The sequence below is a fragment of the Magnolia sinica genome, chromosome 15, assembly GCF_029962835.1.
Source record: "Magnolia sinica isolate HGM2019 chromosome 15, MsV1, whole genome shotgun sequence".
Lineage (NCBI taxonomy): Eukaryota > Viridiplantae > Streptophyta > Magnoliopsida > Magnoliales > Magnoliaceae > Magnolia > Magnolia sinica.
Genome location: NC_080587.1, coordinates 37,466,377 through 37,610,555, shown reverse-complemented (window position 1 = coordinate 37,610,555; position 144,179 = coordinate 37,466,377). Strand labels below are relative to the sequence as shown.

At 39.4% G+C, this 144,179-nt stretch overlaps 2 protein-coding genes across 4 annotated transcripts; one reads left to right on the top strand and one right to left on the bottom strand.

The window, feature by feature from the left end:
• The first annotated feature begins 33,954 nt into the window (after positions 1–33,954).
• Positions 33,955–98,701, top strand: LOC131228028 (DNA-(apurinic or apyrimidinic site) endonuclease, chloroplastic). Of its 3 annotated transcripts, none has more exons than XM_058223850.1 (12): positions 33,955–34,120; positions 47,099–47,285; positions 47,372–47,469; positions 59,679–59,758; positions 59,846–60,103; positions 60,231–60,547; positions 69,904–70,014; positions 72,638–72,775; positions 72,913–72,960; positions 73,738–73,818; positions 80,061–80,220; positions 98,371–98,701. In XM_058223850.1, the coding sequence occupies exons 1-12, from the start codon at positions 34,089–34,091 to the stop codon at positions 98,490–98,492; spliced, it is 1,632 nt and encodes a 543-aa protein (XP_058079833.1). In that variant the 5' UTR covers positions 33,955–34,088; the 3' UTR covers positions 98,493–98,701. The 3 variants fall into 3 exon arrangements, with proteins under 3 accessions (XP_058079833.1, XP_058079835.1, XP_058079836.1); XM_058223852.1 differs by having other exon boundaries at positions 33,956–34,120; positions 59,855–60,103; XM_058223853.1 differs by lacking the exon at positions 33,955–34,120 and having other exon boundaries at positions 47,147–47,285; positions 47,355–47,469.
• An 8,957-nt stretch (positions 98,702–107,658) lies between these two features.
• Positions 107,659–120,845, bottom strand: LOC131228030 (alpha carbonic anhydrase 7-like). Its single transcript, XM_058223855.1, has 7 exons — positions 120,649–120,845; positions 116,376–116,593; positions 110,929–111,035; positions 109,841–109,943; positions 108,247–108,417; positions 108,030–108,083; positions 107,659–107,877 (listed from the first exon to the last, which is right to left on the bottom strand). Exons 1-7 carry the CDS (start codon positions 120,728–120,730, stop codon positions 107,788–107,790), a joined length of 825 nt encoding a protein of 274 aa, XP_058079838.1. The 5' UTR covers positions 120,731–120,845; the 3' UTR covers positions 107,659–107,787.
• Between the last annotated feature and the right edge of the window lie 23,334 nt (positions 120,846–144,179).

Sequence of the window (144,179 nt, the reverse complement as noted above, 5' to 3'; positions counted from 1 at the left end):
AGCGACACTAGAAGGCGATTCAAAGTATAATGTGATAATTCTTCCCCTTGAGCTTTCCATTTTCCCATTAGCTTAAGTTTTAGTTTTTATTTTAACTTATAATTAGTATATCCATTTCATGGTCACATGTGTTAATTGCTAGAATTAAATTGCTATATTACATGCTTAACGTTTATCCTGCATATTTATTCATGCTTGTGGATTATTTATGGAATACTTATGGAACTTGAATTGGTACACCAGTAGAAAACCCCCACCTATATGTTTACACCCATACTTGGGATGTAACCCGACTGCGGCGTAGTGGTTATTGAATGGTGGTTTAAATTAACCAGTGATGTGGGCCTACCATCTAGGGTTGTTGTGTCCAACGGTTTTCAAGGATGGTCTTTTATCGCATGATTTTGATACTCGCCCTATGTGGCTTATTTTGATATTTGCCTTATGTGTCTTGCTTTGATATCACCATATGTATCCTTGTCCTGGTATTTTTCCTATATGGGCTCGATGCTTTTATACTGTGCAACCATGCGATGGCAAGCCCCATATGTTGTAATATGATTGACCACTAGTCGACGGTGTTTCATTAAACATCCTAAGGTAGTAGCCTCATGAGCCGGGGATGGTGGTAATGGGACACTATGCCTGAGCTGTCAGCCTACGCTGGGCTCTGAGCTCCCTGTAATGAACTTGAGCTTAACTAAATTGGCTGATTGTAACTGGACTAATAATAGTTTAGCTAATCATGCATCCATAGCATGTTGGTGATGATGAGTGGCTAATCTGGATGCTATAGCACATGCCCTTAGGATCTTCAAGGTATCGTTTCGCTAGCTCCTAGACTACCGACTATCGACCCCTGTCCGACTGGATGATTTTCCCTAGTCGATAATTTGCATGGGTGACGAGCCCAAGTTTGGCTGGATGTGCATCCCCAGGTCGATGTGCATTTATGCATCCATGCATTTAAAAAGATTGCATCATGTATTGTTTTGATTACTTTGTTGTTTTATAACTATGCTTGCCTAATGCGGTGGTGTGTAACCTTGAGGGAATTTACACTCAGCTGATCACTCATCCATCAAATATACAACCGTACAGGTAGAATAGGTGGCCCAGATGATGTATATGATCAGACTTGATGAGGAGTTGTGCAGGTGCCATGGACGCACGACCATATTGTTAAGAAGAGTCGCGTGGTCATGCAGCTTACATTTGTATGCTTTCTGTTATTTCTTATGTACACAAACCTTGTAATCGTTAATGTTGAGACATTGGTTTGTGAAAGTCATTATGGGCTGTATGTATGTTTGAATGATAATGAAATTTCTCTTATGTTGATTTGTCCACTCTACGCTCATCTGCTTACTCTGATAGTTGAAAAAAAAATACTCGAATTTGACCATCCTTTAAGGTTAACACACAAGTTCCTTGGAGCTAAGCCAGACCATCTACGAGTGGTGGAATGGAGAAAAACCCATCGAGTCTCATTCCGTCATTGATGCTTGGAACTTCTTCCTCGTTGGAAGCTGATTTACATGTTCATCGATGGGCCTCCAATCCCAGATATGAATCATCGAGTTGATGTGAGGCTGCCTGAGATTTGGTCCAGAGGAGAGAAGAAGACAGAAGAAAAGAAGAATAAGAAAGAAAGAGATGAAAGAGAGAAAGGGAGAGGGGTGAAGTGTCTCTTTGCTGCATTGTTCGACTCGGTCTGACTTGGGCCGAGTTTCGTGGTGCGTCAAGGCTAGTCCTCACGCATTGTTGTAAAATCTAAAAGATGTGAAGGAAGGGAGAAATGAGAGGATGTACAAGAAGAAGGGGATTTAGGGCCGAGTGTTGTGGTGTAGCACCTCCTCTACCGAGTCAACTTGACCGTTCTTCACCGAGTCGAGCTGGGTTGAGTCAGGTTGAGTCTGCTAGACGAGCCAGAAAGAGAAAAGAGAGAAAAGAGAGAAAGGAGAAAAAAAAGGAGAAAATCAAAGAGAGGTAGAGAGTCAATTGTTCTCCATGTTTGCTAAGTTAGTGTTGTTCGGACTTAGTGAGTTCGCACATGGCCTTGGATTCATCCTGACCTATTGGGAGTCTTCCAATTCAATAGGGGGTGTACCCAATTGGTTGAGATCGGTTACAAATCTGAGTTGTGAGCGGATCGCGCTAGTCCTTGCTGATAAGTTGACTCAGTTGGGCCACTGAGTCTGACAGCGGGTTAGGCCTGGTTTGGACCATTCCAACCCATCAGCTTCGAAAAGCCTTAATAGATTGTAGATCTAGAAAGATAATGGAGGAAGGGGAAGAGGCAGAGAGAGAGAGAGAGAAATCAATCATTGCCGAGTTTGTAATCTAAGGGCCTGTTTGTTACAACACGGTGGCCTTCGGAGCCTCTGCCTGTCCCCAGCTGCCAACAACAAGGGTAGAGAACGGATTGACCACTCCCCTTGCCACCAACCCTGTGGCTGCTGGTCGATGCTCTGTGGGCTCCACAATGATGTATGTGTTTCATCCATTCCATTCCATTCATCCATTTTTAAAGATCATTTTAGAGCTTGATACCAAAAAAATGAGAGGAATATAAATCTTGGGTGGACCACACCACAGAAAAACAATAGTGATTGGATATCCACCATTAAAATTCTCCCAAGGCCCAATGTACTGTTTATTTGACATCCAATCTATTGACTAGGTCATATAGACCCAGATGAATGGAAAAAATAAAGATTAGCTTGATCCAAAACTTTTATGGCCCCCAAAAAGTTTTTAATGGTCGACGTTCATTCAACACCGTTTTCCTATAACGTGGTCCACTTGAGATTGGGATATACTTCATTTTTGGTCTTATACCCTAAAATGATCTAGAAACATAGATGGACAGCATGGATGAAACACATACATCATGGTGGGGCCCACATAGCACCGACTACCAACCATTGGCTGGTGGCAGGTGAGTAGCCAATCTATTTCCGCGGACTCGGATTGGACACTGACAGATTGAGCAGCGAGACTCGCTGACGTCACCAAGTTCTGTGAGCCCATCATGATGTATGTTTTGTATCCACACGGTCCATTCATTTGGAAAGATAATTTTAGCCAAGGATCCAAAGAATGAGTCAAATCCAAAGCTCCAGTGTACCTCACCATAGAAAATAGTGGGGAGAGTGACGCCCACCATTAAAAACTTAAATAGGCCACAAAATTTTTTAATCAAGCTGATATTTGTTTTTTTTTTTCCCTTCTTTCATGTCTGTGTTAACTTGTGAACAGGTTGGATTTCAAATAAAAATCATGGTGAGCCTTAGGAAGGTTTCAACGATAAGCATCAATCTTCCTACTATTTTTTGTGGTGGGTCAACTACATATTTATACTTGCCTCATTCTTTCACTCATGCCCTAAAATTATATCTCCAAATGGATAAACGGTGCATATAAAACACATACATCATAGTGGGGCCCACATACATCATAATGGGCCAGTGATGTTACTTCAGTAGTGTATCTTGCTGTTCAACTTGTTAGTAACTAATCCACGGACACAGATTGCATCCTACCCCCGCCCGGACGGACGAGGATTACTACTTACAGGTTGAGCAGCAAGACTCGCTAATGAAGTGACGTCACCAAGTTATGTGGGTCCCATCGTAATCTATGTTTGGTATCTACACCATCCATTCATTTAAAGATAACATTTTAGGGCATAAACCAAAGAATTAGTCAGATCCAAAGCTCTAGTGGGCCCACCACAGAAAACAATGGAGAGAGTGACACCCACCCTTTAAAACTTCTAAGGGCCACAAAAGTTTTCGATCAAGCTAATATTTTTTATTTTCGCTTATTTAGTGTCTGTGATAACTTATGAATAGATTGGATCTCAAATAAACATTACAGTGGACCTTATAAATGTTTCAAGGGTGGGCATCACTCTCTTCACTGTTTTCTATGGTGGGGTCCATTATATCTTTGGATTTGCCTCATTCTTTAGATCATAGCGTAAAATGATCTCTCCAAATGGATGGACGGTGTGGATACAACACATACATCATAGTGGGACCCACATAACTTGGTGATGTCACTTTAATAGCGGGTCTCGCTACTCAACCTTTCATAATCTAATCTGTGTCCTGCCCAGACAGGCTCTATGGGGCCACTTGATGTAAGTGTTTTATCCACACTGTTAAACAATTTTCTTAGATCCTTTTAAGGTATAATACTAAAAATGAGGCAGGTCCACAAATCCAGTGGACCACACCAAAGGAAGCTGCACTAATGTAATGCCCTGAAAATCGGGGGTCGAGCAGGAACCCAACTCCCGAGTTCCAACGCATCACTTATGCAACATAACTAGTTATGATTAAATGTTCTCTGTATTAGCACATTAAACATGAATGGAATTACACTAAATCAACATAATATACTCCAAAGACGATTAAATATAAGCAAGCGAAAGATTGTGATAAATTTATATGGAACATATAATCTGTTGTAGGTCTCTAGAGTGTGAACATGTTACCAGGCTGAATATATACAAGTGTTTGTTCCTAAAATTTACAAAATATCAAAATGTAACTGTCCAACTAATCATGTAACCCTGTAATCCCGCCGAATCAGAACAAGGCTTACAGAGCCCCGTTTGATAGTTGAATATAGGAGAATTCCTCCTCCTCATCCATGAAGATTGGCTCCGTCATGTAAGCCGCATCACAACCTACATCTAAATCAGAGTCTGGTTGGTGTTTTAAAACACTGTCCCAAAGTAGGAGTGAGTAATCAACTTAGTGGTAATATAAGACAAAGGTTAACATGTTATCAATTCAGTCAAGTAGTAATGATAAAGCACTACAACAATCATATCCTAATTACTACTGTTAATGCAGGAATGATATGCATAGTGATGCATACCCTCGCCTACACTCCCTCAGCGGCATCATCTCACGATCGCGTATGACCTCCCTAAATGTGCGCTTCCTTGCCAAAGCACGTGCAATGCGGTACATGATCGTGTTAGCCAAGTTCTTAATTAGGTTTATTCAGCCAACATATTTAGGAAGTTAAGGCACCTCCCTTTATATCACTTACCCAAGCAATGATCCTTCTAGGGTCGTTAATCCTAGTTAATCGCATATGATAGATAGTTCCAAGTCACAATGAAGAGGCTCGTCACCTCGGTGCAGGTCCGGTTTATACTCAAGGTCACTACGAGAGGCTCGTCACTTGATCGTGAGCCGATAGCTCGAATACAGTGTCCCCATACACCACCATATTCGGCTCGTGAGTTTGGGTTGCTCATTGGACACTACGATGAGGCTCGTCGCCCCAACGTAGGCCGACAGCTCAACCACGGTGTCGCATACACCACCATGCCTAGCTCATGAGTCTTAGCGGATCGTGGTACCAAGGTTAAACGTGTTTCATTGGTAAGTGGTACCTTAGATTCAAGCAGTTGTGTTCATACATGGTAATCATACATTTAGGCCAATCGGATTACTTGACAAATTCGACTAGTATGATCGCAAGCGAAAATAATCGACATGGAGCGCGTAAGCACTCCATGTGGCCTAACCGCTGTCGATAATCATCGTACGACTCGGATTCATCGAACGTATCCGTGGTGGCAAAACTACTCAGCCACTCGATCAGAGACTGTTATCGATTTTCTGGACTACGTCATAGTCCCAAGCACACCCCAAGTAATAACATTCACATATAGTAGTTATAATAGGATTGCGTAGAGAATTCCAACATTTCAATCATTTGAGTATTTTATAAACACATAGTGAACATGACATCATACATGTATATTTCATACATGAATCATTAAGCCTAATGTAAATTACATGAAGAAAACAATTCGAATAGCTAAGGTATTTGAGGATCTCATCCTAGCACCTTTAATAAATATATTTCATCGAACAATTTCTCATTCAGACATTTTATCAAACACATAGACTACACACTACAACATACATGTAACGTATTAGTTATAACCTATATTATGGCGAATCCTTTCACAAAGGAGTTGGCACACATACAACGATCATGTATTCTCAATCAATAAGCATGGTAAGCACAAATCATAATTTCAGATTCACTCAGACATTTCAACAAACACAGAATGCATTTATATTCAACATAGTTCATATATAGGTATAATACTCGAAAACCATTGTATCTAAGCATATGTGACAGCAATCAAGTCAGTCATAAACCATTACTGACATTGAGATCCCTGAAAACCATAACCTAAAATTTTATAGTCCGCACCTTTCGCCAATAGACTCGTATCGAACTCAGTTCGAACACAACGCCTTTGTCTACGGCACAACGGCCACCTATTGCATAAAATAGGTTAGCTATTTCATCACTCATTCTATTTGAATCCTTAAAATAGATTAGGATTAGGATTTCTTACCTAAAAATGGAATCGGAATCGCTGGTATAGCGACACAGGAGAGGCGATTCAGCATGTACAGCGGTGGGATTGAATCCCAGCAACGATCTCCCACTTTCTCTCTTCTCCTCACTCTTTTTCTTCTCCTTTTCTCTCTTCTCTCTCCTAGGGGTTATAAATTCGTATAGAGTGAGAGAGGGACGGGTTTAGGTCCTTATATAGGCCCAGAACTGATGAAAATGGCCCCAGGGCCATGGTATACTTAGGTTACAGCCAAAGAGTGGCTGTTTCGGTCCAACGGAGTTCATATGGAGGCCCATTTCCTGCATACAATCTGGAAAAAGTTCCCTGACATTAGATCTAAGTTAGGTTAAGTTTTTGGTCTGATCGGATTTACGGATTGACCGTGGAGGACCTGTTTCAGTTCAACGATCATCGTTACTCGATTAGGGCCACAAGTACACTGACATGTGTTGGAAATTTTTTCTGATCCAAGGGTATAGTTGGGTCAGAATCAGATGATCTGAATCCTTAAATTTGGCCTACAATTGAACGACCCAATTCACTTAAGTTTGAGTCTGTTTTCTAAAGATATTTGCGTTTCTCACACACTTCGCTCCGGGCTCAAGTTGTGCGTTTCTGGATACTATTGGGACTTGATTTTTGAAATGGTCGTCAAGTCCAGTGAAGCGGTCATAACCGTATAGTTTTGCGGGAATCGGACATTCGACCCGCGGTCCAGGTCCGATATGGAGTTTCAATGTGCTCCCGAGAGCAACTGGGTTTAGAGATTGATCCTAGGTTTTTAGGTAACGTAGCGTTAGCGGCTCTTTTTAGGTATTGTTGTTCATATAGAAAGTGGTTTACACTATTCTACTGATTAATTCAGTTTAACACTTAATTAATTCTCACCTAATCTCTAAAGGATTTGGTCCTTCGTGATTTCTACCTGAGGTGGTACTTGGGTCTTTGTTCGGATTTTTCCGAGACGTTACAAATAATAATGACACCCACCGTTGAAACCTTTTTAAGGGCCAACATAATATTTTTTATTACCATCCAACCTATTCATAAGGTCATGTAGACGTGGATGAAGTGAAAACACAAATATCAGCTTGATTCGAAACTTCTCCAGCTCCCAATAAGTTTTTAATGGTAGACGTTCAATCCCCACTCTGTGGTCCACTTAAGCCTTGGACCTACCTCATTTTTTGGTTCATATGTTGAAATTATATGATAAATTCATTTAACAGCAGGGCTAAAACACTTACATCAAGGTGGGCCCAGAGATCCCTACCTGGACGGATTATCGTCCGGGCGGGTTAGGACTTAATCCACGTTCCTAATCCGCATCCAAGTAATGGACGCGGATTTCTGACCTTCGCAGGAAGTTCCTGCGCTAGAAACCCAGGTGGGGCCCACCATGATGTTTGTGAGGAATCTACTCCGTCTATCTAATTTTTGAGATAATTTTAAGACTTGAGACCAAAAGCGAACAGGATATAAGACTCAAGTGGGCTGCACTAAAGGAAAAGGTGGGTAAGAAAATTCCTACCGTTGAAACCTGTCTGGGTCGACAGTGATGTTTAAATGCCATCCATACCGTTCATAATGTCATTCTTTCTAAGATGATCTGATAATACAAATATTACCCTGATTCAAAACTTTTGTGGTCCCACGAATATTTCAACCGTGGATGTTCAATCTTCCCATTTTTCGGCCCACTTAAGTATTGGATCCGGCTCTTTTTTGGTCCCATGCCTTAAAATGAGCTCAAAGAATGGATGGGCGGGGTGGATCTCTCACAAACATAACGGTGGGAACCACTGTGAGGCCCACTATGATGTTTTTTTTATATAAATTCATGACGTACATCCGTCTTTTTAGCTCATTTTAGGATAAAAGTCCAAAAATAAACCGGATCCAAGACTCAAGTGGGCCGCAATCAAGGAAAAGATGGGTAGGGAAATTCCTACCGTTGAAACCTCCCTAGGGTCGACAGTGATGCTTACATGCCATCCATACCGTTCATAACGTCATTCCTACTGGGATGAACTGAAAACAAATATACTAGCCTGATTCAAAACTTTTGTGGCCCCACGAATATTTCAACCGTGGATGTTCAATTCTCACATTTTCAGCCCAGTTGAGTATTAGATCGGGCTCAATTTTGGCCTCTTCTACTAAAATGAACTCATAAAACAGATGGACGTGGTGGATTTATCAAAAACATTATGGTGGGCTCCACATAGGTTCCAGCACAGGGCCTTACGAATAATGATATTTTAGTTTTTTATTAAGTATTTTAGTTTATTTAAATTCAATATAATGATTTTATTTTTGTTTAATAAAAAATAATTTCTTTATAATGTAAAACATTTCCAAATGGGAGATAGGGGCAAATGTGTCAAATTAACATATTTCACACATTTCAGATGTTTGTCAACAAACAGGTTATTTCAAATTCGGTACTTAATTTCCAGACTTCAGCCATAATTAATAAACAAGTTTTTTTACTTCAGATTTCATATTCAGGCTTCAGATTTAACAAACGGGGCCTAAGTCGGCTCGTTCTATCTCCACCTAGCTCAAACATCCCAAAGTAGGTTCGGGTTGTTCCCGTCTTCTAGAATGTCTTGCTAAGTTGATGTTGAGTCATCAGTTTCTGTTGGTAATGACTCAATGAATAACATCCAGGTTTTCAGAGTTTATGGATTTTCGAAACTTAGCCTGAATCTAACTCGTTTCGACCTAATTTTGGCTAAGTTCTTTTTAACTCTTCTTACACTTTATCAAGTTGTAAAATCTCGACTTAGCTAGGTGAGCCTACAACCTAAAACCGAGTTGATCAGGGTTGCTCCCTCTTAGTTAGTGAGTTAACTCGATGAGTTTCACTGAGTGCAGCCCAGTTCGAACTTGGTTTGTTTCAGTTCAGCCCAGTTCCACATCATGATAGTTAGGTTAGTTCATTTATCTTATTAATTGCTTAATATAGTATTTAGTAGAAATGATGATAATGTAGTTTCTATTTGAGTAATTCTTCATAAATGATAGGTGATTGGATTTAAAATTCGAGTATTTTAAAAGATGAGCTACAAATGTCCTAGAGGGGGAGGTGGGTGAATAGGACTACCAATTCCTTATAAAAACTTACGGAAATAATATTTTCAATCGCACAATGTATTGAAATCTTGATTCTATATAATTTATAAGACAACCTTCACCTAAAACTTTAGGCAGGACAACCTTATTGCACGGCCCCATTGAAATCAAACTTTCAAAATAGAAAAGGCAGAGAATCAAATAAATCAATCACTATAATTGCACAAGGAGTTATAATGGTTCGGTATATAACACACCCCTACTCCACTCCTAAAATTACTACCATCGTAATTTTAGCTTTTCACTATTTCAAGGTTTTTACATTTTACCTTAATAACCTCTTATAGTTTTTATGATTTTCACGGGTTTACTATAATAAAACGCGCTTAGTGATTTTCGAGCTTACCACCAATCAGACCAATGAATTTTTCAAGCTATCTCAACAAACCCGAATGAAATAATAAACAGAAATAATACTTATCTTCAGAAGACATAGCATCGATTTAAAGATACTTGATGAAGTCGAGGCTTCGATCAATGTATTGATCTTCTTTTTTGAATGTCGATGAAGCAGTGCATGCTCAATCAAAAAGAATCCAGGGATCTAATATAGCTCAATGAATATAAACCCTAAATGCTACAAATTCAATTCTCTATTTTTTAAGTAGAGTACAAATTACTCTCTATTTGTATTTAAAACTAACTTGAGAAATGGAATTGAATAAGCTAAAATAAAATAAGAATTACTACATAGATAACTTTGGAAGGACCTAAGTTTCTCTCTTTGTTTGAGGAAGATTTTTACCAATTTTCGTTATGAAACCAATGAGAGAAGGTCCCTATTTATAGCCGAAGGATTTGAAACTTCAGTCAGCCTAAAAAAGGCTTCGACTGACTGAATTTCAAGGATACTGTTCCAACGGCTATCGAATTACATGGGATAAGATTTATCAAAAATTTGGTTGGCCCGAGCTAAAATTCGGCTAGCCAAATCCCTTTGAAATCCAAAAGTTCCATTGCTGGAAACTTGACCCGAGACACCTTCGGGCTGGCCCAAGCCAAGTTCGGTTGGCCAAATCCAAAGTTGGGCTGGATGAACTTGCAACATAATTTTTCATTTGTTGTTGCTGTAAAATTGGCCAAGGCCGAGGTTGGGTTGGCCGAACCGAAAGTTGGGCTGGCCGAACATCAGTGAAATTACACTGTAATTGTTATATTTTAAGTACGTAAGGCCATGTTTAAAAAACCTCTAACCTAAGGTCCTTTCTAGGGTCATTTTACTTGATGGCTGGCATACACATTGATCTTTCAAATCTTTCACTTATACCATACCGAGTCTTCTAGTCTTGTGATGTTGAGTTGTTCTTCATGAAGTGTTGTAGAGGACTGAAGTGTACTGAATATCTAACCAACATTTTGTCTACAAAATTCGACAATAATATGTGTGCTTCAAATACAAGCACTTACAATCTCCCCCTTTGTCAATTTCGTTAAAAAACACTTATACACATCACATCGTACACACACATTACAACATACATGAATACATTAAACTTATGGACTCAACCATCAAATAACTTCGGATCAATTCTTTTTTAAGATCAAATATGCACACAACGCATTGTTCCCCCTGAGAAATATACTCAAGTTGAATACACAGGATATATCCTTGTATAAAAAAAAATCAATTCAATATCATATCATCACACGTGCATCGATTTATATCAATTCAATTTCATCATGCATCGATTTATATCTATGCATTACTTCTCCCCCCTTTTGTCACAAGTTGACAAAGGAAAATGTAATTACAAGAAACAATATCACAAACATAAAGAAAAGAACATGTTTAAGCATTAAAACATTATAAAGTCATGTCCCACTAAGTGAAAGAAGTCAAGTGTATCAAGTTGCGTCACACCAAACCAAAAATAAAGTTATTACATACCAAATTTATCAAAATATCATTCAGACTCAAAGGATGATGGAGTAGGCATCGGAGGATCAATAATCTTCAAACTCCTGCTAAAGTGATGGAAGTACTTCTTCATGTACTTCATGTTCATTTTTTGAGTTTGAGCAAGAGATTCCTGCGACACATGCAGAGCATCCATCTTCTACTCTAAAGCCGATAACCTTTCATCAAAATGAGAAGGTTGGTAATCTGAATCTTCTGCATCCTCTTCTGACTCTTCTTTTAATTCATTAAAAATGTCATTCATATTTATGTTGCCTTCTTGCCTTTCCTCCTGATCACCACATTGCTCGGGAAGAGGTGATAGTCACATTATATGAGGATTGGAAGAATTAAAGGGTAATTCAGACTCCGGTGCCTCAATCGACGATATTTGGACACAAAAATGTAAAGCAAGTGAAGTCAAAAGATGAGTGAAAGGAAGGGAACCACATCTAGGATACATATGATATTGAATAATCGAGTAACCAATTAGAGAAGGAAAACAAATCTAACTCAGAGGCAACAACATGCAGAGTACAAACCATAAAGGGAGTAAAACTAGTCTTATTCCCTGTTATAGGATAAACATTTGACATAAAGATTTGATGGAGAACGTGGTATTATGGGTATAGTCTACTAATAGGTAGGGCATTACAGACCTCCACTGAATTAAAACCACATAACACACGGGAGATGTACTCATTTTATGAAAAGGACATTTTATTAGAAAGAGTCGAAATGGGAATCCTGTCTTCCGCCACATCAATTTCCATTAATGATGAGATGGTGGCGGGTGTTACAGTTACAGTTTCTTACAAAAATTTAACTTTAAAAAATAATTCATCAGCAGAAACTTCAGAAATGGATGCATACATCCCTTGCATAATGGACCGGTAAGCTGTCCCTCTCCATTATAAAATTTTCTCACATCCTACCTTAGATAGGTGTTCAAAAAGGTCGTATATATGATTAAGATTACATATCACTCAATTGTGATACCGCTTGAAAGATGATTTACAGATGTCCTAGAGGGGAGAAGGTGGTAATAGGACAATACAAATTCCCTATAAAAACTCACGGAAATAATATTTCAATTGCACAAAGTATTGAAACCTTAAATCCAATTAATTCACAGGAGAACCTTCACCTAAAACTTTAGGCAAGACAACCTTCTTTCACGATGTCCTTGAAATCAAACTTTTAAAATAAAAAAAGATAGAATCAAATAAATCAATTACCACAAATGCACAAGGAGTTATAGTGGTTCGGTGTTTAACACACGTTTATTCCACTCCCAAAATTACGACCCTTGTAATTCTGGCTTTCCACTATTTCAAGGTTTTCATAGGTTAACCTTAACAAACTCTTTATAGTTCTTGTTATTTTCATGGGCTTGCCACAATAAAATCCATAAGTGATTTTCACAAGCTAACCAACAATCAGCTAAATGAGTTTTCGGGCTATCTCAACAAACCCAAATGAAATAATAAACTGAAATAGTACTTATCTCTAGAAGACAAAACATTGATTTGAAGATACTTGATGAAGCCGAGGCTTCGATCAATGCAGCGATCTTCTTTCTTGAATGTCGATGAAGCAATGTATGCTCAACCAGAAAGAATTTAGGGATCTAATATATCTCAAGTAGGGTTGTACACAAGCCAAGCTAGCTCGAAAAGCTCACTTGGCTCGGCTCGATATAGCTCGACTTGACTTGGCTCAAACGACAACTCAAGACAAGCCAAGCTTCAAATGACCCAGCTCGTTTTGAAAACAAGCCAAGTTCGATCACAGTGGATCTTGACTCGACTCGAACTCGTCTTGACTCGAAGCTCAAGCTCGAGCTCGGCTCGACTTGAATATATATTATATTATATTTAAAAATAAAAAAATAAATATTATATATATTATTAATTGAATATTTGATTTGGAAGTTGGGTCAGTGTGGGTTGAGTTAGTTGGGTCGGGTGACTAGGTTGAGTCGGGTGTCAATTCGGTCAGGTTGCTGGGTTGAGTTGGGTGCGAGTTAGGTCGGGTTGGGAGCAAGCTCGACTCGACTCGAGGCAGGCTTACCTCAACAGACTCGATCCACTAGCTTGCCTCGAGCTCGACTCAAAAGGTTTGGCAAACAAGCCAAGCTCCAATGGTAAGCTCAAAGCTGAGCTCGAGCTTGAACTCGAACTCGAGGAGAGTATGAACGAGTCAAGCCAAGCTTGGCCCACCTCGACTTGACTCGGCTCGATGTGCAACCATAATCTCAAAGAATATAAACTCTAACCGTTGCGGATTCAATTCTCTATTTCTCAAGTAGAGAATAAATTACTCTCTAATTGTATTTAAAACTAACTTCAAAAAGGGAATTGAATATACTAAAATAAAATAGGAATTACTACAAAGATATCTTTGAGAGAACCTGTGTAACACCCCGGTTCCCAGAAGCCAAATACACTACTCGTTTTCCAAAAACCCAAGCATTAACCTTTAACGGTGGCTCAAATATCACGTATATATATATATATATATTGTGTTCTTTATCAAAGTTAATAAACTAGCGAAATATGAGCAAATTAAGTATAAGAGGGAGTCCAATATACATAGCTAAATATTCTTGTGGTTAATCGAAAACTTATACAAAACAATGTCTCATAATTAAAGTTTGAACCATCAAATAATAAAAATAGACTAGAAATTTGGGCTGCATAGCCATGGATCTTTCCATGCGACGCACCGGAGTCAACCCATGCATCATTTACGTATCTTGCATACTGAATACGGTTGATAGTGTCAATGGTTATCCTAGTGAGGTATAACCCCCAATATTTATCGTATCATCAAGATAATTAAGCATAACTATCAGGAACAGTGTATAACAAATATTTCACCATGATTATCATAGAAATCAGATAAGGTTCATTAGATACGCATTCATCAGATAAATTCCACAAAGATAATCTTGTTTAAATGCATAAATGCATGCACATAGTCACAAATCTGGGGATGCACATCTAGCTGACAAAAAGGTCACCCAAGGAGAACTAACCACCCAGAAAAGTACACAAAGGTATGCCCAAGGAGAACTAGCCACCCGAAAAAACCATACAACAAGGACACTCAAAGTGAATTAGTCTCCTAGAAAAGTATTCAAAGGTACGCCCTAAGGAGGTCTAGGCACCTAAAAAAGTCCATACGACAATGACAACCCCTAGTGGTAAGAATGCACGTGACATTAATTTAGGATCAACTGGTAAAATATTCTATGGTATAGCTTATAGTGACCCAAGAAACTCCGTGTCTTACATCGACCACCCGCTAAAGTCCGTATGCCATGAAAATGTATGATTAGCCCAACTATTATTATTCCAATTTCAAACAACCATTTTTAGAAAGCTCAAAGGTCACTATGAGGGGTTTGTCACCCAGCATAGGCCGACAGCTCAGGCATAGTGTCTCATTCCCCCATCCCTGGCTCATGAGACTAACAAATATGATGTTTAAAGGTAATCTTCTTAACTAGTAATCAATTATATTTTCTACAAGTGGAACTTACCATTGCAAGGTTATACGAAGACAATCCATTAAAGCCTCATAGGGCAAATATTCTATCAAGCCGCATAGGGCAAACAGTCCATCCCGAGGATATGATAAAAATGAGATTATCTCCAAAAGCCACATAGACACAAATGATCTACAAGATAATAAGTCTACGATAAGGAAATTTCATTTGTTCTATTAGTCAAAATGGCCACTAGTTCAAAGATTTCCAAAAACATCATAAAGTAATCACAAGTGGTGAAACAAGCCACGTACAATATCGATAGCACTTATTCATATAAGATGTTTCATTTAAACTAGGATGGAGATATTTACGATCCAGAGCATGCTCAGATGCTTGAATATAAATCCAGTGATCAACCAGTTATGAAGAATTTAGTCAAGTATAAACTAGCATTCATAATCATTTTTACTAAATATTAAATTAAGCAATTAAGGAACTAAGATAATTATCATGATGTAGAAAAGCTTGAAGGTAATCCTCACCTATCAAGAATTGAATTAGCTTACAATGTTGCAGATACTTATATGCACACTTTAAGGTCAACCTCTCCACCAATTGCTTCAACTCCCCACAAAATTTAATCAAGTCCCTAATCATTCCAACCTTGAATAAGGAGATCTAAACCTCTCGACTCAACTCAAACTCAATCCCCAATTCGCTTCATTTTTTTATGCACTCCTGATTATATTCCATGGGGTAGATTTAACTGAGAAAAATTGGAAAATCCTACAATTAATCAAATCAGGAAATTGATACACTAAATTAGTTTTATTTACTCGCTAACTAGAATGTATTAATGAGTCGACTCACCTACTAGTCAGTTGAACCACAATTTGGCTCGATCAACCCCACTTAGCTTCAATTCGGTCTAAACGAGGGATACATTGTCCAATTGAGTTAGCTCAACTCGGTCAACCTCTACCAAGATCAACTTGCGTCAATCCGAGTATTCACTCGAACCCGGCCGATCCGAACTCAACAAGTCGCTGAGTCGACTTGGCAATCCACTCGATCATATCCTAGCCTTCTTTCTTCTTCTTCTTCCTCTCCTTTCCTTCCTTTTTTCTTCCTTCTATTTCTCTTCTTGCTGGAACGTCCAGCAACGTCTTTGTTGCGAACCAGACTCAGACAGGTTCACGCCAGCAACTCAGATGAGTCAGCCTGGCGCAGCCAGCCTCGGGCTCTCTCTCTCATTTTCTTCTTTCTTTTCCTCCTTCTTCTACTGTCATTGTGCAGCAACTGGACTCGATGCAACTTGCCCTGTCTCGTACAGACTCGGACGGATGGACTCGGCAACAATGGTGTAGCTGGTGGGCGACCCGACTCTCTCCCTCACTTCTTCTTCTTTTTCCTCTTTCTTTCCTACTTCCCTCTTTTGCTTCTTGAATCGGCCAGGAAAGAGCCTAGCCTCAAGCCAACTCACCAGACACGTAATGACCTGCCTCAGAACCTGGCCAACTCGGTCCGCACTCACTAGTAGACTCAGCTCGGCTCGAACTTGCAGGCTTGGAAGAAGACATGACCGGATCCGAGTCTCTTGGTACGGTGACTCGATGTGGCACAAATGCGAGCAGCACTTTTTCTCTCTCTCTCTCTCTCTCACTCTCTCTTATCTTCTCCTTCTTCTTCTCTTTCAACCAGATCTGAACTTGGCCCAGACTCGGATCGAGTCGACTCTATTCAATGTCACAGAGAAACGACATTCTCTTTCCCTCTTTTAAACTTCCTATTTTAAGAAATGGTTGCCCTAAAAGGAAGGAGGCTAGTTATAGCCTTGTGAAAGCCTATAAGGATCAGCTCATAATCAGCCAATTAGTTAAGGTTTTAGCTAACTTAATCTATAGTGTTTTATGGCCATGGAATTGAATCAAGCTTGCATGGCTTCGATCAAGAGTCAGGGATGCACTTATGGGACCCTGATCTACCCATTTAACGTCTCAGATCCGGAGGTGGGGCCCACTTAAAGGAGATGGGTATTTGGGATTAATGGAGAAGATGATGAGGTTAATAATGGTAGATTACAGTTTAATGGCTATTCCTTCAATCTAATTTGTATGAATGGTGTGGATTTTATCCTAGAACATGGTGGGACCCACTGTTCATCATAACGTTCCCACATAAGTGACGTGCGACGGTATTTTTGGCCATGTGCAATTTCTCACGCGAAGGAGGATTTCTCATGGAGTTTCATATTTCCACGCTATAGGCTACTACTCGCCCTAGAATGGATGTTGTTGATGCTTTAAAAGAGTTTCTAGAAGCTCACGAACGGTTGAGATGGAGCCACTTTTCATAACGGAAAGATTCTTTCCGTGGCTCCATCCTCCATCACTCTCTCTCTTCCCTGTTTTAGAAACCTAGTTTCAAGGGCTAGTATACTTTTATATGGATGGATAGGATTCTGGGGTGAAATCCTGCGTGGAACGCCAACACAGCAGTACGAAAGGTTTCCACTTTCGGAAGCCATTTCACGCAACACTTCTTATGTCAGGTGTGGTGAGTACGCACATGCACAAATTCACATGGAGCAACCTAGGGTGTGGTTGGATTCAATTTCCCTACAAGATTAACGATTCAGATCATTGATATGATCACAGATGGTGGGTCACAGATTGCGTCTACGCACAGCGTCCGTTTGGACTGGTTCTTGTGCTTACACACATGTATTCCCATACATGGAACCTATAGGGCTTTGGATGGTTTTGAGGGCCGCACCTAATGGATGGTTTGGATCATCAGTCCGTGATCTGATGGTGGGCCCAGTTTCAAATGGATGGTTGAGGTACGTAACTGGCGAGAAAAGGGTGGTAGAAAGAGAGAAAATCTCTCTTTTTCAAATACTCATCGGGTCAGCAACCGTTTGACCAGCTAGCTGGTACAGTGTGTTGCGAGTGCATGCGTACACCGATTGTAATGACCCGAAAAATTTCGTGCAATCCACTCCATCTTTTGCTTTGGAGGTTCCAAAAAGGCCCTTTGATTAAGGATGGGGCAAATTCTAAACTCGGATGGCCCACAATTATCAGTTCTAGTGTGTTTTTGATAATTTCCTACGATCTAGAGGTCAGATCTTCCTCAAGACTGATCATCAATGTTTTTGAGTGCCCTCAGGTTAACATGGGTAGAATTTATCTGTTGATTTCTTAATTTAATGACAGGACAATATGAGTGAATGATTGATTCCCATATTTAAGTAACAAAGGCAAGAAGAACAGGGAATCTGGCAATTTTGGGTTATGGGTTGTTGAGAGGATCTAAGATCAGGACCATTCCTAGATCACATTTGACAGTTTTGATGGTTGATTTGAGTGTCAAATGTTCTAAATTTCCATTTAACAACCCAATCTCATATGTCTAATGGTCATCCGATGACCAAACCCTTTGATTTGGGGCCCTGTGACTGTTGAAAGATGTATAATGACTAATCCTTCGAATAGATGATTAGATTTGTGCAATCATTTCTCAGGTTATCTCACATATGGTGTGGGTCGCTTTGACTACTAGGATGGACGTTTTAATTTATGGATGGGGATTACTTTTGATGAACGGATTTAGGCTGGAAAGGAGGTAAATGTTCATAAAATCTAGGTTTGTATTTATACTAAGTTACGTTACACGTCGACACCTGAGTACTGAGAAATACGGGATGTTATAATCTACCCCCCTTAAAGAGAATTTCGTCCCCGAAATTCCACACTCTTATTTTTCTTAGGAACAGGAATATCATGTTTTATCATTTCTATTCATTCACTACTTTCCTTTTGAAGCATATTTGTGAGTACTAATTATTAAAATTTTGGATTGTTACAACCTAAGTTTCTCTCTTTAGTTAAGATTTTTCACTAATTTTCGTTATGAAACCAATGAGACAAGGTCCATATTTATAGCCAAAGGATTTGGAAGATCAGTCAGCCTTAAAAAGGCTTTGGCTGGCCGAATTCCAATGATATTGTTCCAACGGCTATTGGATTACGCAGGATAAGATTTATCATAATTTCAGCTGGCCCGAGTTTAATTCGGTTGGCTCTAGTTAAATTTGGCTAGACGAATCCAGGGTTCGATTGGTCGAATACCATTGAAATCCTAAAGTTCCATTATTGGAAACTTGACCCAAGACACCTTCGGGCTGGCCCAAGCCAAGTTTGGCTGGTCGAACCCAAAGTGGGTTGGCCGAACTTGTAACAAAATTTTTCGTTTGTTGTTGTTATAAACCTGGTCAAGGCTGATGTTGGGTTGGTCAATCTAAATTCAGCTCATCGAACCAAAATTTGGGCTGGCCTAACATCAGTGAAATTACACTGTAATTTTTACATTTTAAGAACATAAGGCCATATTTAGAAAACCTCTAACCTAAGGTCCTTTATAGGGTCATTTTACCTAATGGTTGGCATACATACTGATCTTTCAAATCTTTCACTTGTAACCATACCGAGTCTTCTAGTCTTGTGATGTTGAGTCATTCTTCATGAAGTACCATGGAAGACTGAAGTGTATTGCAAATTTAACCAACATTTTGTCTACGAAATTTGATAATAACATGTGTGCTTCAAATACAAGCACTTACATATTTAAACATACTATGAATCTCAAATATCTCTATTGTGGTTGAAGATAAGTGCCTTACATGTGTAATTGTTATCGATGTTGTTCGTAGTTTGTTTTGCTACTTGAGCTTGTAAGTGCACTCATACCTGCACACTTGTTTGTCAATCACGTGAACCGCTGTATCAAGTAGTCCAGTGAGCTCTTGGAAAATGAAGATCGAAGACGCAACTAGAGTAGAAGAATCAAACAACACTCACAGGGTAAAAAGATGCTCCTATGATTCCAAATCCTCAAAACAAAACAAACTTATACCCTTTAGATGATCCTGATCTAAATAGAAAACCTCAGTTAGATCATCCCTTAAGCCATAAAAGTTCATAATTCCCATCTTCTTAGATTTGGCCTTAGAAGTTTGAAAGTTGTTGAAACAGAAATTGAAAAACAGCAACCTTCGGTCCGACCGATCATATATTCGGTCTGACTAAACATGTCTATTGCAGGACAAAAACTTAAACAGAAAAATACGTATCTACTTCGGTTGGAGTAGGTCCGACCGAATGGGATCTTCGGTCCGACCGAAGAATCTTTCAGTCCAACTGAAATAGCCCAAAATAGTCTAGCAAGATATGGAGTTAATTCGGTCTGACCGAGCTGTAATTCGGTTTGACCAACTGCAACCGAAGATAAGCCCTGGTCCAACCGATAGTGACCAAAAGTGTCCAACAACCTGAGGACTTTATTCGGTCCAATCAAAGGACTCCTCGGTAAACCGAAATATAGCCGTTATAGATTCGTTGGAACCTTTTTCCTATAAAAAGAGCATCTGGATCTTTGCAAAAATGATGGATTAAGGCATCTAGAGTCCCTAGTGTATCCCAAGCTTAACCTAATCATCCTGGACTTTATTCATATGGGATTCATGTTTTTATCATTGTGATTCCTCACCTTAATGAGCATTTAAAGCTCCTATTAGTGAAGAACATGATCTCAAGCCTTCTCTAGAGTATTGAGACCAAACCTATTGGTATATTCTCAGTCTCTATAATACTCTAGAGCATCCATCGGTTGAATCCCTTAGGAAATCCACTTATCATCCAGTAGTAGGAGATTAAACCCACTTCCATTACCTTGTTTACCCTAAAGGAGCATCATATGCAAGAAAATTGATCGTGAAGCTGAAACATCAGGACAACTACGACATCGTGATTGGGGGAGTGTACGGGAGCTGATTGAAGCTCAATAAAGCAGAGATTAGGCAACCCACAAGCCACAACAAGAAGGGCTCATCCACCTACAAGTACGTACACGAGTCTAAAGAGTCTGAAACCTCTTCACTGTGTAGGATTTGGCTTCAAAGTTTGTTTTGCAAACTTGCTGAGACCTTTTGTAAGCTTCCAATGGGAGAATACGTACAGTGTCCTTGTGTAGGACTTAATACCTTATGTAGGTATGCGTGATAGCCTTATGTAGAATTGAATGAGTGCCTTATGTAGGTAATACCTTGTTTAGGTATGTGTGATAGTCTTGTGTGTAGGCTTGAATGAGTACCTTGTGTAGGCAATACCTTGTGTAGGTTGTAAAGGTTTGAGGAAAACCTAGTTTAAAACCTTTTCATAGTGAAATCTGGTACACTCTAGGAGAGAGTGCGTCTGCCGGGAGTGGAGTAGGCACATAGCCGGCCCACTATACATGCCTGTGTTTGGGATTGACATTTATGCATCTATTTAATTCATGCTTATATGTTTGAATGCTTAGATATGAATGCTTGATAAGATGAATGCTTAGGACTAATAAGTAGCATCTTCCATTCACACATGTTCACCATGTTATGGACTAGTTGATTGATTGATATATCTTTAGAAGTCTATGAGATTTGATCCTCTATTGGCTTGGAAACCTTTAGAGTTAGATTGCCTTGCGTAGTTTAATTGGAGATTATTTTAAGTTAGGCAATAAGGATTTTAAACTGGCATAATTATTAAAAAGTCTTATTCACCCCCCTCTAGGACCTTTGTCTTACATTCATACTTCAATGGAAGCAGTATAAACTGCAATTTCAGAGCTTACTTGATGGTATTTTTGGAGGTCCTCAAACTAGTGGTCATTTGTGTAATGGATTAAATGAAATTATGTTGTGGCACCATCTTGTGGATTCTTTGCACCTGTGTGGCTTTTTGGGAATAATCCTTTTTTTATCGCATCCTTTAATAGACTTTGTGCCCGATGTGGCTCTTGATAGATTATTTTTGTACAACCTTGTGATCATAAGTCCTATTTGTTGAATTATGATTGACTAGTAGTTAAAGAGGTTGCCATTGAAAATCTTAGTATTGGAGTCTCATGAGCCAAGGATGGTGTTATGAGACACTATGCTCGAGTTGCCGGATTATGTTGAGTGAAGATCCCCATAGTGACATTTGAGTTTTCTTAAAATGGTTGTTTGAAATTGGACTAATAATAGTTGGGCTAATCATGCACTCCATGGCACGTGTGTTATCGGGTGGCTAGTTGACTGCTTGGAAAGACTAGTGTACTATTCAAACGTCCAAATTTGTGTGAGCTTATTCCTTGAGCACGTACTTGTTGTACTTTTGCTAGTGACTAGCCACTTTGAGGTTGCATGTAAGTTTTGCCCTGCTAGTGGGTTTTGCCCAAAAGCTAACTGGATGAACATTCGTAGGTTGATGTGCATTCACGCATTCATGCATATAAATAAGATTGAATTGTGAATTATTTTGTATATTTTCTTGTTTAAACTATACTTAATTAATGTAGTGGTATGCAATCTTAAGGAAAATTCTCACTGAGATGGTCACTCAGCTTTGAACATATAACCGTACAGAAGGTGCATGTGATTTGAAAGATACTTATGTTCAAACTGATAAGGAGCAAGATACAAATATTAAGGATGTATAGTCGTATCTGCTTCAAAAAAAAGCTATGAGATATTCCGGCTCAAGTCTAACTGCATTTTATTCTATTTCATATATTAAATTGTTTCCCTCATGTAGTTGTTAGTATTAAAATATTGATTTGTATAAGCCCTGTGGGCAGCCACTCGTATATCTTGAATGTGTATGCAGACTTTCTTTTATGCTTGATTTGTTTCTCTTTCGTTGAAATGCTCACTCATAAAAAAAATATGTGCAATTTGGAATATCTTTAAAGGTTAACCTTCAGGATTTCGGAATACGAGTATTAAACTCAGGTTACAAAAATCGGAGCATTACATCCTGGCCTCACCCAAGATGGTGCAACCCTTACCGTGGGGCCCATCTTAACATGTGTATTGTACATCCCCATAATCCATCTATTTTTTTAGAATATTTTAGGGCATGACCCAAAAGATGAAATTGATCCAAATCTTAGGTGGACCATATTATATGAAACAATGGTGGTTGAACACTACACCATTAAAAACTTCATAGGGCCCACCATAATGTTTACTTAATGTGTATTTGCCATCCTACCTATTGATAAGGTCACATAAAATGGATGAAGGGAAAAGACAAATATTAACTTGATCTAAAACTTTTATTGCGCACAAGAAGGCTTTAAAGGGAAATCATCCCTTCCCATGGTATGGTCTATTTAAGATTTGGATTTACTTTATTTTTGGACTCATGCCCTTAAATGATTTGAAAATGTATGACCAACGTGGATATACAATACATATATCAAGGTGGGCCCCTTAATAATGGTTGCACTGCCTTTGGGGAGGCCGAGGGCTGCACATAATGGGCACGATTTGGGTGGATCCTTGTATCCACCGAGGTTGGTGGATCCCTAACTGTGGGGCCCACTGTGACATATGTGCCTTACACACTGTCCATCCATTTTGACATATCATTTTAGGGCATGATCTTAAGAATGAAGCGGACCCAAATCTTAGGTGGACCATACCATATGAAACAGTCATGATTGAATCCCAACCATTAAAAACTTCATGGGGGCCATCGGAATGTTTATTTGCTATCCAAACTGTTGATAAAGTCACAAAGATCAGGATGCAGAGACCACACAAATATCAGCTTGATCTAAAACTTTTTTGTCCCACGAGAAGTTTTTAATGGTTGATTAACACTATTTCCTATATTATGGTCCACTTGAGACTTAGATGTGCTTCGTTTTCTGGATCATGCCCTGAAGTGAGTTTTCAAAATGGATGGATGATATGAATATAAGGCACATAGATCACGATGGGTCCCACGGTTAGGGATCTCACTAACTCAGGCACGCGTGCTCGCACATAATTCGCGTCTTTGGGGGCATGACTTCGGTGACCTCATAACTAGTGATGTGGGTGGGATCCTGATGTGTCGCCACTCCATTAGTCCAGTTGGGTGGGCTTGTGCAATACTTTCCCCATGTGCCAACATTAACGGGTGTTAGAGCCATGTTTGGGTCTTAGTCCCCAACACTCCGTTGTCTCTCCCTCTCCCTCTCCCTCTCCCTCTCCCTCTCTCCTCTTCTCTCTATGGCTCTCCATCCTCTCCTGGACCTCTCTCTCTCTCTCTCTCTCTCTCTCTCTCTCCCGCCCCCCCACACCGCTGGTTCCAGGTCTCACCGAAGTCGCCTCCGAGCGATTCTCTAAATTCTTAAAGATTACACAATCGTAGCCATCATACCTTTCACCTTTCTTATGGAATCATTTGTACCTTTTTTTATTTGTATATTCAGTGGCATCTACATCACTGTGGGTCCACTAAATCGACAATTGGATAATCGATCAATGGACCCCACTTGTACAGAATGACACATCGGGACTCTGGTTTTGTGGTCCTAATGCATTAGGATCCTATAATTCCTCAACCAATTCAGGTAGGAGACAAGCTACCCATAAATGCAAGAGAGCGAGAGATGACAAAAGAGGAGATGCGGATGGAGAGAGAGGAGAGAGCCAATGAGAGAGGGAGAGAAAGGGAGAGTGGCAAAGAGGAGAGACAAATGAGAGTTGGGGGCGGAGACTCTGAACATGCCCTGTTAGCGCCTGGTTAGGAGCGACGACACGTCAGGGTCCCACCCACATCCCTTATTCTAGAGTCTCACGTTACCCTCGGTGGCAGCACCATAGTGGGCATCACTTACCGTGTGGGACGCACCTTGATGAATCTGTTATGTATCCACACCATACATGTAAATTCATTTTTTCGCATCATTTTATGACTTTACCCAAAAAAATTTAAGCAAATCCAAATCTCATGTTGATCATATTAGTGGAAAAAGTTGTGAACAACAATTAAAAACTTTTTATGGGCCCACGGCACGAGTTACACCCACACCTAATTCGCTGCCGGTAGAACAATAACACGGCTGATACTACATGGTCGTGGTGAAGTTTTGTGAGACCCACTGTGATGTATGTGTTATATCCACCATGTTCATCCATTTTGTCATATCGTTTTAGGGCATGATTCCCAAAAGGGATTTTGACCGTACTAGCATTGTGGGTTGGTCAAATTCTCGAAATCAAAGGGAAGTTTCGAATATTCTAAGGGTAGTTACTTGACAAGTTTTGAAAAGTTTTTTTAGACCAAATTGTCCTTATCCTTGAATCAGTAGTTATATGGGTTTTGAGTGAAGAAGAAGTTACGTCATATTCAATCCTAAAAAAGCGACGTGGACGGAAGTTGTTATTGGACATGTGGAATCTAGATTCAATCCATTCAAATTTTTTTTTACAGTCATTTATTTATATAGAAGATGTTAACTTCTTACTAACATAATCTCTTTATGGCCCACAAAACTTGGTAAATTATAATGGTGTTAGTTGGATACGAACTATTTTCTTATGGTGTGGTCAATGTGGTTAGTGGATGTTGATCATGCTTCCAACCAGGCCTTTCATGAAATTTTGAAGTTAATTGATGGAGTGGATTATGCTCATATGCGATGGTGGACCCCACAGATGGTATCATTGTAATGTCAGGGGTCAGGGTCAAAGTTGTTATGTGTTAAGGGTCGAGATTGTTGTTTGTTCACTGCATTCACTACAAAAAATGAATCAAAGGCTATAGATTAAATTCGTAGTGAAAGAGTGTTTTAGTCAGTAACCATTTGTATTGTTATAGGGGAAAATGGACCGACCAATAAAGAGAGGTTAAGTCAGAACTTTACGCACTTAGCCAAATCGGACAACGACAGAGACTGAAGATCTGACTTCAAACTCCGAAGTCGAGTAGGAAATGAGGTCGAGCTCGATGTCCCGCCAACAGGTCACAAGACCTACAAACCTCAACAAAAGGGGCCAACTACTCTCTAAAGAAGACATTTCTGCATATCCCAGGTCGGCGCAACCCAGGTCGACATATCTCAGGTGGCGAGACCCGCCCACTAGATCTGACCTGATCTTAATTGCGCCCGTCCATGATTATAGTCGAAGATCTAGGAAGCTTACCGTAATACGGATCCGCACGAGATCTCAACCGAGAATCTAGGAAGATCATTACGACTTATAGTAGGATCTGAATCCCATTACAAGATATCCCTGCTAAATAAGGAGATCCCTCCTATGCCACTACCTCTCCTTAACTATAAATAGGAGCGTCTCTAATGGTGAAAGGTACGCATAATCTTTAGCCTAAAACCCATTACTCGACTAGACCCATATTCCCTACTTGACTTAGGCATCAGAGGGTCCCCTGTACTAGCCAGGGTCTCCATTGTCTGTCCCTTGTGCAGGTACACCATGGTCCAGGGAAGGCTAACCAGATTCTGTATCAACAGTTTGGTGTCGTTTGTGGGAACGACATCGAAAGCCATTCTTGTAACCCACCAAAGCCCAACAATAACGAAAGGGAAAAAGAAGACAACCCCCTCCACCGTTACTCTCGATCTCATACCACTGGAGTAGTCTGTTAGTCATCAATATTCATCTTCTCAACTCTAGGCTGACTATTGGCAGTGGGGCCGATGTAGCGATTTACAAGTCGAGGAGGTCAGCTTGTTTCCCTAGAGCATAAGTTGAGGCACTGAACAACAACATGAACTCGATGAACTAAATGTTAGAACAAATGCGATCTCTCCCCGTCCAAGGGATCGGACAGGTAACGGGACAGGTGGCTCTAGAGGTCCTTAAACCATCTGAGGTGTCCGCTGGTTCCTGAATAAGCAGGTAAGTCAAAACATCAAGGCTAACACCTTCTCGCGTCTCGGGCACTGCTGCACTGACCACCTTCAACTTGTGTATGAGTTGGAGGGAAAGAGGCACGAGAAAGCCCCCGAGACAGCAACTCCTGGGAAGCTGAGCTCAATGACGTATGAGGTTAGATCGGCAATATATAACAAGCTTACGGATTGGGAGGGTTCTACTTTGGATGTAAGGGTGCTACACAACGTATTGATCCAATCAGATGATCCCTTGCTTGTCTCACATAGTACTGATCATCTGTTCAAAGATTGCGAATCTATTTCATAACTATGAATTCTTTGATTGTCCACTTAATAGAACATTGATTCAAATAAGTATGAAAATATTATATTGTTAAAGCTGGATATGCTCATTCACCAGGTTTTATGGCTCCATACCGGGGCATTCGATAACCACTTACAGGAGTATCGAACCAGGAGAGCGCCTACTAACATGAAGGAGCTGTTTAATTACCGACATGCATAATTGCGCAATGCAATTGAGCATTGTTTTAGTGTTTTAAAAGGCAGATTTCCCATCTTGAAGAGCGCTATGTAGTATGAATTTTACACGAATTAAAATTATGATAGCATGTTGTATCCTACACAATTTCATACGTACCCGACATGAGTTTCCTCACGACCGAGAATACACTGGTATATTTGTTGCCAATAAGGAGAGTGACCCAACGCCTCACAAGGTATTAACGAATGACGAGCGACAGTGGTAACTGCGAGCAACTTAGCGTGAAAAGGATGCATGGATTCGCGTGCGCGATGATATTATAGTCAGAATGTGGGCATATGCGCAGCAAAATAGTAGGAGTAGATAGTCGATTTTTTATGTTTAATTTCCATTACTTAGTTGCTGATATTTAGGCTGGAGATATATTAAGTACCTGAGAATGGAATTATGGTGTCCCAAAATCTTCATGGGTTAATTCATCATAAATAATGACCTGTGAATTTATGAATAACCAATCATTGATAATCATTGTCATTCTAACGATTTGGTTGACATTTGCAAAACATCGTACATACTTGACATGTGTTGCATTCAGGTGGAATGATAGACTTCTGGTGCAATGATACATCGACACCAATGCAATCACCAGTTAAAACACCAGTGGTGCCCACTCGATGTTCTCCATGTGAGAAGACAATAAAATCCCTAGCCGAGCCTCTGTCCTGAGCCCTGAAAATCAAATAGACTGTTGTTGTGGATCAGGGTTTTTTCGACACCTTGCTCGAGCAGGTTGTAATGGGACGTAAAGCTGATAATGGTTTCAAGCAGGAGGCGTACCAAACACCTGCCGAAGAAGTGACGAAGCATACAGACATAGTCGTCAATTGGCAGAACGTGTCGAACCGACTAAGGTATTACAAGAGAGAGTATAATCAGTGAAGGACATGCTAGTGGCCAGTGGGTTTGGATGAGACAATGGGCGGATAGTGGTGACGGCTCTTGATGAAGTCTGGGAGGAATATCTTAAGGTATGATTTTCGAAATATAAAGTGGAGATATTTGCATCAATATTTACTTCTTACTGTACCTACAAATGCTCAATGTACGGCTGCAGTCTCACCCGCATGCTAAAAGACTCCGCGGGAAATAGATTGAGAGAATGGATGATCTTACAGTTATCGTTGGTTCGGACCAGGCGATGGGACGTTATGTAATGCCCTGAAAATCGGGGGTCGAGCAGGGCCCAACTCTCGAGTTCAAACGCATCACTTATGCAAGATAGATAATAGTGATTAATTTTGTCCATATTAGTACATTAAACATGAATGAGATTATACCAAAGCAACATATCATACTCCAGAGACAGTTAAATTATGCAAGCGGAAGACTGTGATATATACATAAAGCATATAAATGGTTGTAAGCTCCAAGAGTATGAACAGGTTACCAAGTTAAATAATTACATGTTTGGTTCCAAAATATACAAAATGAGGAAGTGTAATGTCATCTATCCATATCCCTGTAGCCCCGGTGATGTAACTCTAGGTCTACATAGACCCGCCAGAGAGTTGCAAATAGGAGAACTCCTTGTCATCATAGAAATCTGGCTCCACCTCGCAAGCATCGCCATCATCTGTAACAAAACTAGGTTCTAGTTGGTGTTTTAAAACACCATCCCAGAGTGGGAGTGAGTGATTAACTCAGTGGAGCTATAAAGCAAAGGTTAACATGTTATCAATTTAATCAAGCAGTAATGATAAAGCAGTACATCAATCATATCCTAAGTACTCTTGTTAATGCAAGGATGGTATGCGATAATGATGCCTGCCCTCGCCTGCACTCCCTCACTGACATCATCTCACAATCGTGCATGACAACCTCCCTAAACGTGCGCTTCCTTGCCAAAGCACATGCAATGTGGTGCATGATCGTGTTAGCCAAGTTCTTGTTTATGTTTATTCAAACAACATGTTCGAAAAGAAAGACACCTCCCTTTATATCACTTACCCAAACAATGATCCATCTAGGGTCGTCAATCCTAGTTAGTCACATACGATAGATGGTTCCAAGTCGTTACGGAGAGGCTCGTCATCTCAACGCAGGCCTGGGTTATACTCGAGGTTACTACGGAAAGGCTCGTCACCTCATCGTAGACCAAGTATACGCTTGAGGTCACTACGAATGGCTCGTCACCTAATCGTAGGCCAACAGCTCGAATACAGTGTCCCATACTACCGTATTCGGCTCACGAGACTGGGTTACTCACTGGACACTACGGGGAGGCTCTTCACCCTAACGTAGGCTGACAGCTCGACCACGGTGTCCCATACCACCATGTCCAGCTCATGAGTCTTAGTGGATCGAGGTACCAAGGTTAAACGGGCTTTTCACTGGTAAGTTAGTACCTTAAATTCAAGCAATAACGTCCATACATGATGAACATACATTAGGTCAATCGGGTTGCTTGACAAGCTCGACTGGTACGAGCGTACGTTGAGTTAATCGACATGAAGCATGTAAGCACTCTGCATGGCCTAACCACTGTCGACAATTAGCGTACGACTCAGATTCCTCAAACATATTTTGTGTGGCGAAATGACCTCGGCCACTACTCGAGAAACTTTTCCGATTGCCTAGGCTATGCAGTAGTCCCAATCACACTTCAAATATGATAACATTCACATGTTTTAATCAAAAGTAGCATGTAGAAACCAATTTAATTATGAATCTCATATAAGAATTTTAACAAACACATAAAGTACATGTTAACATACATAGGCATTCATCCATAAAACACGTAGTATGAAGGAGATTGTAACTATAGATAAGGGGATCGAGAATCATATCTCAACACCCTAATCAATTACATTTCAACAAGCATTTTCTCATTTAGGCATTTTATCAAACCCTTGGGCTACACATATTAACATACATGTAATATAGTAGTTATAATAGGCATTATAGCAAATCCTTTCACAAGGAAGTTGCCACACGTACAACAATCATGTACCCTCAAACATAAATCATGGCAAGCACAAATCATAATTCCATACTCATACAAACATTTCAACAAACACATGGAATGCGTGTATTTCAATATAGTTCATATATATATATGTATAATACATGGAGAATATCGTATCTAAGCATATGTGATAGCAATCAAGTTAGACATAAATCATTGCTGATATTGAAAGCCTTGAAAACCATAACCTAGACATTTATAGTCTGCACCTTTCACCGGTAAACTCGTAACGAACTCAGTTTAAACATTAAGTCCTCACCTACGACACAACAGCAACCTATAACATGAAATAGGTTAGCTACTTCACCATTTACTCTATTTGAATCCCTAAAATAGATTAGGGTTAGGATTTCTTACCTAAAAATGGAATCGGAATCGTTGATATAACGACACGGAAGCGGTAGCTAAGCACGTGGAGTGGTGGGATCGAATCCCAGGAACAAACCCTTTCTCTCTCTCTTCTCACTTTCTCCTTCTCTTTTCTCTCTCCCTTCTCTCTCCTAAGGTTGAAAATTCGTATGGAATGAGAGAGGGGTGGGTAAAGGACCTTATATAGGCCCAGGACTGATGTAAATGGCCCCAAGGCCATGGTATACTTAGGTTATAGCCAAAAGTTGGTTGTTTCGATCCAACGGAGCACATCTGGAGGCCCCTTTTCTACATACAGTTTGGAAAAAGTTCTCTGACATTGGATCTATGTCAAGTTAAGATTTCGGTCGATCAGATTTACAGATCGACCGCAGAGGATCAGATTCAGTTCAACGGTCACCATTACTCGATCAGGGCCACAAGTACACTAACATGTGTTGAAAATTTTTTCTGATCTGAGGGTGTAATTGGGTTAGAATCTAACGGTCTGAATCCTTAGATTTGGCCTGCAAGCGAACGACTTAATTCACTTAAGTTTCAGTTCACTTCTTAAAGATATTCACGTTTCTCACACACTTCGCTCCAGGATCAAGTTGTGCCTTTCTGGATAGTATTAGGACTTGATTTCCAAGATTGTTGTCAAGCCTAGTAAGGCGGTCATAAGCGTATAGTTTCACGTTAATCAGATTTTCAATGCGCAGTCTAGGTCCGAAACGGAGTTTCAAGTTGATCCCGAGAGCAACTGGGTTTTGAGATTGATCATAGGTTTCTAGGCAATATAGCGTTAGCGATCCTACTAGTTTTGGGTCTTACAGATCGTATAAAAAGCAGTTCAAGCTAATCTACCGATTAATTCAGTTTAACACTTAATTAATTTTTATCTAATTTATAAAGGATTCGGTCCTTAGTGATTTTTGCTTGAGGTGGTACTTGGATTATCGTCGGATCCGACCAGGCCACAAGACGTTATGTGCAAGACAGTAGGAGTATGGCCGCATCAACATCATCATATCGGATTCAACGAGATTTCAATGATGCATGGAGAGAGCTCGATGATGATATCGACGATACGATTGACCTCTTAGAGGATCATGTAGCAGGCTCCACAGGGACAATTTCATTTTTGTCGGACAGTACTTAGATGGAACATCACAGCTCCCGTGGCACTCCTACTTGCACTGCTGATTCCAATGGTAGCTGAGGTGGGACTACGACAAGGAAACGATCGTGCCCTCCTCATCCTTGTGATGTTCTCGAAAGCTCTCTCCAGACCGTTGCAGAGGCTATGCGTGATTTTGGCCTGGGCAAAGAGGTGAATCGCATTGGCAAAGTACTTGATGTACTGGAGGAGGTGCAAGGATTAATCAACTCAGAGTTTATCGAAGTTGGTCAGCTCTTGAGTAGGGACGAGAAGCTGGCATCGTTATTTGCTAGTCTTCGACCTGAGCGTCGCGTGAAGTGGTTGAAGAAAACACTCCTTGATAACTTTGGTGATGGCGGTGTTGGGTTCGTCTAACAGGGTATGGTCCTTGGTTTGGGGTTTTATGTTTCTTATCTGGGCATGTAATAACTTTGTTAGACATGGTGATTGTTTTTTTTTTATTATTTTGGAATTGATATACGTGGTATACGTAGTGTATACCACAGTGACATTTACGATGATGACAACTTTTTGCTATTTAACATCTTTCATATATGTAATTACATGCTTGCATTATGCACATGCCATATATAAATCATATTCACCGGGCAATGCATTGGACTAGTGCCAACCTATGAAATATAGAGCGCAACACCTCTGGGGATGCAACATAGCTCTGGTCCTTAAACAGTTCTTGATTCCACTACACAATTTTGTTTTAACATGGTTTGTGCAAAAGTGAAAAGCACAATAGTAAAAAATTAAAATAGTCTCTCAGACAAATTGAAGATAATGATTATTAAGTGTATTTGAAGAAAGTGAAATAATCATTCTCTAGAAAATGGTGAAAACCAAAGCCATTTTCCATAGCTTATTATATTTTGGCAGAAAATTTTCTTTTGACATGCTCTTGTGGGATGATCCTCGCAAATTCATCTAGCTGCATCTATCATGTGGTCTATATGTGCAAAGATTCTTAACTACCCTGTTTTCAGGTCCACGTCGACTGATGATCCTGCCCCATCAGATGAAGAGAGATTTTGTGAACTTCTGGTTGCCGTCGTGGCTTTTTTTCTTGTGTTAATTGTTATTATTAAATTCTAGATATTACTGGTACTGTAACTTGGAGATTATTACTTATTATTTTTGTCTCTTTGTTGTGTATGAGTTATGATGACATCGGCCATATGAGCCGTGAAGAATTGTTTACATTATCTTCTGCTTCATATTCAGTCGTTATTTTTGTATCACACCACCGTCATATGGTGTGGTCCACCGTAGACATGTCCCACGTGAGGGTGATTTTGATTGAATACACTTGATATTAGGGGCGTGGTCCGCTGTTTTTGTGGATGGGCACAAAGGAAATAACGGTGACCCATTGAATGACTTCAACGGTAATTGTTATCACCGCACATTCCTTCGCTGTGGTCCACTCGAGATATGGACCTTCTTCATTTTCTGGAATATGTATATACATCAGTCCAGTGGCGCGATGAATGGCGTGGATGAGACAAATACATCAAAGTAGGCCCCACAGAGCCCTGCCTGAATAGGCTGTTTGGCATGGGCAGTGTAGCCTAGAGTTTTGATAATCACCGCACATTCCTTCGGTGTGGTCCACTGGAGATATGGAGACGGTCCATTTTCTGGAATATGTATATATATCAACTGCATGGCGCGATGAAAGGTGTGGATGAGACAAATATATCACAATGGGCCCCATAGAGCATTGCCCGGACGAGCTGTCTGGCCTGAGTAGTGTAGCTTGGATGAGTTTTGAATCCTGCCCCACCTAAATCCAATCTGCTCAAACGGACAACCGTTGAAATCCGTGAATTGCATGCAATCCCACGCCTAGCCAAATATGATAGGAGTTTGACATCCTTGGATATGCCAGCCATCCCAAACAGGCGAGAATTTTGGCCATGGGATACACCAATATGATGGCATCGCCTCCCATGTATTAAGGGTCGAGGAAACATTGGTGACTGAACACCCACCGTTGAAAATTTCCTACGGGCCACTGTAATGTTTATTTGACATATAACCTGTTGATTAGGTCAAAAATACCTGAATTAAGTGAAAAAAACAAATATCAGCTTGATCTAACACTTTTGTGGTCCCCAAGAAGCCTTTAATGGTGAAGGTTCAATCACTACTGTTTATTGTGGTGTGGTCCAACTGAGACTTCGGATCTGCTTCATGTTTTGGATAATGCCCTAAAATGAGCTGAAAAAAATGGATGCATGGCATGGATTACTCGATACTAGAACGGTCAGTACAGAAATCGAGCCCAGAGAACCATGGGCTGAGTTGGAGCCGCTCCCATTAGCTCGTGTTTCGTCCGCCCAGACGCATATGTTGTGTAACGAGTTATATCCTGCCCGGAGCTTTGAGGAGTCCCGTGAGAGACGATGCCCGTAAACTGCGCTTCCTTCTACACAACGTACGTACGGAACTCCTCCATCTCACTCCTTTGAATTATGATGCATAATGCATTGCTGTTTTTCTTACTTCCCTTTCACGTTTATTTGTCGAGATTGAAATCCTTACCCAGAAAAAGCCCAACGCTTTTTTCTCCTCCAACAACTATATCTGATTTTAGGGTTTTTTTTCGGATATTATTAATTCAGAAAACTCATTATCTTTTTATGGGAAATGATACACTAAAGATGGTATAACCCGTATTATTTCCCATGATAAACGACAGTAGGGGGTCCACTGGAATCGTCTATCTAGTGGCCCCCCTACTGTCGATTCTCTCATGGTTTCGAGACCAAAAACGTCGGACAACCACTTTATTACTCTTCCCTGCTAAATGCTGATCACTGACGTTTTTTTTTTTTTTGGTTCCGTACTATTGGTTTCAAGACCCTTGATTCGAAGGGGAGGATCAATCCAATAGGTATGTATGAGTGCGTTATTTTATTTTATTTTTTATTTTTCCTTTTTTTCAAGTCAAGGAATGTTCACATACAACCTGTTGGACGGGACTTCCTGTCCAGCCCAACTCACGTCCGAAGATGTCACTTTTGTAGGACATCAGAGCAATTCACAAATGGGCCCACCATGAATATCTCCTGCCACAAAAAAATGAAAGGTCTGGATGGGTGAGCCTACAAGATTTGATGGTATTTACATGATTTTAGAGACCTTTGCAAAGCCAAAGATGGATAACCATCATGTAGCGATCCGCCTAACTACTACAGGAGCAGAAAGGAGCTAATCACCCCTCCGATCCATGGTTAGAATGACTACTGGATATGATCAAAGGTTTTGCTTGTATAGAGGGAGTCTAATGGACAATTGATATTATCTCATATTCCTCCCAAATGCTTTTACTGGTATTTTTCGGATGTGTGCCTTCAACCGAGGGAATGTTTCCCTTTATAAATAGAGGAATTGGGAGGATCAAGAGGAATTGGTTTCAATAGGGGTAAGGATTTATCCCTATTGCCTCCAACCTCACCTCTATCTCGTCTCGATTAAATCTAATTCGTGAGATGTACATGCACGTGGATAAAGGGATATCCACCCGAAGGATGTCCTAGGAAAAACTATGTGAGACTCACTTGCTAGTACTTGCCCACAAGTTATCCAACATCTCTCGCTCAATCACATTGTGGGAGTGATAAAATATAGATTATCCATTTAACTCGTCTCATAACAACAAAAAATCAAAAGACTGCAATTAAAAGAATCAAAGGCTTAGGACTAGTTGGAATACCGTTATCTTCTTACAGGTATTTAAGCGCTAACTGCTAAGTAATAACCTGACAAGCACTCAATAGTCCAGGTATTAAAATTGTGTGGATTGTCTATCACGGCATGCGGAAGCTTAGCGGAGCTTAGAATTACGACTAGGGGGGGTTGAATAGGACCACTTAAAAATTCTTGCTTAATTAAAATAATTTACCAATTAAGCTAATAAGACAATTAACACTTACACTTCCAAGCCAAAGTGAGTCCAATCACATAGACTACAATAGTTGCAATAATGTAAGCAAGTAGTCTATAAAAATGATAATGATCTTGTGTGTGAGATGTGCAAACTATTCAACACCTAGCTCTATACATTCATATTATTCAACAAGATAAGCTCACAAGTATAAATAAAAATGTACACAAATAACAATCCAAAAAACAAGCATGTATAGTGGTTCAGCTACTTACCTATTCCGCTCCCGGTGGATGTACTCTCCTCGAGTGTATCGGATCTCACTATCGGAGGTTTTAAATCAGGTTCACTAGAACCTTTACAATGCTTTCTCTTATGCTAACCGATAACCTACATGTACACTCCTGTGTCAAAGGAACACGTTTCCATCCGTGTCGGTAGCTCTCACGGAGACTTAGTTGCTTTTCTATTGGCTAACTAACAACCACCAACGGTCCTAATCCAAGGCTTTATGTACACTGCCACCGGAGGTTCCCTACGAAGACTAACACGTACACACCCGTGTTCGGTGAATGCGGTCCTAATTCAAGGCCCTATGTACACTCTCGCTGGAGGCTCCCTATGGACACTAACATGTACGCTCCCATGTCTAGTGAATTCGGTCATAAACAAGAACCTATTCGAGTTTGGGTCACAAACTCTACACTCAAATCTTACACAAGGAAAGAGTTTGTGGACTGTACAAATGACAACTTACTTACCGGATTGAGCCCCGTTGTTGTGCCTTCTTGAGATGCCTCTTCAATGCTCTCTCGTGCTTGAATCAACTTCTTATTTGCTTTCATAATCGTTGATACATATGGTTCTGCTCCACGATAAAAAACCTTGGATCCGACGTACCTATGAGGTGACCAAGGTGATGGGAGCCGGTAGAATTTCCTATAACTAAAGTAATAGTTGTTTTCTAAAGGGGATTCACTTAGATGGGTGTTGTAGAGGATATAGACAAGGATATACCTATAAGCTTAGTGTCTAATATCTAGAAAGGGAAAAGTTCATAATGGAGCATGGAATGCTCATTAGAGTGATTAATCACAAGAAGATTGACATGAAACTCTTTAATATAGAATCACCTAGGCTTTATTTATACAAAAAACTCATCAATTTGCCCAAAGCTCGAATGCTCGTTATAAAGAAATCGGTTTGCAACAACGATAAAACGAACAAAAAATGACTTGTTTGATCGATCGACCAAGGGCATTCGATCGATCGAATTCAGTCGAAATAGGCCAGAGAACTCGCTGAACAGTTTTGACAATCTTTGATCGATCGAGCTCAACCTTCAATTGATTGACTTATCGATCGAACTTTGATTGAGAGTTCACTGCTTTAGGCAGTTTGTTTTACAGCAACTCTAAACATCTTTTAACTAAGTTATCATGTTTCAAATGAGCTCCTAAGGCTGATGGATGATCAAACAAAGGTTTACCTATTAAGTAACTGATCATTTAGAGGTTAGGTTGTTTTGGGTCTAAGGTTAGGGTCACTAAGGCACCTCATGGTTTACTTGTTCTTCATTCCTTTATGCTTCATGTCCTCTTGTTTCAAATGAGCTTCTAAGGTTGATGGATGATTAAATAAATGTTTACCTATTTAGTAACGAATCATCTAGAGGTTAGGTTGTTTTGGGTCTAAGGTTAAGGTCACCAAGACACCTCATGATTTACTGGTTCTTCACTCCTTGATGCTTCATGTCATCTTGTGTCTTCGGTCTTCATCTTCCTAGGGCTCAACTGACTCACTGACACATGCACCCACGTGATTAAAAAATTGGTGCACTAACAATTTCCCCATTTGTTAATTTTTGTAACAAAAACCTAACCTAGACCTTGTCATGGTCCATACCAACTACAAACCAAAACAACTAAACATATTACATGTCCAAGATTACAAGATTTACAAAATTAAATGCAGGACTCAAGACATGTAATTGCTGCTTCAATGCTCCCCTTGAATTGTTCCTCCTTACTCCGGCATATCCCTGCAACAAAGAGACCTATAACACAAAAATTCTCTATGTTTTGGTGGGATATTTTCTTCCCCTTTTTGTCAGCAATTGACAAAGAGCTAATCTAATAAATATACCAATAAAGTACAAAGTTAAGAAAAACTCAATACATCACATATATACCTATAAGAAAAAACTGACAGGAGATATTCTAAGGGCGCACGTTAACATTAAAAACATGGAGCATGCAACAAATGGTCATCTCAGAGATATACCTATCGAGTAGCAATGATCAAAATAGTTTAGCAAACAAATGATACCAAAATGTAACCACTAAATTATATAAAAAAAACAATGTGGCTAAAATCCTTTGATTTACCTATTAACCCTACATATATCTCTATGGATCACTTATCCCTCTTCACCACCCATATGGGTGTAAATTTCCTAGGACCTGGATCAAATTCGGAAGAGAGGTTTCTTTTCCTAGATTCTACTCTCCTAAGTGCGCCTCTACTTGGAGATCTATGTTCGGTAGGGGATTTTCTTATTTGTTTCCTACCCTTATGATTATTGTCTCGACTAATGATTATCCTTCTCATTCAAAAGGGTGACTTGTTTCATCAACTCCCTCATATGGATATTCATGTTTGGAGGGGATGCGAACTTCTTCTTCTTTATCGGTGATCGTCTAAGAGGACTCTTCTTAGAGTGTGCCATTTTCTTAGTTCAAATAAATTTACCTATTCGGGTCGGGACTGAGGTGAATTGCCGGTTTTTGTAGTTTAGACATTTCAAACTACATATGGCCTATGTCTCCACAAGAATGGCACGCTGGAGAGGCTTTAACTCTATACCCTGACGCTATAGAGTCTTTTTGGATCACCATTGGGACAGAGGTTGTAACATGAATATTCCTATTGTTTCTAAGACCTCTATTGTTCCTAAAAGGTTGTTTACCCATTTTTAATATTTACCTATTTTTGATCATTTTGGGCAACCTTAGTATTGGTAAGTAAGATTCAAGTTGGCTAACTTGAAGTTTCATGTTTTGATTTTCAGATTTAAAAGTATCAAGTTTCAATTCAAGACCCAAACATCTTCCTAAAGTCTCATCTATGTTAGACTTAAGATCTTGCTGTATTAGAATCAAGGAGAGATTTTCAGATTCAACTTGTTCTAATTGGTTAGCCAATTAAATCTTCATCCTTTACTGAACCCAACTTCTTAATATATTTCATACATTTCGTATGGAGTTGGTCATAGGCTTCTTGCGAGTCGTCGTCTTCTCCATCTTCATCTTCATCATTGGAGGAGGAATCTTCTTCTTCCTCTTCTACCAAGTTATTATATTCAAACTCTCATCCTAAGTCACTAGGGAGAGTACAAGTGGTGGAGGCCATTAAAAGTTTTATAAATTCAAGGTCTCCATCACCATGGCATTTCTTAAAATCATCTCACATAGATTCAAGGTCTTCATCACCATGAGAGAGAGAGAGAGAGAGAGAGCGCTAACTCTAGTCACTCCTTTGCATCGTATAGGCACCGCAACTCTCCCCCATTTCCTTTTCCTTTTCTTATTAATTGGCGGCCATGGCTACCTATAGCACCCTCTGTAGCCATGGATGTCTCCATATTTGCAAAAACTCAGAAGATCATTGATTGCTTGGGTATTGATCAAAAGCTCATGGGGGCAGGCATCGATCATGACAATCAATTTGTGAAAACAATAAAAGGCATTAAATTAAATAAAATGGCAGATTGGAAAAGGGCACTTACCTCAATGTGATATAAATCCTTGTGAATTGAAGATCCGTCAAAGTCGCTATTATACCACTTTGAAAGACCTGGATGGGTGGGCCCATAGGATATGACGATATCTACATGAATTTAGGGACCTTCACAAGGTTGAAGATAGAAGGCCTTCGTCCGATGATCTGCTTAACTACTACGGGAGCGGAAAATGAGCTAATCACCACTTTGATCCATAATTAGGATGGCCACCGGACATGATCAAAGATTTAGTTTGTATAGAGTGAGTCTAATGAACAATCGGGCATTCTCTCAATTCCTTCATATTTCTCTCTTTGGTATTTTTCAAATGTGTGCCTTTAACAAAAAAAAATGCTTTCTTTATAAAACAAAGGAACTAAGAAGATCAGGAGTTGGTTATGGCAGGTGTAAAGACTTATCACTATCGCATCTAACCTCTTCTCTATCTCCTCTCGATTAGATCCAATTTGAGAGGTACACATGTGCGTGGATAAAGGATATCCACATGGCGGTTATTTGAGGGGAAACTGTGTGGGACCCACCTATTAGTGGTTGCCCACAAGTGGGCCCCACGGACCCATATCGAGCAAAAACTTGGGTAGATCCACTCAACAAGGTGGGTGCCCATGTTTTGAAAACAAAACTATGGATGGTTTAAATCATATCCGACCGACTATCCAATTTGGTTTACGCATTTGCCTGATGAGTGGACTGGATTATTTTGTGTGCCAGGTGATATGCATGGTTGGCCACATTTTGGCATGTCCTAAACACTTGGCACATTGGCATGCAGGCTGGGTTGGACGTGAAGTTCATGCCCAGTGGGTTGTATGTGAATGTTCCTCTTCTTTTCAACAATAAAATTTGGAAGAATTGAAGAGATCAATTCATCTGCTCTATGGACTGTCTGGATTCACATGTTCCCTTGCAATATGTATAGTAGACAAGTGGATCTACAAATTCTTGTTCTAACATTTGTTCATTGTCACTTCCTCCTTTTTCATTGGAAATGTAGCACTTGGATGTTACATTTAGCTTTCTTTTCTTTCATTGGGTTTCAGGGCCAATGCCACACCAACTATCATTTTCGGGGCTTGAGCCTGGGTTTTCCTTCTAGAGATGGCATGCACTAACCAACTAGACTATTGAGTTAGAGGACACTTAGCTTTCGCTCTATAAAAATGGTATTTACACCTCTTAATTTGATAGGCACAATGGCACACTTGCATGATTTTTAAAACCAACCACAAATAGCTGGGACAACACTGAGATGATGGCGGCGGCGGCGGCGGCAATGGTGATGACAACAACGGTGGCGGTGACAATGTGGTGGTGTTGGTAGTGATAGTGGTGATGATGATGATAATGGTGATTTGATCATTTGACAGACCCCCTGCCCTTGTAAATGGTAACATTAAAGGAGTTCATTTGTGTGTTTACTCCACATCTGGGGGTGTTGCAATCAGGACTTCCATTTGTCCTGAAAGATGTCATATGTGAGCCCACATGATCACTTTTGTGGGTTGGCAATAGTTTATTTAATAATTGGGAATGACCTGGATGCCCCTATTTAAGGGTTACCATGAAATGACTGAAGATGGTTTTTTTTTTTTGGTTAATTTGTTCTTTCATCCTTTGGGAGAGCGGGAGGGAGAGAGCAGAACGAGCATAAGGATTGAGGATCTCTTTCTTTGCTATCTTCTTGTGGATGAAGTGGCAGTTAACCTCGATGTGTTCATGAAAAACAGGGTTCATAAAAATATGAATAACAGCTTGATTATCACACACGATTTCTATTGGATCAGTAATAGACAACCCCAGTTCTGTTAGAAGTTTCTTCAACCACAATAGTTCACATGTAGTGTGAGCCATAGCCTGGTATTCTGCCTTCACACTGGAATGAGCAACCACAGATTACTCTGTGCTCTTCCAAGTTACCAAATTCCCACCAGCAAATGTGGATGATGCTCCTACTGTCCAGGCTCCGTAACTACCATAACTACCCTAGTTTTCTGATCGTTTGAACCCATATATTATCTTTCAAAAAGAAGCACTGACTTGCTCTAACAGTGTGATGGATGAAGAAAGCATTATCAAGTATTGCATTTACTCAAATGACATACCATCTAATTTGGTGCTTTGCACACTACAATGACAAATGGAGAGGAGATGGGTCGCCTAGATGGAGGAGCAACACAAATGAAACTGACTGACACAATGGCTAGATGCTTGGCTGAAATGTGGCTAAATGCACCAGCTGAAGTCCCGGCTATGTATGCTGACTTGGATGTCGGCAATGTGAGTTGGTTAACGCCCTGGCTGGTGCTTCAACTTTATGCGCCGCTCGACATATTAGCTAGTGCTCTCGTCTTGTGCGTTGACTGATGCACCTACTGGTGTGGTCTGGTTCATTGACTGATGCACTGGCTGGTGTGCCGGTAAGGGACATTGATGGGAAGAGGGAAGGGCAAGGGAAAAGAGGAAAAGGAAAGGAAGAGAAAGAAGAGGTTTAGAGAATAAAAAGATGATTAAAAGAAGAGTGAGAGGACCTTAATTCTCTGATACCTTACTCAATCACATGTTTAGAGAAGCAGAAGAAAGAGGAAAGGCTGTGTAGAGAGTGCTTTTCTAAAGCATAAAAGAATAATGTCCAGAAGGTGCACCTAAGCATATAACGCACAATGTCCTTACAAATGAGACTGCACACACGTGCGCACTCTTAAATCTTGTTAACTGTAATGGACGTAAAAGAATGGTGTCTAGATGCCCCCCTCCCCCCAAAAAAAAAAATAAAAAAAAATAAAATAAAAAAAATAATAATAATAATAAAAAGCCAGTTCCCAATAATGAGAGTCCACATACAATAAAACCTAAATCCCCTCACGTATGCATATGCCCAAACTCTAAACTCCTGTACTTCGTCATTTAAATTTCTTCAAAGCACCACATTCCACCTAGTAGATTCTCTCGTAACAGTCTGCAATCTTAGCTTCTTTATTAGTAACTAAAGGGATAAGGATGGGAAAGAGCTAGTCAATGGGGATTCACCTACTCCAAAATCAGACCCTTTTTGCTCTATCAACAAAGAAAAAGAGTCCCTTCCTTGATAGGAAACCTACTTTGTTTGGTATTGACCAGCATTTGCAATCAGTTTTCCTCCTCATCAACAAAGAAAAAGAGTCCCTTCCACACCTTCGAACCTGTGTTACTTGAAGAACTTGAGAAACCACCCACTCCCCAAATCACCCTATTTTCTAAAAATGAGATCTTTCCATAGAGCTTCCAATTCTTCCCCAAATCTCCACAAGCATTTGCCTAGAAGGTCCTAATGCTTGAACTGTTTTTTTTTTTTTTTTGCTTCACCCAACAACTGTATTCTGATCCAGATTGTTCTTCTAGTCTTGATGATAATGGTATGGTCTACAACCTAAACTTCCTCTGTCAGAAGAGCTTTACCATTCGAACCATGGCTTTACCATTAAGCTGATAGTCAGCACTTAATTTGAAAAATGTCTAATAAAATGGTTATTATCAGTAGATGTGTAAGCTTTTAAAGCATGGACCATTCTCAGTTAGGTTTGCCAGTCTTATTCGTTTGGAAAACGGAAAGGTGGAAAGGTTTGCAGTTTTTGAATGCAAGGCAGGAAACTGCCGTCGACTATCTGGGCTTCCTCTATGTGTTGGCAAGCCCACTAAGCATCTATGTGATCCAATGAAAGTAACTTCTCAGCAAGGAGGATATTTATCGCTCAGGGAGGAAAGGGGTGGATGGTCAGTACATTTTTCATCCTGTGGAATGGAAGGAAATATGCAGAACAATTGATGATTGGGGAGCATGCATTAAATAACTGAAGGCAATGCATTCATAATCATCATCATTATCTAGGCCTTATCCCAACTAATTGGATTCATCTACATCAATCATGTTCTGCTATTCCACTCTATCAAGGTCCATATCCCAACTAATTGCCTTCATCATCATCTAATCCTTATCCCAACTAATTGGGGTCAGCTACACAAATCCTATTCTGCCATTCTACTTTGTCAAGGACCATAAACTTAGTTAAACCATGGGCCATTGGCTTTTCTTAATACCTCCAACCATGTGCTTTTGGGCCTTCCCCTTTCCCTTTTAGAGCCTTCAACTTGCACCAACTCACTCCTAACTGCGCAGTTTTGGTCTCGGTTGCACATGACTAAAAATTCTCAAGTCTATCTTTCCTTATCTTAATTTTATTGGTGCATCTCCTAGGTTCTGCATTCATTTTTAACTCTATCTGTCCTCATCTTGCTGCTCATCCATCTCAATTCCTCATTTCATCTACGCTTATGCAATCAACATGTTGTTCGTTAATTGTCCGACATTTTATCCCACAAATCATATTTTGTCTTATAGCTATCTTATAAAATTTCCCCTTTAGTTTGATTGGTAAGCTGTGATCATATAAAACTCCAGGGGCACATCTCCACTTGTTCCAACTAGTTTGAGTCCTATGATCAACATCCTTCTCCGCTTTCATGAATTATTGACCCAAGATATTGATAATGCTCATTCATGGGCACTTGTTCAACAAATATACCTAATTCCTCATCCATTGTCATTGCTACTAAAATTGCATTTTGTATCTCTGTTTTAGTCTAACTAATTTTAAAGCCTTTAGATTCTAAAGCATCCCTTCGTTTTAGCTTTGTGTTTACTGCTCTCTCATGTCATGAATCAAAACAGTCATCTGCAAATAGAATAAACCATTAGACCTCTTCTTGTAAATGGTTAGTTATCTTGTCCATAACCAATGTAAAAAGATAAGGGCTCAATGTCGACCGTGTTGTAAGCCTACAATAATTGGAAACTCACCTGTCTCTCCATTGGTGGTCCTCATGTTTGTTATCGCTCCTTCATACGTATCCTTAATGATGTTAATATATCCTCTTGAGAGTCTTTTCTTTCCCAATACCCACCATATTAGTTATGTGAGGACCCTATCATAATTCTTTCTTAGGTCAATAAAAGACCATGTGGATATCCTTCCTTATCGCCCTATATTTCTCCATCAGCTATTTAAGTAGGAAAATGAGCTCCACGATGGTCCTTCCTAGCATAAATCAAAAACTGATTTTCCGATACATTCGTATAATGCCTTAACCTCTACCAATCACTTTCTTCCGGGGTTTCATAGTATAAATCACAATAGTTAGTGCAGCTCTATATGACTCCTTTATTTGCTTATAAATAGTATACATTCTTATAAATAGTCACTATGGTAAATTTCCTCCATTTGCTTAGCATTTTCTTCGATCTTGCAATCTTGTTGAGCAAGTTTGTCAACCAAAATAAACTAGTATTTCTTGTGCATTTCCAAACCTCTACTAGTATGCCATGTGGTGCTAGGGTCTTTCCTATCTTCAACCTTCTCAAAGCTTCTTTCACTTAAAAAAATAAAATCATTGAAGACAATGATGAAATTTGTTAATGTAGGGGCATTTTCACACCAAGCTCGAGTGGGGTGGCCTGCAGGATGCAGGGGCACACTTGGGGTGGGCAGCCCATGTGAGGCGGGCCCCACCTGTGTGATTCGGGTGTCTCGTGTGAAGCGGAACCCATGTGAAGTGGCCCATGAGAGGGGTTCGACCGAGGTATTGACCTATGGGATGTAGGGCCTGGGCTATGAGATAAAGGGATTAATTCGCCATTGCTCTATCAGTTCGAGCTTTTAGAGAAAGTGGTTAATTGTCATGCATCAAAGTGGTATCAAAGTGAGAGGTCTCGTGTTTGAGACTCCTCACCGAGGGTGATTAATGCACGAGCATTTTCACATCAGGCTCGAGTGGGGTGACCTGTGGGATGCGGGGGAAACTTGGGGTGGGCGGCCTGTGTGAGGTGGGTGACTCGTGTGAAGCGGAACCCATGTGAAGTGGGGCCCACGAGGGGGGTTTGGGCGAGGTCTTAACCCATGGGATGTGGGGCCTGGGCTATGAGATGAAGGGATTAATTCGCTATGCTTTATCAGTTCTAGCTTTTAAAGCAAGTGGTTAATTGTCCTGCATCAATTGTGTTATGAGAAAATGGCTATGGATGTTCGATGTTTAAAGATTGTCTATTGGAAGGAGTTATTTATTGCAAATATGGGTCCAATGTTGTGGATGGTTGACGAAGGACTCTTCTTAGTATAGGGCATTGGGGGCTTGGAAGGTGATCTTCATAGTTGAAGGCCTTTTCATGAAGAATGTTGAATTTGTAGTGGGGGATGGCTCAAGGATACAGTTTTGTGGGGATATCTACCGTGGACATCATGTTCCTTGTCATGCTGTCCCGTAGTTGTATAGGGTTGCAAGTTGCAAGGATTCTTCAGTGTCTTGGGAATATAGTCTGAGTGGTAAGTCGGTGTCTTGGTGCCAACAACTTAGAAGAGGATTATCGGGTATGGAATTTAAGGAGCTTTTGAGCTTATCACTGCTTCTCAATGATCATATCCCATTGTTTTAGAATTCTGATGAGTAGAGGTGGACTAAAGAAAACAATGGAAAATATTTGGTTGTATCATTTATGCCTCCATGGTGGTGGAAGGTAGAAGTCAGAAGGAGCCTCCCCATGTCTTAGGTGTGGTCTTATCAGGTTAAAGGCTCTCCCATGGTTCTGGAATTTGCATGGTTGGTTGGTAAAGACAAGATCTTAACCATAGATCATTTAAGAAACGGAGGGTTGGTGATTACAAAGGTGTGATTATTGTCTCAAGGAAGTTGAATTAGTGAATAATCTTTTTATTATTATTATTATTATTATTATTATTATTATTATTATTATGTTTTGAGTATGCTAGCTTCCTTTGGAATCAGCTTTTGAAATCATTCGAAGTTTCTTGGGTGATGCTGGGTTCCATATCCAATTTCTTTGAGGGTTGGAAGCACATCTGCTTGGACATGACAAGTAAATCATTGTGGCGTCTTGTGTTGCTGGCTGGGGTATGGTCGTTATGGAAGGAGTGAAACAAATGAGCGTTTCAGCATTCAACATTGCAAAGGGGGGAATTGTTTTATGCACAATTCATGAAAAGGTCATGAATGGACTTGGGCTCCCATGAATTTAATGAATGATGTATAGGTATCCTCAATGCTCTTGTAATCAGATGACCCATTGGTCTTCTCCTCTGTGTTTTTATTGCTCTTTGGGCTTTTAATAAATTTCCATCATTAAAATAAAGGAAAAAAAAGGCTCACTAGCTGAATGGTTGGGATTTGTAAAAGGTGGCTCCGCCTGTAATATTGACGAGTGGATCAAAATGCATTTTTCCTTCATTCAAGCCTTGTATAATTTATAATTTTTCTTTCTGAATTAGCATTGAAATTTTCTGGTTGTAACTTCTGTTGTGGTATTTCCTCCTTTATGTGAAAATATTGCTTTCAGGTATTAAAGGTTTCATCCTATCATTGAAAATGAGCAGCTCTGATGCTGAGATTGCAAATTCCATGGTGGCATGTTTACTAATGCATGTTACTATATAAGATTGGTCACCATTTTGTCCAACTTCAATTGTGAAGCTTAAGGGAGCTAAAAGCTCACTTTCATGAAAAAAGGGAAAACAAATCCAATTTTGTGGAATTCACAGAAGAGAGTTGGATTGAAATTTGAACTCCTTTAACTACCATTTGACTGATGTTCTCTAGATTGACTGAGAATCGATTGGTAAAACTTCTCTTTGATTTTGGTGCTTTTGTAGAGATGTTATTGTTAAATTTGGCATTCTTAGTTTTGCAGTGCCTCAAAGGAAATTGACGGTCGTGGTGTTGAACATTTTGAAAGTAAGAGGGATGGGATCTGAACGACTTGGATCAAGTTCTTCCATATCTGTATCTTCAACTTTCAGGCAAAAGAAAGATAAGAAAGAACTGGGATTGATGGAGAGCATCGACGATTCTCGAAAGAGCATTGCCAAGGTTCTCAGATGCTTCTACATCATGACAAAATATCTGAATGTTTCTTGATGGGTGCATTTCTCTAACCAGGGCTGGTTGGCATTTAGGAGGATACTGTTGAAAGCCATGAAGGAATTCAGACTTTAAGGGGTGACTCGAATAGACTTGAAGCTATGACTGTGCAAGAACTCCGAACAATGATGAGGTAAATTGGCATAGACAAATGTATGCTTTTAGTTGCTAGTAATTTCCTACAGTTATCATGAGGCTTTACTTAATGATGTGAAACGTACTTTTGATGGAGCCTTGTTGTACTTCTTTTCTTGGTCTTTTTTCTTTACATGATTCTGCAAGTGTAAAAATGTGAATTTGCCTTGGTTGAGCATAATATAGCAATTGTTCGCTAGTATAGCTAGATATGGGTACCAATTGTATAATACATTATTCTTGACAGCTTAACTGTAGTACTTAGCTCGATAAAAAATAAAAACTAAATGAGAATGATCACTCCTGATGGTTGTTTAATGTTTTTATTTTTTTATTTTTTATAATTTTGTGCGATGTTGTAGTGTGGGGCTTGTTCGTGCTGGCGTGTGACTGTGTGAGTGTTGTTTGTAATTAGATATTGATTGCTATTTTTTGGCAGCCAATTTCTGGAGCATGACCCTTTCATGTTCGTAGATGGTTCAGGCTTTGCAGTTTGCTTTGCAACTGTCCCTTCATGGATCCACTTAGCTTGTTCTCCCTTTGGGGCATGCATGTAATAGTTGGGCTGGAGTAATACTGGTTGGGACTGTGTTGGCATGGGAATGTAACCTTCGACATGCCTGGTTCCAAGAGTCCAGGTGCAAGAGACAGGTTGATATCTGGGAGGGAGCTGATCATAAATTTTTTTGCCAATCTACTAGTTACAAGCCAACCTCAAATGGCTGGGTAAAAGGCTAAGATGATGATAAATCATAAGCAATTTATTAAGAAAGAAAGAGATTACAATTGACAACAGTGGTAAAGAATTCCCGTAGGTCAAGGCTTTCCTAGAAATCCAAATTTCCCAGCAAGGTATCTTCTGTACAGTTCCCTCCCCCCTGATATACACGAAAATTGGAGCATCCTACCCTCAAATAATCAAATGTCTTTCCAACCTCTTCAATATAGTCTGCTATGCTCTGTGGATAAAAACACTTAGAACCCACCCAATGAATCACACTAGATAAGATAACCGCTAGCCTTTTACAGATTTGATTTTAACTCCAGTCCTGTCCATAACCGCCAGCCTTTTAGATTAGTCTCCTTCAATAGCCTCTAGCCTTTTACAGATTTGATTTTAACTCCTTCAGTCCTGTCCATAACGTTCTTCTGCATTGTTGAGGCACACACACTAATGAGCCTGAGAAATCTGTGTACTCGGCCTTCATAATTTAAAATGACCCCTCCAGTACAGTGTGGGCCCAGGTAACCTAATGAATTCCCATAAAAGTTGAGCTTTAACATACCATTTGGAGGGTGATTCCATCTGTTATGTTCCTGATACTGGCCATAGAATCTTGAATACCCTCATGCCACCCTCTTTGAAGGATTGTCTAGCCATACTGTTATATATTCATGCAAGATGCCTTACACTGTTGGGGCCTAGGTGGAATCGCCTAGGTAGAACACCGTTGACCCCCAATATTCCTTGCATGCCAAGGTCCATAAGATGAGTTGACCCCAAATTCTCACAGTCATGTAGGTTATTTTAATCTAAAACCCAGTTTTACAACTCATTTTGCCTTTGAAAATATCATGTTTTGAGGGAAAAATTGGAAACAAAGATTATGAAAGTAAAAAAGAAAAAAAGAATTGTAGCTGCCTGTTGCAGGTGATCATTCCTCAAATGGAAGTACAAGCCCTGCAGGCAATGCATCAAGGTAGACCGAGGTATGTCGAGCGGAAAGAACCAGCCCAGCAACCAAAGGTCTCTGTCAATGTTTCAACCTCCTTAGGGGCTGTTTGATTTTTAATTTCCCTGGTAAATACAGGGAAATACATCCGTTTTACTTACTCCACCTTGTTTGAAATTAGCAGGGAATTACGTTTCGAAAAGCGGTCCATACAATACCTTTTATTACTGATTTAAATATGTGGGCCCCACCATGATATATGTGAGTTATCCACACCATCCATCCTTTTAAAAAATATATTTTAAGGCATGAACCCAAAAATGAGGAAAATCAAAAGCTCAAGTGGACCACACCTTAGGGAACAATGATTATTAAGACGTCAATGGTTGAAAGCTGTTTTCTCCCTAGGGCCCACATTGATGTTTATTTGTCATCCAACCTGTTCATAAGGTCACACAGTCATGGATAAAGGGAAAACAAAAATATCAGTTAGATCCAAAACTTTTGGAGTCCTCGAGAAGCTTTCAATGGTAGGAGTTCAATTTCCATTGTTTCCTGTATCGTGGTCCACTTGATCTTTGGATCTGCCTCATTTTTTGGCGCATGCCATAAAATGAGTTGGCTAAAGGGATGGACGGTGTGGATAAGACACACACATTATGGTGGGCCTCATAATTTAATATTTTTCTCCTCGGTCGACGTGAGGAGTGCTATAAATGAAAGCTGGCGGTCAATCGTCACCTTGGAAATCCAGCTAGAAATACATAGGTAAATAATTATTACCCATTTACCTTGAATTACCTGTGTAATTAGAAAATCAAACAGGCCCTTAGATGTGCTGACACCCAGCATTTTACTTTTGAAAATGTTCACTTTCAGACCTGAAACGACTTTGAAGCACCGAATAATTTTCCTCAAATTATCAACTTTGGCCTTTTCCACATCATAGAAGCTGAGAGTATCATTGGCGTATTGGAGACGAGAAATTTGGAACCCTGCTGTATCCAGCGGAAATCCTTCGGTGAGACCCACGGCCATAGCCCCATCCAACATCTTATTTAGAGTGTCCGTCACTACTACAAATAGAAACGGGGCAGCAGATCTCTCTATCGCCTTCCTAGCATCCAATCTAGGAACTTTGAATTTATATGAATCATATGCTTTTTCGATGTCTACCTTACAAATGATGTCTTTTTTACTTTTGTGGTTGTGGAATCTATACATTCATGGGCAATTAAAGTGATGTCTAAGATTTGTCTTCCTGCTACAAAGGCACTTTGACCTTTTGTGATAACATGTGCTGGCACCGAGTGAAACCTACTAGCCATAACTTCATCCAGAATCTTATAGGGCCCTCCCACCAAGCTAAAGGGCCCAAAATGTTTCAAACTTTCAGCACCTTCTTGGGTATGAGAGCGATAAAGGATGCCCCCATCTTAGATGCAAGATGACTGCTCTCAAAGAACTCCACAATAAATGCCAAGACATCACTTTTGACTACTTCCCAAAACACTTGGAAGAAAGCCATCGGAAAGCTGTCTAGCCTCGATGCATTATCTCTTTCCAAAGTATCCAGCGCCGCCTTAATTTCCTCCTCGGAAATTGGGACTTAATAGTCCAGCGGCCGCCTCTCCCAAGATAGCATTAAAAGCAAGGTCGTCTAGCTTTGGCCTCACCCACTCTTCCTGCAAGAGGTCCTTATAAAACTGAATAATTGTCTCCTTCACCTTAGACTTCTCCTCCATTCTTACCCCATTCATCACCACGCCATGAATTTTGTTAGTCCTCTCCCTTGCACTTACTACAACATGAAAAAACATTGTATTCTTATCGCCCTTGTTTAGCCATGTGGCTCTCGACCTCTGTCTCCATTTGATTTGTTCTTCCTTTAGGCGGTTTTTATAATCTAGCACTAGATTATCTCTCACTGATTTCTCTTCGAGCAAATTGAGCTTCTGAAACAGTGTATCCCGCACGTAGTGTTGTCAAAATCCTACGATTTACCGTTTATGATTTACTATTTAAGTTGAATCTTAAGCAAACCGATTTGAATCCTGCCTTTGAATCCCTTTTTATATGAATCCTGCGATTTTATGATTTGAATCCTATGATTTATGATTCAAATCATACTTGTTTTCTTCTATTATAAGCTTCACTTGGCTTTCATTTTATGTTTTTAAATTGGTGGGGGTTTTAAGAATCATTTAGAGAAAATATTGCAAGTAAAAAAGAGAATTGTTTAGAAAAGGTAAATTATCTTATTTTGTTCTTTACACACACACACACACACACACACACACACACACACACTCTTCAACGTTAAATTATAAAGATTTTTTATATTAAGAAGATGATACCTTACTTCTTAAGTGGTCAAAACACCAAATTGATGTACGACTTATTTCGAATATTTTTATGGATGGTTACGATCATGTTGATTTACATGTATTGTGAAATGATGGTTAGAAATCAAAATATCTTTTTTTTTTTGTTGGTCTACAGAATCAAATGCTGCTTGCCCTATGTCACTCTACATTCAAGAAAGGTAACAAGAACATAAATTATTAAAGGATCCTTATAAGTTTTTTGAGGAAAATTTCTTGAAAGACAAGAGGAAGGAAAGATAGAATCCTTTAACACTATCATCACATGGTATTACTTGGTTATTGATGGCAAAAAAGGATGATTGCTGAGTTTTTAATTTTTTCTGATTTATTTGTATTTTTCATATTTTTAAGAAAATCATAAAAAATCTTATGATTTATGATACAATTGGCGATTTGATACGATTAAGCTCCTATTATGATTTGCGATACAATAACGATTTTGACAACTACGCCGAACTTTAGGTCAGTAAGGGAGACCGCAAAGATTCGAGCGTCTTCCCTTTCGAACCCCCCTATCTCCACATTCTCCATGCTATTGATTCATCTCTAGGATTGGTTTAGTGATTTATGGCGACAAGGCTTCAGAGACCCAGTGGGCTGTTACAGAATTGTTAAGTGAAGATCAGGAGACGGGGTCGGCGGAAGGCAGAGTTCAAGCAGAAGGCTTGGAAGAAGAATTCTCCTTGGAAGATGCAATGATCATCATGCCTTTGTCAACCTCTCCATTTATTGTTCCAGGTGAGGTGGAATGCTAGAGGGACAGGACGCTAGATGAGGCCAACCTTCACTTTGACTTGGTGAGCGGTTTGGTTTTTGCAGAACAACACAGATGGTCAAAAGATGTGCTCGAACAGTTTGGGGGTTTGATCGGTCTGTCCTTTGGAGCGCGGGATGAGGACGTCACTGATTTCCATCATTTTGTCAGAGAGAAAGTTATGTAGAGACTTCAGGAAGTTTAGATGTCTAAGTGTAAGAAGTCCCCTAGGGGATGGAGAGAAAGAACTTCCTTGCCTTGAATGTTCCATCAATTACGATGCTTTTGGGAAAGCAAGTGTAGGCAAAAGGGGAAGATTGGTCAAGGCCATTTCTTAATGTTTATACTATCTCGGAATATTAGAGGTCTAGGTTGCAGGATTAAACGAGCTCAGGTGAAAAAGGTGTGCAAAAAGGTCAAAGCAGAGATTATCACATTTAAGGAAACAAAGCTCCAATTTATAGACAGAGGTATGTTAGACTCTTTATGGGGTGTAACCAATAAAGACTGGGTTACGGTTGATGCAGTTGGATCAACGGGGGGTATTCTTGTAGCCTGAAACTCCAACCTTTGGAAGAAGGTGGATTCTGCTTAGAGGAGTTTTTCTTTATCTGTCACGCTGAGCGAGGTTGCTATGGGCAATCAATGGGTTTTGACAAGTGTGTATGGCCCATGCTCACCATCAGTCAGAGATCTTTTATGGGGTGAGTTGGACTTTGTTAGGCCTAGATGGGACGCGCCTTAGTGTATTGGTAGGGACTTTAATGTTGCCCGCTTCCTTTAGGAGAAATCCAATGGTGGCCACGTTAGTTGCAACATGAGGAAATTCGTTGACTGGGTGTTAAGGCACGACCTCATGGATTTGGCGCTTTAGGGGGTGAAATTCACGTGGTCCAATGGACAACAAAATGCGATCCTATCTCGTTTGGACATATTCTTAGTGTCTCCGGAATGGATTGATAAATATATGCTGTTTTCACAATGTGGCCTGCCTTGAACTGTTTCGAATCATCGCCCTATTGTTCTGGAGGCGCCCCGAGAAAATTGGGCCTAAGCCCTTCAGGATTGAGTTGGCATGGGTTGAGATTGAGGGATTTAAGGAGAAGGTAGCTAAGTGGTGGAAGTCCATTGAGGTGGATGGTTTTGATGGATTCCAGCTATGTAAAAAACTCAGGCTTCTGAAAGAAAAGAAGGGTTGGAAAAAAGAAGTGCTTGGGGCTCACGAGGTCGAGTTTGAGGGGATGGCAAAAGAAATTCATGAGCTAGATCTGTTGGAAGAGGTGGGTAACCTGTCGGACGAGGGTAAGAATTAAAAGGGTAGCTTTGTCCACATCTTAGGCCAATAAAGTGAAAGAAGATGAAGTCAAATGGTGGCAAAGGTCTAGATAGGTGTGGCTCAAGGAGGGGGATAAAAATACTAAATGCTTTCACTGCACAGCTAGTGCCTAGGCGAGGTGCAATCGTATATCCAGCTTGGTTGTTGATGGAGTTAGGATTACAAATATGGTGAAAATTTGCAATTCCAACATTTCCTACTATAGGAGGTTGCTATCTGCTGATTGCTGGAATAGACCGCGCCTCGATAATCTGGTTTTTGGCAATCTATCAGAAGCGGAGGCCGCATCTCTTGAAGCTCCGTTCACAGTTGGAGAAGTTAAAGTGGTGTTAGACTCTGTGTGGTGATAAAGCTCTAGGTCCGGATGGTTTCCTTATGGCTTTCTTTCAATTGTTTTAGCACATCCTTGGTTTTGACATCATGGACTTTGCGTCAGAGTTCCATGGGCGCAATAGATTGTCTGTGGAGATGGGGGCCTCTTCTATTATTCTCATTCCTAAGACTGACTTGCGGCCTCGGGCAAGGGGATCCCCTGTCTCCCTATCTCTTTGTGGTCATTGGTGAGCCTTTTAGCAAAATTCTGCATAGAGTGCGGTCGAATGGTCTAGTGAAGGGTTTTAAAGTTGCATATAATGGAGTTACTGTCAGCCACTTGCAATATCTTAACGACACCTTATTATTTTGCAATGCAGATGTGACATTGGTGGACAACCCGATGAAGATTGTTGTGGAGAAAATAGAACCGGCCTGGTATACGGGAAATGCAACCAATCATAGTAGGAATGCCTTAAAGTTGGGCCGATTAGAATCCCAGGATGAACTTCCCGAGCTGATAAGGCACCGACAGAGAGATGATCACTGGGCTGACCTTGAGTTGAGCTGTTTAAGGGCAGAGCTCAGTGATGACCCCAGCCAGAGAAACGGAAAACCCGAAGAGAATTCTGCTTTGAATCAAGAAAGGAAAGATTTGGTACGATTCTATTCGAAGATCATGTTGACCGAGGCGGGCTTGACAATGCTTTCGGAAGTAAATTCCCATCCAAATAAGGACCCTCTAGCAAATCCAACGTATCTCACCAGGATATGCAAGTCTTGAAGCCGCCTAAACATCCTATAAGTACACCCATTGCGATTGGAGAAAGGTAAGCACCAAAAACCCTCACTCAAGTCCCACTTCTACTTTTAGTCTACCCGACTGACTTAGGCATCGGAGGGTCTCGGGCCACAATTGGTACCCCCGTTGTCCTTTACATATTGTTGATGTAGGTATCCGTGTGTATGCAGTCGACTACATCTAACTAGCTAGATTCGAGCAATAACAGATTGACACCGTCTGTGGGAACGACAACAAGGCCATAAAGTTCTCATCAACATCAATGTGGATCGCGATTCTTCCCCCTTCCCCCTTAATGGCTAAAAAGAAGGGAAGGGCATCGGCCACGGCTGCGCCTGTGCATTGGGAGCAGCCTGAGAACACCCCCCCCCCCCTCCCCGCCGGGACTCAACCACCATCGCCAGTAATAGTAGAAAGATCCTGAAAACGGGGAAGCTAGCTTGTCTCTCTCGAAAACTAGGTAGGAGCTTTGATCGACAACATCAACCGCATCATGAGACTGCTATAAAGGCAACACGCACTCCTCACTGATCAACACGAAGAGTTAGAAGCAGTGACTGAACAATCCTACCCAGTACCTGTGCGCCTTGAGCTGCATACCGTGAAGTCCCAACACAAACCCTAGAAACCACCGAGCTTGCCGAATCCGATCTGCGACATACGTTAGACAAAAGAAGGCGAGCTCAGGGAAGGCCCCAGAAATCATGGCTGAAAATGAGGTTCCCTCGGTGGCAGAAATTAAAGAAATTAGGGATCAGCTCGGTGATATTCAACAAGTTTGTCGAGGAAAAGCCCCGACATCCATTGACGCCCTTCTCGAACAGACAAAACCACCATTTATGGACAACATCGTGCAAGCCCAATTGCCGTCCATATTTCGGATGCCTCAAATATCGCCCTATTCAGGTTTAGGGGTCCAGCCGAACATCTGGAATCTTTCAGAGCATGGATGGAGCTCCATGATGCCTCCGGACTTGTGATATGCAGGGTGTTCTCCCTAATACTGACTAGAGTTGCTCGGAAGTGGTACAAACACTTGAAGCCGAAATTCATTAGCTCATTCGCCCAGCTCAGTAGGGCGTTCGCCACCCAATTCATTGGGAGTAAAGTGATAAGGAAACCTTCGACCCACCTCCTTACAATAATACAAAGGGTGAACGAACTCCTGAAGGATTATCTCATCCGATTCAACGCTGAGGTTGTTTAGGTAGACAACTATTTTAACCAGGTCGCTCTCATGGCCATGATGGCCGGTCGCAAGCTAAGAAAGTTCTCTTTTTTGATTGGGAAGAATCCCTCGACAACTCTCGCTGATCTCCTCAACCGAGCTTGGGATCGCATACTCTGACTAAAGGGCCTGTAGGTCCCTCATCCTCAACCTAGACACAAAGATGTTGGTTGTGAGGGTCGCATCCTTGGAAGACGAGGAGGTTGGCTCTGCTTGAGGCGAAGAGGCCTCCCTTGTTCGAGGTTCCATCTCTGTTGATGGCTCCCCGGGAGTAGGGGTAGGCCCTTCAAGCCCGGAACCCAAAGACGGGGGAGATTGGGAGTCTGTACTATTACTCACCGACTCCCCGTGGAAGGCCCCAGAGATGGAGGCGGCCTTGGAGTTATCTCTAGAAACAAAAAAAAAAAAAAAAAGAGGGGAGAAGGCACTGGAAGGAAGGACGAAGCAAGGGAAGGTCCAGGCATACCAAAAGAAAGCTCTAGCACAGAGATCTCTGGGTAGGGTACGCTGAAGGAGAAAGGACTTGTAAGTTGGAGGCAAGAGAGGAAGACCAGGTCGGCAGAGCTCGGGCTTTGTAGAAACAGACTAACGCACTTTTTTTTTTTTGGGGGGGGGGGGAGGTAATGCTTATATAGTCCTTGTAGCAGGGCACTTATTGCTGACTAAAGCAATGTAGGCTCGAGGAGATGCTTCGACTGACAACCCTCCACGTGGTGACACGGGGTTAGCTCGGACAAAACCATGATGGCTCGGGCGATAACTGTCCGTTTGTGATTCGCCTGGGGGTTGAACGCCACTGGCCAATTACTAGGCATCTTCTCGTGCCTCGCAATCGCCATCATATTTTTTTGTCGAATCTCGCAACAGGCACGACCTTTTTTGTTCCTACCCTCATCATTAGACGACAAATTTGAGTTCGACTCGAAATTTCAAGCAAAGGAAAAAGACCGGGCTACTTACAGTTTGAAATTTAGTTCCCGCGCTTCTGAACCAGTTTAGACTCCTACTTCCCAAGCTCGTACATGACGAGCTTAGAAGGTTTTTTTTTTTTTTTTTTGGGGGGGGGGGGGGGGTAACAGGATGAACTCCCCGAGCTGATAAGGCACCAACAGAGATATGAGCCCTGGGCTTACCTTGAGCTGAACTGTTTAAGGGCAGAGCTTAGTGATGGGAATCACCTTCCGAGCCGACCAGAGAGACGGAAAACCTGGATAGAATTCCGATTCGAATTAAGAAATGAAAGATTTGGTACGATTCTATCCGAAGATCAATCCAACTGAGGCGGGCTCGACGATACTTTCGGAAATAGATCCCCATCTAAATAAGGACCCTCTAAGAAATCCAACGTATCCTACTAGGATACGCAAGTCTTAAAGCCGCCTAAACATCTTATAAGTACACCCATTGCAATTAGAGAATGGTAAGCACCAAAAACCCCAACTCAAGTCCCATTTCTACTTTCAGTCCGCCCACCTGACTTAGGCATCGGAGGGTCCCTGGTCACAATCGGCGGCCCCATTGTCCTTTACATATTGTTGATGCAGGTATCTGTGCGTCTATAAACGACTACACCTAACTAGCCAGATTCGAGCAATAACAAAGATCATTGTCTGCTTTGAAGTAGTGTCAGGACTAATGGTTAATGTTAACAAAAGTGAGATGCGGGAAGTTCATGTTTGTCATGAGGAGCTTGCCACTTTTGCTAGAGTTTTCGGTTGCAAGATAGGTTTGTTTCCATCCACCTATCTCGGTCTTCCTTTGTGTATTGGAAAGATGCTCGTTCATCTATGGGACAAGGTAATTGAAATGATTGAGAAAAAGCTTTCGACTTGGCAGTGTAGGTATGTATCCTACGGGGGGAGACTTACTCTTTTCCTCATACAAGCTAGTACAGATTCTTGCAACACCATCCAAGCATTCTCTAGCACTTGAGGATTCACCTTCACTTCAAGGCCCGATATTGTCACCTCCTTCCATACCCACTTCTCTACCACCATTTGCTCCTCCTGTCTTATCGCCGCATTTGAGCCTTTCAGGGATTTCCCATCTGGAGCTTTACCTGCAACTACATGCCTAAAGGATTTGGATGAAGCCCCTCCAACCGCCTCTTCGCCACCTGTTCATTGCTAGCGGCAATCATGGCTTCCCTTGAGTTCACAGTTCCTTCTCTACCTCCTTGTCTTCCAATCTTCTTAATAGTAGCTTCATTGACCACTTCCAATCCATACTTTTCCCTCTGAATAGAGACCTTCCCTCTAAATCCCTTTCCATGCAACGAAGCCACCGCTTGAGAGGCTTCTTCACCATGTTTATCTACACGAATGTGAAACCACGGATGGTCGAGGGCTTCGTAGCACGAGGGGTGATCACCTCCTTCACCTCCCCAGTGATCCTGAACACTCTAGAGAAGTTAAAGACTCGTTCGGTCCTCTAGGAAGTTCTCCACAAACAAGGTGGGGAACTTTGACAGAGGCTTGGCAACAACACCCTTGTTTCCTTTAGAAGAAGCCTCCCCCCTCTTTCCAATGGAGATCTAGCCTCCCTCTTTTGTCTTTGAAACTCTTTCTCAATTCGCCAGCTCAAATTGATCCCTCCCCCCTCCCTCCCCTGGTTGCCCTTCTCAACTCTTCTTCGATTTCACTTCCACCTCTCCCAATCCCCTCTCTCACCTTCTTCTTGTTACCTTGTGTACCTACCTCTCATTAAGGCTCGCTACCACCCATCACTGACCTAGCCCTCTCCCCCACCACTCCACCCCTCTCCCTCCTCGCCCTAGGTGCCTTGCCTCCCCTTGTCCTGCCTCCCTCACCCCTCAATTCATTGGCGACCTCCTTTCCCTTCCCTAAACTCCACTTCTTCCTTTCCTCGAAGATTGTCCCCAGATGCACTACGGAGCCTCCTCTCCCGATTCTACTCGCCTTGCTCGATTTGATCTTCTTCGAATGTGCTGTTGCTGAAAAACCCGACCAGAAATCCCACGAGCTTCCCTCGATCAATATCCTTGCCCTTGAGCATTTCTCCTCTAGCCTTGTTCCTCAAGCTTGTCTCTCAAAAGGAGAGTATTTTATCTAGTGAAATACCTGTTAATAGTGGCTGCTATTTTGTTATGTAATGTGTTTTTTTTTTTTTTGTTTTTTTAATTTTTTAATTTTTTATAATTTTTTTTATAAAAATTTTAAATTTAAAGTAATGGCCATTATTCCATTATTTGAAAATAATGGCCGTTAACTGCTGGAATAAAAATTGTAATGCAAGGAAGCCAGTTTTAGACCACAAAAGTGTTATGTTATGGATTATAATGCCGTGTTTTCTGTGAAAAAATGCTTGTTAGTTGCTGTGAGTAGACATTTTCATTTTTTTTTTTCTGTTTTCCTCCTTTTCCATTTCACAATGCCTGTTACTGTCATGTCACGGTAACACTATTTGGCTATTATAGGGTCCACAACACCCTTTTAAAGCCTTTTATGGAACCTTTCTAATAAAATAGAAAATTTAAATGGATAGATCGTTATACAATATGGATGGCGATACCTATATCTATATCCAAGTTCATGTTTTTTGGAAATTGTGAATTGTAACCCGACTTTGACACTACCCTCCTTGTGCCTGTGACTCTCGAGCCATATGCATATTTGGGCATTGAATTTTTGCATGCGTTTTCAATATGTTTTCTTGATTTTGGAGGAATGTTTCAATCTCGCTCTATGACTTTCAGGAGTGTGGGACTCCCTGCCAAAGGTATAAAACGGGATCTTGTATCAGCCTTGAAGCATTTCCTAGCTAACAAGAAAGATGGTATGCATTTTCCTATGCGGAAAAGCAGTCTACTCCCTAATCATTTCATATAGTCACACTGGCAATGCTGATGGTTGGGCATTCCGGCCAGTGCAGGTCAAAGTTCTGTGGCAGTGGAAGAAGATTCATCCTCGGTGATGGAGCCTATTCATCCTAGAAATACACAATCAAAAAGGAAGGCTGAGAGTTCATCTACTGGAAATAATTCTGAAAATTTGAATATTTCAGAAGCTTCGGGAGCTCAACCAAAGAAAAATAGAGGAACACCACCAGGGAGTGAGATTACCAGTCTCGAAATAAATTCCAGAACTGTTGTAACAAAACAAAAACTGTTGGTCAAAACCGGTGAGTGTTCTAGCTGCTTCCTTTCCTACTCATGGCTTTTCTGTTTCACTTTGATAATAAAATAATTGTCATTAATATCTCATACTTCAAAACTTGTTTGTGATGGCTTTTCCATGGGTTTATCCAGATAAGAACCCATCTCAAGTAAAGAGAAAAGTTTCTTCGGGAAAAGATGGTGGAACTGCCAAAGGGGTTGGTCTTGCTGTGAATAGTAATGAACCTTGGACAGTTCTCGCCCATAAGAAGCCACAACATGGATGGGTTCCGTATAATCCACGAACCATGAGGCCCCCACCTGTTGCTGATGATACAAAGTCTATGAAGCTGATGTCTTGGAATGTCAATGGCTTAAGAGCATTAATGAAGTTGGAGGGCTTCTCTGCTCTGCAACTAGCCCAGAGAGAGAACTTTGATGTGCTGTGTTTGCAGGAGACCAAACTACAGGCAAAGATTCACTCTTCTTACTTTGATGCTTAGATCGTCTGTATATTAAGAAAGAATCCTGTTATAATGGAAAGTGCTTTTTGCTTGAACACTGGGGTCTTGGGTTTGAGCTTAGATTACCTACGAAACAAAAAGGAAAAGAGGAAAAGTAAAAAGAACTCTATTTTTAGTACTAGGTGTCTTTTCTCAGTTAGCTCATATGCCAATGATGTTATCTTGCTGCCGGCGATGTTTCTATTTATTAGCTAAGTTTGAAGTCACGAACACATAAAGAAAAGAATCGTGCAGTATTATTGAACCAGAACTTAAAATTAAACTTGTAGTCTGTTAGTCTTGTGCTTTGAACAGTTGTTTTGGTAGTGGACCTGCTGCTTGTTGTTTTTCCTTTTTTTTTTTTCTTCTTTTTTTGTGAATTATATTGTCCTGGTTATCTGCATAAGTATAGTTTGATGACCTGCAGGAATTTCGTACAGGTGAGACCCATGGTTTGGTGCTCCAAACGATAGGTCTAATGGACCCCACATCAGATGTGGGATGCTAGATAAATCTTATAGATTGGAAGGTCTCCTCTTCAATATGGTGCCCCAAAAAATACATGGTTAGGAGAAAAAGTACGACAATGGTTCTGGTTAGATAGGTCACTTTCCTTCTTCATATCTTCCTTACCCCTATGTGTGGGGACACCAAGCATCTATCATACTTGGTTGTCAGTAGAACTTAAAGAAAACTTTCAGCACGAAAGAACAAACAAATATCATTGGGTGGCCATATTACTCTTCTTAAAAGAGGCATTGTCAAGTATGCCGGTGTATTGTGTTTCTTTTTCAATGCCCTGCTGATGAGATATGCTGTATTGAAAGAATTCAAACAATTTTTTATTTTTATTTTTTCATTTGTACTTTTATGGAGAGGTAGGTAAGACAAAAAGAAGGTCCACTTGGTTGGGTGGAATGAAGTGTGCCATCCACAAGAAAGTGGGGGTACGGGTAAAGATATTAAAGTGATGAACCGGGTTTTATTGGGTAAGTGGTTTTGTAGATTCTATATGGGGGCAACCATTTCCGGAAGTAGATTATCTCAAGCTAAATATGGGGTTTAGGAGGGGCTGATCTACCCTTGTCTCCTTACTTTGGAAAGTGATAATGCGCATCTCATGATTTTATGAAATGAATCTCATATGAAGTGGGAAATAGTTCTTGGACTAGATTTTGGAAGATCCTTGGCTAGTTGTTAGTTCGCTTCAACTAGAGTTTGCAAGGCTACAAAGATTTCCTCTAATAAAGGGGATGTTCTTTCCGGTGCTTTAGCATGGTGGATGATATGACCAATGTTGTCAAATCGCATATGCAATCATGTGCGATTGCATATGCCTGTGCGCATATGCGATCACACAATCGCATATGCGGTCGCATATATATACACACACACACACACACACATACAATTAAAAAAAATCAGAAAAATAGGGAGAAATTAAGAAAAAAATGAATAAAATATTTTATGCCCTTAGCCCTAGCAATACATTTAATTTAAGTAAAATAAAACCAATTACATAGTGAATTAAATATTAAGTCATCATTCATCAACAATTCAACATTCTACAATATAGTTAACAAATATCAACATTCAATATTCAACAGTACAGTCAACACAACAATCAACATCAACATTCAACACACTTAGTAAACAAAATGAAGAAGTTATTTATTTATTATTCATCTAATTATATACTATATACATTGATCTATTTGCCATTGTGACATTTGATCACCACCACCACCATTGTCATCATCACCATCATCATTCGAGTCATCTCCTTCTTTAACATACGCTTCTTCTTCCGTTTCTTCATCATTTGTATGTACTAATACTTCATCAACATCCAATAGTGGATCTTCAGCTTGACCATTATCATCATCTCCTTTTTCCATTTCCTCAATCTCTTTAACGGGTTAACGGCTACTACTCGCCCTCCGGCTCCCCCCATCCTATGCCTTCGAGTGGTACTTTCTCTTGGTGTCGATCCGTATGCGACATCTTCAACTTTCGCCCATGTCAGGTCCTTTCTAGCAAATACCGGGTCCTCCGTCTCTACGAGCCACTTGTTATCTGCATCCAACTCATCTAAACAGATAGGGTCAAAGAAACCAAACTTTTCTTTCATAGTTTGGAATCGTTCTCGCAAATTTTTATTGTATTGCATGAAAACCAAGTCGTTAAGCTTTTTTGGCTCAAGGCAATTCCTTTTCTTGGTATGAATCTGTATGAAAGAAAGCGCATTTGACATTAACTATTTAGGTAATTAATTTAGCTTAGGCCTTACACTAAAAAATTGAAGTTTACAACTACTAAACTTACCGCCTCGAACATGCTCCAATTGCGCTCGCAATCACTGACGGAACACATGAGTCCAAGAATCCTCATAGACAGCTTCTTTACAGCTGGATCCTTCTTGTTCGGGTCCACTCCATAGGCAACCCACCAACAGTTGAGAAAAACAGTTTAAGTAGGTTAGAGACACTTTGTAGATTACATTGTAATTTGTAAAAAAACTATTTGTAAGACACTAAGACTGGTACTTACTGGGTAATTTCATATTTCGATGCCTGATTATGATATCCCTTGAGAATATCCCCTCACTCTTTGTATAGAAGTCTAGTAAAGTTGAGATCCTGTCCTGTTCTTCTCTATCTGGAATCATTCTTTCCAAAATATTAATAAATCTAACCATATGTATAGTAAGTGCTTCTGCTGGATTAGTAGAAGTGAATAAATAGGCTGGGTTAAAGGATGTAAGCAGCCGAATACAATGGAGATGACATTTGGCTGCCCCATTTTCTATCTATAATATCTATAATTGGCTTGTAATCACGGTCTTTATAGTTAAAATGATCCATGATCTTATTTTTCGCCCTCTCCATCACATCATATATGTAGCCCATTGCTGGCTTCTCATCCCCATCCACTAATCGCAACATAGTGACTACCCATTGCTGGCTTCTCATCCCCATCCACTAATTGCAACATAGTGACTAAAGGCTCGGATGCTTTTAGCGCCTTTACTACTTAGTGTCCAAAAACTTTGCGAAAGGATTGTTTGTTGAACCTATTTCCCTTAAGCCTTCTTTGACTAAGGCCCGCTTGTAAAATCGGCTGACACTACAAAGCTTCTAAGTTCTAATTTTCTTGCATGTAATATTTGTAGTGTTAAAAAGGCTGTAGCGAAACGGGTGACTGCTGGATGTAGCAAGTTACCCCCAATGTGTTTTCTCATTCGACTGAGAAGAAGGGTATGTTTGCACATAAAGATCATGATTCTTTTAGCCCTTGCAATCACATTTATAAATAACCTACCTATATTTTCTAACATAAGATCAACACAATGGGTCGCACAGGGGGTCCAAAATAAACGACGTCCCTTCTCCATAAGAAGACTATCCATTACATGCGAGGCTGTGTTGTCTGTAATTATTTGTATAACATATTTCTCACCTATTTCCTTAACTACATTATCTAGTAAGCTAAACCAGTATTCTCCTGTGTGTGAATGACCCGATGCATCCACGGACTTCAAGAACATTATCCCAGTTGGACAATTTACCAAAAAGTTAATGAGAGACCGATCGGATCTATCGGTCCATCCATCGGCCATTAGTGAACACCCATATGTTTTCCATGATTCCTTATATTTAGTTATAAAAGATTGTGTATATTCAACTTCGGTTTTCAGGCATGTCTCCTTCATTTCATGATATGAAGGAGGTTTAAGCCCAGGTCCAAATTGACCTATAGCCTCAACCATTACTTTAAAGTTTCTCGATTTAACGGCGTTGAAAGCAATGCTGGTTTGGTAAAACCACTTAGCAATATATTGAATAATGGTTTTTCTATCTTTTTGTTTATACCGGTTCTCTAAAATTATTTGAGCCGACCCTTTGCCTCGACCTCTTTGGTCGATCACATCCTCGGGGTGTGGTCTACACCATCTATCCATGGGCCTATGCTCTTGGGCTCTTTTCGAGACTGTTGGTTGTACTTGTGGTCTAGATCGATCTGTCGAAGTAGGGAGAGTGGGACTAGCTTCATCGATATTAACTACGTTTATATCTTCATATGCGTCTTGTTCCAAATATTCCTCCTGACGTAGGGCACTATCGCGTCTCTTTCTTGACTGTTTTTCCATATACTCCATGGTCTCCCTTCGGATTTCTGGAGTAATTTTGTCGCATGCTTTTGTATTTGACTCCAGTAAATGTGCAAGGTGTTGCTTATGCCTTGCAATGCCACCGGAACCTACATACCCACATAACTCACATACTATGTGAGTCTTATCCGAAACTCTACGATAGTGCCCATACTTGCAACCTGGGTCATTCGACTTGCGTTTCAAAGAGGAAGATTGGGAAGAAGACGTTATGTTGGTGGTGTGTGTATTGATTGCTAGTAGTAGTACTAAAAAGTAAACTAAAAACTAAAGTAAGAGACTAAAGAGTAAAGAGACTAAAGAGATGGGACGAGAGAGAGAGAGAGAGAGAGAGAGAGAGAGAGAGAGAGAGAGAGAGAGAGAGATTTACACACACAATTACAATTACAAATTTACAAAAAAATAAATTCTTCATTTCTTGTCTTCACTTTTGCCTTGACCCTTGAGTCTTGACTCTTGATTCTGGAATATTGTATACTTGTAAGTTGTGTTGTTGTGACACTAACTTGTAAGTAACAAAGTAACAAACTAAAAAAAATGTTAGAAGTTAGAATTTAGAACTTGGATATGATTATGAAACTTTAAGAGAGAATGAGATAGAAAGAGAGAGTGGTGGGTGTGTTGTGTGAATGTGATTATGAATTTTTGATCTTTATAACTTGGAAAAATTAGAAACGAGAAAGAGAGTTCAATGGATGGGGCTTGGTTGTCTTGTCTCTTGAATCTTGATTCTTGAATCCTTGTAGTTGTAGTTGTCCCTTGATTGAAACTTCAAACTTGAAAGAAATATGGATGGAGTGGAGCTTGGGGCTTGGAATATTATAAGAGAGAGTGTAAGAGAGCAAAATAGAGATAGAGAGAGAGAGAGTTTGAACTTTGAGTGCATGTAGGAGTGTTTAGAATCCTTTTTTTATAGAGAAAAAATCAAGATTTTATTTATTTATTTATTTTAAATTTCCAATGGTCAGATTTTTGACTGTTGGCAAATAAGTGATTGCATATGCTGTGTGCGATTGCATATTATTGCACATGTGGCATATGCGATCACATATGTGCAGTAATCGCATATGCAATTTCTGCACGTGTGCGCATATGCGAATGTGCGATTGCACATGACAACACTGGATATGACTATTTGGTTTCCTTTCTTTTGAAGGAACTTTAATGATGAGGAGATAGGTGATTTCATAAAACTCCAAGTCAAGATTCAGACTGTTCGTCTTTATCCGATAATTGTAGATAGATGGAGCTGGAAGGTGAAAGTTGAAACATTAGGCTTGTTCCCAATCAAATCCTTTTACTAGTTGCTAAAAAATGATGGGAGGGCAAGTCAAATTGTGCCTTTGGCTCATGTTTGGCACTTTCTAGGGTGTGTGTGTGTGTGTGTGTGTGTGTATTCATTCTTTAGGTAGGAAAGTGTATGTTGTTGGCCATACGTGTGGTGAAATCCAATTGAATTCTTTTGTTGGTTGCAACTTGGTTATGAGTGACCTCTTGTGATTAATGGAATTTGGTCATTAGTGATCTTCATGTTTATATTCCATCTTTTGATGATGCAATTGCACATGGAAAGATTTTTATTTTTTATTATTTTTTTAAATTTGTGGGTTGTAGTTGACTCCTTATGAGTTAACTCCCAGTTAGCTCCATGGTGAAAGGGTAGCTGACACATCGGTTAGGCATTTCCGTATTGGTCATGGGGGAGTTGTGATATGCAATTCTCGAGTATCCTAAATTCTATATTTGCTCGAGGACATTAGACAATTTGGATCAAGTTAGTGGGTATCCTATGTGTCGATTGAACCAATGATGAATTGGGATAGCTTTATCTCTACCATCAGGTCATCCGGGCCTTTTGCCACACGAGAGTGGATGTTCACTCACATATGGGTTCTTATGTACCATTTGGATATTTGCATTAGAGGATCACATCATCTCCTAACCAAGATGGCCATCATGTGCGGATTGTATTGACTTGATAGTGCACTAGCTTGGGCTTATCTTTTGGCTTGAGGACATAGAGAGCGATTTTAGTCTTGCTATGATTGCTTTGACACATCTAGGGACGACACATAATGTGGTTAACATAGGGATGTGGTTGGGGGTACATCATTGATGTTAGGAAACCTTTTGTGATCTAGTACAGGATCCACTGTCTCTGTGGATGCTAGCTAGGCATGGATCTGGGTTCCATCAAGCCCATCTTCGTGGGCCCTCACTTCTGGATGTTTTGAAATAGTTTTCAGAAGGTTTTTAATCGTTGGATCTTCAATTTTAACTCTTGATTTTGTTTTAACATCTCGTTGGAAAACTAATGGTCATGAACTATTAGTGACCCACTATGGGATTAGAACAAGAATGAGTTGCCAGTTGCCACAATGATGGAGTGATACAGTATATTTAGGTGCATGAATAGATATGTTGTTTGTACTTTAAATGATATAGGGCATACCGAACTGCATGGGGTGGTAGACTATCCCACCAAAACCCTAACCTTCTCTATATAAGATCCTATTCTCCAGAGAATGAAAGCCATTAGCCACTAAAAAAGAGAGAGATGTCTGGCCTCTTCCCTTTTCCCTCTGCATTTTTTTTTTCAAGGAAGAGGGAGGGAGGTTACCTACCCTTGTGTGATCCACTCTAAGGGTTGATCTAAACCCCTAGATCTAGATCTCAGGGTTAGTCTTATGATGAGATTGTGCTTCATTGAAGATAGATCGTAGAGAGATTCCTTGATGCAAGGAAGTGTGGTATCAATAATCTCATTCTATGCAACTATGATCATAAAATCTGAACCATTCCTTTGTAGTTTTGTTCTAGAAATTTGAGATCTACATATTGGGTTGATCCTTATTAGATTAAGGCGCCATTTGGTAAAACTTAATTTCAGAACTTATCATTGAAAATTATCATTTTCAGTGATTTTGAAAATTCAGACTGTTTGGTAAAGGTAAGACATTAAGAACTTAATGTTAAAAATCACTTAAAATTAGTGATTTTTTTTCCAGTCACACGCCCTTGACTTATTACTTATAGTTGAATGCGTTCAATGATTTGCTTTTAAAATTTTCAATAACTATTGACGAAAATATCCCTATAAACATTTTGAAAAGACATTATCACCTTTGCGGTCTTTGAAAATGTATCGCTTATTGACGTGTGAGAGTTTCGTGGGCCCCACCATGATATATGGGTTATATCCACATCGTCCCTCCATTTTGCAAGATCATTTTAGGGCATGAGTCAAAAAACGAGGTAGATCAAAAGCTTAAGCAGACCACACTAGAAAGCAATGGGGACAATGATGCCCACCGTTGAAACCTTCCAAGGGTTCACTGTGATGTTTTCTTTTCCATCCAACCTGTTCATAAGATCACACGAACCTAGATGAAGGGAAAACACAAATATCGGATTGATCCAAAATTTTTGTGTGCCCCAAATAGCTTTCAACGGTAGGCATTTGATCCCCACTTTTTTTTTTTTTTTTTTTGTTTGTGTGGTGTGTTCCACTTAAGATTTGGATTTGCCTCATTTTTTGGGTCATGCTGTAAAATGATTTGACAAAATGGATGGACGATGTGGATATAACACACACATCATGATGGGGCCCACAAAACTTTGCCATGTCAAAACGGTACCGACCTAGGTGCTGTTCTACAACACGAGTCGAGTAAAAGGGAGGGGGCGGTTACCGTGTAACACGTTAGTGGGTGTTGCCCTGACCGTGGCCCCATCTCCTTGTATATGTTGTATATCCAAGCCGTCCATCAATTTTTCTAGATCATTCTAGGGCGTGGTAAAAATAAAAATAAAAAAATGAACCAAATCAAAATCTTAGGTGGACCACACCGTAGGAAACAGTGGTGATTGAACGCCCATTATTAAAACTTGTTGAGGGCTACAAAAGTTTTGTATTAAGCAAATATTTGTATTTTCCCTTTAGGTCTGTGTGATTTAATCGAATATGTTGGATGCCAAATAAAAATTACAGAGGACACTAAGGAGTTTTTAATTGTGGGAGTCAATCACCACTGTTTCCTCTGGTGTGGTTCACCTGAGATTTGGATCTACCTCATTTTTGGGATCATGCCCTAAAATGACCTAACAAAATGGATGGACGGTGTAGATATAACACATACATCATGGTGGTGGGGTGCACGGAACTCTCCATGTCAACTGATACTGATCCATGTGCCATGTTCTGGGTAGGCAATCCACACACAATCGAGTCCCAAAGGGATGTCATAGCTATTACCTGCCACACATGTAGAAACTGAAAATCTAAATATTCAGTGCATATCTTTGGGGCGAGCATCATCTACTTGCTTCCTTACACAATTAATTCATATTACTACACATGGCAAATGTAAGAGATCTAGATAATTCATCTACTTGGCTTTATTTGGTTGGGTAAGTACTAAAATTTTATTGGATTGGGCAAAGGTGTGCCAAATTTGAAGGCATGAGAATAACAACTTTCGTCCCATACTCTACAAAAGAGAGAATTGGGACAATAGAGGCAAATGTGACAATTTTCTAATTTTCAGACTTTTGAGTTTGTGTTTACCAAACAAGTTCTGCTTAAAAAAGTGCTTATTTTCAGATATAAGAACTTTCAGATAAATTACCAAACAGATTTTTCAGTACTTTCAAGTACTAAAATTCAGCACAAAATTCAGCACCTAAATTAATTTTCAGACCTTATTTTTCAGTTTACCAATCGGCAGCTAAGAGATTAAAGCTTTTGAAAATTACCCTTCCTTCCAAAACCAATCATAGGAAGATTTGGCATTTTGCTTGGTTCATCATATCCCAGCATGTGTCTTTCACGATTCATATAAGATCACATTGTTCTGATTTTGTATGTTTTTCCTATTGTATATAACTGTTACTACAATTGAAGATTATTGCATTCATTTCAACATTTTTGTCTGGTTTATTTGTTGTGTTTATTCTTGTTCCTCACCATATATAGTAGATATACATTTGGAGATGTATGGGAAACATATCTTTAGATCACCCAAACAGCACGAAGATTATTTTATTTTTCAGTCATGTCTAACTGGCGGTGAGCATTTGAACCATATTACCCTCCATTACTCTGGCATCAATAGTTTTTGTTGCTGATCGGATGGCTTTGTTCTGGGAGCAGGAGAAGGATGTGGAGGACATCAAGCAGCGTCTTATAGATGGCTATGATAATAGCTTCTGGACATGCAGTGTTTCCAAGCTTGGGTATTCTGGTACTGCAATTATTTCACGGGTATGGTGATTTCAGACTCCTAAGAGGAAATCATGTGCTAACCATTTTTCTTCAATTTGGATCATTGTATTGTCCACCTCTCTCTGTCTTCCACAAAGACCAAAGGGGGACCTCTCTGATGGTGCCATTGTGTTCTCTCTGATGGTGCCATTGTGTTCTTTTCAGTGTGCATTTGGGACTTCTGTAATCATCTGTTTTATTATCTGTTCTCGTTGCCAAAGGCAAAAGATTATTGTTATTATTTTCATCCTTCTTTTTTATTAACCTATCAGACATTTCTCATCTCAATATCTGAGATATTCATGAATGGGGATTACACCACTATCCTTGGAAAGTTTACGTATAGATTGGGCTCTTGTCATTTCAATTTGTTAGTCGCTTTGTGAATATCACACTCTACAGACTTGGTGATGAAAATTCATACATGATTGCATAATGTATCTTTTGTATTCGAATAATCAAAGATTGTTTCCGCTTTGCACATGAATCTCCCACAAATCAATAATTGGGGACGAATCTTGATGAATATCATACTCAGAGTTGGTGATCAAAATTCACACAGTATATTGTGTAACGTATCTTTTGCATAAGAATAATCAGAGATTGTTTCCACTTGCACTTGTATCTCCCGCAATTCAGTAATTGGCGATGAATTTTAGCATGCATTTTAAAAGGAACTTTTGAGAATTTGCATTTTGTAATGCTTGCTCTAGATCAAGGTGTTCCAAAATGGTAATGGTGGCCGTAACGGCCACCACTATTATCGTTATGATACGGGCCGTAACGGCTGTTATGACCCTTTTTTATTTTATAAAAAAAACTGTTACAGGACCATTAAGGGGTGATACGGGGCCGTTACAGCCTTACAGGGCCTTTACGGCCTGTTTTTTCTGTAACGCTCATTTCGACCCCATAACATGTAATAGTTATGACCTTCACCGTTACGTAACCGATTTTGAATACCTTGCTCTAGATTTGTGCCAAATGTCTTTTAATTGGACGCGGATTTCCTGCGAAAGCCTTTCGCATGAAGTTCTTGCGCTGGGAACCCAGGTGGGGCCCACCGTGATGTTTGTATGGAATCCACCCTGTCCATCCGTTTTGTGAGCTCATTTTAGGCTATGAGACCAAAATTGAGCAGGATCCACGACTCAAGTGGGCCGTACTAAAGGAAAAGGTGGTTAGGGAAATTCCTACCGTTGAAACCTCCCTGGGTTCTACAGTGATGTTTACATGCCATCCATACCGTTAATAACGTCATTCCTACTGGGATGAACTGAAAAAACAAATATTAGAATGATTCAAAACTTCTGTGACCCATGAATATTTCAACTGTCGAAATTCAATTCTCATATTTTCAGCCCACTTGAGAATTGGGTATGGTTCATTTTTGGTCTCATGTCCTAAAATGAACTCAAAAAACGTGTGGATGGAGCGGATTTCTCAAAATCATCACAATGGGCCCCACCTGGGTTCCCACCGCAAGAACTTCCTGCGAAAGGCTTTCGCAGGAAATCCGCATCCCTTTTAACTGGTTGGACATGTGTGCACCATAAAATTGAAGTTGTGCTTGCAAGATAATGTGTGAATACCCACTGATTAAAGTCTTACTACATGGTAGTTATATTCGAGTCCCAACAATGATTTAAGGGCCTGTTTGATTTTCTGGCTCAACTGTAATTACCCTGTAAATGAGTAATCATTGTTTACCAAGGTAATTACGGCATCTTTCCCAATGCTGACTTGATGGGTTGCTTTTTAAACACTTAAATTGAAAATTTTGCAAAATAAATGTGGGGCCCACTGTAATATGTGTGGCTTATCCACACTGCCCATTCATTATGCTAGCTGAATTTAGGGCATGAGCCCAAAAATGAGGCAAATCCAAAGCTCAAGTGGACCACCCCACACGAAATTGTCGGAATCGAATGCCTACCATTAAAAACTTCTTGGGGCCCTTAGAAGTTTTAGATCAAGCTGATATTTGTGTTTTTCCCTCATCCATGTCTGTGTGACCCACTGAATGGGTTAGATGATAAATAAACCTCAATGTGGGCCCAGTGAAAGAACCAACTTTCAACGGTGGACAAATTTAGGCTATTGTTTCCTTTCATGTGGGCCAATTGAGCATTGGATCTGATACATTATGATGGAGCCCACAGATTTAAGTCAACATTTTTGGACTAGTTTTTGAGGTGGAATTACTCACCCATTTTCAAACAAGTGAAAAAGTAATAATTACTTATTTACCGAGAATTTACATGCATCATGGAAAATCAAACAGGCCCTAAATGCTTCTTGATCCATGGCATTTATCATGCATCACTTCTGTACTTTAATCGCAGGAACCTGCTAGGAAGGTGCCACTCCTGCTTCAAACTAGTGGTCCTGCTCCCATCCCTAAGCTTTTACACTATTTAACATTTGGAACAAACACTTATAGTTCCCGTCCTCTTTGTGTGAATCCCTAACTTTGATTTGATATATGCCGTTTCTGAATGATGGCTACGGTGAGTTTGATCATGCAGCTTACTGTTTTGATTTAACTATTGGGTTTTAAATGGTGGTTATTTGGTACTTTATTTGCTGGTAAAAAAGTAACGCATCTGTTCCTGACTGACAGATTAAGCCACTCTCTGTCAAGTATGGGCTGGGTATCCAGGATCATGACAGTGAAGGACGGCTTGTGACAGTGGAGTTTGATGCATTTTACTTAATAAGTGGATATGTTCCTAACTCTGGTGATGGGTTGAGAAGACTGGTATTGCACATTAGTGCTTCATGCTTCATTTCACCTGGTTTCTTGTTCTCTCTCCAAGACTCATCTATATTTATGGCAGTAAATTCTTTGTTAGCAAAAAAACTATATGACACTGATGGGATTTGTGTTGATGCTAGTCTTACAGGGTTAAAGAATGGGACCCATCTCTTAGCAATTACATGAAAGTGCGTGCTTTCTTACCTTTTCTTTTTTCCTTTGGGTGGATAGGCTGTCTCTCTTAGTTCTCTTTTAAGATATGTAGTAGAGATTGGCAATCACACTCACTACATGCCATTTCATCACAGTCTATTCATGAGGGCAGAGGCAGCGGATTGTCTTATGATAGACGCAGCGTTAGGCTTTATTATATAAATTTGCTTTTCTTTTGAGTGATTTTATCGTGGCTTCCAAAATTCGTAGATAACTCATTGACAACAATCTTCTGACACTGTTTTTACATTATTAAGTTTTCTATCAGCATATCTTCACAAAGGTTTGCAAATCTTCTCAAAGAATTACTTCAAGCTGGTTATTGTTGAATGCTTTTATTGAAGTTTGTTAGACTTAGTTGGTCTTGTCAAGGAAAGTATGAACAATGGAACATGTACCATCTTTGGTGAAATCCTTTGCATCATCTCCAGGTTAAACATTTAGTTACCCATGTGGGCAGGCGAATGATTTGGTCTAGGAATGGGCCTCAGGGTTTTCCCCTTGGATCTATTTTGTGTACCGGAACTCTCTCCTTCCTAGACTTGCTTCTTCTATTTGAAAATTTGAATAAAACTTTGTTGTTTCTACTAAAAAGACAAACTAACTGATCGCTCTGTAAAATGAAGTACTGTTCAAACTCATGCAGACTTCATATAGGATGATTTTGGCACAGGGTGCCAGTTAATCAATGAATGCATTGAATTCTAGGATTGGTAATGAGTGTTAATGACTGTTTTGCATGAATGATGCAGGATTTAGAAAAGTCAAAACCTGTCATTTTGACTGGTGATTTGAACTGTGCTCATCAAGAGATAGACATTTATGATCCTGCTGTAAGTGATACAAAATCATATATCCCCTTTCTCTTTACATTTATATTCTTCGCAGTAAGATACTTTCTTGAAGTTACCCTGTAATGGTTAGTTGAATTCTGTTTCATGTTAGTTAACAGCTAAATAAGATGTCAATCGAAACCCTGCTTGAGGCATGTGATGTGGTTCAAATAAAGGTTTGGGGAAAAATGTAAGATTGGTGTTATTTTCTTTTTCTTTTTGAAACGGTAATCACTTTATTAAAAAAGGCCGAAGCCAAAGAATTAGAAAAAAGAAATAAAAATACAATAAAAACCCACTACAAATTATACCAACTGCTGTGAAACTGATCTGAGCGCATAACACTAGCTGCTTGAGCCCATTCCATGACATTCAATTTCGCCCCTTTGAAGACTTCCGAAATGGGGCTCCTTCTATTCCTAAAGCAACAATTGTTTCTTTGTAGCCAAATATACCATAAACCAGCCAATAGAAATAGATGCCCAATTTGCTTCCCAACTTTATCCGTTCCTAATGTAGGGGCATTTTCACACCGGGCTCGAGTGGGGAGGGGCACACTCAGGGTGGGTGGCCCGTGTGAGGCGGGCCCCACCTGTGAAGTGGGTGGCTCGTGTGAAGTGGAACCCATGTGAAGTGGGGCCCACGAGGGCGGTTCGGCCGAGGTCCTAACCCAAGGGATGTGGGGCCTAGGCTATGAGTTAAAGGGATAGATTCGCCATGCTCTATCAGTTCGAGCTGTTAGAGCAAGTGATTAATTGTCCTGCATCAGTTCTCTTTCTATGCTATGCTAGGAAGAACTGGTCAATTGAACTTGGAACAACCCATGCTAATCCAAATAGAAGGATGAAACCATCCCTCACCTTTGATGAAAATGGGCAATGAATAAAAAGAAGGTTAACCGATTCCTCATCTTGAAGGCATAATAAACACTCCTTAGGCATAATCATATTCCTCTTGTACAAGTTATCCACAGTGAGAACCTTACTTTTGCCCACTAAGCAAGCAAATGCTGCCACCTTTGAAGGAGCTCTAAGATTGGTGTTATTTTCTCAAGCAAACCCCCTCAAAATCTGGGTATGGTTTGTCCTTGAGTCGCTGGGGTTCTTTTTTCCTTTTATCTCGAAGGATCATAAAAGATGTGGACAAAACTTGGAAGAGTCATGGTGTTACTCGTCCAGCCAACAATAGATGAAGTGGTGTTCATGGGAATATTATGCCAAAGCATGTTGAAGCATAATCTTGAAGACTGCTCATTCTAGGAACCCCTCTGGGTTTTCAGTCCTGTTGATCTCTTTAGGTTCCAAGTTGTCAACATGCATTTATGCTCAAGATTTGGTCTAAAGAGTCCTTCAAATGGCACTTTAATTACCTTTAAAAAACCCAACAAGTTACAAATAGAAACCTTAATAGAAATACTGTATTTGAAGACACCCTTGCAGTCTGTATTTGGACTCCCTCTACTACCTACCTCCCAACTCTCTAGAAGCCCTTTTTAGCCTTTTTACCATACCCAATGCCTGTGCGGGGCACATCTGTATGGTGACATCATCACCTAAACCTCCTATACTATGGATTAGTCATTAAGCATCTTTTGGCTTTAAATCTAGCTAAACACATATATGGGACCTATCAAGGGTGATGCTACCATACCAAATCGAGTTTATTATTTTATTCTTCCTCCTGATTTTGGGTTTGGGCTCTCATATGAGTGGATTGTGGTCCACTTCGCGTGCATCAACTCCTAGTTGGGAGGAACTCAATCTCAAGTTCAAGCTATTGTAAACCTTCAGTCTGCATCGTCACTTGCTGCTTTTCTGTTTTGTCGGTGCTGCCAATTATTGTGGCTTGCCTCTCCACGTCACAATATATCAAATCGGTAAGCAATCTTGCCCCATATCTTCCCATCGACACAACACATAGTTGATCCCTTCATTGAGCTTGCTGCACTCATCTTGTCCTCTTTCATGTCGTTGTCTTCCTATCATAAGATGTCATCATGAAACTTGTAGAGACTGAAAAATTCAATATTGTCTGATATCCTCACCTTGCATGCATCTCCTATGGAATGTTTCCATTCCAATTATATTCTTTGTTTTTCATGGCCATATTTTCATTATGCTTGTTCGGTGTGCCAACCAGAAAACTCTCTTTTCATAGAAACACCATCAACTTCGAACATTTTCAAAAGATGATGTTGATCAGCATCAGTGTTTACCTTTCATTTGATTCCTCTTTTGCTTCACTTGATCCACCTGTTGTAATCTTTCTACCATAGCTGCTAAATCACCAATCGATGATCTCGAATAGTGTTTCTCCAGTTGTTCAACTTCTTGAATTATCACATGCGTATGGGATTTGAGCTGAGTATACATCCCACTTTTTTGGGCTTCTCACCTCCTAGGCTTATTAACAGGTTTCCTAGTGAACGTTTTACAACCTACACTTTTTATGGGGATGATAGATACCCACTACTCTATTGTTGCTTTGTTTTGAACCATTCCACAAAGTTCTCCAGAGGGATAAAGGAATTTCATTTTACAATTCGGGGTGATCATTTTCTGGGATCCTGTAGGAGCACACAGAAACCAATTTGCTACATTCGTCACATCAAGTGTCCTTTGACATGGGTTACTATTTTCTGGTTGAGAAGCGTGGCATCTTCAAATACTGGTCACGCAAAACAAACTGCAAGCAATGTTTCATTGAATCTGAAGATGACTCGATATGAAGTCTACAGAGATGTCTTCCAAGTTCCGACGGTCAGTTTGGTACTGATCATTGTGTATATAATTACAGTCCAATATTCTGTGATTTCCCTTTCGATGTTTAACAAACTGGGAGCTGTGCATAATTTTCATCTTATCTGTTGAAAGCTTTGAGCTTCCTCCATTGAAATGGTCTTAATGTGATTCTAGTTGCATCACATTAATTTGGGTCCAGATTTTTCAATAGGCCCATGTTATGATCTTCATATCCAATCAGGCCAATTTGGACTACTGGATGTCCTTGATGTATTGATTCCCCCTCAATCAAAAAACTCGTCTAGTAGATGGCTGGTGTTGATCCTTGAATCCAATGTGCCTCTGTGTGAACGTCCTCCTTGGCAGAAGTTGAGAATTGATATTGTTCTCATAGGATGGCGTTGTAGATCAGACCACATCCTCCATCGTTACATTGTCCCTCATCTATGAGATGGCTTCCACTTTTTGTGTAGTGGTTGATTGTAGCATCCTTGTGGCCTGTTTTCTGATTTCACTGCATTGGCTTTCTCACCACGAGTCTCTCTTCGATCTTCATTGGATGTGTGTCATCCATGTCAACTTTAACACTCACCTAGGTTTTGCCACTTTGATTGTCAAATCATCAGTGATCTTTTCTTTAGCCTCAAGTTTTTACCCACACATCATTTCATCATCAAATTTTTCTTCACATCCTTGGATTAATCAATTGATAATTTCCTCAATTGATCCATCTTTGGATTTATCAAACAATTCAACTTTTGATTCCTGATTTGCATCATTGTGGATCTCATCACTTCCAGTAACAACTTCTTTTGGATTTCATAAACAACGAATTCAGATTCCATACGACTTTTATTTCAACAAGGATATCCATACAGGCTTGGGCCAATTCATAGATTTCTTGTAGGTCTTCTTGCACTATCTTATCAATTTCCGCCTTTATCTTTCCAAACTTTGTCGATTCCTGACATGTTTTCTTACTACGAGATGTGTAGAAAAAATGAGGTATACTTTTGTAGCAATGAGAAGTGAGTAATTAGAGAACAACAAACAGAATGAGAGAGAGAATGGGAGAGATGATGAGACCTCTGTCCTTTCCTTTATTTATAATAAGTGATAAGAAGGAAAGAGATAAGGCATGCATGTGGTATTATGTAGGAGCACTGAAATGTCTATTCCAACACAATAAAGTACACTACAAGAGAAACATTGCATTGTACACCCCCATACACTTCTAACAAGAATGATGTAGCTTGCCGTAGTTCTCATAGGTAGAGATGGGTAGAGGCTGGGGTGGTAGGACCAAGGTGTTCCATAGCGGTAACGGTGGGCGTAACGGTGCCCACCGTTAAGGATACGCTTTGGAATATTTGTAATTTGGACAAATTTGAGTTTCAAGTTTGGTGCAATTAAGGATTTTTAGCAATTTGGGTTTCAGGGTTTGAGGGATTTTGGAAAAATTTAATTTTAGGGTTGGAGATTTTGCAAAATCTAGGGTTTGGGATTCGAAAATTTAGGAAATTGGAAAATCTTCGGATCTGGGGATGTGGAAAATTGGGGTTTGGGTGAGATACTGGGGTAATTGGACGTTTAGAGGAAAAATTAGGGTTTAACTAGAGGGATAGGTGAAAAAAAAGAAGGAAAGAAACTAATGACTTATGGGAGTAATTTTCTTTGATAGCAAAATGTTGCAACTAGAATAAAGTAAAAACTAAGAAACTTAGTGTTAGGGCTGAGGTTTGGGTAATTAGACATATATGGGGATGGATTAGGGTTCAATTGTATAGAAAAGAAGAAAAAAAGAAGGAAACAAGCTAATGGAATCCCATGTGCAACTAGCTCTGGTGCCACAGTGATGCAACTAGAATCAAAGAAAAATCTAATTGCAGAAATAAGCATGCTGTGTATCAGATTTTAAGCTAAAAGTTACTCAGAAATGGCAACAAAACCATGCACATGAGGCAACAAAGGATAAGAGGAAAAGATTATGAATTTAAAACTCTATCATCGTTTAGCTAGGTCCCAAAGATTAGAAAAAATAAAAAATAAAAAGAAAGAGAAAAAATCCAGATGCAGGAGGTAACAATAGAAGAAGAGGAAAAGATCGTTAACTCGAAACTCAATTATTGTCTAGACAAATGCCAGAGATTACCCAAAAGAAAAATAAAATAAAAAAAATTTCTCCTCAATCTTCTATTGGAATTGAAGGCTATTCTTGTTCATTCGATTGTCATCATTGGTTATTCAAAGAAGAGTCCTAAGATAATCATAACCATCCATTACTTCTAATCCTAACGATTTATTTTAGTAAAAATATTAAAATTACTAAAATATCTCTGAATCTTGAGTCAATCATGCATCGATTTCATTAATTGGCAGTAACTCATTCCAAAGATATGTTAAGTCCATAATCTTGTGCATGTTTGAAAGCTAACCCAACATGCTTTCAAATAGGGCCAATTTTGTATCATTCTGACATCATTTGCTACTTGACAAGTGGCCTGAAACACTAATTGATGGAAAGACTTGAGGGAAACTTATCCAACATGCCATAGGCTTACTTTGACAACTAATCAAATAATAAATCCTATGGACCACAATCCAAGTTGATCATTTATTTGGGCCCAAATGTCTTATTATTTCCTGATATGATCTGGATCTTCAATCAGGCCAATGTAGATTACTGGATAGTCCAGATCTTAAATGTGGATGGTTGAATTGGTCAAATCTTGATCAGCCAGCTTGTGTAGCCTGGATGCAACCTTAATCGATAGTCTATGGTTTGAAATGGATACATGATATTGCTGCAATTCTTATTTTAACTTGCCCATTAAAAAAAATCTCTTATTTTAACTTTCTAAATCTGAATGAAAAAAAAAAAACCTTCACTCACATATTTCTACCTGTCTGAGTTGAACCAAAAACCTGAATGAGTTAGGCTGGACACTGTTTATGATCAATACATCAATTCTGGTCAATTGCATTCTGTTTCAGCATGCAAATGACCATAACTTGGAGTCTTAAACCATCACACTACATACTGCAAGGAAAGAAACTTTCGAGTGTATAAAGGTGGCATTAGTTTTACCCTTCGATTGTGAATAATGCACCGAATTATAACTTTAAGGTTTTCTCCTTTGTACTACCTATCAAAAGAATAAAAGGAAACTTTCAAGCATATAAAGGTGGTGTTAACTTTGCCCTTTCAGCATGCAAATGAACATAACCTTGACGGCTTGACTTTACACCTTTAAACTACCTGTTATAAAAACGAAACTTCTAAGTGTATAAAGATGTTGTTAATTTTGCGATGCGATTGTGAATAATGCAACGAATGATGATTTTTCTAGGCTACAAATTGAACTAATCAAACTGTTAGACCTTGAATTCTTTAATTTGTAGAAAAAGTTTATATATCTTTCTAGATGTTAGATGGTCATCTTCCTGCTTGCTAAAGCTCTTCATCCATGATGCTTTCCTTTTGTATTCTGAAACTTTTAGGGAAATCGTAGAAGTGCTGGGTTTACAGCTGAAGAAAGAGAGTCTTTTGAGGTCAACTTTTTGTCTCGGGGTTTTGTGGATACCTTCAGACAGCAGCATCCTGGTGTAGTTGGCTACACCTACTGGGGTTATAGGCATGGTGGCCGTGTCGGAAATAAAGGTATCTCTTAATATTGATATTTTATTTCATTTTTGATGATTTCTTGTGTCCATAACTCAAAATAGGTGACCTAATGGCCACTGCCCGACTATCGGAAGTCCACTTCGTGGCAATAATATGACTTTTGGACAGGTGATCTCTTTGGTTTATCACAATGATTGATTCTCCCCGATGATTCTGTTGTGAATCAATGAACGGTTGGACTTGTATGTCCTTGTTAATACACAAGACTCTTGGTCTTATACCAAAAAGGAAACATTAGGTATAGCCAGTGTTCGTAGTATCGGCATCGTTACATGTTCGCTGGCTGGGGATATGGAAATATGTATTGATATTGCCGATATTATCGTTGACACCTGGAAATGTATCATTGACTGAGGGAAAATTGGGGAAACACGAGGAAATGGTGGAATTTCTCAATGAAACTTCAGGAGATGCTAAAATATACATATTTGCATATTTATGAATCAAATAATTTTTTAAAAAACACATACATAATAAGTTTCTCTTTAATGGGGGTCTAAAAGCATTTAACGCCGACTCAGGGTAACATTAGAAAAACATGGGGAATATGGTGGAAATTTTCAATGATACTTCAGGAAATGCTAAAATACACATATTTGCATATTTAAGGATAAAAAATAGTGAAAAGACACATTTGCATATTTAGGAATCAAATAATAAGTTTCTCTTTAATGGGGCCTAAAAGCATGTTTTGTTGACTTAGGGAAACATTGGGGAAACACGGGGAAAATGGTGGATCCATCCATCCATCCAAACATCATGCATGCACATACATACATACAAACATACAATCACACATACCCGATCCATCCATGGTATGCATGTGTGCATACTCACATACATACATCCATTCATTTATACATGCATACATGTACACGCATACAAACATGCATTTCATCAGACAACCATGCACCCATAAAAAAATTTGGAACGGTTTTTTTTTTTTTTTTATAAATAAAAAGATTTTTGGCAATAATGATGCAATGGCATTGGCAATACAAACGACGCCTGGAATTTACATTGTTGAAAATATTGGCGATACAAGCGACACACCTGAAATTTTCACAGTCGAAAATATTAGCGATACATTAGTGATATTGATATGTTGGCGATACCTAGCGATATATCGTCGATACTTGGAATTTCTAATACTACCAATGTTATCGGTATCACCGAGCTGGAGATATGGATAAGATCATGGATACTTCAAACAATGTAGTTTGGCTTCACTTCATTTCTCTTTTTCAAGTGGTCTGGGGAATGCTGGCCTCCATCGATCATTTGCTTCGGGCTTGGCATGGAGCTGTGGTGGGGAATTCTTGAAAAGCTATTTGGAGGCTTGTTGCCATGGGGATTTTTTGGTTATCTGGATGATCCAAAACAGTAGATGTTTTCAACATAAGGATTCTTCTGTTGAAGAGATTATTTTCTTTGTGAAAAGCACAGTTTTGGACTGGGCCCCCTACGTTAAAGCAGTTGTGTTTGTTGACTTCTTAGCTTGGTTTTTAGCGCAGCTTTGGGTTGTATTCTTTTCCACCTTTTGGTGGTCTCTTTTTAATAAATTTGCAGTTCTCTCAAAAAAAAAATGGTACAACTTTCCTGTGAACAACCAACCATTGCATTGTCAAAATTGGATTTTGCGTTTGATCTATGTTCATTGAGGCCTTCTAAAAGAATCTACTAAATTCATCAAGTTGTGCAAACCAACCAAACTAGAAAAGACAGAATCTGCATCACCTTCGGATTGAATAACTATCATTCATGGACTCCTATAAGGCCCTAGTCCTAAATTGTATTTGCTACCTGGCTAGCAAATAAGTGAATAGTAGAGTTGTACATGTTATGCATATTAGGATGTTGATGGAATTTCCATTTCTATAAGGCTGAGAATATAGAATCTTCCCTTGGTCCTAAATGCAATAAGAAATTCATGAGGACATCCGAGCACCATATCGAGTATATCAGAGGAGACGAGCTGTGACCCATGCCCTGGTTTCTCTATGGCTAGATCATTACGTGGGGCCAGGTTATGGATCGTAGGTGCGTGGAAGACCCCACATGCATATTTGGCGCATCATTAAAGACCCTACTTTGGAGAGATGCATGCGGGCTGCTTATTGGGAGTATAGAGATACATTTTACACGTGGAGACACATTTTCGCTTTAGGTAGGGGTTATTTTATATTTGTTAGAAAGTTAGGGGGTTATGTCTTATTTTGGTTTTAAAGTAGGAGGTACTTAGGACTTTTCCTTATTGAGAGGCGTCTTTTTGTAAAGTCCCAAGTTGAGACCATTTAAGGCTTATGGGAGCCCTAATTTAGGTATGCTATGATTATTATGAATGAGATTTCTCTGCTAGGGTTTCTCCTTGCAATTTCCTATGATTGGAATGGTGTGAAGCTCAAGCCATTAATGTTAATCTAGTTAAGTTTTCTTATCTCTATTTCTATTTCTTTCAAACTTCCCTTTTATTTTTCACTTTTCTTAACCCATCTCCACAATATTCATTCCCAATTCCCATCCTTACCAAAATTGATGCAGGACATGAAATTCAAATATGATATGCAAGATTTTCAGGCTTTAGTTCACGTTAGTTTAGAAACAATTACACAAAATTCCATATCCCACACAAAAGTTCAAGCATTCAATCAAGGGGAATCTATCAGGCCCAGGCTTACACAAGCTAGGGTTGGATCAATCAAAATTATAGGCCAAACAATAATCAAAGGAGGGTAAATTCATCCACACATGCACATAAATAATTCTCCAATCCAAGGGGTTCACAAATTCCAATTCGGGGAACCCTAAGGTTAAAGAAATGGCATAAAATTGAGGATTTGAGTAATTTAGGGTTAGGGTTAGGGATTTGGGGTGAAAGAGGGGTGAAAGAGGAGAGAAACGAACCAGAGAGGCGTCACACGCGTGGATAGCGGTGAAGGCCCAGACGCGCGTGTGTTGGAGGTGTCCCACACGTGTGTGGGGCCCACAAATCAGAAAACGGCCAGCTTGGCCCTGGTCGGCTAGGGGTGGGCCACAAAACCTCTAAATTTCAGCCTGATCAGATGCACGGTCTGTGCGCGGTGCTCCGCTGAAGTTTCAGCCCTCCTGCAGGGCAAGATTCTGGAAATCTGCTGTAGAGAGAAAAACGACTGCAATAGAGGATGGATTTGAAGCGTAATGATTGTAGGAGAAGAGAAATATAGATGGTAGAAGGTGGGGGCGAATCGGGATAGGTGTGGCTTCGCACCACGGTAGTCAGCCCTTCGAGGAAGGGAGGGTTTCACACCCAATTGATCTCCACAACTCAGAAATTTAGAGGAGCAGAAAAATGCAGAAATTTTATTAATCTTCCATGAGAAAAAAAGACTACAAGGGGTGCCTATTTATAATAAAACCCTATACCCCAAAACTCGCGCCATGTGCGCAACCTATTACTTGGAGACGAAGTAATAAAAAATAATAACTAATCAAAACAATCTAAACCGTCCATGATATTCCTAATAACAATAATAAGCAAAACCCAAAGTACTAGATTAATTAGAATAGTGGGCCACGATCATCAGAACCCATGGTGGGATTCACATGACTATCGGGTCCACTCCAACGAATCAAAACGCAGTCCTCTAAGTAGGAGGCTCTTCCTGGACGTCGTCATCGATCCAGATCGATGGTGGGCCCCTCTTCCTCATTGCGTAAGTGCGTAGGGGGGCGTGCGTGTGGGCGTGATGTCCCCATCAAAAATCCAATCTAAACCACGTCAAAATCTAACCTAAGCTTACACTTTCTCTTTTCCCCAACCTATGAACAGTGCTGTGAATAGTGTCATGAACGCTGCCGTGAACAGTGATCTTCTCACTTCCATTCCTCTTTTCTCCTATATTCCTAACTTTTAAACCCCAAGTTCCTAAATCCCAATTCTAAAACCCTAAATCCCCAATCCCAAACCCTTAACCTAATTCCCAATTAATCTAAACCTAAAATACTTGACCCTTGATGGACATGTGTGAATCCCCTTGAATATAGATCATTCCCTATGCTATAAATGGAAGTCCCATCTTCCACTGGGCATATTTCTCTTTGATCTATATTTTTTGAGAATCCATATTGCAGAATTGTAGATAGATCTTGAATCTAAACATAGTTGCTTAAAAACATTGCATTTTTCGTTAAAGGGAACAAAACATCTATGAATCTATGGTTTGAAGATGAGAAGTAGAAGAAGCCCATTTATCGGTGAAGAGATGGTAACCTCAGAGATTCCCTGGCTTAGTTGCCAAACCTTCACACCTGCTACTGGCATTGTGAAGATGCGTCAAGACTCAAGACAAGGTCTAGAGAGGGGAGGAAATGGAAGATGAAAGGTGTTTTTGAAGAGAAAGATCCCTCCTTTCACTCATGTGGACGACAACGCTGTAGAAGAGCTTCCTAAACCTTCATGATATTGTTAGTAGTCGAACTATCGTATATTTTCCTAGAGATTGATGATTGTATATGCTATTGGATTTCATCAAAAAATCGATGCTATTCTGCTAACAACACAACATGAGAACTCGTCGACAATCTCATCAATTGTTTGCTGCTATTACAATTGTAGCTTTTTTGTAGTTATTACACTATTGGTTTCTTTGTTGGGTTTGGGTTTGGGTTTGGAAAACTATTTGGACTATATAATAAGAGAAATAGAAAACTTATTAAATTGTAGAATTCGAGACGTGATTTGGAACCACTCGACTTGAAATCAAATTTGCCCTCCTTGGACTACATCCTAGGTTCAGTTGGAGACTTGAGCAATCAACCTCTAGGATACAATGACTATCACTTAGACACAACAGTGTACTTGCTGTACACAGGCTTGAACCACTCGCAGCCTCAACCCAAACTAGCAGGAGAACTTGGAAATAGAAAACCAGAGAGCTTTTTTTTTTTCTTCTTTCTTTTGAAAAACAAATGATGAGAAGTCTTTTTATAGGCTTCAAATGGACACCCTTATGGGTGTAGAGACGTCCTTTCAAAGGGTTGTTGTTGAAGTGATAAAGTCCCTTGATATACATTGATACACCACACTCTGACAGCTTAAGCTTTTGGAGTGAATGGTTGTTTGACATGGTATCAAAGCGGAAGATCCTATTTTCGAATCTCGAGAGTAGCAAATATGCCTCGCTAATATATTATTCTCCCACGGGGGTTCAGGAAAATCAGTTCCGGCCCAAGGACCGGGAAATCAAGCCCGGCCTATTTATGGTGTGAGCGTCCCTCCACCCTTGTTAGTATGTTCCCATGCGGAGTTCTCACCCCGCATGTGGTTGGTTGTTGAAGTGATCAAGTCCCTTGATATACATTGATACACCACACTCTGATAGCTTAAGGTTTTGGAGTGAATGGTTGTTTGACAGTTGTAACTATAGGGTTTAAGCTCAACTGATGCGACTCTTGGACCCAAATAGATACGACTTTTCAATACAAAAGGGGGAGCAAGCCTTCGATTTGCATGAATAGACACAGCTTAGGGATGTAACCCTTTAGACTTGTGCGAGTATACTTGCAACGAATAGGCGCATCTGCCTACGCACACACACATCCACACCTGCCCTCGCACCAGCATGGCGTGGTGCACACATACATGTACAGAGGCAAACCATAGGGAAAATTTTGAAACATCTAAAATTTTAAAATTAATTCTAAAACACAAAACACAAGCTGGTCTCTAAGTTGTTAGATGGGCCAAGCCGAGGTCCTCCATTGCACTAGAGCAATAACCTATAGACCATCTTTATCACATGTGTAAGATCCAAGCCATTTGTGGTGCCTACCACTTGGATGCCGTGGTCCAAAATATCAGGCCTGTTCACTCATAAGAAAGATTGCATTTGGCCCATAGGTGATTTTCTCAAAATCGTGATATCGAAATAAAGAGCCTTCTCTTTTTAGATCCCAAAAATTACAAATTTCTTTTCTCATTGCGCGAGCCAAACACAACCTACACATGCAAGGAGATCAAACTGCTGCACCACACTGAGTAGGGTATACATTAATCTTCACTATCCATGTACAACTAGCATCAATCCCAGGATGCATTTCAAAATTTGATTTTGTGTTGAGATTCTTACCAATCTCAGGAACTCTTTTTGGTAGACCACCATGCATGCATGAAAACACTGGAAGAAGAAGAAGAAGAAGAAGAAGAAGAAGAAGAAGAAGAAGAAGAAGAAAATGTATGAACTTTTGAAACGATGAACTTATGGAGCAAAGGCACTTACTTTTTAAATCTGCAAACATTTTGTCCACAAAGGGTGTCCCTCACTAGTCCATGCTCCGAAATATATCCTCCACAAATTGGTCCAAAAGTTTAGAGGGTGAGCTTGCGATCGAAAGCAGGGCCGAGATCTTAGTAGGAGGGGTAAACGTCTAAGGTGGTAACGATGGTCGAAGGGCGACACCTGCACTTGGTCTCCATCTCATGGGTAGAGTTGGGGTCCTCGGAGAAGAGGGCCTTGACGGAGCCGACCTTTCTATTGCAGACCCAACCGTTGAGTCCAACTTTGCGGGCATTCTCGATCGTCCAATTATGGTAGAGAACACCCTAGACAAACTCCTTTATGGCAACCTTAACAGTTTTGGTAGCATGGATGGCAGTTGAGGGTTTGTGGGTGTATTTGATGAAAAGGCGTGATGAATTATTTCACTTGTTTCGATCATTCCATCAAATGATCCAGACCCAGTATGACTGTAGCATTTAGACCATTCGTTCTGATAATGGTGGTGAGTATATCTTTAAAATCTTCAAATCGTATCTCCAGGAGAATGGCTTACACTTCACAACAAAGTGTAGTGGCAGAATGGAAGAATTGCCATCTCCTAGAAGTTGCTCGCACACTCTTGATCGAAATGAAGGTTCCTAAATCATACTGGTCTGCAACTTTGATGACGTCCTGGTGCTTAATTAAACGTATCATGCCTACATGTGTTCTAAATGGAAAAAATCCGATTCATACACATAAACCTGATTGTCCCTTGTTTGTTGTTCCCCCTAAGGTGTTTGGTTGCACTTGTTTTGTTCACTCACGGAGTCCCTTGAGGGACAAATTTGATCATCGGTTAGTTAAGTGTATATTCATTGGATATTCTCTTCAACACAACGGCTATAAGTGTTATGACCCATCTATGATTTTGTATTTATTTTTGGATATCCATGGATGTGTCTTTCTTTGAAGATCGGTCATTGTTCTCCTCTGTCTGATCCATCAGACAATGTTGATATGCATCACTCTTTGCCCATGCTGACTGTTGATCCTCTTTCCACTTCTTCCTCTTCGACACCCAAGCAGCTCATCACTTATGTTCGCAAACGGATGAGACCACCAGGGCCTCCCGTGGCTTCCACATCCATGGCTCCTCATCCTGTATCAGGTACATCTTCTCACCCTACTTCCATTGTTAGTCCATCTTCACCTGTTGCTTCTTGCACTCGTAATCATCATCCAACCTTACATCCTATTTCTAATTTTCTTTCTAATGGGTTCGTCTTACCTTCATATCGTGCGTTCTTAGCTGCAATTTCCTCTTCATCTATTCCTAAATCAGTTCTTGAGGCGCTTGCAGTTCCTGAATGGAAGCCAGCAATGGAGGCAAAAATGGTTGCCCTTGATAAAAATGGCACATGGGACCTTGTTTCCTTACCTACTAGTAAGAGTACCGTTGGGTGCAAATGGATGTTCTCCATTAAATATAGGGCTGATGGTTCCATTGAATGATACAAAGCCTGTTTGGTGGCTAAAGGCTACACACGTTGTCATGTGCGATCGCATATGTGCATATCCATATGCAGATCACATATGCGATCTGGCACATGCGATCGCATATGCGATCGCATATGCCATGTATGCGATTGCATACAACATATGCAATCGCGTATTGGCCAACGGTTGGCACATTATTTTATTTTTTGTAAAAAAATAACTTTTTATCTATAAGAAGGCTTCCAAACCTCCCCCATTTGCAATATTCTCACTCCAAAATTCTTTTACTCTATTTTTCTCGTACATTTCTTAATTCCAAGTGGTCTCTCTCTCTCTCTCTCTCTCTCTCTCTCTCTCTCTTTCTCTATCCTACATTCCCTCTCTTGGAAGTTGAAAGATCAAGATTTTTATTTTATTACTTCCCAAGTTGTATATATAGAAAGGGACTACACAACATACTAGACTCCTTCGGGCCTCTCAGAAAAAAGACATGGAGGAGGCCTATCGTAAACCCATGAAAACTGAAAAGAAAAATACATACACAAAAACAGTCAAAATTTGTTAGCCGGTCTTCAGCTTGGGCATTGCCTTAAGGTACCCAAACCGACCCTATCTAGGACGACGTTGCCTTTGATCTGAGAGGGGAGGTCAGAAGTGTAACGCCTCGAAATCCGAGGGTCGAGCAGATGCCCCAACTCCCGAGTTCCAACGCATCACTTATGCAACATAGATAATGATGATTAAATGTTGTCTGTATTTGCACATTAAACATGAATGAGATTAAGCTAAATCAGCATATCACACTCCAGAGACGATTAAATTTAAGCAAGCGGAAGACTATGATAGATATATAAAACATATAAACTGTTGTAGGTCCCCAGAGTGTGAACATGTTACTAGGTTAAATATATACATGTATACTCCCAAAATGGACAAAATGAATATACATGTGTGTTCCAAAATACAAAATTACAAGTGTAATGGCATCTAGTCAGCATCTCGGTAACCCCGTCGATCAGAACATGGTCTACATAGACCCACCTGATAGCTGCATATAGGAGAACTCCTTGTCATCATAGAAGTCAGGCTCCGTCACGAAAGCTTCGTCATCATCTGCAACTACAACGGGTCTGGTTGGTGTTTTAAAACACCGTCCTAGAGTGGGAGTGAGTGATCAACTCAGTGGAGCTATAAGGTAAATGTTAACATGTTATCAATTCAATCAAGTAGTAATGATAAAGCAGTACAACAATCATATCCTAAGTACTCTTGTTAATGCAGGAATGGTATGTGATAATGATGTATGCCCTCGCCTACACTCCCTCAGCGACATCATCTCACGATCGCGGCATGCACCACTCCGGACATGTGCACTTCCTCGCCAAAGCACATGCAATGCATGTATGATCGTGTTAGCCCAATTCTTAATTAGGTTTATTCAAACAGCATATTCGGGAAACTAAGGTACCTCCGTATATGTCACTTACCTAAACAATGATCCATCTAGGGTCGTTAATCCTAGTTAGTCTCATACGATATGCAGTTCCAGGTCATCACGGAGAGGCTCGTCACCTCGGTGTAGGCTTGGTTTATACTCTAGTTTACTACGGAAAGGCTCGTCACCTCAACGCAGACCTAGAGTATGCTCGAGGTCACTATGAGATGCTCGTCACCTGATCTAGGCCGACAGCACGAATACAGTGTCCCATACCATCGTATTTGGCTCACGAGTCTGGGTTGCTCACTGGACACTACGGGGAGGCTCGTCACCTCAGCGTAGGCCGACAGCTCGACCACAGTGTCCCATACCATTATGCCCGGCTCATGAGTCTTAGCGGATCGTGGTACCAAGGTTAAACGGGTTTTCATTGGTAAGTGGTACCTTAGATTCAAGCAGTTGCGTCCATACATGGTGAACACACATTAGGCCAATCAGGTTACTTGACAAGCTCGATTGGTACGAGCGCACGCTAATCTAATCGACATGGAGCGCATACGCACTCCGTGTGGCCTAACCACTGTCGATAGTCACCATACGACTCGGATTCATCGAACGTGTCTGTGTGGCGAAGCTAAGTCAGCCACTTAATTGAAACCTGTTACCGATTGCTTGGACTGCGTATCAGTCCCAATCATACTCCAACACAATAAGCATTCATATATGGTAGTCAACACAACACTTCACGACCAATTCAAATATAAATCACATTTGAGCATTTTAACAAACACATAGTGCACATATCATCATACATAAGTATTTCATACATGTATCACTAAGCCTAATGTAAATTACATGGAGAAATCTATTCGAATAGCTAAGGTGATTGAGAATCTTATCTCAACACCTTTAATAAATACATTTCATCAAACAACTACTCATTCAGACAATATACCAAACACTTAGACTACACATTACAACATACATGTAGTGTATTAGTTATAACATATATTATGGCGAATCCTTTCACAAAGGAGTTGCCACACATACAGCGATCATGTATTCTCAATTAATAAGCATGGCAAGCACAAATCATAATTCCATATTCATTCAGACATTTCAACAAACACATAGAATGCATTATATTCAACATGATTTATATATATGTGTAATATACGGAAAGCGTCGTATCTAAGCACATGTGACAGCAATCAAGTCAGTCATAAATCATTACTGACATTGATAGCCTTGAAAACCATAACCTAAACATTTATAGTCCGCACCTTTCGCCGGTATACTCGTATTAAACTCAGTTTGAATACCACGTCTTTGTCTATGACACAACGACTGCCTAATCCATGAAATAGGTTAGTATTTCACTAACTCCTCTACTTTGAATCACTAAAACAGATTAAGATTAGGATTTCTTACCCAAATCGGAATCGGAATCGCCGGTATAGCGACACGGAAGCGGTGATTCAGCACGTGGAGTGGTGGGATCGAATCCCAGCAACAGACCACTACTCTTTCTCACTTCTCCTCACTCTCTTCTTCTCTTTTCTCTCCTCTCTCTTAGGGTTTTGCAATTTCGTATGAAATGAGAGGGGGGTGAGTTTAGGGCTTTAAATAGGCCCAGATGTGACCTCAATGCCGAGGGCCATGGTATACTTAGGTTATAACCAAAGGATACCTGTTTCAGTCCAACGGAGTTCATCTGGAGGCCCATTTTCTACATACGGTCCGGAGAAAGTCCCCTGACAATGGATCTATGTCAGGTTACGTTTTCGGTCCAATCGGATCAGTGGATCGACCGCGGTGGACCTGTTTCAGTTTAACGGTCGTCATCACTCGATCAGGGCCACAAGTACATTGACTTGTGTAGGGAAATTTCACTGATCCGAGGGTGTAGTTGGGTCGGATTCTGACGGTCTGAAATCTTTTGTTTGGCCTGCAAGTGAACGGCCCAGATTACTTGAGTTTGAATTTATTTTCTAAAGATATTCGCATTTCTCACACACTTCGCTCCGGGCTCAAGTTGTGCGTTTCGGGATACTATTGGGACTTGATTTCCGAGATGGTTGTCAAGTCCAGTAAGGCGGTCATAAGTGTATAGTTTCGCGTTACTCGGACTTTCGACGCGCGGTCCAGGTCCGATACGGAGTTTCGCGATGCTCCCGAGAGCAACCGGGTTTTGGGATTGATCCTAGGTTTCTAGGTAATGTAGCGTTAGCGATTCTACTAGTTTTGGGTCTTGCAGTTCGTATAGAAAGCAGTTCAAGCTAATCTGCTTATTAATTCAGTTTAGTACTTAATTAATTTTCGTCTAATTCCTAAAGAATTTGGTCCTTAGTGATTTCTGCCTGAGGTGGTACTCGGATCTTTATACGGATTTTTCCGAGACGTTACAGGAAGTCTGCCGGAAGAGAATCGATGTCTGGCAGTCACTCCCCAGACGTGCAAGCCTATCCGCCCGGGTGTTGGCTTCTCTTGGCGAGTGAGAAAATTTGACCTAAGCTTCACTAGATAGCTTCCGAATCTTGGACACCCAGTATTTCCATCGCCAATTGATTTTAGACTGGCCCATAAGAATGTCAATCGCAATCTTGGAGTCGGATTCCACTTCTATGAAGGCATGGCCCAAACTCTTGCACGGGGAAAGACTGTCCCAGATTGCTCTCAGTTCAGCCACGTTGTTTGATCCCTCCCTATAGCCAAGGGAGAAAGCAAATATGAAGGAGCCTCTTGCTCCTCTACAGATCCCTCCACCCCCAAATAGACCTGGGTTGTTTTTGGCTGATCCATCAACATTCAACTTTACCCAGCCCGGCTGTGGCGGCGTCAATTTGACCAAAACAAATTTCGTGGCCTGTGTTCTTGGGGCTTCCATCCCTAACGCTTGTACGTTAGATCTCCCGATAGAGAGTTTGTCTTTGACTTATTTAGTACAGAGCTTAGGGTCTTAAACCATCCCATAACACGGTGGATGATTTTGGAGGACTAGGCAGCAATATCATCAAACCTGGCAGCATTCCTACACTTCCAGATTTCTCAGAGAATGAAACACGGGGTCAGGCCTCTAAGGACTGCTAAATTACCCGTTGTTGTAAGGGAGGTCCACCAGGCTTGCATCCTTTCATCCATGGTCTGGTTGCTCATGATTGTTATGCCGAAGATAGCCTCGAACTTGTGCCGTACTTCTAAGGCGAGAGAGTCGAAAATGAAGAGATGTGCGATTGTTTCCTCAGCCGAGCGATGAGCCTGGGACTCACTGCAGCACACGCATTTAGATGCCAGACTGATTCCCCTGGATTGAACACTAACATCGGTAGGGATTGCCCCGTTAAGGATTCTCCAAACGAAAGATCAAGATTTAAGCACTTGTTATTTAATTAATTGTTTAATTGATTTTATTTCTCTCAAATATATTTTAAATATGTAAAATTAGTTACTTATTAACTTAGGAAAGTTACCCTTAATTTCTTCTTTTTTTACAATATTTTTTTTGATTTTTTTCATATTATTATTATTATTATTAAAAAAACAATAAATATGTGATCGCACATGATCGCACATGCGATTTGACAACATTGGCTACACACAACATTATGGGGTTGATTATAATAAAACGTTCTCTCCTTTGGCAAAATTAAACTTTGTCCGTCTGATTATTTCACCAGCAACCAATCTTGATTGGTCTCTGTTTCAGTTGGATGTTAAGAATGCGTTTCTTCACGGGGATCCAGCATAAGAGGTCTATATGGATCTTCCTCATGGATTTCAACTTAAAGGGGGAGGCTGGGAAAGTTTGTAAGATGAAAAATGCTCTCTATGGCCGTAAACAATCTCTAAGAGCTTGGTTTGCAAGGTTTAGTACTGCTATTCTTTCTTTTGGTTTTAAGTGGTGTCAAGTAGATCATACAATCTTCATCCATACTCGACAAGAGGGTCAAACCATTATACTTGTATATGTGGATGATATTGTTATGACTGGGGATGATTTGGAGTTTGTTGACCAGGGCAAACACATGTTGAGCAAGGAGTTTGAGATTAAAGATCTTGGCCCTCTACGATACTTCTTGGGGATTGATGTTGCTCATTCATTTAAAGGTATCTTCATATCCCAGGGAAAGTACACCCTTGACATACTGAATGAAATTCATAAACTTGCTCATCCTGCTTCGTCTCCTATGGATTAGAAGCACTCATTACATGCGTCCGAAAGTGATTGTCTAACAGACCTAGGTATGTACCAAAGATTGGTTGGAAAGCTAATCTACCCGACGATTATGAGACCATATATTACTCAAGTTGTTAAGATTGTAAGCCGGTTTATGCATTCGCCAAGATCATCCCATCTAGATGTTGTGTATCATATACTGAGATATCTGAAGTCATGCCCAGGACATGGTATCCTTTATGCAAATCATGGACATCTTAATATTTGTTGGATATTCTGATGCTGATTGGGCAGGATGCTCGACGGACAGAAAATCTACCTCTAGCTACTGCACTTTTGTTGGAGGCAACTTGGTGACATGGAGAAGTAAAAAATAGTTCATAGTATCTTGATCCCGTGCAAAGGCAGAGTATCGAGCTATGGCCCATGGGGCGTGTGAACTTCTGTGGTTGAGATCTACTATGGTGGAGCTTGGTTTCTCTATCACTTCGGCTATTCTTCTCTATCGTGACAACCAAGCAGCTATCCACATTGCATTTGATTCAGTCTTCCATGAGAGGACCAAACATATTGAGGTTGATATACATTTCATTTGAGAAAATATATCTTCTGGATTGTTGGCTACTCCATTTGTTAAATCAACATAACAATTGGCTGACATATTTACAAAGGCGCTTGGCTCTCTCATGTTGCAAGAGATTTCTGGCAGGTTGGGTATGACAAATATTCATACACCAATTTAAGGGGTTGTGTTGGAACATTGTTATTATTGATGTTTTATGTTTAGAAGGGACTTTTCTGTAAAGAGGAGTCTATTTCTAAATATATCATTTATAGCTTGTTATGGGGTAAGTAGTTGTAAAAACCCTAAATATATAAAGGTATAAGAAAAAGGAGCATTTTTTCCTCTCTTTCAAACTACTTCTTTCTACAAGTTCTCTCATCCATTTCGTCTTCACAAAAACTATAGTGGGAAGGATGCTACTCATTCTCGGCCAGCGTATTCATGGATGCCACAACGACCTATTTCCTTCCTAATTCCTCTTTTCCTCTCCTTCTACGCACCAATATATTGACTCATACGTGTCGCAGTTGCTTGGATATAGCCGTTTTAATTTAAAAAAGAAAAGTGGCACTTCGACAGTTCAAATTCAAATGGTCGGGATTATGCTTTTAGGCCGGTTATTGAATCATGGCCATAAGTCAATTAAATCATCCAGATGTCAACCACACTTTATCAAATAACATTGGTTGGACAATATCATTATGTGATTGATGGACATCTATTGGTTGAGTTCAGACCGTTGAGTGCTTTCCATTTAATGGAGGACAATTAGACGCCCTTTGATCAGATAGTTTGGGAAAGGTTTATGACCCATCTATAGTGGGGCCACAATGAATGGTTTATTGTAGGTTTGACTTGTAGTGGATGTATGTCAATCAAGATCATCCATTGTGATGCATTGAACACGAATAGTGTACCGAAGAGAGTTTGTGCTAGTGGGACCCATTGATCTTTTATTGGGACCATTAAATCTGATTGTTCCACTTTGGATATGGGATTCTCTGTAGTGTTGTTTGGTTGGAAGATCTGAACTCTTGGATTTGTGTTCTACAAGGTAAGGTTCAATAGGAAAAGCTTGAGATTGTATGGTTATGATGACCTTCCATTCTACAAAAATATTCTCGGGCTCCCTCAACCACTGTGGACCCATCACATCAACTATCGAGATAACCAAACTACAGACATCTTTTGCAATTGGACCTATTTAGGACACTATTCACCTTTGCAATTGGACCGATTTAGGACACTATTTACCTGTTAACATCACAGCCATTGGATTACCTCTATTTTAAGCCATTGGATTACCTCTATTTTACGATACTAGCTCTTTGGTGACCATTCAGTGAACAACCAAAAATGAATTTGTCAGTCGTTCTGAATCCAATCTGGATCATGAATGTCCAGTCAATATGATTTTTTGTCCCTACTCGATAGAACATAGGGTCCACCATTTTGACAAGTGGATGGCTTCACATGATGCCATAGAAAATGGGGCCACTTTCTATGAGAATATTGGCTAATTCTCTAGAGCACTCATGAAATTCAGGTAATGGTGGATGACCAAAATGCACTGAATTGCAGAACTACTTGTAGCGGAAAAGTTGTTCGAGTGGCATGCATAGCCGATTTACACTAAAGGAGTCATGTTCAAGGCTGTTTGTCTCCTGACTTCTGTAAACTTGTCTTGCTTTCTCTAATGTCGATTCAAGTCTGATAGACACCAACACCAGTGCACAACTCTTTCACCTTAACCCCAAATGTCGTAAATTTTGAAACATGTGAGGGATTGTTGTGTTTTGTGTTTTAGAAGTGATTTTAAAATCTTGGATGTCTCAAAATTTCCCCTATGGTTTCCCTTTATGCGTGTACATGTGCAACGTGCTGGGTTGTCACGGGCACGAGTGTGGATGCATGCGTGCATGTGTGCACGCAAGGATGTGCCTATTCATTGTGAATATACTTGCGCAGGTCTAAAGGGTTGAACCCTTCTTTTATTTTTGAAAAGCCGTATTCGTGCAAATTTGAAGGGTTGCACCCCTTCCCTTTTGTTTTGAAAAGTCGTGTCTATTTGGGCTGAAGAGTTGTGTCAGTTGGGTTTAAACTCAATAGTCACAACCCTTGAAAGGGTGTCTCTACACTCTGAAAGGTGTTCATTTGACATCTATAAAAAGACTTCTCATCATTCGTTTTTAAAAAGGAAAATAAGAAGCTCCCTTTGGTTTTTTAGTTTTCAAGTTCTCTTGGTGGTTAGGGTTAAGGATACTAGTGGTTCAAACCTGTGTACAATGAGTGCACCGCTTTGACCAGGTGATTGTCATTGTAACGTGGAGGTCGATTGTTCGAGACTCTTGTTGCACTTGGGACACGATCCAAGGAGCGTAAATTTGATTTCAAGCTAAATGATTGCAATTCACGTCTCTACTTCGACAATTTGATAAGTTTTCTATTTCTCTTATTTTAATTTTTATATGGGTCAAGATTGTTTTCCAAACCCAAACCCAACATTCTTTTCCCTTGGAATAGTTGGATCTAAACGGGCCCTTAAAGAAAGGAAAAAAAGAAGAAAAAAGACAGAAGACTCTGCAGAGCGGCCACAGCTGTCCCATCCATAATCCCATCTATTCAATTGGTGAAAGTCAATTCTCTGTTCAAAATGCATACATTTCTACGTTAATTGAAAAAGCAAGTCGAGTTCTAGCGCACTTGCGCTTTTTGGCCGCTGCTTGCTGGCTTCAAAGTACTAAGCGGAGCTTCGCGAAGTGATCCAGAGTAGCATTCATTGAACTGTAATTGTAAAAAGGTTCGAAGATCTAGCCAAAGAAGGGGATAGCCCTATAGATTCATTCCCATTGTTCAAAATTTCCTAGTGAATTGTGGGTTCTTTGCTAATTGTTTAGGGAATGGTAATTGAACTACCTTTTGGTTGCACAAATAACCTACCTTCTTAGATATTGATTCAGGTGGCTTTCTAATTCACGGTTCTAAAACTCGTTGACTGAACTCAAAACTCAGCTGAGTCAACTCGAATCAGTGAGATTTCGAGTCGAGCCCGTAGGTAACTCAAATCTGAGAGTGACTCTGTGGATTCATGGCGAAACTCGTTGAGTCGACCTGCTAACTCAGTCGACTCAATGAGACTCGCTCTAACTCAAGCCGAGTCACTCGCATTGTTGGAGCTCTTTTTAATTAAAAAGTTAAAAAATTACATGAAACGGATTCGATCTCATGACATCTTTCATAGAAACAAGAGTACTTACCAACTAGCTTTGAAATTGTTTTTCTTATTTTATAATACTTGACTAATCTCAATATAGTTATGAACTATCAACTCGGGTCAGTCGAGTCTTTGAGTCAACCCAACCCGAATGAGCATCTAGTCAAGCTTTCGGTTTTTAAACTAAGGTGTTGCCCCATGCCCATGTACGGCTCACAAACCCATAAGGGCCTTGGAGGAGCTAGAGAAATGATCCCTTGCCCAATAGCTTTGAGGTCATCCAAGACCACACCTGAGACCTTTGATAAATACCTTTCTTAACGGTCATGCTCCCTCTTATGGTAAGGATGAAAAAAGAAAAAAAAGAAGCAAGTACATACTATTTTTTTGAACTCTCTTCTGCGATGCCACGCTGCTTTAAAATAACTGAATAGTTGAAGATATGTCAGTTATGAATATTGCCAATTTCTATAGTTCACTTTTATGTAGAAATGGTTTCACATGTTTTTTGACCAGAGGTACTATACAATGCTCCGGCATGCTGTTTGGGCCTTATTCTCTACAAGTGAGGCCCATGGTTCAGTGATCCAAACCATTGATATGACTGGCCCCACCATGGATTGTGCTTGTGGCAAAAGGCCGCCAGCTTTGAGGATCCTGGTTGACATGTGCAATTTCTCTTCCGTCAATTCGCCCTGCAATTTAAACTTGAATTCCTTTTGCAATCTCCCTTCTCTATCTAGGAGATTTTGGTGCATGGGCCATCCACAATGGGGCACATAGTATCAGTGTTGGATTATGGACTGTACCATGGCCCTGATAGTAGAAACTGAAGGCCCAAATGGTCCTGCAATCTTTCAACTTTGAGTGTTGTATAGGACTTCATTAATGAGCTCCTGTCGATGTCTTTTCTGGTACTAAGTTGATCATTATATCAATCATTATGAAAACTTTGAGGTTGTGGTATGGTGATACGTCTGTTTGGCCATTTGACAGGCTGGCGGCTCGACTACTTCATTGTATCAGAATCCTTAGCAGATAAAGTTCATGACTCCTACATTCTCCCAGACGTAAATGGTAGTGACCACTGCCCAATAGGCCTTATTCTGAAGCTCTAGGTTCATGGCACCAAAGCTGCTCTTGTGGACAGGTATGCATATATTAATTTTTTGTTATTATAAGTAGTTTGTTACTAACTTATGACCCAGACGAACTTGTATTTTGGTGTTTAAAGTGAAATTGGCTTTGAAGAAATTCATTGAATGGTGGTGCACTTCAGAATGCAGTCTGAACCAGTTTGAAAATTGACTATATTCATCACACAGTATACCATGTGAGTGTAGTCCAAAATTGCTGGTTCTAGACTGTATGACAAAAGAAAGCATTAAGGGCTATGGTTTTAAAGGGGCTCTTGCTAACTTGAAATAGTTTGCTTTTCTGACTGAGCCACTCAATGAGTGCACACAGGAAGAACCTATTAGAAAATCTTCTGATTCTCTCCAGGCAACATTCAACTTCATGCTGTGAAAATTGTCCCTACTTTTAGAGCGAGCTACACAACTAAGCACATGTAATGGTAATGTTTGATTCATAGTTCTATAACTCCATGACTTGACTCGAAACTCGCCAGAGTCAACTGGACTTGATGAGATTTCAAGTCAAGTCACCATGAAACTCGCTGGTGATCTCGACTCAGTCACGACTTGGCTGGACTCGTCGAGTTGGTTTGCTGACTCGGTTGACTTGGCACAACTCGAATTGAGTCACTTGGTGGTTGCTGTTCAGAATAAAACCTTTAAAAAAAAAAAAAAAGTGGAGTGCAAGGATTCGAACCCACGAACTCTGCTGGAGTGCTACTACCAAGCTGTGTACTTTATTTGTGACCGTTATGTCTACTTTATATTAATAAACAATTAAATAGCTATTATTACTTCATTATTCTTATTAGTTTAACAATTAAATGTTGAGTCAAGTCATCTATGAGTCGACCTGACCCAGCTGGACATCAAGTTTTTGGGTTTTTAAACCATGGTTTGGTTTGTAAAAATCCAGTATGGTTTGGGTTTATGGTTGACCTGTCCCTGTTCCTGTTCCTGTGGTCTGTTCCAGCAAACCAGTCCAACCACCTGGTTCAGTCTGGGTTTTAAAACACTGGTCTTTAGGTATTTGAACAGCAGAAACTACTTTTCTCAACAATAACATACACACTGAAAATTGTGGGAAGAATCTCTCTATTGTGCCTTTGCCTTTAATGAATGTGACGCGTTTTGGTTGCCTGGTAAAAAACTCAATGACATGGAGAGTGGGTTTGCTGCAAATGTGTTATCATGACATATAGAAGGATGGGGTCTGTTCAAAAGGTGGGCCAGCATTGAAAAGCATACCCTCGACCAAAAGTCAGGTCCATTAACTCATCCGCTGCAGCGTATGTATGAGATGAATGGATGGTTAAGAAAATGACCGCTGATACATAAAGTTGAGCCTATCTTAAGAGTAGTTGATTTCTAAGCCATGGGTTTATCAGACACCCTCCTAATGGTGGCTTGGATCATAAGTGTCTGTTCTGTGTCAGCACATGTTACGCAAAAGCATGAGGTAGATGTGGGAGATGAATAATGTTGTCAAATCGCATATGTGATTGTATGCGATCGCATATGGCTGTGCATGTGTGATTGCACAATTGCACACACACACACACACACACATATAGGGAAAAGGTTCTATACGGTCAAGCTCATGGGAACTCCCCATGAGGTCGAGCTGTGTGGGCCCCACCACGATGTATGTCAAACATCTACCCCATCAGTCAGATGCACCATTCCATAGTGGGCCTAGGGCTTAAAAATCAAGTCAATCTATGACTTGTGTGGGCCACACCACATACAAAAGTTGAGAGGGTTTACCCTCCATTAAAACATTCATAATCATTTTTTGGGCCCACCGAGATGTGGTTCACAAATCCAGCCCATCCATTATGTGTGTCCCACTTGGATGAGGGGTTAGACCAAGTTTTAGACGCATCCAAATTTCATGTGGGCCCCACCAAGTGCTTTTATATGTTTTAGGCATGTCTTCACATGATTTTAGATGCTATGACCCACCTAAGTTCCGTATATGGCTGATTTTTGGGATATCCCATAATTTAAAGGGGACCCATCAAATGCAAGGTGTTGATGTTTGACATACATCATGGTGGGGCCCACACAGCTCGACCTCATGGGGAGTTCCCATGAGCTCGACCGTATAGAACCTTTTCCCATATATATATAACATTTTTTTTTTTTTTTTGGAAAAAGCAAAATAAGGGGAATTTTTTTTTTTTTAAAATGTAAAAAATTACTTTTGTTAGTGATTGGATAACTTATTTTACTTATTTCATGTTCGATTGGGACAATCAACAAGCTATTTAACAAAAAAATAATAATAATAATTTAACAAGCTATTTAATGTATAAATACAATTTACTAGCTATTTAATTATTAAAAACTTTAAAAATAGAAATTTTATTGATAAATGGAGCTTTCAAGTTACAACTTACAATTTAATGTACAAATACAATTAAAAAAAACACAACTTACAAAATAATGAAATATAAAAAATAAACATACTAATACTATATACATTTATCTAGTTGTCCTTGGGCCATCTGATCACCACCATCGTCATCATCATCGTTGTCTCATTCGTCGACGTATACTTCATCTTTTTATTCTTTTTCATCATCTGTTCGCACTGGTACATCATCCACATCTAATAGTTAATCTTAATAATTTTCTTCTTTTATCTTCTCAATCTCGTTCACCGCCTGACTACTACTGTTCATCCCCTCTCTTCTCCGCCTCGAGTGGAAGTACTTTCTCTAGGTGTCGATCCTAATGCGGCATCTTCGATTTGGGGCCATGATAGATCCTCGCATACAAAAATTGGGTCATATGTCTCTATGATTCACTCAATATCTGCATCCAAATTATCTAGGTAGATGGGGTTATAGAGACCAGGCTTTTCTTACCTAGCTTGGAATCATTTTCGCAACTTCTAGTTATATTAGACGAAGAGCAAGTCGTTGAGCTTTTTTTGTTCAAGACAATTCTTTTTCCTTCTTTTATATATTTATTTATTTTATGAATTTGTATTAAAGAAAGTGCATTAGAGATGGCTCATGGACGTTACTTTTAACTTTTTTAGATTTAAGACTAAATTCAAGATTAAGGAGTAAAATGCCAAATTTACAACCTCAAACATAATCCAGTTACACTTGCAACCGCTAGCAGAATACGTGAGTTTAAGAATCTTCATGGCGAGCTTCTTTAGTGTTGGATCCTTCCTATTCGGGTCTATTCCATAGGCAGCTCACCAATCAGCTGAAATAATAGTTTAAGAGGTTAGACTTTGTACATTTTAAGAAATTATTTCTTAGAGGTTAGACTTTAGACATTTTTAAGAACTATTTCTTAGTTACTTAGACCTACTCGCTAAGACTTTTACTTGGCAATTTCATAGTCCTATGCCTGACGACTATTTCTCTTGAGAAAATATGCTCACTCTTCATATAGAAATCTGGTTACCTGAAATCCTATCTTGTTCTTCTTTATCTGGAACAATTCTTTCAAAGACATCAAGAAAGTCAACCATATGCGTTGCTTCTACCTTTATTCGATCGACAAAAGTAAAGAATACGACTAGATTAAGGATGTAAGCAGCTGAATACAATGGATATGGCATTTGACTCTCATATCTCCTATATATAATATCGAAAATGAGGTCGTAACCATATTCTTTATAGTTGAGATGATCTATGATTTTGTTTTTAGCCCTTTTGATTGTATCATAGATATAACCTATTGGTGGCATCTCATCTTTGTCCACCAATCGTAATGCAGTCACTAAGAGTTCCAACGATATTAGTGCCTTTAGCACTTGTGTCCAAAAAGATTGCGAAAGAATTGTTTGTTGGATTAACTTCCCTTTTGCTTTCTTTAACCAAGGCTCTTTGTTCCAGTCTGCCAACACTACAAAGTTTATAAGTTTGACTTCTTTTTTTTAATACAATCTTTGTAGTGTTAAGAAGGGTGTTGCGAAACGAATGATAACTGGATGAAGCTAGGTACATCCAATGTGTTTTCTTATATGATGGAGAAAAAGTTTATGTTTGTACATAAAGATCGTGATTCTTCTAGCCATAGTAACAATCACTTTAATGTACAACCTACCTATATCTTCTAGCATAAGATAGATACAATATGCCGCACAAGGGGTCTAAAATACAATACACCTCTTCTCCATAAAAAAGAGACTGACAGCTATATACGAGGTTGCATTATTTGTGATAACTTGGATAGCGTATTCCTCTCCCACTTCCTCAACTACACTGTCTAATAATTTCAACTACATTATCTAATAATTTGAAAAAATAATCGGTCGTTTGGGAATGAAGCCGATGCATTTATGGACTTCAAAAATATCTTCCTAGTTAGACAATTCACTAGAAAGTTAATTAGAGTCGAACGAATTTATCGGCCAATCTGCAGCTATAAGAGTACAACTATATGTTTTCTACGATTCTCTATATTCGGATATGAAACTTCTTGTAAAGTCAACTTCAGTTTTGAGGCATGTTTCCCTCACTTTATGATATGAAGGAGGCTTAAGCCTATATTCAAATTGACTTATTGCTTCTACTACAACATTGAAACTTTTCAACTTAACAATGTTAAAAGCAATATTAGCTTGGTACAACCACTTAACAATATATTGAATTGTAGTTTTTCTATCTTTTTGCTTATATCAATTTTTAAAAGTAACTTGCGTGGGTCCTTTGCACTTATCTATTTGGTCAATCATATCCTTAGGATATAGTCTATACCACCTATCCATGGGCCTATGCCTACGAGCTCTTTTTGGAGCCAGTGGTCTAGATCGCCCTATCGACGTAGGGGGGTGGGATTAGGTTCGTCCACATAAACTACATTTATATTCTCATATGCTTCTTATTCCATAAACTCCTTTCAAAGTAGCGACATTATCGCGTTTTCTTCTTGATTGTTTATCCATATACTCTATGATTTTCTTTTGGATTTCTGCAGTGATGTTGGGACATGCTCTTGCATTTGATCCCAACGTGTATGTAAGGTGCTGCTTGTATTGTGCAATGCCACTGGCATTTAAACCCGCATAGCTTATACACTGAGTTTCTTTGGTAGCACTACAACAGTGCCCATACTTCTAACTCGGGTCATTCGACTTGAGTTTCAAAAAAGAAGATTGGGAAGAAGAAGACATGATTATTGCACACTTATGTGTGTGTGTGTGTGTGTGTATAAAGAGAGAGAGAGAGGGAGAGAGAGAGAGAGAGAGAGAGAGTTACACACTTAACAGTTGTAGTTGTAGATACTAGAATCTTGATAGAGGAAGAGAATAGAAATAGAATAACTTATACTTACTCGCTTACACTTGCACACGCGCGCGCGTGTGAGAGAGAGAGAGAGAGAGAGTTCTAGTGTTCTTTAATCTGGACTCTTGATTCTTGAATCTTGTAGTTTGTACTTTGTAGGCATGCTTGTACACTTGTAGATTCTTGAATCTTGTAGCTTATAGCCTTGTACACTTGTAGTCTTGTACTAGTAGCAATGATGTTTAATTAACTTGTAACTTGCAAGTTGTTCTTGTAACTTGATTCCTCTCTTGAGTCTTGAAAGTTGAAAAAGAAAACTTGAACAAGAAGTGAGAAAGAATGAATGAGAGTATGAGACTCTGATATGAGATGGGACAGAATGTAATGTAAGAGAAAGGTAAAATGAATGAGAGAATGTAAGAGGAGAAAAATAGAGAATGAATGAGACAATGTAAGTGAAAGATAGACAGAGATAATGAGAATGGGAGAATGCAACTATGCAAGTGAAAGATAGAAAAACAGAGAATAAATGAGAGAATAGAGAATGTAAGAGAGAGAGAGAGAGAGAGAGAGAGAGAGAGAGAGAGGACTTTAAATGTAGAGAATATAAAGAATGTAGAGAATGAATGATAGATTAGAGAACGTAGAGAATGAATATCACTATCTAGTATCTACTAAATGAAATGAATTAGAATTAAGAAATGAAAGTTAGGGAGTAACCGAAGTTGAAATGTTCTTGAATCTTGAATGATGATTCTTGTTGAATACTTGAATCTTGATCTTTGAACAATGAACACTTTAACTTTCAAATAGAGATCAAGAATGAGAAACTCGAAAGAGTTGTGGATGGAATCTTTTAATTTTTGAAGCCTTGTACTCTTGGAACTTGAATTGAAAAAGAGTTGTTCGTCTTGTAATCGTAGAGAGACTAGAATAAGAGATAAAAAAGGAGTAAATGAGAGAGATTGAGCTTTAGAATGGAGAATAGTGAAATGGGGGGATTTGAATGTCTATTTATAGGCAAAAGTCGTTGAAAATGCAAAAAAGAAGAAGTAGAAGAAAAGAAGAAAAAAAAGAAGGTCCCAATGGTCAGATTTCTAACCATTGGGACATTATGCGATCACATACATCGCAAATGCACATATGTGATCGTATATGTGTGTGGATTACATATGCCATTATGGCATATGCGATCCCATCGCAGTTATGCACATATGCAATCGCATTTGACAACATTGGAGATGAAATCCAAGGTCACGATAACAAAAATGAACAAAGTGTAGAAAATCATGCTAAGCTGTATAGCCTTAAGAATGCATACAACGTGTCCCCAATCAGCACTTAGCAGCTTCTGCTTTATGTGTTTTTGTTTTTTGTTTTGTTTTGTTTTGTTCTTTGTGTGTGTGTTTTGTTGTTGAAAGAGAAGTCTCTTGGCCTTTTTAACCAAGTGAAATTCTTCCCAGTGAGCTTCTTAGAAGTGATGGTCTTGGAAATTGTGTCAAACTTCAACATGCCTGTCTGATCATTAAACCTTAGATTAAAACTTTAGTATTCTTTTGTCTTGTGTCAAGGAATGTAATATTTTAGGCACAGATGCCAAGTTAGTCCTCCTGTCTTGTCCTCAACAAGATATGAAGCAACTAAGAGTTATATAACCAAGCCTCATAATATCTATCCACTAAGTTGATAATATTTCATACAAAGCGAGCACCAAGGCTGTGGGTGCTACTATATAACACCCCTACTTAAAACGCACCTCACATACATTTCATAACACAAGTCAGCATGTAGCATAATCATATGCATGAACTACAATGCGTGTGTTTAGACTGTCTTACTAAGTATGCAACCAGATCGCCTTTGACGTTTGTAAGGCCTCATGACACAACTTACATCAACATACGTGGGATTATCATGCCAGGGTTTTTTTTGAAAGACCCCCCCCTGCTAATTGCTAATTGACAAACATGCACGATACAAGGGTTGATTTATAAAAAGTATGTGATGAGGCCTCCCATTGCTTGATCTGGACTACTAGATGTGATCATCACATCGACCTTGGGTTATCTATTGGATTTCATCCTGATCTAATCTCAAACAAGTGAGCTCCACCCATAATAGATCCAATGGTCCAGAATCTACCCTGGATAAATCTATTAACGAAAGGTCAAATCCTCACCATCCGGTAGCTTCCTCATTCAATTAATATGGACTGGCGTATTTTCCTAACGAGTGTTCACATTGATAAAATCCTCCAATCAAAGGCAATTCTTGAAGATCACATGCAATCAAAATTGGGTCCCACATATTGGACGATCAAGATACAATTAGTATGAATCACCCATTTTCCTAGCAATTGATAAGATGGTTACGATGGTCCCATCAAAGCTATTTTTGACAAATACGTGAATATAATAAAATGAGCCTACAAGACGGATCCATCTTCTTAGTATTCGATTGGATGGTTAGGATGGTCAGTTCAAAGATCAAAACTGGGGCCACATGATAGGCAGTCTATATTGATTTTAGACCCAATTTCTTAAATAAATATTGGCCATGCATTTTTCCCAACAATTAATTGATGCAGGAGTATCCAACCCATGATTTTTGGGCCTATTTTGTAGTAGCTCAGACCCAAATATACGAGTCTTGAGGCTTGCATGACAATTGGTTGAGATTGATGATTTGAACAATTTCTGCAATATGCTGGAACCATCCTTTTTTTTTTTTTTGGTCATTGATGGGACGATTATAATGATCCACTCAACTGATTCCTTTTTAAGTACATGCAATTAAAAGTTGGGCCACATGATGGACGGTCGAGATCGAAGATGATATCTTTTTCCCCATTTTCCATATTTTTATTTCTTATTAATTAATTAATATGTGAATAAGTATAATCATACATTTGAACACCCATCATGTGGAGCCCACTTTTGTTTGCATGGCTTCGTTGAGAATCAGCTTGATTAGATCATCCTAACCATCCAATCAATAGTCCTTGTTCAGTGTAAAATAATACATCTGATTATTGATCTGGACCATCCATTTAAGAGAATCAGTGTAGGCATCATTATGGATCGTCCATCATGTGGGCCCCACTATTGAGTGCATGTATTTCTCAATAATGACTTGGATCAAATATTAAACTGGACCATCAGATCAATTGTTGGAAAAATGGTGATCCACACTGATTGTAGGTAAATGGATCTCTAATAATCAATCTGGACTGTCCATTAGATGGTGCCCCACTTTTGATTTCAATTGGTAATGAGTCTAACCATAAATCTGGATCGTCCATTATTTGGGTCCAGTCCCAATTTTGATTTCATGTATCCGTCCAGAATCACTTTCATCAGTCCATCCTAACCACTCAAAATCAATTGTTATGAAATTGATAGTTGTTATTGTTTGTAAATTTTAGAAACAATCAAATGCTAGAAAAATGGACAGTCCATATAGTTTGTAGAAAAATAAGCCTAATCATTCAACTGAACCATCCATTATGTAAGCCCCACTTTCGATTGTATATATTTCTCAAGAATCACTTGCCTTGGATCATCCTAACCTTCCGATCAGTTGTAGGGAAAATGGGTGATCCACAATCATTGTAGGTAAATGGATCTAATCATCAATCTGGACTGTCCATTAGGTGGTGTCCACTTTTGATTGCATGTTTCCCCATCTAATCTATTGGTAATAAAAAGGAGAATACACATTGATGGTAGAAAAATGAGTCTAACCATCAATCTGGATCGTCCATTATTTGGGTCTAGTTCCACTTTTGTTCCATGTATTCCTAAAGAATCACTTTCATCACTCCAATTATTATGAGATTGAGGGCTGGTATTGTTTGCAAAATTAAGAAACAAGAAAATAAGACTGCATGCATATCTAATTAAAATTAAACAAATTTATTTAGAATATGATCCAAAACAACCTTAATATAAATAAAATCATATGATATGGAAATCGCAGCATAAGCATTCTCAGTTTCCTAAGTGTAGATAGGAAATCTCTCACTAGCGGGAACCTGGTGTGCCAGTTGGAGTATAAAGCAAAACGGTTCTACCGTCCTGTGGTTGGACAGGCCTTGCATTTTCTTCACACCCCTATAACCAAAAACACAAATCCGAATTAGTAAAAATGAAAGCAGGCTGGGCCTGAAAAAAATAATCTTTAAGCAGTGGGGCCCATTCATCACTGGTATAATCAATCATTCCTTCTAAAATTGAATTGAAATCCAATAACAAGAAAAACTTACATCATGAACGGCTTCCCTCAGTATCCTCACTTGCTCTCTGGATACTGTCCTCACCTAAAAAAATATGCAGCAACTATACTTATTAGTCAAAATGCAGCAGCATAACATTTCACATGTTGTGCCACATGCATGAACTGATAGTAGTATTTCCCAGCTCGTGTGTACGGATGTGCGGTGAGAATGAGAGAGAAATGAGAAAGTGAGTAGTTATAGGTACCTTTTTAACTAAGGTCCAAATAACACCTTCGCTGCATGGGGGGACCGTAAGAGAGCCTATATATCTATAATATTTTCGGCTCCCAATTTTTATGTCCCTTGGATTAATGATTCCTGCATCTATTTCAGCACCCAATTCAGTCGTCTCAATGGGCATTACGTGAGGGATGATCTGCAAAAGGCAAATAAACCCTCTCTTCTTCAGCTTATAAACAATACATACATATAAAACTAGGAGGAAGGATTCGGGAAATACTTTCATTTGATGGGTCATCAGGAATCAACGGCCTGGATCAATTGAATTGAATTAAGCTGTTGGATCTTAGGCGATGAGTATGACGTGATCAATTGGATTTATGTTTGTGTTAAACCATGCATGCGGACAAGTACATCCAATTTAATTTTGTTTTGCTCCCTATACATGTAATAAAGTCTTTCATAGATACTATTTTGTAAAATATTTTAAAAAGAAAAGAAAAGAAAAAATAAAAAATCTGTAAGCTATAGACGTAATGGGAACTTCTCATTATATCGAGCTCTATGGGCCCCACCATGATGTGTGTTGGAGATCCACACTGTGCAATTGGCAGGTCCCATCTAGGTTAAGAGAGTCCCAAAAATAGCTATATCCAAAACTCAGGTGGGCCACAATCTTAAACCATGTACAATCGTGCCATATACAAAACTCAGGTGGGGCCCACTTGATTTTCATAATGGATGGGTTAGATGTCTGAATCATATCCGCACGAGTCCTATAAACCATCTAAGAAGGTTTCTATGGGTGGGCATCCATTCTCAACTGCTGTCTATTATGTGGCCTGATTTTAAGCCCATAGTCTACCATGGAAGGGTGCATCTAATTAATGGTGTGGATGTCCAAACACAGTACAATGGGCTCAGTAGAGCTCAATCTCATGAAAAGCTCCCATGAAGTTGACCTAATAGAACATTTTCCTGTTAAAAATATTTGAAATATCAAATATATTTGACCTTATAATTAAATACCAAGTTGAGTGATGAGGCAACTGCTCTATATATGGATCAACCCGACTCATACAATAATCATCACAAAAATGTATTTATCTGTATATAACCTGGACTTGTACCAAACTCAAGACAAACAATGTACTTATATCTATGAGGAATGCTCATGCTACCATAGCATTATAAGTTTGAGTCCTAATAGCATTTTGTTCACTTGGACAGTACAATCCATTCATCTGAAATGTTTGTTAGGTTCATAACACATTTCATGAGCTAATGTGGCGAAAACAGAATTATGAGATGATCCATCCATACATTATTTGACCTTATTTTCTATAACCATCCACTAAATGTGCATAGATTGAAATTGCGTTTTGCGATAAAACTAACTTGTTCAGCTCTTTTTTGAAGAAATGAGTGGTATCATGGACAAAATTATATTTTACTATTCTCAAAATACTTCTGAAATCATTTAAAATATCTTCTCATTTCCTTTTAATATTGAAAACTATCCCTCTGTGAAGTCGATTATGAAAATGAATGCATCCACCCATGTAGAAATATAAATATGTTTGAATGGTTATAGATAAAAGAAGGTAGGCCATATTCACCTTTTGGAGAAATGGGTCTGGTCTCCCAAATTTGTAAGTGATTCCAACCACTGCAAGTTTTCCCTCGTTATTTTCGTGAACCATGTGCAGCTCCATGTGATACCTACACAAAGGACACATCACATTTTATTTTCAGTTTAGCAAAATTAATACAATTCCATTGTCGGATGATGTTGGCCCATTAAATGGAATAGAGAGAGAAATGTGATAACATGGTGCACACATGTACAAGAGCCGGACGATTGATTACATGCCTTGAACCACGAATGAAGCAGATCCACTCATCAATGGACCAAAAAATTATTGATAAATGTCTTAAATCTGTCTGCCAATGACAAGTTCGATGCCATCGAGGAGGCTTCGATGTCATCGAAGTCAGCTCAATACTATTGGGATTTTTCGGAATAAATCGATTTGGTTGCTAGACACTTTAGGTGTCCTGCTCAATGCCATCGAAGTAAGTTTCGATGTCATCGATAAAATCTGAATTTTCGTACTTGGTCGTTGGAATGTTTTGGTATCATTTTGATGTCATTGAAGGTTTACTTTGATGACATGGAGTCCCATTGAAAGTCTCATCCAACGTATCACAAAATTATGCAGATTTGTGACTTTGCGGAATTTGTTTTCAATTTTGATTGGAATTCTCCTAAATGTTATATATATGAGTATAATCGGGATTGGAAGGTATCTAGAGCTTTCTATTCGTTCCTAAGGTTTCAAAGGACTTGTAAGGGAGATTCGAGGCTTATTCAAATTGGGTATTCTCTCTATCTCTTATAATTTATGTTTTCAAGTGTTTATTGTTGCTTTGTACCATAGTTTTTTCCTAAAAGGGTTTTTCTATGTTAAATTTAAAGTTTTTGCATTGTGTTGCTTGATACGATTGGGTTACTCCACCTGATTCATCTCCATGTGCTTCTGCGGTCCCCGACAAAAATCACACTAAATATTAAAACCATTGAGTCAGCAATTTAGACAGCGCGCGTGTATGTTTGAAGAGTCACTGTCATTCATTGTCATTCATTTCCTAAATGATGCAAAGAACAAAAAACAAGGGCGTGAATGAAATATGAGAAAAAGCTGACCTGGAGCCATTAAAGGTATGCTCAGAAGGTGAATGCCAGTGACACTGTTTTAGAGTGTAGTGGATCCCATTTATGATGATGCTACCTGCTCCCCTTTTCCATTTCAGCTGATTCAAACAAACATCTCTTTATTAAAAAAGAGAAAATAAAAAATTAAATACAATAAAGAAACTGATGGGACCTTTTATTAAAGGGAGCTGACATTATGGCCAGCTGTGCTTGTTTCAGGTTACATCCATTTCTCATTTTACCATTTTTATAAGATTCCAACGGCTTTTTTGGCTTCATTAGACAAAAACCACCCCCATAAAATTAAAATAAAGGTCATCAGCCACATTTTGACGAGTCTATATATTTAAATCAATTTCCTTCAAATCCCAATAATAGCCGTTAGCTTCTCTCTAAAAATGTTTAAAATACCCTTAATCAAATTTTCTTACTTGATTCTTTCCATCCTGACCATCTATCAGAATTCCATTGGCATTGTCCTACATCAGATGTGGCTATATATTTGCAGTATATTAATGGAAGGATTGGTCTATATTGTTGTCCATCATCTTAAAACATTCTAAATCCCTATCTACCAAATTTTTCGTAGTATAGATCACTATCCACTACCTCGAATGGTGTCGATCGTTGCTCATGTACTTCTAAATGGCTCAAAAAGCTGTTGATCTGCTTTTAAATGCTCCAAATCGTTAATCACTTTAGTGTTGAATTGTTTAGATCGCAGTTCACAATTTCGAAAAAGGTTAGAATAACTGTTCACCTACTTTTGAATAGTTCAAATCATTATCAACAGTGACTAATTTCAAATATATTTTCAAAAAAATGAGGTAACCAACATTACTAAATTTGATAGAAGGTGACAAAAAATAAAAATAAAAAAAATACACCCCTCTATGTATTTATTTAAAAAGAGGTAGCTCCATCTAATTAAGGCAAAAGTTGGTGGGCCGTTCATAAAATTCCCTTTTCAGTTTTGGCAATTGAAACAGTACATCCCCACAAGGAAAAGGGGTGTAAACAAACCCATTTGGGTTGGAGAGCTGATCACATACAAGCAACCGTACCACAACTTGGAGTACCTTCCCATCTTTCCCACCAACATACTACTCGGGTAGGAAACCATAAAAAGGATCTAAACTACTTGTGAGGTGTCCTACACCTGTTAGCCGTCCATTGATTCCAACAGTGTGGTCCACTTGATGGGCGGATTAGATTGATTTTTGTTTCAGGTAATCTTAACGGTGGGGACCACTGTTTTCATGGTACTGATGTTCTGCACAAATGAAAAGCTGCTGGAAAGATGATATGGTGTCCTCCATGTGATTACAAGCCATGGCATGTGTTGATATGGCAGCCATGTGCAAATATTCGAGGAGCATCACATGATGTAGTCCTCAATGTTGGATTCCGTAGGACGCGGATCAGGTGCGTGATATGTTTGGTGCTGTAGGGCACAACATGATCTACGTGTTTTATATCCATGCCGTTCATCCACTTTGTCCCCTCATTTAAACGGAAATGGATTGGTTATTCCCCCTGCCACTAACCAATTGCTAGTGGTCGGTGCTCTGTGGGATCCACCATGATGTATGTGTTTCATCCATGCCGTCCACCCATTCTTCAAGATCATTTTATGTTATGAGTCCAAAAATGAGGTTGATCCAAATCTCAAGTGGACCGCATAGTGTTGATTGAACGCCTACCATTAAAAACTTCTTGGGGCCACAAAAGTTTTGGGTCAAGCTGATATATATATTTTCCCTTCATCCAACTCTGTATGACCTAATCAACAGGTTAGATGTCAAATAACCATTACAGTGGGCCCTAGGAGTTTTTTAACGGTGGACATTCAATCACTACTGTTTTCCCATGGTGTGGTCTACCTTAGATATATATCTACCTCATTTTTGGGATCAACTCGTAATATTATCTTTCAAAATGGATGGACGGCGTGGATAAAACACATACATCATGGCGGGGTCCACATAGCACCGACTACTAGCCACGGGCGTATGAACCCAACAATGAAGCAAATCCGAAACTCATGGTCGGATGCATATATTTGATGGGTCCGACATATATACATAGCATGTGGGCTCCAAAATTTTCTGACTTTACAACTTAAAAGAAAAACAATATATGAGGGTAATTTGGTAACTTTCCTTCTCAGAAAGCACCTCCCCCTTATCTTGAATAGTATGGGGATTCTTTAGTAAATATGGGATTTATGAAAAAAAAAAGAAGCCAAAAAGATGGACTTGGTATTTTCACCAAACTCTCTTGACATTTGCTTACACTCATTTTTCATTATAGTAATAATTGTTAGGGCATCACAAAAAATGCATTGTGGAACTTTCTTCTACATTTGTAAATTACAAGTGGTCCCCACCAAAGTGTTTCCCATTCAACCTGTCCAGCAGGGTCACCCCACCATGAAAAAGACACAAAAATCACAGTTGAAAGTCTTGTCGTCAATTATTCTTTCAAGGGTGGGTCCTACTTGGTTATTGAATTGCATGATTTTTTGGCGTCACATTTCTTGGTGGGACAACCTTGTTATACAGATTGGATGCCATACAACCACCCTAATGGGCCCCACATCAACCGCTCTAGGGTGCAACTAGGTGCAAGAGAACAAAAAAAGGAAAGCATAAACAGGAGACAGATTATAGTAAATAATTTGTAAGATCAAGTTGTTGGTCTTGGTAAATCCTTTTAATGTTTTGAAACCAGCGGTCTAGTCCAAGCCAGATTGGGTCCAACTCGGTTAGTCCAAAACTAAATTAATTAAAAATATTGAGAAAATAAAAAGGCAATGATTTTTATTTTCACGAACTTAGTTGAACGGTTCAATAGAAAAACACATTAGACCCACAAGGCAACCCCAAATCAAAAACAAGTCATATAGTGACCTAGAACAGAAAGGGCCACCAGTACAGGTCATTTCCCCACAGCTAGTGGATTGGTTTGGTTTTCATAATTTTCAATTGATTATGGTTCTCAAATAGGTTTTAGACATTAAGGGTAAATTGGTCATTTGGATCATTGTAAAATCTTTTTTATGTAAACTATTTAGCACTGGTAAAGAGTTTCACAGGTAATCTGCTTCATTATTTCATGTCTTTCCTAAGTAAATAGTTTTCTATGCTAGGTATTGATAAGTTAATTGTTATGAATTTGAAAAAAATAAAAATAAAAATTGTTGGACTATAAAGACTTTAGAGATGACATAAAGTAAGATCTTAATACTCCTTTTGTGAAACACATGATGGTGCAGAGTGATTAATAAATTAGTAAGTTTGTGTAACACATGATAGAGCAAAGTGAATATTACAATATTGAGATTTTTATTTTCCCCGAACTTAGTTGAACAGTTCGATAGAAAAACACATTGGAATCACAAGGCAACCCCAAATCAAAAACAAGTTATATAGTGACCTAGAACAGAAAGGGCCACCAGTACAGGTCATTTCCCCACAGCTAGTGGATTAGTTCAGTTTTCAAAATTTTCAATTGATTATGGTTCTCAAATAGGTTTTAGACATTAAGGGTAAATTAGTCATTTGGATCATTGTAAAATCTTATTTACGTAAACTATTTAGCACTGGTAAAGAGTTTCACAGGTAATCTGTTTCATTATTTCATGTCTTTCCTAAGTAAATAGTTTTCTATGCTTGGTATTGATAAGTTAATTGTTATGAATTTGAAAAAAAAGAAAGAAAAATGTTGACTATAAAGACTTTAGAGATGACATAAAGATCTTAAGACTCCTTTTGTGAAACACATGATGGTACAAATTAAAAGATACATTAGTAAGTTTGTGAAACACATTATAGTGGAGAGTGATTAATAAATTAGTGAGTTTTTGTAACACATGATAGAGCAAAGGGAATATTACAATAGTGAGACTTTTATTTTCCCGAACTTACTTGAACGGTTTGATAGAAAAACACATTGGACTCACAAGGCAACCCCAATTCAAAAACAAGTTATATAGTGACCTAGAACAGAAAGGGCCACCAGTACAGGTCATTTCCCCACAGCTAGTGGATTAGTTTGGTTTTCAAAATTTTCAATTGATTATGGTTCTCAAATAGGTTTTAGACATTGAGGGTAAATTGGTCATTTGGATCATTGTAAAATCTTATTTATGAAAACTATTTAGCACTGGTAAAGAGTTTCACAGGTAATCTGTTTCATTATTTCATGTCTTTCCTAAGTAAATAGTTTTCTATGCTTGGTATTGATAAGTTATTGTTATGAATTTTTAAAAAAAAGAAAAAAAAGAAAAAAAAAAGAAAGAAAGAAAAATGTTGACTATAAAGACTTTAGAGATGACATAAAGTAAGATCTTAATGCTCCTTTTGTGAAACACATGATGGTACAAAGTAAAAGATAAATCAGTAAGTTTGTGAAACACATGATGGTGCAAAGTGATTAATAAATTACTGAGTTTGGGTAACACGTGATAGAGCAAAGTGAATATTACAATAGTGAGATTTCATAAGGGGCTAAATTGTTTGTAATTAGGGTTGCGTGAATTTTTCATAACCTTGACATGGCCAAATAAAAAAAATTACTGTGTACTGTGTACGTATGTCAGATGTGAGACATGTAGTAAAAAAAAGGACAAAAATGTCATTTCACCCAAAAAAATAAATCTTAATTTTTCACTATGGGCTTCACTTTTAATACACGCACCTAATAGTTTTCATCGGGCCATGTCAAGAGTTAGAGGGGATTTCAAGATACAAGCAATTTGTGTCCATTTAATATCATCTAAATGACCTCAAGAACACGAGTATGCGTTTGAAATTATCATTCCTTTTGTAAAACACATGATAGTGCTAAGCGAATGTTATATTAATGAGTTTGTGAAACACAAGATGGTGTATTGGTGAGTTTGTGAAAAACATGCATGTAACACTTTTCATTAGACCATGTGAAGGGTTACAGGCAATTCGTGTCCATTTAATATCATCTAAATGACCCCTGAGATATATAGGTATGTGTTTGAATTATCACTCCTTTTATGAAACACATGATAATGTAAAGTGTATCCTCTATTAGTTAGTTCGTGAAACACATGATGGTGTAAAGTGAATAATATATTATAGAGATTTCATAGAGAAGCAAAGTCTCCATTATATAATCCTAACATGGTTCAATGAAAAAGCGTTATCCTTATTTCACCTAAAAGACATAGTTTTTCAGGGAGGGATTCACCTTTGATACATTCATGTAATACTTTTGATTGAACCATATTAGGAGTTTTGGTTTTGAGTCAATTCATTATCCATTTAATATCATTCAAATGACTCCTGAGATATAGGTATGTGTTTGAAATTATCACTTGTGTGGGGTGAAAAAGAAAATGAAGTGGACAATGGAAGAATCTGCCAAAGGAAGAAGCCAAGACAAGATTAAAATAAGATTACCATAATATCATGACCCCTGTTCATGACAAAAGCATGATCTGGCTTGTATTTCCTGTGTAATCTGCCCAAATGAGGCATGATTTCGACCCTGTGGTTGAGAAGATCGATGGGAGACTGCATGTTTCCATTATCACATATTCTCCACTCTGGATTTATCTCTCCCCAGCGTTCAGGTCCTTTGCCGGTTCCATTTAAATAATCAAAGGCATGCTCGTCCTCTTTTTTTTTTTTTTTTTCATCATAAATATTCAAGAAGGCATGTGTCAGAAGGGACAAAGGAAAAATATAAAAATAACAAGAAAAATCGAAAAACGATATAGAGAAGAAAAGGGTGGAAAGGAGACAGAGACCCCTTATTAAGTTGTGGCGTTTAATCCAACTAAAATATTTGGGATGTGGATTGCATTTCGACGGTGTTTTGTGGGCCCTACTATGATATATGTGTTTCATCCATCGGGTTCTTTCATTTATCTTAGGGCATGAGCCGAAAAATGAAGCAGATACAAATCTCAGGTGGATCACACCATAGGAAAAAAGTGGTGATTGAACGCCTACCAATAAAAACTTTCTAGGGCCTACTGTAATGTTTATTTGTCATCCAACCGTTTGTTAGGTCAATGAAAACATAAATATAATCTTGATCTGAAACTTTTGTAGTCCTTGAGAAATTTTCAAAGGTACACCTGAGATTTAGATCTATCTCAATTTTTGGCTCGTGCCTTAAAATGAGACAGCAGAATAAAAGGTCTGTGTGTATAAAACACCATACATCATGGTGGGCCCACATAACACCGTCTAGTAGCAAGTTGCTACTGACAGTGTCAGCAAGCAATGTGCATAAGAATGCCCGATACTCGCAGGGACCAATGAAATCCACCCATTCAATTGGTAGATATCAAAAACGAGTTTTTCCAGTTATATGCCATCTTAGAAAATCAAGCCATTCATTTCTCAGGTGGGCCACACGAATGGGTAGCTGTGGCCCACTTGAGTGAAATTGTTTATTTTTTCTTTAAAGTCAAAGATTTAAGCACTATTTACAACCTCATGGAAAACACAAATCTTATTCGAGACTTCTATATTTTGCACATGTGCCTGTGCGTCAATATCTATGGACATGTGTGGAATTAGCGGAACCTATGTCAAAATGGAACTTTTAACTCAGTGGATAAAATTAAAATGAGATCATCCAATGGGGGGAATTTTGGTCCATATTCATTTACATAAGATTAGTAATTTACAAAAACTAAGTCAGCAATGGTCAAATAGTCTGTGACAATAACAAGCTAGGGTCATTGGGCTCCATTCACAATGGACCATGATCTAAAGGGTCCATATCGATCTGGAGGAATTCATGTAACCGAGATTTCTGTGAGCCTATCATGATGCTTGTCTGAAATCCACTGTCCATCAATTCAACCAGTTATGTTATGACCTAAAGCCCAAAAATGAAACTGATCCAAAATTCACATGGGCCACAACAGAAGAAATAATAGAGATAATGCTCATAATTAAAACTTGAGGTCCACAAAAGTTATAAATTCTATCAATATTTATATTTTTCTTTTGTTATGGCAGGAATCAACATATGAATAGATTGGATGGCACATAAACATATGAATAAATTGGAATCAAAATATAAATAGATTGGATGGCACATGAACATATGAATAGATTTGAATCAACATATGAATAGATTGGATGGCACATAAACACCGCCATTGGTGTAAAAAAGGTTTACATGGTGGGCAATCACACTATTGCTTGTGGTGGGGCCCATTTCAGTTTTGGATCATAAAAGAATATGAGCATTATATGTAACTAAGGTTACTTAGTTATAAGAATTTTTGTAATCTCCAACGTGATCCAATTATAACATCATGCCAGTGTACAGTTGTCATATACGAGGCTTATAATAAGAAATAAAAATTTACCAAAATAAAATGATCATTTTACCTACCTCACTGGGTGGGCCACACAAATGATGAGTGCATGCTAGGTTTTTTACTCCATTACAGGAATCCCCTTTTAACTTCCCGGGAAGCGGATTGGCTGGTGTACCACACACCAGCTATACGGCTGCTGTAGGTACGTGTCGTGTAAGGACGAGCATTGACGCTCCTCGAGCTTGGAGTTGTACGAACGGTTCAAAAGAGATCAAAGTTATATAGCCTCACAGTGATGTATTTATTATATCTATGCCGTTCATCTATTTTTAGAGATCATTTTAGAGCATTATCCAAAAAATGAATCATATCCAAAGATCATCTGGACCACACCACAAATAGCAGTGGAGATAGTGATTTTCACCGTTAAACAACTCATAGGGCCCACCATAACGTTTATTTTCCATCTGATCTGTTCATAAGGTCACAAAGACCTGAATGAAGAGAAAAAACAAATTTCATATTAATCCAAAATTTCTGTGACCCCAACAAGAGTTTCAATGTTAGGCGTTCAATCCCCTAATGCTTTTTTCAGTGTGGCCAATTGATAATTGGATTTGTCTTATTTTTCGTCTAAAGCCTTAAAGACTATCTCACCAAATGGATGGGCAAATGGATGGGCGGTTTGGATACAACACATGCCTCGTGATCAGACCCACAAAACTTGCTGACGTCAATACAGCAGCTACTGATGTGAGGTACACCAGCCAATCCGCTTCCGAGAAAACCAGCTTGAAGTTAAAATAAGGAACCTAATGGAGAAGTATCGTTCTTTTTTCATCTGTTTTTTTTTTGTCCTCTTTCTCAGTTATATTTGAAAGGTGATATCGATAAAAAAATGAAATCGTCAACGTTCTTGATTTTATGAATAAAAATAACTCGGTACTTTGAACCGCGCCTTTGACAGGGCAAATGACGAAAATGACAACGGTCCTTTTTTAAAGCGTAGTTGACCGTTGTGAGGCCCACATGGTGTTGTGGTATGACATCTAGCCGTTCAAAAGGTGTATCACGACCATCCAATCCGTAGGCAGCTGAGATGTGAAGTAAGAGGTTATTGGGATGTTCATTGTTTTCTATGATTTTTGGAGTGTATCATAGGTGGGGTGCACCTGTTTGATGGGTTGGATATCATAAGCACCACATCACGTGGGCCCCAACTTACTCAACTCAATGTATTTATTTAAAAGTAGATGAAGGAGAATTTGGTCATTTCGCCATGTCCGAAGATCTGTACACAGATTCAAACTAGTAAGGCCTCTGTTTTACGAAATCAGGATTACAGACGAATTTTTTCTAGATATATATAATTCCTATCCTGAAATCAGAAACCCATTTCAAAACTGTGATTCCAAAAAAAAAAAATCGATGGGTTTTCATTAGAATATGGTTTCTGCATATCTTCTATGATGGATCAGAAAACCCATTTCAGAAACTTTCAAACAATGATAGAAATGATGAAAAAAAGAAAAAAAAGAAAAAAACAGAAATGTCATGGAAGATTTAACATTTTAAATCCGAGAGTTGAAACGGACAAAACTCATGTCATGAAAGAAAGAAAGATTTTAAATCCGAGAGTTGAAACGGACAAAACTCAGTGAGATATATGTCATGAAAGAAAGAAAGAAAGAAAAAAAAGAAAAAAACAGAAAACCCATTTTAAATCCGAGAGTTGAAACGGACAAAACTCATTTAATGATAGAAATGATGAAAAAATAAGTGCAAGCAAACAAAAGTCTGCAGCAGCCGCACAATTTATCAATGGCCTGGATTGATATGTTAGTTTAGCACTAATTAGAATTTTTTTTTTTTTAAATGGTGGTGATTCTTCAACTGTGGATGAATTATTTAGAACATTATACAGATGATGACATTAACCATCTGATTTTTCCCTTCGAATCTGAACCATTCACTGCTTTATTTTAACAATCCATTTGGTAGCCACTAAGTAGATGGTCAGGATTGCTTGGACAATATGATATTATATGCAATCTAACCCACAGTTTGGATGGTCTAGATTGTTGTACACCACTGTCCCATGTGAGAAAAATAAGCCACCACCATTTTCAAATGAGGCTAAACTAACACAGGAATCTCACCCAGTTACCAGAAGTACTAAAAAGAAAGAATATTGCAGAAATGATAAGGGCAACACACATAATCTCCATTTGAGAAATGACATTTACACCCTCTTTTTGAATGCATACATCCATTTACTATAATTTTTCCATTAGCAGAGCATATCCATTCAAACAATGCGTTGAGCAATGTCGAAGCTGATAGAGAGAGAGAGAGAGAGAGAGAGAGAGAGAGAGAGAGATTTTTACCTACTTCAGAAGAAGGAGTGCAGTTGAAGGGGAGGAGGAGAAGAGAGGAAATAAGGAGAAGATTGGTTTTTACTCCCCACATTTTTCTTTTCAGTGCTTCCAAATGTTTCTTTTTCACTCTTTTCACCCTCTCAAGGGGTTGTTTTCACTGCTTACCAGTATTTTCTCTCCTTTTCTCTCTTGAGAGCGGAGTGTGAAGAGCACTTCTATTTATAGAGCAGGCAGGACTGGTGCGGACTCTGATTAGGTACTAGTCTCGCCAATACCGAGCTCGGCACAGATAAGGCCTTTGAGGGGCCACCGTGGTGTATGGATTTTATCCCTACCGTCCATCCATTCTTTCATATAATTTTAGAATATAATCCCAAAAATAGATTCAAGGTTAAAGTGGACCACATAGTGGGATTAAATGCATACAATTGAAAACTTGTACGGGAGCACAGAAGTTTTAGATCAACCTGATATTTGTGTTTTCCCTTCATCCACGTCCATGTGACCTTATGAATAGGTTGGATGGTATATGAACATTACGGTGGGCCTTAGGAAGGTTTCGATGGTGGGTGTCATTATCACCACTGCTTCCTGTAGTGTGGTCCACTTGAGAATTAGATCTGCCTTGTTTTCGGGATAATGCCCGAAAATGATATGAAAAAATGGATAGACGGTGTGGATAAAATCAATACATCATGGTGGCCGCTCAAAGGCTCCCACATGTGCCGAGATTAGGACAAGTGGAGGTAGTACCCGATCGGCGTCCGGCCGGTGCCTTGCTTTGCGTGCAAATGACTTGTTCTGTCGATTAGCTGGCCAGGCCACCTGAATTTGTATTCCTTCCCTGCTTTTTTGGTCCCATATTTGGGAAGATCTATTATAGTAGAACATTAAGAATTGTGACAAATGGTAGATCCATCTCTTCCTAATACATTTGAGAGGGAAATAAATCGATCGGAGCCGTCCATAAAGTATGGTCTATCCTTGATGGCTCATGTTTCGAAAAAAAATGCCAAATAGGAAATTTTATCGGTCACACATTACTTGATGAATTTTCACCATTGAATCTCTTCATCTCACTCCACCTCTGTCTTTTATTGAGATGGATATAGGATAATCGGACATTTGTGTATTTGGAATAACTCTCCAAAAAAACATAATGGCAACTATATGGAAGACTCAATTGATGCACGTTGGAGTAATGTGAGTTTGTGAGTGTATGTGCGTTTTATTTCAGTGGTACTACATACCACCATACTATTTTTATTCCTATTAATATTATTCAATTAGAAAAGAAAGGGTATTCCAACACGAAAAATACCACCTTGCCTCTTTGTACGGAGAAGAGTTTGGCCTTTTCAAATTCTGGTTCCAGTGGTTAAAGTAAAGACATTCAAGATGAATAATCTCAGTTCTTACCATGTTTTCCATGGCTTCATGGATGATAAATAATATAAAGACAATAAGATATGTGGAAAAAAAAAGATAAAAGAAAACCATGACAATTCGAGGAGAGTAACTGGTATGGGAAACATGAATGCGAATTAACTGCGCTGCCTGTTCCAAGAAATTGGATGGGATTTGCTGCCTAAGCCCTTACCTGTACACTAGCCAAGTTAGCTCGCTCGACCCAACTCTACTCGAAAAAGCCGGATTTGACTTGGTTTGAAACTTAGTTCAAGCCGAGTTGAGCTATTTTTTTTTACCTACGGAAAATTTAGAACTGAGTTCAAGCTCAACTCAACTCGGGTCAAACCAGTACGGTAACTCAGTTACTTTGATATTGATATTGCTCACCAAGCGTTTGATGAAATAAATCAACGAAGTGTTGGTAGGTGTTTGATGAAATGCTCACCACGTGCGGTAACCAAGTGTTTGAGGTTGCCTACAAGGTGTTTGATGAAATACCCATAAACAGTCACTGCTATTTTCATACCATAAGAAATTGAAAGTGCACTCCATGTGTTTGTGAAAATGCCATAGGCTCGAATTAGCCTGATCTATTGACCGAACCGAGCCGAGCCAAGTTTGAGCTGGGGTCAGCTAAGTGGCTGAGCTGAGTCGAGTTATGCCAAGCTCAACTCGATTCGACTCATGTACACCTCTACCTACCAAGAAGTTCCTGCACTTATAGCTAATTTTAGGACTTGGAGACAAATAAAAAATAAACATGGTGAGGAAAGAAATGCCTACCAATGAAACCGTCCTATGGTCCACCTTTATAAGGTCATTTTCACTAGGATGAATTGAAAATACTTATTTAAAAAAAAAAAAAAAAAACCCTTATCCTGGTAAAAAAAACTTTTGTAGTCATTTGAATTTTTCAATTGTGGTCGTTCAATCTCCATTGTTTCATATCGCATGGCCCATTTACGTTTTGGATCCGCATCATTTTTTTACTATATTTATAAAATTAGCTATCGACTGGGATGGATGGGGTGGATTTACCACTAACATCAAGGTGGGCCTCATTTAGCTTCCTAGTAAGGAATTTCTTGCCTCCCTCTCCGTTGGTTTTGTCAGCTCATGTCACGATGATATAAGCCCAAAAATGAGGCAATCCAAAACTCAAGTGGGTCACGTGATTGAAAAAAGTGCTTTGAAACCTCCCTAGAACCACTGTGATTTTTATATGCCATTTTGTCGTTCATAAGGTCATCTTATTGAGACAATTTGAACACACAAAAACATTAGTCAAATCAAAAACTTTTGTGGCCCCATGAGTGTTTTAACATTTAATGTTCAATCCTTATTGTTTCCTATCATGTGGCCCACTTGAGTTTTGGATTTGCCTCGTTTTTGGGCTTATATCCTAATATAAGCTAGCAAAACAAATGAATTGAATGGATTTCTCACAAACATCACGATCGACCCCACTCGCTTACACATGAACTTCCTATGATGGGGTGTTGCATGCAGTCAGCATCCATGAAACATTCAGGCTACTCATCTAGTAGTCCCATCATAAAAATGTTGTGGTTGTTGGATCGCAGGTGGATCCCACTCAAGAGGCCTTAGTAGGCTTTCTGGTTATATTTGTTAGTTGTAGGTATTGTATATCTGACTTGGAGTCACCACTAACCAATTACTCATATTTTCATAATCAGGTAGACCATGTAAAAACCATAAGTTAATAAATAAGGGGATTTCCTATCTTATAACGGCTCATACTCTGCGACCAAGAATTTTAAGGAATCATTGTGATAAAGAGAGGATGTGATAAGCACTCTCTCTACCCATACAAACATACAGTCTATACTTCATAGGACAAGACGAAATATCAGGAATTGCATTAGTTCTTACGCACAGATGATGCAAATGTGTGTGGAATGCCATACAACGATGTGATGCATGCCTACCTCAAGCAATGGATTGTGATAGACTTCTCTCCCCGAACTCACCCATTTGGAGTAGTCGAAAGCCTAGTCGATTTGAGTTTTTGGCGGGTAGGATCTTGTATACCAGTAAGCCGCAGAGCATATATTCGTACTGACCAGATGAGCAAATGGGTTGGGAGTGAAGATGATGATTCACAATGCAGATGTAAATATGGATGAAGCTGAACAGATATAGGCGAGTGGATGGACGGGTTAATTTAAGTGGATCAGCTTGGTCTTTCGGATGGTTCAGGTGGCTACGGGTAAGGCTCAGCTTGGCTAACCTAGGTTAGAATGCTCCTCTCCTTTCACTCACTCTTCGAAGATCGGAGGAATGGAATAAGATTTTCAGAGAAGAGGAAGTTTCGAAGGAAGATGAGAGCTCGATAATGAAATTTGAAACGATGCTTATATCGGTCGAAGGAATGAAGCATCTATTAGGGCATCATTCCTATTTTGTTAGAATCGATATGAGTACATGTGTCAGCATGGAGTTCCTTCTTTGCTTTGATAAAATGCAACTGCGGCTTACGTTTTGCAACGAATAGGCTGAAGGCTGTTGGTCTCCTTGCGATGCGTATATGCAATTAATGCGATATTAATGAGGGGTCATACATCGCTGTCACCTTTCTACTGAAGGTACAACGACATGGGGGCAAATGTTCATCCCCATTATCGCCATACCTTGTTACTACCAATCAGAGAGAGTTACATATGATCTGTATGGATACATATGGTGCATTCAAAGATTTGTAGATATGTATGGAGAAGATTTCTCGATAAATGTAGCCAGGACGTATCAGGTGTTTCCGTGTGCTGCTTAAGCGGCCGATGGAAAAACGATCGTGCTTAAACTGTTACATGACAGGTGGCAAGAGGAGGAGCAAAGGAAGTAAAGAACGTGGGAAGCATTCAGATAACAGTAATGGAGAACAGTTAGCTCATTTTGTTGATTGGAAAACCATTCAGGACAGAGAAATGAACTGGAGTCTCCATGTGTGGAGTGATGACTCAGAGAGGCGTGCTCTTGAAAATTTGTTGTGAGAATAAAGAATTTTTCAGTTTATATTTATTTTTTAAATAATGATGTATGAACTTGTGTTGGATATTGGCTGATAGATGATTGAAACTTTTGACTGGATGCATGATGATTACTTAACTTTACTATTTATGATGATTATTATAGTTGTATATAATACTATCCCCTCCCCATCAAGTCACTCCATCGACTCTGTGACTAAGTTAAGTGAACTTAAGTTTCCATATTTGAGGTGTGACACTTCAATTTTTAAGCTACATCCATTTTTCAAGAGCTTTAGCCTCTAGTGATTAAACACTCTAAATTCGTAGAGCCTTATATCCTTTAGGCGATCACCCTATGATATTGTTTAGAAACCTTAACCCTATCTCTTATGGAGAGAGAATAAGAACTAAAGAAAAAAAGAAAAAGAAAAAAAGATAAGGAACGTCAAAGCCTTGGCCTTAAGATCCCTTGGGTGTTCCCTTATATAGAGATCCAAATGGGCTTTGTGCAAATGAGCCTTCTTATTTGAGTTGTATGTAACTCGTCACCTATCTCTTACATTTGAGAAGGTCTTCTTACACATGAACACGTAGCCCCAACACACGCTATCCTACATTCTTTCACATAATCATTATCATATCATCATATGGCCCTTGTTATATGAATTTTTGAAATGTAACAAAAGAATAAAAGAATTCTAAAATTCTAGGTTTTAGATGAATCTTACTAAGAATCCTCATTTATATATCGTCAAGTTTCTAAAAGCAAATATACAATATACAAAACAATACATACATTTGATTTATGTCATCTAATCTCTATGCAGTTTGATACGGTAGCCCTTCTCCTTATCACAATGTTTGATATAAGCATGCAATGCATATGAATCAAATTTCTCAACAAATGGCTTTAATCGATGTCCATTTGTTGAGAAATTTGATTCATATGCATTGTATCCTTATATCAAACATTCAGTTCCATGGGTGTATAGTGCAACCCTCACTGTTATATCAAAACAATACATACCTTTGATTTATGTCATCTAATCTCTATGTAATTGGACAATGCTAAACATTGAGTTCCATGGCTGTATAGTGCAACCCTGACTTACCACAATTAAAGGTCCACTTATCAATTTTCATGATATCATTGGTAACCAACAAGAGCATTCCGGATAACCAAACCTAAACCGAAACTTACCTTACCGTTTAGCCTTTTTATTCTTCCAGCTTTTGATTTTTTCTATTGATGGCTTCACGATGCGTCAATCTTTTAAAAGATCTTTAATAGGTAGCCATTTTCGATGACAACTATTTTTTAACTGGATATTCTTCTTCTTCTTCTTCTTCTTCTTCTTCTTTTTGCAATGAACATGATAGACAAATTCCCCAAGCTGGTTCCTTCCAAGCTTAATGATTACCAAATTAATAATTCAATATCGAACTGAGACCTTAATGTGTAAGGTAAATGTGACATGCGAAATCATAACTCAATCAATGTTTAAAACTTCTAATCACAGATTAATAATTCGAACTTAACTGTGAAATCTAACAGATAACTGAATCCAAAAGTCATAAATCACCAACATTATGTATCTTATATGTCTAAATTAAGAATGTTATTCAAAATCACCCGAATTTACAAGAATTTCCAGAAAAAATTTAAAAAAATTTCACAATTTTTGCTCAAGACCGAGAAAACATTGATTAGGTAACCTAATCTCTCATCTCCAACCTAAAATCTACATTATCCTCAATGTAAAAGATATAAGCATGTAATACACATGAGACAACGAAAGTAAAAGAGAAGTGATGGAAAGATAGTACTTGATGAGGAAATTGAACAACTTTTCCAAAGAGATCTCAGTGTGAAAGTGGGTCAGCACAAGAGTTAAACCAATAAAAAGCAACCTATCCTAGAACAACTGGAAAGCAAACTATCCTAACGGCATAAAGCCGACTATCCTAAAATGATAAAAAGCAAACTACCCTAGTCTTATGAAAGCAGTAACCTACCTATACCGCCATCAAACTAGGAGATCAATCCTGGTACACAAGATCCGTTAGAGGTATGAACATGTCCTCTGAATCAAATTTTTTAACAAATGACTATAATCGATGTCCATTCACTTTAAACTCATTGCCATTATTGGGATTTCGAATATCGACAGCCCCTTAATGATAAACATTGATAATGGTGAAAGGGCCGGTCTAATGAGATTAGAGCTTACCCGGAAAGATATGTAACCGTGAATTATACAAAATGACTTTCTGACCTAGCGTGAATAATTTTCACAGAATGTGTTGGTCATGAAACGCCTTCATCCTGTCCTTTTAAATTCTCGAGTTTTCATATGCATCGTTCCGGATTTCTTCAAGTTCATTTAACTGAAGTTTGCATAGCGAGCCAGCGTTGTCCAGATTGAAGTTCAGATTTTTGATCACCCAGTAGTCTCTATGTTCTAACTCCATAGGTAAGTGGCAAGCTTTCCCATAGACAAGTCTAAAGGGAGACATTTTAATAGAGGTTTTCAATGCATTACGTTAAGCCCATAAAGCATCGGTCAATTGGATTGACCAATCCTTATGATCAGGGTTAATCGTTTTCTCCAAAATATTTTTGATCTCCCTATTGGAAATCTCAGCTTGCCCACTTGTTTTTGGGTAGTATGGAGTGCTCACCTTATGAGAGATACCATATTTCTTCATTAAATTCTCGAATGGCCTGTTACAAAAAATGTAAGCCCCCATCACTAATGATAGCTCGAGGCATTCCGAACCGGGAAAGGATGCTCTCTTTTAAGAATTTAATGACCATGTGATGGTCATTGTTCTAACATGGAATCGCTTTAACCCATTTAGTGACATAGTCTACAGCGAGCAAAATATATAGATTTCCAAAGGATTGGGGGAATGGTCTCATGAAATCGATGCCCCAACAATCAAATGCCTCTATGATAAAGATGTGGTTCAAGGGCATCATATTTCGATGGGATAACGCTCTCAATTTCTGACAATGCTCACAAGCTTTGCAAAACTCATGAGTGTCCCTAAACATAGTGGGCCAGTAAAAGCCACACTGCAGAATCTTGGCCGTGGTCTTTTTAGAAGAAAAGTGACCACCACAGGCTTGAGAGTAACAAAAGGAGATGACACTCTGATGCTCATCGTCTGACACACATCTCCTTAAGATTTGGTCTGGACAATATTTAAACAAATACGGATCGTCCCAGAAGAAGTTACGCACCTCGGTGAAAAATTTCTTCTTATTTTGCATAATCCAATGTGTCAGAGTGAAACTTGCGGAAAGATAATTGGCAATATCAACAAACCAAGGTGAATAAGAGACTTTGAACAATTGTTCGTTAAGGAACATGTCATTGATATGTGTCATCTCAGGGAAATTAGGGAGATCAAGGTGAGACAGATGGTCAGCCACTGTGTTTTCTACTCTTTTTTTAATCTTTTATTTCTAAATCAAATTCTTGGAGTAGGAGGATTCATCTTATCAGATGGGGCTTAGCATCATTCTTAGAAAGAAGATACTTGAGCGCCGCATGATCTGTGTAAATGATGATCTTGGATCTGATCAAGTAGGACATAAATTTATCCAGAGGAACACTACGACTAAGAGTTCCTAGTCCGTACTCGAGTAGTTCACTTGGGCAGGATTTAAAGTTCTACTTGCGTAATGAATAATGTAGGGCTTCTTTTCTTTTCTCTGGCTTAAAACTGCCTCGAAAGCATAGTCAGACATGTCACACATAAGTTCAAAATGAAGGCTTTAGTCGGGTGACTACATGGTAGGTGTAGTGGTCAACATACCCTTAAGCTTATGAAAAGCTTCCTGGCATTGCTCAGTCTACTCGTATGGTGCATCCTTTTGAAGTAGATTACATAAAGAACGAGAGAAGAGACTAAAATCCTTTATGAATCTTCTATAAAACCCGGCGTATCCTAAAAAGGATCGCATGTCTCTTATGTTCTTGGGTGGAGGTAGGTTAGAGATAAGATCAAATTTTGCCTTATCTACCTCGATTCCTTTGGACGAGATGATATGTCCAAGGACAATTTCCTTACAAACCATGAAATGACACTTCTCCCAAATTGAGTACCAAATTCTTTTCTTCACATCTTTTCAGCACACATTTAAGACTCTCTAAGCACTCGCTGAAAGATGGACCGAAGACAGAGAAATCGTTCATGAAGACCTCTAGATATTGCCCTACCATATAAAAAAAAATACTCATAATGCATCGCTGAAAAGTGGCGAGGGCATTACATAGTTCGAATGGCATCCTTTGGTAAGCAAAGGTGTCGTAAGGATATGTAAATGTAGTCTTTTTCTGATCTTCAAGGGCTATCTCTATCTGATTGTAACCCGAATACCCGTGAAGGAAACAATAATAAGAATGACCAACTAGCCTTTCCAAAATTTGATCAATGAAGGACAAAGGAAAGTGGTCATTCCTCGTGACGTTATTCAACTTCCTATAGTCAATGCACATTCTTCAACCAGTAGTAACTCTAGATGGCACGAGTTCATTATTGGCATTGGCTACGATGGTGATTCCAGACTTCTTAGGAACCACCTGAGTTGGACTCACCCATTGACTATCGGATATAGGGTATATGATACCCATATCAAATAGTTTAAGAACCTTAGCTTTAACCACTTTCTTCATGTTTGGATTTAGTCTACGTTGTGATTGCCAAGAGGTTTTCGCATTATCCTCGAGATAAATGCGGTGAGTACAAATCAAATGGTCAATTCCCTTGAGGTCTGCAATCGTCCATCCAAGAGCTCCTTTATGCTCAATGAGAGTAGATATGAGCATACTTTCCTGTTCTTGCTCAAGGTAGGATGAAATCACTACCAGGTATGTCTCATCCTGACCTAAATAAATATATTTCAAATCAGAGGACAAAAGTTTTAGGTCAAGCTTCGGTGCCTTGAGAATAGACAACAGAGACACTTCTTCGGTTTGGGGTAATTTTTCAAATTGTAGCCTCCACCGATTGACTTCAAGTACCGGCACAGTATTAAGCATGGCAACCATCTCCCTAATCATGTCATTATCAAAATCATGGGAGTGGGCCAGGCACGTCTCTAGAGGGTTAGAGGATAAGGTTAGAGGCGTTCTATCTTCCACGAAAAAGTCAATCATGTTAATGTCGTGGAAATCATCATCATCCTCTAACTATCTGCCCGTTTTAAAAAAGATGTTTAAATCCAATGTCATATTTCAGAAGGACAGGCTCATGACACCATTCCTGCAATTGATGATTGCGTTTGAAGTGGCAAGGAATGGGCGACCAAGAATGACGGGAATTTGAGTACTCATGTTACTGATGGGTTCGTTATCCAGGATGATAAAATCTACAGGGTAGTAGAATCTGTCAATCTGGACCAACACATCCTCAATTATCCTTGTCGATACATGAACAAAGCAATCAGTAAGTTGTAGTGTGGTTAAGGTGGGTTTTAATTTATCTAAACTAACTGTTTGTACACCGAGTAGGGAATTAGATTTATGCTCACTCCTAAGTCAAGAAGTGCGTGCTCAATTTGGTAGTTCCCGATTACATAAGGTATGGTTGGGCTACTGGGATCTTTGAATTTCTGTGGCACATCTTACTTTAGGATGACACTCACTTTCTCAGTCCAGAAGATTTTCTTTTGAATATTTTACCGTCTTTTGGTCGTACACAAGTCTTTCAGGAATTTGGCATATGAAGGTATTTATTTTACAGCATCAAGTAGAGGAATATTGATCTTCACTTGTTTCAACACCTCTAGAATATCCTGAGAGTTAGAGAGAGGTTTTGGTACAACCAACCGTTGGGAAAATAGAGCAATCGGCTTGCCTTGAAGTTCTAGTTCTAATTCTTGTGGAGCATGGCTAGATCCACCCTTGTTGTCCTCATCTAGTTCCTTAGGCTTTTCAGCCCTAACCGGAATGGTTTTGTTAATGGACTTCTCAATCCTAAGAGTGGTGATAGATTTAAACTGCTCCATCTGATTTGAAGAGCTCGGGTCGCTAACTTCATATTGTGGTTTTGGATTGGGAAGAGGTTGAGCCGAAAGGCTCCCTTTATTCCCAATCGCACTTTTAGTATCAAGTCCTTGTATGACCTTTGTGAGGTCTTAAAAGGCTTATAGCATACCCTGATTGAAAAGCTCTTGCTTTTGAAGATGTTTTAGAACTGAGTCCTCTTGAGGTTTCTCTTGCTGTGGAATTTGACTAAAGAAACCTTAAGGGGTAGCAGTTTGTCCATTCCTCCAACTGAAATTTGGATGATTTCTCCAACTAGGATTGAATGTATTGGAGGTAGGTCCATTGAAAGGTCTTTGGTAATTGTTCACGGCATTGGATTGCTCATTTAACACATCTTAAAAGGCAGGTATTATTGGATAATTTTCAGTTGTGTGAATGTTGCATGCACAAATACCGCAAACAGTTTCCTTAGCTTTATCCTTCTTTGATTCCATGGCCTCGAGTTTTCTGGTGAGATTAGCCACTTTAGCACTGATATCATCGTTCTCTGTCAGGAGATACATTCCACCCCTCTCCTTTAATTGAGTCGGCCTAGATATGGTGTTTGGTCTAGGGGAGATGTCACATGATTATGTGTTTTCAGCAATCTTATCAAAGTAGTCCCACACCTCATCGACACCTTTATTCATAAACTCCCCATTACACATCGTCTCAACTAATTGGTGCGTGAGAGATGTCAGTCCATCATAGAAAAAGTTCATGATGCGCCACGTTTCAAAACCGTGCTATAGGCATGAACTGACAAGATCTTTGAACCGCTCCCAACATTAGAAGAATGTTTCATCTTCCCTTTGGGCGAAGTTCATGATCGACTTTCTAAGGGTGTTCGTCTTATGGTATAGGAAAATTTTCTTTATGAACTCCCTTGTCATATCATTCCATTTACTAATAGATTGAGGACGTAGTGAATGTAACCATGTCTTAGCTTTCTCTTTCTAAGAAAAAGGAAAGAGTTTCAACCTGATCGTGTCATCAGACACATGAGGAAAGTAAAGAGTGGCTATGATCTCATTAAACTCTTTCAGGTGTAAATATGGATTTTCTGACTCAAGCCCATGAAATTTAGGAAGGAGTTGGATCACCCCTGGCTTGATATCCTTGTGTCTCGTATTCTTTGGAAAAACCATACATGAGAGCGTACTCACCCCTGCCGGTTGTAAATAATCTCCTAAAGTATGAGGCGGGGGTGCTTGATGCTCCTCATTCTCATCCTGGACTTCCCCAACCCTTGGTTGAGGTAGTCCTTCTGGTTGATTGGCCAGTTGATTTGTGGCCATAACCTCAATTAACTCTGAGGATCTCGAGCAGTGTCTAGTCCTATGATGGATAGTTAACCCCTCAACCAATCCTCCTTCAATCAAGATACGTTGAGTGTTGTCACGGACCCACTTAGGCATGAAACACTCGCAGCCCTCAGTCTTACATTCTAACCTAAACCTAACGAAGAAAAGAAATAGAAATCTAGAAATAAAGAAAAAGAAGAGTTGGAAAGAGGTTACCAAATCAGAAGTTCCTAAATCAAGATCCTGTAAAACAAAACAAAATAAGTCAGTTTCTAAAAATAGAAAGTCTAAAATTAAAAAATTCCTAAAAAATAGAAAGTAAACTGTATTTTAAAAAGGGAAAATTTCTAAAAAAGAAAAATAGAAAGTTTCTAAAAATAAATTAAGAAAGTTCTAAACCTAAATTAGAAAGTAAGTTAGTTCCTAAAAATAAAAGAGAACCCAGAAATAGAAAGTTTCTAAAGATAGAAGATAAGGCCTAATCCTAAAAATAGAAAAATAAAAAGATTAAAAAGATATTACCAATATAGAAAGTCTAGCTCAAGGTCTTACGAAATAGGAAAGTTAGGTTAGTTTCTAGAAATCAAATAGAAAAACCTAAACCTAGAATTAAAAACTTAAAAAAAAAAAAAAAACCTAATCTTAACCTAATTCTAAAACTAGTTAATCTCATCCCCGGCAATGGTGCTAAAAACTTATTCACCATCCCAAGTATAGGATTGCGATGTAGTAATAATCTCAGTAAGATTGAGGTCGAATCCACAGGGACTGAACCTTGTACGTAATATGAAAATAACCAGAACTAGAACTAGACAAAGATGTAATCTAAACCAAAGGAATTTAAGAGAATAATGATGAATAACTTTAACTAAAACTTGTAAAATTTAAAGGTGAAGAACTAGGGTTTCCAAGGATCCACTTGTAGAGATCAGGGTGATCTGCGCTTGATTCAAGAACACAACTGGATTTAGAGTCCCATCTTCATCCAGTTGGAGGATATAACATTAAAAATCAAATCTGAACTTCCTTTGATCCAATTTTCAAGAGATAAGAAGGATTTGAATTAGACTTGATTCCATCACAAAACCATGCCCATGAGACAAAGTAAACAATAGAATTTAACCAATCCATATCCAATCTGAGAGAGTTATGAACATAGGGGAAGCTTCCATCATCCAACCATGTCCATGAGACGATGGTAAACAATAGGGGTCCTACACTCACAACCTCTATACATGCATTAAAAATACTCAAAGCTATTGTAGATCCATTGTAATTTAAGTCACAACAAACCATTAAAAACTATGAATATTCCATATAATCAAACTATAATGAAAGAGAGTTCAATAAACATGAATCAAAGCCGTAGAAAACAATCCCATTACGCTACAAGCTTCACCTCTTAGCCCTAGCTAAGAAGTTTAGCTCATCATAGACATGATGACGCTAAATTCTCAAAAAAACATTAAAAGAAAAGAAGAAACCAAAGAAGGAAGAAGAAACTCCCAGTCGGCCACGCTCTCTCTCTCTCTCTCTCTCTCTCTCTCTCTTTCTCTTTCTCCTCCTTGCTCACATCATTGGATGGATCTTTTGCTCCACGTTCTCTCTCTCTCTTTTATAGGGGTCTGGCGGGAGTTGGTGTGTAAGTGTTTACGCATCAAGCTCTCTTTCGCAGCGAAACGTGCAAAGTTGGTCAGGCTCAACGGCTGTGGGAGAATACCGTGACCTTAAAGACTTGGATCTGCCTCCTTGGTGGCATTCGGCCCGACCTTAGGCTCCATCTAGATGGTCCAGATCGAACGTCCCACCGTGATTGTGATCGTAGAACAACCCACGGAGGCCGAACGTCGGACATGCATAACTGACACAAGTTCTTGCGCTGAGATGCTCAGTGGGCCGCACAGTGATGTTTTCGGATAAATCCACCCTGTCCATTAGATTCATGGCAAAATTTTAATCATGAATGAACGGTTTTGCTCGAGTTTGGTGCGGCCCACTATATCAAATCACCCCGTCATTCATCCTGCATTTAACGGCGATCTGCGTGTGTACATGTGCATGGGACCAAAAGGCCACCATGGCTAGGGTCGTGGCCACCACTGGATCGAATGGATGGTCCCGATCATCCATCGGGACCATGATGGTGGCCCACTACACGTTACAAGCGAGCTAGCGTCTGCACGTTATTTCCATTTCGAAGAAGGATCGGGTCAACTGGATCTTTGACCGAGGACTGGGTCCGGTGCGGCTAGCGTGCGCATGTTCTGTGTACACGCACGTCACATGTGGGGTCCACTGTGATGTTTATGAGAAATTCGCTCCGTCCATCCTCCCTCTCATCCAATTTAAGGGATTGAGACCAAAATTGAAGCATATCCAGATATCAGGTGCGCCCCAAATCAGTGATTTATGCTGATCTTGTCCGTTGGACCACTTCTACAATGATCTAAGGGCTGAATTTCAACATGTATAGTTAATTTAGGGTCTTCAGGCCTCTTCTAAAGTTTCGAATCAAACGGATGGTGGGAACCCTGTAATCTTGCATTCAGGATAACTTTTAAGCCCTTTTAACTTTAATCGCTAAGTTTTCTCGGATCTTTGGCGTGTGAATTCTTTGATCTCGGTCCCCTATGATCCATCCCCTAACTTAGCGATTCTTGAGCATCAAATCCATGCTTTTAGCACCCTTTTTCAGTCCAAGCTCTTAAATTCACCTTGCAACACAAACACGATTAAAATAGGACGTAAAACATTATCATGTTCGTAAAACCAAGCAATAATTGGGGTCTAATATGCAATATTTGACCCTCAACAGTAGTTCGATACGACTCTTCTAAAGTAGGAAGTCTCTTCCTAATCTGTCCCAGAAAAGTGAGAGGAGAGCCCCACCTAGGTTAGAGGAAGGTTTGTGCGTATGCACAGAAAAATACACAAGGAGGCTATGTTGCAAAAGGATGTCTTAAATCTTGTATTCACCGTGCCGCTCGATCGGTCGAGGGGGTTACTCGACCAGTTGAGGCCCGCTCGACTCGAAGTCCAATGAGCTATGTTTTTGGAGGTCTGGGCCGCTCGACCGGTCAAAGGGGTCCTTCAGCCAATCGAAGCCTTGGCTCGACTAGTTGAGGGTTATGCAGATTCTGCGTGGATTTTATGTGGACTGTGTAAATTTGATGCAGTTTCAAAGAGGTGCGTAAGTGGAGTTTCCTAAACTATAAATAGGGGTCCCTAGGGCTATTCTAGGGTATGCTATGGCTTTCTAAAAGTTCTTCAATGGTTCCTAAAAGGATTTTAGGATTTTTGAACGGTGTAACAAGGGTGAGATTAGAGGTTGTTTGAATCAGATAAGTCCTCTCTCTTTGTAATTTATGCTTTCATAGTGGAATTCTATCGCTTTGTGTCGTGGTTTTTTCCCGAAAGGATTTTCCACGTTAAATCTTTGTGTTCTCTTATGATTGCTTAGTGCCATTGGATTGTTGTCCTAGATCTAGATCCATGTGATTCCGCAGCACAAATCCCAACAAGTGGTATCAGAGAAATCATTGGGGCACAGATCTGAATCTGAGGGATTAGCATCAATGGGAAGGTATGAGATTGAGAAGTACTCAGGGAAAAATAATTTTGAGTTATGGAAGATTAAGATAATCAGTTCCTTAATCAAGCAAGGCGAAGATAGTACTCTTGAGGAGTGAAAGTCTACTATGACTGATGATGAATGGAATACTCTTGATAAGAAGGCTTTATCATTGATCCGTTTATGTCTCACGAATGAGGTTCTCTACAATGTCATGAGGGAGAAAACTGCGGCTAAATTATGGGTGAAGTTAGAGGATATCTATGCGAAAAAATCATCTGAAAATCGCCTACACTTGAAGCAGCAGTGGTATAACTTCAAGATGCCAGAGGGTGGAGATCTGGAGGCTCACATCAACAACTTTAATAAATTAGTTTGCAAATTATTGGATATGTAGGAAGTGATGAAAGATGAAGAACAAGCATGTATGTTGTTGAATTTTCTTCCGACATCATATAAGTCATTTAAGGACACAATGTGCTCCACAAATAAAACCCTGAGTGTCGACACCGTTATCTCAGCCCTTCAAGGGAAGGCTATGAGAAAGATTAATGTCAACATGGGGATATCTTCTGATATAAGAGATAGGAATTCTAAACAAGGTACAGGTTCTTCAGGTTCTAGATCCAAATCCGAAGGAAAGGGCAAATGAAATGTAAAGTGCTGGAACTGTGGGATGGAAGGACATGTGAAGAAGGATTGTACAAAACCTAAATCTATGAGAGAAGAATCTGAGGCTTCATACAGAGAGGTCGATGCTGCCACATCAGATGGATCGAGTGGATGTGATGGTGATGTTTTGTCTGTGTCTACGATCAGACGCCCATACAATGATCATAAGGGCGAGTGAATTCTAAATATAGGGGCATCTTTTTACATGACTCCTCATCAGAGTTGGTTCACTAGCTACATGGAGGACGATGGTGGACAGGTATATATGGGCAATGACAGTGCCTGTAATGTTATGGCTGTTGGTACAGTGCGTGTCAAAATATTTGATGGGACAAAGCGTACCCTGACTGGGTAAGGCACGTTCTTGACATGAAGAAGAACCTAACTTCTCTCGGTGTATTCGAGGCTATAGGGTGTAGGTTCATAAGTATTCATGGTGTCCTTAAAGTATCTACGAGGGCATGGGTAATCATGAAAGCGCAATGACTCAATAATGTTTACAGGTTGATCGAGAGCACTTCAAAAGGTGGAGCTGTAGTGGCTGTAGCGGATTCCACTTCTGCACGTGTGTGGCATGTTGGGCATGGCCACATAAGTAGGTAGAGCAGAATTTTAATATTTTTTTCTACAACTCCAAATGGAATAAAATTTTGTGAAGTGAGTTTAAGCTTAATGATAAACTATTATAAAAAAAAAATTTTAAATTCTATTAGTAAATATATAAGAAACGTTACATTGGCCCCCGCCCAGGCAGCCAATGGGTGGCCCTTTTTGTGTTTTAAACATGTATGGGGTCACTTGAAGACCCTTCTCCCAGCCCTTCTCTTCCTCATTCCAAAAACCACAACCCATTTCTCTCAAATCCCTCTCCTCATCCATGAAACCCATCCCAACAACCCTTACTCAAATCCTTCAATTCCTCTCAAATCTTCATCAAAGCCCTCTTCTTCTTCTCAAACCTCATTTTCAAAGCCCTCTTCCATTTCTACATCAAAGTCCCCTTCCATTTCTAAATCTACATAATAAAAAAAACCATTATTACAATCCCTGAAGTTATATAAATTACTATATTTCAAGACTTAATTGAGCCATATTAAGTAAATTTGAGGGTTTTAGAAATGAGTTTAGGCAGTAGCTTAATTGAGAGTTTCACCAGAAATGTCGTCAAAAGTTATGATTTTTTTTCCCTTTTTCTTCGATCTTTTATTATTATTATTATTAGTTTTTGGGTTTATGGCTTTCCTAAAATCCCAACACATACTTTTTGAGCCGAGTCACCATCAAACTCATCTGTGAGCCTAACTCCGCCCTAACTTGGCATGACACATCCAATCAACAACTCACGTGGTCAAGTTGGCTTGGGCTTTGAATCCATGACTTCTAACAGAGGTAGAAACACCACCAGCAGGCCAATTAACATGCACATGCAACTGCGTGTCCTTGCATTATTTTTATATTTTACTGATATATATGTATTTTTATTTTTATTTTTTGAAAATTATAAATAGTATTACTTCAACTATATTTGAATAGAGTTGAGTAAGACTAGTCATAGGCCTCGAGTCAACCCAACCCAACTAGACATTGAGTCGAGTTTTCATTTATTTATTTATTTCTAAAACATGTGATGGATTAAACTAGATATTGGGATCTAGGACTAACATCCGGAGGCATCTAATGGACGAGTTGGATGAAACTTACATGTCATGGTGGGCCACACATAGGTTTAAAAAAGGGTTGGTACTTATCATACATGCATGCTTGTTTTAAAAGACCCTGTAGACTTTCCTATATTAACTAATAAATAGTTTTCTTAGGTCTAATTTGGGTCCTGTCTAGGTTGAGTTCATTATAATATTTGATAAGATGGAACCACATGTGGTAACTTGTCATTCATTGATTGATGGATGGTGTGAGCTGGGTAAGACAGAAGTTGCATTAAACATTTTGTTGTTGATGAGTGAGAAGGGTATTTTGCCGAATGGGGTTAATTATACTTCGTCGATTAAAGCTTATTATAAAGAAAGTGAGATTTAAAATATATATGTATATACATGATATAGCTCGTTTGACTCTATCGCCTAGTTTGCTTGCTCGGCTTCACCATTTGAGGTGCGCATGTAATAGTTGTGTTAGGTTTAGTACAGGATGGGACCATGTCAAGATGTGAGTGTAGTCAATGTGAGGCTCCGCCATGGCCGGTTCTTGGATCCTAGTGTCATATCTGGATTACTTCCCTAAGTACAGACTATGAAGCACTCGCACACACCCTCGTTGCGAATGAGTCAACCTACCACCATAGTGTAGTCACGCTATTTTGGAGAGGAGAGTAACATAAGAGAGCCTTCAAGGTAAGCAAATTTGTTACACTAGAACTCAAGAATGGGGTTTATGTGGTTAGTTACAAATGAGGACCTGTCTTCCTTATGTAGACCTAAGATTTTTTTAGCTACCTTACATGGATAGTTACGATAAGGCTTACGATGTCATCCTGCGGCTAAGAAAACTTTAGAAACCATCTAGATAATCCTACGTAGTCTCTATAATACATTCTTCTACCACTCTAGAAATTTCTATACATGTATGACCTACAAAATGTGCCAAAATGCCCAGTTTCATGGAATAGCCACCTTGAAATTTCTGGTATATCCATGACATCAGTTAACAGATAAAGATTGATGCCCTGTGGGTTGCCAATGAACCAAGTGTGTGTGTGTGTGTATGTGTGTGTGTATTTTTCATATTGGAGTTTTAGTATTTTGTTTCATTTTAGAAATTACTTCTAACCATAATAGAAATAGTCTGGTATGATTAAATTAGATTATTTTTAGTATATTTTTCTACTTCAAATAGTTTCTAGATCGGTTGAACTACGACTCTTGAATAGGGTTGAGTTTAATTGTTTAATTCTTTCTAAGTTCATATTCGATGCAGTCTTCACTAAAATATTGTAAGTTTTCTTATTTTCTTATGGAATTAAGATTCATACCACATTGAAGAGATGATGTTCTTCCTCTTTCCTTTCCCCCGGCCTTTTTAGGGTCACCATCCCTTCAAACCTCTGAAATATCCTAAAACTTTCAGTTCTTTATTCTCTCTCGAAATTAACGAAACCCAAACATGGTTTGTTCATAACCCATTAGCCATAGGATCGAGATGATAACATAAAGATACAATCTTAGTCCATTGGAAACCTTGTTAGGGAAATTGTTTGACCATAAGCATAGTGAAAGATTTATTGATCACTAATTTGGACATTAATTAAGACGAGAACTCTCTTTGTACAAGACCTGAATGACAACTTTATGAATAAGAGATTTTAACTTTTTTGATGATGTGTGATTTTCCTAAGCATTTAGATTGATCGAACTACGGAATTACGGAAGTATATACCTGCGAAGCATTCGCGGCTTGACCCAGTTCTCAATCCTGGGCGAGTACCAATGGACTCACTCCTTCAACCGAGCAAAAGACCAGGATCGACCAGGACGAAGAAGGGATACGATGAGCCTTTTACCCTGGTCAGGTAGATAATCGACGTATCGGGTTCAAGCCCACTACAACCGTTTCTTCGTATTGGTCTAACATTGAAAACAAATATTTTTACTTTAGATAGAGGGAAACCGTCATCATGGATCCAAATCTTTAAAAATAAATAGATAAATGAATGAATTGTAGTAAACCATCAGGGTGAAAAAAAAGGGTTTTAAGGGGGGTAGACCTAAATGAGCCAGACTAGCATAGATAGTATACACCCTACCACGCATATAAACTTAAAATTTATAAAACTTAAGCAAATAAAATAATAAAATCTTTACTTATTACCCTTAGGGAATTTTGGGGACGAAATTATTTTTAAGGGGGGTAGATTGTAACGTCCTGGATTTTCACTGTTTTGGATTTCCAAAAATCCTTGAATTTTTTTTTAGTAATTAACTTATATTATCATTTACTGACTGTTAACGATCAATGTTAATCTATACACGTGTGGAACCAGTAAAGAACCGCACAAGCCCGATTAATCAACTATAAGAAACCAACGAATCTGCCCGATCATTTGAACATCAAATTTAGCCCCATGATTTACTCACATAGGGCCAAAAAATCTAACTGACCCATCGCTAACTAATCAAGATAATCATAAATAAATTAAAGATCTAACTGAAGCCGAGTCAGATAAGGCCCGGATCTTAGCTAATAGACCAAATGAACCCCGTTACTCTTTGAGCCTAAAACCAACGGTTTAGAGTAATCATAACCAAATCTCCACTTTCACTAGTTATAAATAGGCCACCCTATGAATATAGTTAATCCAAACCTTAATCAGTGCCCACGAAAAATCTCAATACCTAATTCATTCCAGAAATACCTCGATTCTCCAAACAAGCTCTAGACTGCTCGTTAGTGGGCCACTAGTTACAAAACTATAGAATAATATCTGTCTTACTGTGCTTGACGTCTATCGCGGGAGTCAGACCTAGGTACTGTCTAGAACCGCTCAACTTGAGCCAAAGGACGAGTGCATGAGAAGTGCAAATACCATAAAGGAAGAAGCTGAAACTTAAGTGAATTAGGTCGTCCACTCTTAGGAAAAGTTGAGGATTTCGGACCGTCGGTTTATAACCAAAATTTACACGTGGGGTAAGGATATTTTTCTGCTCATATCCATATAGCCGCAGCCCCGATCGACCATCGGTGACCATTGAACAGACTTTTCATTATATCCGTCGATCGGCGCATCCAAATGGCGGGACGAACATGTCCATAAGTAGATCTTCATTAGGGCTAACTATCCTACAGTATATATCAATATGTATACCCCATAGTGGGCCCTAGAGGATAGAAAAACTCTCCCATAGGGCTAGTATAGTAAAAGCCTAGCCATTGGGGCCATTTACACCAAATCTGGCACTATAAAAGGGCCTCATTTGGGCACCCCCTCTCCCCATACGAATTTGCCCTAGGGAAGGAAAGAGAGAAGAGAGAAAAGGGAGAAAGAAGAAAGGAAGAAGAGAGGAAGGGAGAGTGAAGGAGAGTGAAGGTGGGCCATAGATCAAAGTGGGGCCCAAGGGAGTCCCATCTTACAAAACTCTACCTCTCCCTCAAGAAAATCCATCATCCACAACCGGGAGAACCCCTCTCCACCGATTAGGTAAGTAAATCTCTCATTTTTTTGGAACCCCTCATGTTGAGGGAGGTTTTGCATGAGATTCTAACATGCAAATGCGCTTCCTTAAGATTTCGGTTAATCGACTCCGAGTTCAGCATTTCTAGGTCATTTTCAAGATCTCAACGAACCATAGGTGCGGACTATTATCCTTAGGTGGCCTAGCACCAATTTTAATATGAATCTAATAATTTTGTATGCTTGGATGGTGTATTTGGAGAATCTAGAGAAAACCTAAGAATTGTTGGTTTGCTTGGAATTGTATGGAATTATATGTCTTGTTGATTTTCTCATATGATGTTGTTCTTGCTTCTCACATGATTTGGTACAAATTAATGATCTCATGTTTATTTCTTATTTGATTTCTCATATGATGTTGCCCTATAGCATGTATGTCGTATTAATTATTGTGCAATTTGGTTCCATGCGTGTAGGAAGTGCTTAGCTTCCTCACTAACCCACACAACACACTTGCACCCTTAGTTCACATCATAATTAACTTTGCTTGGTAGAGAAATTTTACATTTTATGTTGGAAGATATGCACGCATGCTTCTACTTATATTATGCGATAACCCTGATTATGGCATGTTATGGAATTACCCTCAACCCTTGGGTTGGTCAGGAAAATGAGGAGAGTGAAGGCAGTCCCGTTGGTAGGACTATCCTGAGACTAAACCCATGGATTTGGGCGAGTGCGTGTGAGAGACAATAGTTAGACTACATGGGTCGCTTGTATCCGATGTTGTCTATCACGTGTTTGCCTGAACTTATGTGGTCTAGCCTATTTACTGTCCAACCTTGATTGTTACCCCTGTTTGCTCACATACGTATGGAACCTGGAATACCCTACAACCGTTGTAGCCCATCGATAACTAGATTGAAACCGATTCATTGCCTCGTGAGCCGGGCATGGTGGAATGGGACACTATGTTTGAGTTGTCGGCCTATGCTGGGGTGATGTGCCTCCCCATAGTGACCGCGAGCGATCCCAGTTCTCAGCACTCCCCATGTGCTTAAAGTCGGGTATGGGAAACCCGACGGGATCAAGGATCGCGGTGCCCTTGCCTCGCGCATTGAGGGGTCTTGGCCTAGCAACCAGTTCAGGGCGTTGATACGTGGGGTGTATCAGTTTTCCCAACCTGCTGGATGAATGGAATTAACTAAGAACTTGGCTAACATTATCATCGCATTGCACTAGCTAGGTTGGCGACTCGGCAGTTGAGGTCGCTCTGAGGGAGTGTTGGTCATACGCGATCGTTAGACGGAGTCGCTTGAGGGAGTGTTGTGGCGAGGGCATGCATCATATCATCTATCATGCATACGTAGTAACAAGATTAGTTATGTGTTATGAATGATTTTCTTTCATTAAGTTCATAATATAATTGATGTCTGTTACAACTTAAGACTAATAGCACCCACTGAGTGATCACTCACTCCCACTCTGGGACGGTGTTTTAAAACACCAACCAGACTCTTCAATAGCTACAGGTAGCGATAAGTTCAAGGAGCCTGACGACGCGAGCCTTGACGAGGAAGATGAGCTGTCTTACTTCCAACTGATGGGCGGCTCTCCATTAGCTTATAGGCAGGATCTGGATCGCTGAGCAGTGGGCTCAGCTTTATTCTTTTTGGACAATTATTCTTTTTGTAGTTTTGTTGGGCAACGCCTTGTGCGACCCGTTTATATTTTTGGACCTGTATATATATTAGATTTCTTTCATTTCAGTAGACTTGTGTGGTTGTGCTTCATGTTCCAGGAAATTCCAGGCTATGCATTTAAACCTGATTAAACGTATATTAATGAAAATCGGTTATAAGTGATACTCGGGACCTCGGGAGTTGAGTGTATGCAACGACCCCCGATTTTTAAGGTGTTACACTGAAAGAGAAATAAGCTTTAGTTATCTCAGGCAGAATACCTTGGGTAGGTATTGATCAAGGATGTGATGGACCAAGCAAAATCGTAGAGTGTTCCCTATGCGTCTCTCTTCAAGTTTTCCTCAGGACATGTCCCAAAACAGATGAGAAAAAATAGGATATATCTCATGAGCCTTATTCAAATGCAGTTGGTAGTGCATGACATGGTCTAGATTAGATCAGTTATTTCACAAGCTATCAGTGTTGTGAGCAAATACCCCGATAAACAATATTGGGTAGTGGTGAGATGGTAAGAAGACTACGTATTGTAACGCCCTGAAAATCGGGGGTCAAGCAAAAGCTCAACTCCCGAGTTTCAACGCATCACTTATACAACATAGATAATGATGATTAAATGTTATCCGTATTAGTGCATTAGACATGAGTGGAATTATACCAAATCAGCATATCATGCTCCAGAGATAGTTAAATTATGCGAGCAGAAGACTGATAAACATATAGAGCATAT

Coding starts and splice junctions, on each gene's coding strand:
- LOC131228030 (XM_058223855.1), bottom strand. CDS start 120,730: ATGTGGGGAGTAAAAACCAATCTTCTCCTTATTTCCTCTCTTCTCCTC. Junction 108,084..108,246: donor TTTGGACCTTAGTTAAAAAG/GTACCTATAACT, acceptor ATATTTTTTTAG/GTGAGGACAGTATCCAGAGA. Junction 107,878..108,029: donor TGAGGGAAGCCGTTCATGAT/GTAAGTTTTTCT, acceptor TTTTGGTTATAG/GGGTGTGAAGAAAATGCAAG.
- LOC131228028 (XM_058223850.1), top strand. CDS start 34,089: ATGCCCGTAAACTGCGCTTCCTTCTACACAAC. Junction 72,776..72,912: donor GTGATGGGTTGAGAAGACTG/GTATTGCACATT, acceptor TGTTGATGCTAG/TCTTACAGGGTTAAAGAATG. Junction 80,221..98,370: donor TGGCCGTGTCGGAAATAAAG/GTATCTCTTAAT, acceptor GCCATTTGACAG/GCTGGCGGCTCGACTACTTC.